This window comes from Sander vitreus, chromosome 19 (assembly GCF_031162955.1).
Source record: "Sander vitreus isolate 19-12246 chromosome 19, sanVit1, whole genome shotgun sequence".
In the NCBI taxonomy this organism is placed as follows: domain Eukaryota; kingdom Metazoa; phylum Chordata; class Actinopteri; order Perciformes; family Percidae; genus Sander; species Sander vitreus.
In genome coordinates, this window is record NC_135873.1 from 4,059,398 (window position 1) to 4,201,679 (window position 142,282).

The following is a 142,282-nucleotide window of genomic DNA, read 5'->3' on the forward strand; positions in this document are numbered from 1 at the left end:
AGAGAAAAAAAACAAAACAACAGGTTGATGTCATATGTGGACGCCCACCGCTATGCTCCGATTGCCTGCAGGATAGTCAGCATGGATATAACAAGCAGCAACCACCATGAAGCCTCGAAGCTGAAATCCATTATGCTTTCTTTCAAATTAACATTGTTCTTATATCCCATCTGGATGGTGTAATACGGGTGAAATATTCAAAACAAAGATGTTTTCATGGCTGCACCATTCCATTAAATGGAAATATATCTCCAGTTATTGTGTGTCAATTTATACACATTACTCCACAGTTCAACTGGACATACAGTATTTGGTACTTTTTATAAACTTAGGATCTCTACTAGAAGTTAGAATAAAGTTCTGAGGCGTTGAACAATGACTTCATTTACATGCACACTATATTCCGGTTTTTGCCCTTATTCCAAAAAAGTTGATATTCCGACTAAGCTGTTTACATGGCTAATGAAAGTGAATATTCAACTAATATTCCCGTTTACATGTAGCTGTGCAAAATACGATTTTTATGAGTTTACCAGCGGTGGCGGACTTGTTGGACCGTGCGAACACAGCGTCCCTCTTTCATTCCCTCAACCAGCTTCTTGAAAAGCTTGGACTTGTTGATATCCAAGTCTTTGATAATGTTTAAAAGTAGCTGTGTTTCTCTTTTTGAAAATTGGGTCTGCAGCCTTGCAAACTGTTGGCTGGTTGGTTTGTGTACAGCAACCATTGCAACGCACAGGGCTGACCAAAAACCTGTGGTAAAAACCACGATTGAGACGCATATTCCGAATGCGCTGTATACATGTCCAAAGAATGCCTCTAAAACCAAAATAATACCAGAATAACCCACGTCTTAATCGGAAAATGCTATATTCGGAATATCCAACTGGAATATGCCGTTTACGTGACCTGTATCAAATTCGGAATATTGTCATATTCTGAATAATAGTGGAATATTGGTGTGCATGTAGATGACCTCATAGTTTGGCTGCAAAGCACGAGTTGGTAAAACAGGTTTTAGATGTTAAAGTGAGATTTCATTGGAAAAATTGCAAGCAAAAGTCCAGCGGAGGAAAGTACTTCTAGGGCATCTATGTGGTCTACGCTCTCTATTCTCTCATAATGAAAAGTTGATCAGGTTGTACATGTCCTGTTAGAAGATGCTAATAAAGTAAATAATATATTTGCATTCAAGGTAAGATTTTACGCTGTACCCCACCAAGTCAGCTAATGCCTTTTTCTATGTAAACCCACACACCAGCAGTGCCTTGACATGTGTCATTGCAGGGTTGACCTGCAGTGTTGACCCACGTTATCTCTCCATAAAAACAGGTATTTGCTCCCCGGGTTGGCACTACTGTCCCCTGACTGCTGTACTTGTGTTGTATGATGTGTTTGACACAGGTCAGCTAAATAATGGCCTCTAAAAAACTACTTTTGGAAAATGATGCAACCAGTCCCCAAATAAAGCTTTAGTGAAAATTCAAAAAAGGAAGATTTTTTTCTCTCACATTCTGCTTTTATTCCTCTGTTGGTGAATTTCTGCTATTCCAACCTTCTCTATCACTTATGCTTCCCCCCCGCTGTCAAAATTCCTACATTCACAATTCTGAGGTCACCCTATTCAGCCAATGCTATTCCTGCCTTCGATCTTCAGGCCAATCCATCCCTGGCTGCTGTTCTTTAAATATAATTCCTCAAACTTTCCCTCTTTTCTTCATCCCTCGCTCTCTCACCAACATTTCTTTTTTCCCATTACACCTTGCAACCCCCCCTCGACTTTGTCTCCTTGCGATGGAACTTTTCGATCTCATTAGCGCCTGCATGGACTCACATTCTCACCCTCTGCCATAGCGGAGGAGGTGACATTCAGTATAACATGGTGGCCTATCATTCAGACGCGCTGGTCTCCATCCAGAACACATTCAATCGTTACTGTAAAAGGGACAAAGCAATAAAGACTGTGATTATCTTAAACCTCTTAACTCATGAATTGAGGTCTGGAAAAAAAAAAATACTAGTCTGAAAAGGTAGAAAAAACTAGCCTGTACCTTTTCATTGTCCATTTTCTGGGAGATAGATTCTAATGTCTGCATGACAAATTTCAAGGACTCTTTTTAAACAAAACTGAAAATGAATCCGCATTAATTGGGACTGATGGATCAAATTCATTTGCTTCAATTTGATTAATTCTCATCAAATCCTCGACATGAACTAAACTTGCTGTGTCGTGTGTTCTCATCTGACAAAGCGAGCCGTTTGAGGCAACCCTCCGGTCGCCATAACAACAGCACACACGCACACAGTGTAATGACCTCGGCACAAACCGTACGCATGCTTGTCATTACTCATCTTGCTCGAGTCGATTTAGAAAAAATGAGGGAGGGTTGAGAGGGAAAAGATGGACTTGTAATAATGCAAAAGCAATTAGGTCTATTAGTGCAACTGCCAGAGGAGGGTGCTAATACCTCAGAGGTGCAACAATTAGGGAGTCCCATACATGCATCTATACACACACACAGATATAGACGGTCACACGTCTGTTAATATTTGAGAGGAAATGTCAGTGAATGTATCGTTTTAAACCGTATTCTCCAGATGTTTGAAGCTGAATACAGAAAGGTGATAACTGTTTCTGTGTCAGGTCTCTTCCATTCTCTGTCAGCACGTACTCTAATGGCTCTTTGAAAAATCTCAAACCCTGCTGCTGTCTGCCATTACAGCAGCAGCCAGTCCTGCCTGCGACTTTTCAAAATACTGGATACAGAGTTGATGAAGTGCAACTGGAAGCCTTTTCAGTCAGCATGTCGCCAGATCACTCTCACACTTTGACAGCTGAAAAAAATTAAAGATTTTTTGAAGCATGCAGACATGCAGCAGCAATTAAGCAAACAGGTATAATGGGAGATCTCTACAATGTCTACATAATACTGCAATTCAATACACTAATGTGGTGCCTTTTCTTTAACACACCTAAACAATGTTTTATTTTGCCTTTCCCTTCCGTGGGTGTGAAAAATGTTTAACTGCACAGCTTGCGTTTGTATTATCTGACCCTAAGGTGTCAGCAGGGTTTACGAGGTTAAATCTGGACAAGTGTTGCTGCATTGCCATCATGCTAAAACTGAATGTTTCATCCTAGCTGTACTTTTTATGGTTAAATTAAACCTGCAATGTTTAACTTCAAAAAATGATTATAAAATAACAGCATGAGCATAAAGTAAATATATTTCCCATGAAAACATGAATATGAAGACTCAAATTATTTCATTTAAAAAGGCTGAGTATTAATAAAACAAATTAAAAAAAGTGTTAAAAATTGCATGGTTGGTTGCAAAAGTCTAACAGGTACTTTTTTTAATAGGAATTGTAGCACCGTGTGAGTTTGACTCATATTATGGAATAAAAGTCAGGCCATCTCCGCCTCTACTGCACAGATTTTGATTTTAAATTATGTGTATTTTCTAAGTCCCCCACATTATGGAAGTGCAATACTAAATGTATGGAGTGCCACTTTAATGTGATTGCATAGGACCATTATTATATCATACTAATGCAACATCTACCTCTAATCTAACTAAGGTAGTTAGAAAATATATACACATTAATGCTCAATTTATCAACTTCCTATTGTGAATCCCAGAATTTTACAGACCGTTACAGTCAATTTTTTTCGTATCTTCTTACATCATCATCATCATCATCATCATCATGCTCTAGAGACCCTCAAACCAGTGCCCAGCTTCCCCACGCCGTCAATGGCGCACACACACTGTCTGACCCACCATGCTGGCAGGGGGATCATATTACACATTGTTATTAATAGCCACCCTCTCCCCTTTTTCATTGTAAACTAATAGCTGACATGCTCTCACACCGACTACGTTTACATGCACATAATATTCCGGTTTTTGCCCTAATTCTGAAAAAGACGATATTCCGACTAAGCTTGTTACATGGCTAATGAAAGTGAATATTCCACTAATATTCCCGTTTACATGTATCTGTGCAAAATAAGATTTTTTCAAAGTTTACTAGCTAGCAGTGGTGGAGTTGTTGGACCGTGCAAACGCAGCGTCCCTCTTTCATTCCTTCAACCAGCTTCTTGAAAAGGTCGGCGTAGCAATGTGTGTGCATCTCCAAAAACCTGTTGATATCCCAGTTGTTGATAATGTTTAAAAGTGGCTGGTTGGTTTGTTTACAGCAACCACAGCAAGGCACTGAGCTGACCATAAGCCGGAAACAGGGAAGAGACTGTAAACTGCGGTAAAAACCCAGATTGAGACGCATATTCCGAATGCACTGTATACAAGAATGCCTCTAAAACCCGAATAATACCGGAATATCCCACATGCAATCTTCTTTTTGTAACATTTGATTTAATTCTTAAGTGTAACAAATCTAAACAGATATTCAAAACGGCAGACAATTGACGATTTTATTTTATTATTATTATGTTATTCTTGTGTATGTGTATATATATATATATATATATATATATATATATATATATATATATATATAAGCTGTTGCCTCATGTACATGACTGACACTCTTTTTGCCGTTGGGCCAAACCGCACCACTACAACATGCTTCCGTTGACGTTGAACACTAGTATGAGTGCTTGACACTACAGTATCCACACTGTTTACAAGAAAACTCCACAGGGCACCTTTAACCTTTAAGCTCAGTGTTTTTTTTGGGTTAAAGTTTTATTTATACATATTGGTATAGTAAATGCAATGAGAGTGTATATAAAAATACAATCAAGTAGAAATATTATATACAATGAAGTATTTTGTTGTTGTCAGCTGTGCCTACAGAGCACATCTACCCTCTGACCCTATGCATGGATGCCATCTTGTCCTTAGTGTTGTCCCGCAGAGGCCTTATTTTTAGCGAGAGTCCAGCTCCTCTGCAAAACTTAATATGGTAATGGCATCTTGGAGCTCTTCTTTCCTCAAGCTCTCATCGTACATCCATCCATACCTTCAGTCCTCCAAGACACTGAGCTGGTATCTGTAGCTCTCCAAACTCCCAACACAACCGCTGTCCCTTTCATAGCCACGGCTTCAAACAGGTGGCCATATGACCTAAGCACGGCTCCTCCCATGTCACGACCCATGCTATTTTTCTGTACACTGCTCAGGAGTCCCCTCCCAACCCCTCTCACTGTCTGTCCTTCTTTTTTGGCAGCCCCTCTGACTGTCCGGCTCTTGGACGAGTGGGATTAGTGTCTCGCCCACTTCCATACCAATCTGCGTACCCAAAAAGGGCCCCTCCCCTTTTTTCCAGCCAGTGGCGTCAGCAAAACCACGTGTAGCTCTTTTTTAAAGGGGGGGTGTCACTGTCGGACCTGCTCTTCTCTAGCCGGTGGGGAAAGGAGATCGACTTTGTTCCTAACTCTCCCTGCTCGACAACAACTTGCGTTAGGGACAACGTTAAACCTCTCAAGTGTATTTTTCCCCTTCTACTTAAGGCTCTGAGAAGAGGCGTTCTTGCGACCACCAGGTGACTATAGCCATGAAGTGGGGCTGGGTGTTTCTGGGGGTCTTCCTATCCTTGGGGACCCTTTCCTGGGGGGAGAAGGGCTTAGAGATCCCAGAGTATGATGGCAAAGACCGCGTCCATGACCTCAGCGCCAAGAACTACAAGTCCATCATGAAGAAGTATGACGTGATGGTGATCTACTACCACAGAAACGTGGATGGGAACCGCATGGCCACGAAGCAGTTACAGATAGAGGAGCTGGCTTTGGAGGTGGGTCTCCGCCAAAGCATGACAGGGGATGGATTTGTGGCCCATGTGGGGGAAGGGTCATGGTGGGAAGAGGGGGTGAAGGGAAGGATTTCACATGGAGAATTTGGCTCCAGTTGAGGATTCCTGGACGCAGTCATGGCTTTTGCACTTAGAATTTCAGATAAGTGGGTTTACGGCTGTTGACAGGTGTGGAGGAAGAGCGGGTGAGATCCAGTTGAGCGATTCATGGACCCTTCAGGTTTTGCAGCCTGCCAAGTATGACTGGATAGAGGCAGAGCTGAAGAAACTTGCTGTTTGATTGTCAATTAAGTTGTGATTGGGTCAGCTTGTCTCGACCCAATGGACCTAAAAAAATACAACCTCCTGTCCAGCGTCTGATTTTTTTTTTTTTTTGTCTTTGAGGGGAGAAATCACAACTCGTCCTTTCGGCCATTCGGAATAGCTACATGCACTTTTTGCCTTTAGATGTGATTGGTTGGCCCCAAGTTGGTATCCTGCTGCAATGTATGTGAATGACATCAACTGACAGGAAGTTAACAAGGGACCAGGCTGTTGCCTAGCAAGATAATTCCATTGAAAAGGTCTACAGCTACTTTAGTGTCCAGTCCACATCATTTAAATCCCCTGTTTGTGAGCTTTATGGTTTCCTGTTAAATTACTAGATCAGACACAAAGTCAAACCGAAATTCAAATGTCAGGTTTTTGCAAACAGTCAACTACACCAAACAAGCATCATATACGTGTGTCTATTGAGCAAATCATTCACTTCAATGGCATCCCAGCAGCGTCAAACACTAGGCTCAGACCAAGCCAAGCTTGGCACCATGCATGTATTTCTGTGATTAGCTACTTACTTTAAAATAGTTAAAAATATCTTCTAACTCCATATTTAAATGCAGTTGTTCAAAGTTGACTTTATTGATACAATTAAATCAAGGCTTATGTCACACAATGGCCCCTCACTCATCAAGCTATTATACTATACTGTACTGTACTATACTGTAGCAATTTGTCACAACATTCTTCATACCTTGTTACACATCTATAATGATCAAAAGACCAGGACAATCTTTGATAGGTTGTACTTCCTCAGTGTTACATTGCAGATTCTGTCTGCATATACTGTATGGTGCATCACATCTACAGATCAGTTTAGCAGTCAACCACAGTCTGTATTAGTAAATAGAGAAGAGGCTAGTAGTATTTTGTCCTTCAAGAGCCATTACTGAGGTGCCTTTGACCAGGCACTTACTCTTAAATTGCTCCAGTGGTGCCGCTTATCAGTTGGCAGTAGAAAAAGAGTATGCATGTTCTGGAAACTCTTGATATGATAAATAAATCCAACGGGCTCTTTAGCAGCCGGCCCGCAGTCGATGCACCTGGGCCCCACTGTCAGCCACTGTATTCACCACAGCAATCGTCTGACTGTCAAAGCAACAGTGTCTTCTTACAGAGGCTCAGTGTACCTTACACTAGCCTGCATAAGTCACCTCTGTAAATAGCCTGGGACAGCTCTGCATGCTTAGCAAGAGGCTAAAAGCCCTCCCGGGATGGACAGAGAGCTCAGGGCCGTATCTCACAGCGACTCCTGCTCCTCTCAGGCAACACACACTGTTCTGTTTGGTATTACTACACACCCCTCTGCGTGCAGGCCGAAGTCCTAAACCATTATTTACACACCTAAGTCATTGGATCTGATCAATTTCCTGTCGGTGCTGCCAAGTTGTGCTTCTTGGCTTGAGAAAGAGATGCTTACTGGAGCAGGTCCCTGTTGGACTGTTACTGACTTTCTGCCAGTTGTGACCAAACAGCCAATCAGGAAAGAGCACTAAAAGGGCTCAGAAGAGATTCTTTAAATAGCTGGTCATTACCACCTATGAATCAGGAATTATTAATTATTAAAGTGCAGAGCACAGGGAATAAAATCGTATCTGCCTTTGTTTGAAGCTTGGACCATAGCTGTATAACAGGATGTGCTTCTACTTTGACAGCATACTGTACATTTACATTATTCATAAACATGTATGTATCTTAATATGAGCAAAATCAATGTTTGTTTTCCATTTGTGTGACTCATGACATGCTAGAGCTGACACTGAGGTTTATTCTCCCTGCAGCTGTTTCTTCGGGTTATCACTCATACTGTCAGGCGACACAGGAAACGGCCCGTCTTCATTTTTGAAACAACAGCTTCCTCTTTAATATGAATAGAAATAGAATAAGTTAAATTTAGCAAATTAGTCTAGAGAATAATCCTGCAGGCGCTGCCACGAGCAGATTGTATTTCCCCCTGCATTTTCCAGCCTGAATATAAGTATTATATGGGAAAAGTATCACAGGATCATCACATGTTTAATATCCTTCAGATGAAAAACACCAGATTTAGGAGTAAATGTGCATGATGCATTAGAATTGAGCAAATAGCAGATTGTTGCCATCAAATTAAATCCTTTTAAAGATGTCTCAGTCCATTGTGGGTGGACAAACCTGTTAGGCTTCAGACTAGCCACACACATTTAAAACTGCATTGCTTTCAAGCTATAAATTGTTTTATTGAGATAATGTGATCTCAGCAACATGCTATACCATGCTATTGTTTGAATTCTAGTAGGTTATTCAGTGTACTGCAAGCTGCATGGTTGTCGCGAAGCTCGTACAACTGCTTATATTGACATGTAGTGAACTTGTTTGAGCGATGAGAAGTTTAAAATGCTGACGCGGCAGAAATCCTGACAGCTAGGACAGGTAGCAAGACCTCCAGCGACACTGTGATACACGTCACTAATGAACTCAGCATTTTCTACTGGAAAAAAAGGTTACGTGATGGAGGAGTCAACCTGTCACTCCCAAAATATGCTGGTAGTTTTCTTAGTCTGTGAAAATCAATCCAATGTATCCTCACAGCTGTATTAGGCTATGGCAAGTGTAAACTTGTATCTCCTCTGAAGTGGCCAAGGGTTGTGAATATGCAATACATTTTATTGTAATGTTTAATTAAAATGCTGTGGTTTTATTGTGTAATACTCAATGAAAGAGGTCCATGTAGTGTCGCAAAACCTGCGTTTGCTAAATGAGCCGTGGGGTGAATGATAAAACCGCTTTGCAAGCAGGACAAAATGAATAGTTCATATGTTTAGGCTTTGTATGGGAATGTGTTAAAGCTGGAAGGAGGTGAAAACAGGTGGATTTTTTTTTCTCTGCTGAAAGAACTAAACATACATGAATATTAAATCTACAAAAAATAAATAAATACAGCACATAAAAAAAGTCCAAACATCACCAAATCAGACAAGACAGAGGTAAACAACATAAACTCCACAGCAGCTGCAGCCACAACCACACATAGGCTATTAGCCTACAGCAAATAAGAGTCTGCACAGTCTCTGCAAACCAGAGCGCGCACACGCACAGTATGTAATGCGCGTGTACTCACCAGTGTGAACGCGAGTCTCGTGCATCGCAATCTGCTCCAGGTTCAACTTCTCCGGTCGTACATTTTCGAAACATATTACCACCAGTCCACTAGCTGAGCCTCGCTGTCCCAGTACAACCAGTCCACTCAGTCCCTCTGGTCCCACAGTGCACCTCAAAGTTTTCAAAAGCAGCAGGAAGTCCTCACTGAATGTAAGAAGTTCCTCAGCGAAAGCGGCAGTCACCGTGAGCATGTTAGCAATTAGCCAGTTCTAGCGTACACCTGTTGTGGGTGCGTTTGATTTGGGACACTAAGCATGCCTATCCGTTAGTGTTTTTTTTCAAACTTTTACACGGTTTATTATGACTTTTTCATGTGACTTTTCTTTAAAAAAAAAAAAAGACTCAAAAAAGTAAGTCTACACAACAGCCGGCTTTAGATTAGCCTAACTAGGGTAGATGTAGGTACATTTGTTACTTGCACCCCTGCTAGTCGATAAATGGACTAAACCATACTGCATGACTTTTACCACTCATCAAACCTTTTAATTAACTTAGATCCCATTGCTCCCTCCATAGCAAATGCATTGTTGTTTTGCATGTAGGCCTATAAAGTTCTAATTTTGGAGAGTAAGCCTGTATGTGAAGTTGAAATATTTGACAAACATATTGGAGTTATTGTCAGTAGCCACTGCAATATGCAGCTGCTTTCTCTTTTCTCTCCCCCCCCCCCCTTTAACATTTGTTGATATGGAGGTAGCAATCAGAATCAAAAAGGAGTTTATTGCCACAGTAGTTACCTTATGTGGAATTTGCCTTGGTGATTGATGCCTACATACACAAACAAACATATTAAACCTTAAGAAGAATAAACAAAAACAGAAACAGAGACAAATATATACAAAGTAGCTGTTTAAGTAAAGTGATAATTTCATGGCGGTTTTCATGTTTGGCTCAGCAACAGGGTTTGACATACAGTAGCTCTCACCATGCAATATTTCAGTTCCATTTACGCCTGGGAGAGTAATGTTAGAGATATTTAACATTCAACCTGACAACAGCAATCTGTTTAACGAACTGGGAGCAAATCCACGAGGCATGTAAAAGGATTTGACAGTCCTAATGAGTTATGAGCACACCTCACCTGCAGCTCTTTTGACAAAAATATCTCTCACTACTATGACTCAGACCAAATATTATGAAGTCATTAAAGTCCAACAGGCAGTGCAAAATTCACAACTGAATAGGTTCTACATGCTGCACTGATTAAACACATTAAAAGTAGTATAAGAAATATGAAACATGTTGGTCCCCATTTTAGAGACAAGCTGGTACTGATCAACATCTTTCTGACTTGTCTGCTGTCTGCAGCTTCATTCTCTCTTTCTTTTTCTCTGTTTGAACTCTGTTTGACTTTTGGCATACAGTGTACTGTTATTGCCCATACTCCTCCATGCAAAGCACACAGCTCAGGTTGCAGTGATCTTTTACTTGCCACCCTCTCTACCAACAGCCTATACACACCATTGTTGCTAAGGCACCCTGTGTACCATTATGTTTTACCTTATTTATTTATTATTATGACTTAAGCAAGTTGATTATACAGTTCAAGATAGATAAGAAAAAGAGAAGAGAACATTAAATCAAATATAGAGCACCACATAACTGTTAGGCTAAATGATGACATAACATGGCAAAGATATAATCATCCAGCCTGTTTCTGACATGCTGTCATCTTTATGTAACGCCATCAGACAACTTAGATGGTTGGTTGAGCATTTCCAGACGGAAATATTTAAACAACTATTGTATGTATTGCTATGAAACATTTATGTTTCCCAAATGGTGAAGCTTACTAACTTTGGTGATCCCCTGACTTTTCCTCTAGCGTCACCATGAGGTTGACATTTTAGTTTTTATAGTGAAATAGCTCAACAGCTATTTCATGGATTTGCCATGAACTGTGGTACACATGTCAACCTCATGAACTGTAATCACTTTAGTAAATAAACTTTTTATCAGGTTTTCAGATTCTTTTATTTAAATTATCATAACATAAAAAATGTATTTGTGTTTGTTTTACAAAATAAAACATAGTAGTTCAACAAATAATATTTAAGTTTTTAAAAAAATGTTTTCAATTTAATTCTCTTTTCAATATTTGATATATTACTTTTTTAATCTAACAATTTATAACTCTTATTCTTAATTTGCGAACTTGTTTAATTCATGCATATGTATTCTCTATCTGGGATCTCTGGCTAAAAACTAATTGAGAACCTCTGATTTAGAGACATCATCAGGTCAAAATGACTTGGGTTTATCAGCTAACCCAAATGAAATTCTGCTCTTCAGTATGTACACCTTTGTGTAGTGTTCAAAGAGGGCGAAAGATGTTTAAAATCCTATCAAAGTTGGCATGGAGCAGAGTTTTGCAGTGTGGTCAACATGAACATACAGTATGCAGTTCACTGATGTGATGTTTGGCTGGATTTCTGGTTATGGAAGTTGAAACTGTGACCTGATGCTGTCATACTGCTGCCAAAATGTAACTTGATATAAGCCACAAACCTGAAAGTGAGTCATACAATCTGAGTTGAATGTATTTCTTGCTGCATTGGCAAAGTGAACAATGATCTACTTCAATTGTTTCTGCTTTCATTGCATAAGATGCATCTCTTTTTTACTCCTTAACTCCTTAAACAACTCATAAACATAAATTAAACAAGACTAAACAACATTTTTATAATTACTACAGGGAAATTGGGCCTTTACAAGAGGAGATGCAGCAATAAAATAGGTTATAGCCATCAGTATAGAATATAAAAAAAATACATTGAGTGAAACCAAGCACAACAGACCCACATTTTAAAAAACTAATTTCATCATAAGAGCAAAAGGGAAATGAAAGTGAAAGTATAAGTAAAATATAGTGTTAAAGAAACAAAAACTCAAAATGGAAGCAGCAGAGGCTGAGAGATCAAGCTACAAGCAACAGAAGCATGGGATCCTACATTTCCCACAATGCACCACATTACTATTTTTCATAATCATTGGGTCAAAATGACAGGGTGTATGGCCAAACGGATGATATTCCCATCAGCCTCAGCTGTACTTTGTGTGTATTGCTAATTAACAAATGTAAATCCCTTGTCATTGTGAGCATGTTAGCCTGCTGACTCTAGCATTTAGCTCAAAGCACTGCTGTTCTGACAGTATGTACAGCCTTACAAAGCTGCTAGTGTGGCTGTGGACTCTTTAAAACTGCTTGAAGCTGTTTCTTCTCCCTTTTTAACCCCTCAGGTTGCATACCATTATGTTAATAACTGAGAAATAATCGTAAATAGTCGTATAATGTGCAGGGAATCTTGGTGGTTTGAAGGAGAATACTGCTTTGTCTTTTCTAATCTCCTTCCATCTACTGAGGGATCTGGGAAAAGGTCAGACTGTCACTGTGGTAACCGTGATCCAATCTGACTGCTGGAGCCCTCCTCTTTTCACCGGCACAATCCATTTCATGCTTACATTTTTAATGGTAGTGGATGGTGTTGATGGAGAGAGAGAAAGAAGGGTGATCATTTTGTATGTGCCCACTGAATCACCTCAATTTCTCAATGCTATGGCCACTGTTTGCTGCTCCTCTGGTATAAATAAAACCTTTGAACTTTAATTTAATCAAATGTATAGAGATGATAGAGATTTTCAAAATAAGGTCAAGATTAAAAAAAAGACTCACAGTTTATAATTGTTTAAGTTGTGCATCCTAACAAGTCCCCTTCATTGTGATCTGTGGCTCTTCTGCTGCCCTGGACAAAAAGATAATTGTTTGATTTTTCAAAATAATCCTGGTTCCAAGTGGTAACATTTTACTGTGTCTGCACAAAGGTGAAGATATTACTTATTTGGCTCCCAACAGTTGATTACTAAATATTTATAAATCTAAAATAATTACCTATGAAATACTGCCCTACAATGTCTGACTATCTCAGTTTATAATGGCATCCTTTGCTCTGTGTATCTTTGACCAAATTCCCCTTTTGCTTATTCTAAACAGATGGTAAAGGACTTGAAATTAATTGTTTGCTAAACCACTATATCATGTTTACAGCCATCATGTGTGCATTCAAGACCCCTTTTACAAAATTCATGTTTTTAACCCTTGTGTTGACTTCGGGTCACATTGGCCCGTTTTTAATTTTTGTTTTATATCAGAAAAAATGGGACGTAGAAATAAGCGCTGAAAATGTATAGAAGAAATATTTTACAATTTAAAACGTTGGAAAAAGCAAAAACAAACTGAAAAAAAGTCGTAAAAAACGTCGAAAGAAAAGTGTTTTTTTTCAAGGTTGAAGGGAAGACAAGACTCAGCCATCTATTCTCTGTATTGTAACCTTTATATGTCGTCAGTTGGCTGATGTTGTTAGCAACCAGGCTATTGAAAACTCTGTCAGGCTCCTCCCAGTCTTGCTGCTACTGCTACTGTAAAAAGAGAACAACATAAGCCAGTTTTGCAATCCTCAGTGGACACAAAGTGTAAATCAGGGTTAGTATTAACTCTTATGTCCCCCGGGGCATGTCCATCCCCTGCAACGACCTGTGAACCTGACAGGCAGCCAGATAACTGGCATTGAGTCTGATTTTAAGCGACGACATTGACACGCAACGTTCAGAATGCATAAGTCGCATCAGATCTCATTACCCTGATTTATCTTTGACCAGGCTGGGCCAAAAGGCCAAGTCCCCGTGGTCCTTTTACATCATGAACTCCTGATGAGGTACTTTAGCTTTAAACCACTTTAGTTCCTCCAGGATAAACTGTGAGTCTTTCCAATATCGTAAAGCTCTTTTCGCCGCACTAACGCACTTATTTCGACTCACAAAGTAACTTTACATTTGGTAACTGCAGTGCTAGTTGTATTCTCTCTCAATCTTGAGCGTGTCACAGTGTGTTTATGCATCTTTCAGTGTTTAGTCCCTCGCGGCAGCACTTTGTTGGACTGCTTACAGCCGCAACACCCTCCCTTAAGTGACTGCTGTCAAGTTGAGTGAGAGCAACATCACATCTTTATGGATTTCCTCTTACTTTCAACTGGATGCATCTCGACCCCCTCAATTAACTCTGTGAAAGAGGCACTAAATTAAGATCAACTTTGACAACTGTAATGTCACTAAATATGACGTGCTATGTTTAAATAAAGTGTCCTTGGTTTATTCCATCTCAAAAGCCACTTTGTTTGAGGATTAATAATAGAAACTTTTGACCATTGATTTCGAGGGTCTCAGCTGTTAAAACTGTATGGCTGCCTGATGCACTGTGTCACAATATGGCTCAGTGTTAAATGCTTTATTTGATAGTGCTAAGCTATCTCACATATTATTATTTTTTACATCTTTCACCTATTTCTTCTTTCCTAAATATCTCATTAATCTCAGGCATGAGTATGTGCATCTGTGTGGTAAGTAATGTATATGACCTGAGGGTACACAGTAGAATTTGAGACCTGGATTTAGTGTTTTTGTCCAAATGGGAAAAGTGTTTTGTACAGATTGAATTCGATGCACTGCATTTCTCAAGTTGATTTATTGTACCAGAACTCTAGTACTCTAGGCAGGCAGTCATCTCTTCATCCTCTCTAAGGTACATGAATTGAGATATTTTGTATGATTTTGTAAAATGTATTTTAGAACACCTCATAGTGAAAGCAACACCCCCTGCATATGAATAGTGTTGTACATTTCCATAAGCAGCCCCTACAGAGTACATCTGCACATCTGCAATCTAGTTTCGTGAAAAACACTTAATGGCTTCATCATCGCTCGTGCTCCATCAAGTAGCTGTCGCCTGCACTGTGCCTGGATCTGAAGTGTGGCTGAAATAGAGAGGAGTGGGTCATATCAGCTAACCCAAATGAAATTCTGCTCTTCAGTATGTACACCTTTGTGTAGTGTTCAAAGAGGGCGAAAGATGTTTAAAATCCTATCAAAGTTGGCATGGAGCAGAGTTTTGCAGTGTGGTCAATATGAACATACAGCATGCAGTTCACTGATGTGATGTTTGGCTGGATTTCTGGTTATGGAAGTTGAAACTGTGACCTGATGCTGTCATACTGCTGCCAAAATGTAACTTGATATAAGCCACAAACCTGAAAGTGAGTCATACAATCTGAGTTGAATGTATTTCTTGCTGCATTGGCAAAGTGAACAATGATCTACTTCAATTGTTTCTGCTTTCATTGCATAAGATGCACCTCTTTTTCAGATCCATGAACTCCTTAAACAACTCATAAACATAAATTAAACAAGCCTAAACAACATTTTTATAATTACTTCAGGGAAATGGGGCCTTTGCAGGAAGAGATGCTGCGAGGTAATAGCCATAAGTATAGAATATAAAAAAAATACATTGATTGAAACCAATCCAACAGAACCAACATCTCAAAAACTAATTTCATCATAAGAGCAAAAGGGAAATGAAAGTGAAAGTAAAATATAGTGTCAAAGGGATATTCCAATTTGTTATTGCATTTCCATAAAGTTGGGGAACCAAAAAAAAAAAAAAAAAAATTCAAAATGGAAGCAGCCGAGGCTGAGATATCAAGCTACAAGCAACAAAAGCATGCAAGCCTACATTTCCCACAATGTACCACATTACTATTTGTCATTAGACCCCATCTGCCTCCTAAATGGCCACTTTCATTACATCGTCATACACCACGTGAAACATGTTTTATCGCACTCGTGAGATATGACATAAACCTGATGCCATACCCACTTCTTTAAAACTTAAGTCTAAGTCCTTTCAGATCCACAGACAACATTATACAACTATAGTACTCCTTGTGACAAGTTAACTGAACGCCATATGTACAATCATGGAGCTCCCCTTTAACTACGTAGGTGCGCAGAGAAAATATTGGTGCATGGCTGGAAGAAATGTGCAGTTAAGACAATTAAGAAATAAAATGAGGAGAATGCATAAAATAGGAAAATAAATGATGATACAGTGGTAATTGCAATATGTAACTCAAATCAAATTTAGCTGAGGTGGGAGCTTTGCAGCTCACTGAGGGACCTGTCAGCAGCTGCCAACAACAGGCCAAAATAGTTCATGGCCGAGAGCCCGCATGCTGTTTCTGTCCTGCTAAATTTACCCCTGCATCTTCCCCACTCACCTCCACCGCTCCCACCCCAATGTTGACTGACTGCCTCCATATTAAAACCCAATCAGTGTTGTCCAAGAACACTGTACTGTGTACATACTGTTTGCACCCTGCGACATGCAGTGTATTACAGTATACGTACTTTCTTGCTGTAATTACTTATAAATATAAAATGCTGTTCTCGCTTTCTCCCTAACATACATATTATTTTTCTGCTTTTTCCATTGAATGTTCTTTTCTGCTCCCCCCCTCCTCCATTATCTGTATCGGGAATGTCTTCATTTCACTTATTAATGGGAGAAAAATGTCAAGGAAATGCAGGGAATAATGGGGTATCATGAAAAATGTAAATGTGAATTTTTTTTGTATGTTGAAACCATGACTTACATCTCTATTCCACAAAGAGATGGTCCCTGAATAAAGATAGCACGGAGAGCACAGTGCATAAGTGCTTTACATCACCATGTGTGAGTGAACATGCCGTATCTGCTTCTTGGTACTTTATTTTCCCTTTTATAATTTCATACAGCTGCAATTGACTGTTTTTACAGCACATGTATCATATTAACATGAAGCACAGGTGTAATTAATTAAATTAACTTTATTTAAAGGTCCCATATTGTAAAAAGTTAGATTTCTGTGAAAGGAACAAAGTGCTCAATCCACAGAGAAATGCACACAGTCATTCCGAAACGGTATCTTTAAACAAGCCGTCAGGACTTCCGTACAGTCGTGATGTCACAACTATACCATATATAGGTAGAAAGTGCAGCTACCCCGGCTGCAATGACGGTTCAGAGACTCCGAGAGAGCAGATGCGGGAGACCCAGAAACGTTGACCAATCAGAGCACACTGGGCTTTTTTAAGGATTCAAGTATGAACCTAAAAATAATAATATAATATGGGACCTTTAACGATTGCTCCATTCCATACCCCTTTTTTCAAAGCAGACATTTTGACTTGAAAAAGCACAAGTTCAAATGTTGCAGTAAGTCATGACAGTGTGACAGTGAGCCAGCATGTACACTACCAGGACCCTGAAACTGTAGCAGCTAAATGGAATTCAGCCACCATTAACTTCATTATTTGAGAGTATTTTTTGTTTGTGAAAAAGGCCTATTGGGGTATGTGACTGTATGTGTTTGCTGACTGATGTTATTTACTGGGACACTCAAATGCAATGTAGCAATCATTATTTGTTATTAATTGCACGTGTACATTTCTAAAAATGTTAATTCACATAAATAATTTTTTTGATTAGTACATTATTTCACTGAAATACAAATCAATGCATCAAATTTAAATGACCTTAAAATAAGACATCTTCTTGTCCTTTATAAAGTGTGTTGCATTTAACAACTGCTGGCTTTGTGTGACTCACAAAAACAAGCTTGACAAATGCAGGAGTTTATTAGCTGAGACTGTTATGCGACATGTTTGTAATATGGTTTACTGCTGTCAAAGTGAGTCATTCACAGATGGTCCCAGACACTTCTGTCCTCACAGTTTGTTGGAGTGAATCAGCTTGTGTGCCTGTGACTTCTCTAAAAGCACTGAAAAAGTAAAAATAATAAACTCAACAAACAAAACAGAGGAGGAGAATTATAGAGATTTATTACATAATCTGTAAAACATTTAAAAACACAGCATCTTATTGCTGTGCATAATCCTGGATCGGCCTTTTTAAAACAGTGCAGTTACACTAGCTGGCGGCAAGTCAGAGCATGTGGTTTGTACACTTTTGTATCTGAATCTTTCATGACCACCCTGGCGCAGTGTTATGTAACAGCCTGGTGTAGAACATCCTGATGTGTTATAGCAGTCATTATTAATTTACTCTCTGGCTGGGGGGAAAAGCTGGCTAAAATTCCTATTTTGCACAGATCCCAGGCCACCTGTTCATACAGGAAGATGGGAAATGTTGTTGCTTTGATAACCTTTAAATGTTTCTTCATTTTACCGAGTCAGCAATTTTTGGGGGTAGCAGACGAAATGTTAGAGACAATTTGAGAAAGATGTTTTTTTTGTTGGCCGTATTACCTACAAGTTTGTGTGTGGGCTTTGATGTTAAAGCAATAATGTTTTTGCATTTTGTTTATTGTGTTTTTGTGCTAACAATTACATTAATGTTGCATTATCAACATAACAATGTCGATTTTTCAAATACATCTGCAGACAAACCATTACATAAACAAACGACATTACATGCAAAAATATATTTTAGAACCATAAAACAGACACATTTTCATTACATCTCAAAAAAGTCTACGTTGATTTCTGTACCATATAGAAATCAGTGGAAAGCAATAGCTGCCTGGTAGATAACATTCATAAGTATACCATTTTTTTCCTAATTTCTGGATCCTTTTTGGACAATGATTGGCAATAAGATATGTTTCAGATTCAAGTTTTCAGAAAAATCTGAAACTTATCCTACTATTATTTTGATTATTAATATCTGATTTAAAAACGGGAAATCAATTACATTATATCATCATTGCAATTGGACCTTGTTAACGGTAAAATGCAGACAGTGAACGGCGTCTTCTTGCTGGAAGATGCAACCATTTGATTAAACATCGAGTTAACTGCGCTTTTAAAAACATCTAGACATTGTACACTGAAAAACAGTAGCGTAAAGTGTTCATGATTTATCATTATTCTTCCAATCTAAAACTTGCAATATGCATAGTCATCGGATTACATGCATTCGTGGCACAAGTAAAACCATGTTCACACATATGCACACTGTACACAGTACAGTATGCACACAAGTACATACACTCTCCTTCACAGCTCTGAATAATTAGATTTTTGGTCCGCAAATAAAAATGACAACAAGGCCAACTGCAAAGCTAGCTGTTTCTCTGCAGCTGGTGCTATTACAGTCTGAGTGTGTGCTAGTGCACCTGGGGTTCTCACGGAGGGACTTACATCATAAGGTGACACACATACACATGTGTGACTCATTAACTGCTCAGTTGTTCACTTAAGAAACACACAAGGACTACATGGGAATGACCAAACAAAAAGAGATTTAGACCAATGATAGAGAAAGGAACAGCACAGCAAGTTCTTTTACATTGATGGTTTATTCAGCCCTTTTCAAAGCCCCAGTACTGGCCCTGGGAGGGTGAATGAAACAGGAGGACAGTGCTGAGTGGATGGATAAATTAAAAAAAAGATCAGGCTTCTCTCTCAGGTATCTCTTCTGGTATATGGTTTACATGGATAGGACAAATTCTACCAGTACTAATTCTGCCTTACTTTTTTTGTTATAACAGGTGAAATTTGTAACTTACCCTTGTTTCAGGTAGAAACTTTTTCAGTACTTTTTGTCAGGTCAAACATGTCTACTCTGTAGCATTAACACCTGTCACTCAAGTCCAGTTTTACCAAAGTAACCAAAATATAGGCTAACCTGCATTTAGAAAGTTTTGAGGAAGCATATGGGTGGCTATATTACAACAAATTAGGGGTGGGAATCTCACGATGCCATATCATCACGATGCCATATTATTGAGATTTCAAACATAATGCAATATTCTGCGATATATTGCAATTTATTACCTTTTTTCCAAATTTCAATTTTTCCCAATTTCAAATTATGTCCCCAAAAGGAAACTTTGTCAACATCTGTTTTATCTAAAAATATGCATTTTTCTGTTTAGTTTTTTTTAATCTCACTTCAATTGTATTGCTGCAAAATGGGATTGTCAAGCAGACAAACTGACCAACACATACTGTATATAATAAAAGATCAATACAATATTGCCACGGAAAATATCACGATACTATGCTGTATCAATTTTCCCCCCAACCCTACAACAAGACCCCTCTACTGCACTGAGAACCCGCCACCCTTGCCTAGCTCATCATATGGTGCCACAGCCGGTACCCAGAGCATGTTTTTGACAACTCACCATGGCTCTCTGCCCTCATCTTGTGTCACCTGACAAGCTGACAAGGGGAACAGATGAGGAAGGGTGAAGGGGTGTCTTAGGAGACTGCTGTAAGTCAGGACCAAATATCCAGATGGTCACAGAGAATGGGAAAGAAAGGAGGTACTACAGAGTGAGAAGAACACCAGAAAGCAGAAATGAGAGATGTCAGCGGGAGGACAGAACTAGAAGGAGATGATGGCTGTGAAGTGTTAATGTGCGTGTCAAATGTCTTCTTCCATTCATCAGCAGCCAAGTCTGCCTTCCCCTCCTTCCCTTTCCACACCCATTTCTATATGTAACGGATCTTCTTTTCTGCTCCTCAACATGCTTTCTTACACACCCTTATAAAGCTGTGGGAGTCCCTGCTTTGCCTCCACCCCACTGCAAGCACCCACAACTTCACCTCTCTTATAAATACCCCAGTGTTACTAATATGGTCAAGCCCTGTGGTATAATTTTGGACAAACAAAGTCCTACACTTGACAATTGAATCTGTAAAGTGGATTTTGTTATAGTATCTTTGGCATTGGTTTTGTTAATTCTTTGAACCTACTGCTGCAGTAGTAGTGTTTTTTTTGTTTTTTAATGTTTTTGTGAGAAGGTTTGACTTTAATTAGACTTCAATTAATGCAATGCAATGGTTAATGCAATCTACTACATAAGATCATGCAAAAAATGCAAAACTACATCCTGATTTAGTTCCTACTCCATGCAGCACAAGCAGAAGTTGTGTAAAAAGTGTAATTTGTATCTGAGGTCAATATAAGCAACAGCAGATTTGATTAAAGTGCTCATATTATGCTCATTTTCAGGTTCATAGTTGTATTAAGAGGTTGTACCAGAATAGGTTTACATGGTTTAATTAAAAAACAAACAAAAAAAATCATATTTTCACCCTGTGTGTTGAGCTCTCTGTTTTAGCTACCGAGTAAGACATCTCACTTCTGTCCCATCTTTGTTGGGAGTCGCACATGCGCAGTAGCTAGGTTAGGACAATTAGCCATTCAGAAGCAGAGTATTAGGGCGTGCCATGCTAGCAGCTAGGCGAGCATTATAACGTGTTAGAAAGTGACGCACATTTGTCACGGAAGTAAAGGCTGGACTACAATAGAGCTGTTTGGAAAAGTTTGTGAACAGTGTTTTCTGTTGGAGATGGTAAGTCCCTTTGGGGTGGACTTTGGGCTTTTTCACTTTGTAAACCTATAACGTGCACAAAAAAGATATATAACACAATAAAGGAAAGGGAAAAAGCCAAAAAGCATAATATGAGCACTTTAACGTTGCTCCATCAACTAATTGCAGATTCAAATAAACATGTTTTCAAAATGGTTGTTTCTCTAACTTGACACTCTTCTGCTTCCAGGCAGTGATTGAAACAATTAAGAACATTCTAATTACTCAATCACTAGTGCACGCTACACTCAAAACTGTTTAATAAACGTCTGATTTCTTGTGTTAAGCTCCTATTCACAATCAGCTAGCATTACCTCAGGACCTCCGATACTGTGTTATTCAAATCTACGGATTAAATCCCATTTGTGCATTATGATGGAAATAAAACAGAAAATATAAATGTCCCCAAGATGTTAGTATTATCTCTATTAAAAGAAAAAGAGGAGACGAGGATAGGACTGAAAGGGAGAAACAAGGATACCTTTTTATATCAATATACTGTAATTGAACAACACATTGTTGGGATGAGAGGTGATCTGAAATGTTTTGCAAGATTAAGCAAAGCAGCTGCATTGCAAATAACATGAGGTCCTCAGGTAAGGATAGTAACACTTTCCTTTAAGTCCCCCTATTTAGCATTTACAAGTAGTATATAAACCGGAAATAAATGGTTAATAACCCATTATAATGTAGTGTAAAGCAGATATCAGCGATATAAGTTTATACATTTATACACAGCACGTATAAATGAAGGCTGCTGCATAATTAATGACAATAACATGTATTCAATGGATAAGCTATATTTGCTGACAAATACTGTATATTAATAAACACACAACTAAAATGTTCTTATAGCTACGTACAACATTATGAAGTGTTACATTATAACTTTACATGTATTCATACTGCTTATAAATGTTAAATAAGGGCACTTATATTAAAGTGCTGCCCATCGTTGCGTGTAAGCAGGGCTTTATAAACCAAGTACAATGTCAGTGTTTAAGTTTGGACCTATTTTGTCTCCTGTGAAGGCCACTCCCATTTGTTGTAAACCTGGAGGCTGTGACTATTGTGCCTTGCCCTAAAGCGTTACCTCTTCTTGCAGTTGACCACAAGTCAAGCAGCACTTATCTTTCAGGTATGTCAAGGTCTGCCCTTTTGTGTCTGTAAAGCTGGGCTGCGAAACACAGATTCTTCTGCCGCTGCAGGATCTTGCTGATTGTTCTCTTCCACTCCATAGCTGCAGATATCACAGAGAGATTCAACTGCTTTCAAAGTTCAGCAGCAGCAGCAGCAGCTTGCCTGTGCCAGTTTGAGTCATAGCAAGCTGATTCACCTGTGAAAGAGAAATGGAAGATTGTTTCAAAAAGGCTCCCATCTAATCTATTAACCAAACTTTAACATCCATCCATCCATCCTCCCACCCATTCATCCATGCAGCCATCAATGGTTGTAAAGGGTCACTTCACCCAAATTACAAAAATCATATTTTCGGATTTACTAGTGATGTCTAACATTGCAGTTAGTTTTATGTGCCAAGATGTTATAGTCTATACTGTATGGTACAGCTCTGCTCGACTCTTTTTTTGAGATTATCAGCTGATCGTTATAACGACACCATGTGAATCGTATTTTGTGCTGCTCATAACATTGAAAATGGAGATAAAAAACTCAATAGTCTCAATTGAAAACAGTTGAGAATGAGGTATGTGGGATTATTTTCTTGAAATGTTAAGAAGCACAACATGAAACCACATTCACCTCCATTGTATTGGTGGGACATAATTCAAGCAAAGGGGTATCTTAAAAGGTATAGTTTGACATTTTGGGAAATACACTTATTTAATTTCTTGCAATGAGTTAGATGAGCTAAGCTAACTGGCTGCTGGCTGTAGCTTTATACTGAGGTGTATTTCCCAGAATACTGAACTATTCCTTCAAGACTTCACCAGATAAAACTATCTATCAGGACAACTAGACAGAATATGTTTTCTGATTTGGGTGAATTTACCCTCTAAAGTAAAAGAAGCCTCACTTTGTATGGAACATATCACCTTTTCCATTGCGATTATCTTGCTTTAGTATTTCAAGGCAATTACGCCAATGCTCCTAACAAGATTAGAGAAAAATTGGCCCTGGGTCCAAACATGAGCTAATGTCTCTGGACTGTGGAGACCAAAAGAATGGATGGCATTAAAGATTGTCTGTGAAGAGCAGCATAACACATACTCTTCCATACTATACATACTGCAAAAGCTATCTGTTGCTGGTGCTTTGTGGCATTTGGCCACTTATGGATGTCACTGTACAACCCTATTCACAATGCTGCTTTGCTACATAATGCTTTTCACTCACTTCATTTAAAGTCTAACCCTTAAGTTCCAAGGGGCAATCATCTTTTTCATACTCTACAAGTGCTAAAGCAATAAATTGGAGAGCAAATTAGCATTAAAAATGGAAAATGGTAGTGTGTTGTTGTATACAACTGTGAAATACAGTTAATTTATTGCTTAAGTCTGTATATTTACAGTATGTGTGCGCATGTATGCAGCAGCTTGACTCTGGCTCCTCTCCTTTCCACCACACCTGTTGCAGCGTCTCTTCCCCTCAACATAGTTGGCTCAAGTTCTGCCCCTCTTGTTCTTCTGGAAACCCCGCTGTCTGTGCTCCTCTCACGCGGGCTATGAGGACTGTCAATTGTTGGCTTTGGTTTCACTCCGATTTAGAAAGTGCAAGGCAGCAATCCAAAGCTTTTGCTTTTAAGGCCTTGAAATTAAGATGAAATGCCAAGGGGTAACGTGTAAATTAAACTGAAAGTATGTTTTCAACGGAGTTCTGAGATTAGGAAATGTCTTTCACGGGTAGCCCACTGGATCGCGAAGATCAGTCAGATATAGAAGCAGAACTCATGTGATACTAAATACAACGTTCTCTTTCTTCTTCACTACCCCACCCCTCTCTCTCTCTCTATGTGTCTCTGCCCAGCTTGCAGCCCAAGTTCTGGGGGATTTTGATGATGAGGACATTGGATTCGGTCTGGTGGATGAAAAGAAGGACTCTACTGTTGCCAAGAAGCTTGGTAAGCTTGCCAAGCATTGACAGAGACCTTGCTGATGAAAACACGCCTAATTGTCAACGATACCAACAGAAAAAAAAATCTTTGGCTCAGTGTAAATCATCCCTTTCCATCACCACATTTCTCATGGTCTCTCCTGGTGCTCTCAAAGAATAGGGCTGAACAAGTGCTACTCAGCAAATTCAAGGTTATCTTTATTGTCCCACTTGGGGAAATTACTTTTGCAGCCAAGGTTCACATAAAAACAGAATACAAAAAGACAAAATCAACGACAAAATAAATCCTAGAGCAGGGAAATGGAAATTCATACCAAGTGCACAAGAGTGCAAATGTATGTTCAAGTGTAAAAGGGACGTGCAAGGAATGCAGCCAGAGTGCAATTTGTTATTAAGCATATTGATGGCACTTGGGGTGAAGGAGATGTGATTTCTGCACATGTACTTCTTTATTCCAGTTATTAATAATAATCTTTTTTAACTCTCTATAGTCATATAATCCGTATTCACTCCGGATTTATGGGGATATTCTTAATAGGAATCCGGGTACAATTTATTTATGTATTTACATAAATTATACAGGACTTTAATTTAATGTAGCATACAGTATGTGTGGCTTTTGGACACATTTGAACTTTAACCTGTCCAGTGTTACTCCATGGTCACTTATGAATAAATGGATAAATAACTTACAAAACAAAACTCTAGTTTAAAAGTGTAAAGTGTAAAAATGTGTTAATATTAAATGGGATTCAACATTTAGTACTGCAATGATAGACAATAAATGTGAAACAAGCCTGCCCTCAAGTGTTGACCAAAGATGTCACAGCTTCTTTCAAACATCATGTGCTGCAGCTGTAAACCCAAACCCACGAGCAGTATTGTATAAAAGAACAATCAGGTATATTAATGTTACCCACTGACATATTCTTCTTTCTCTGCAGGTTTTGATGAGGTGGAGAGCATCTACATCTTTGCCGACAATGAGATCATCGAGTATGATGGAGAGCTGGCAGCCGACACCCTGGTGGAGTTCCTCTATGATGTATGTAATTTTTGGTCAATGAGGAGGGATGGTGCCAAGTATGGTAGTTGAATTCAGACTATGGTTTGGTCTTATTTCTAACTGTATACAATGCGGCAGCTTGGTCGGTGGGCCTCATATCTGACACACAAGGCACCCTTTAGAGTCTGTTTGAGATGCACTGGGGTTGGACGCATGCACCGTGAGATGACATAGTATAAAGAATGCCAAAGTCTGTATTGAGAAGATGCTGTGGCGGATGAATGGGTCAAACAAACACAGGACTTTAATCAGGAGACAGCTGTTTGTGATCCGTGTGAAACCAAAAGTCAACCCTAACCCTGTAACATACTTACAGTAACTCATGTATGTATGTACGTTACATAACAAACTTACGTATTCTAACCCCAACCATGATCTTTTCCTAAACCTAACCAGGTGGTTTTGTTGCCTAAACCTAATCCTGCCCTGCACATTGAAAAATGACACCAGAGGGGTAGCCAGAACATTAAAAACATCAAGGAGTCCTGACCAAGCATCCGTATGTGACGAGTTAGGAGTGAGAATGTGTTGATTGAGCACACTTTAAAGCAGACAGCAGCATATTGCCTTATACTGCTTGTGGAATTATGTCACCCAGATATTAGGACTGATATAAAAGTCTCTTGTCAGGTGATTGAAGACCCTGTGGAGATCATTGACAACGAGCGTGAGCTGAAGGGTTTCCACCACATGGACGAGGTCATCAAGTTGGTTGGCTATTTCAAGAGCGAGAAATCTCCTCGTAGGTTAAATATTATGATCTAAAGACTGAGCTTCAAACAGATGAAACTTTAAGAAACTGTTGTTGTCAGCCTAATGATGTTTTCCTTATTTTCTCCATACAGACTTCATTGAGTTTGAGGACGCTGCTGAGGAGTTCCACCCCTTCGTCAAATTCTTTGCCACATTTGACCCAAAGGTTTAAATTGTTTGTTTGCGTATTGGTATGGATTGGCCTATTTTGTGCATAAAAATGTGAATTTGAGTTCATCTGAAAATCATAGGAGACTTAGCAATTTCATGGACGTGTAAGAATATAGACATTAAGTACATGTTAGGATTATATTGTTACTAGTAATGTTTAAATGTCTGTTCTGTGTTGTGCTAGCAAACATCTTCAGTAATTTTTAATTTTCTTTTAACTTTGTATTTCCTGATTCTCTTCTCTATTAACATTATTTCAGATCGCCAAGAAGCTGAAGCTGAAGATCAATGAAGCTGACTTCTATGAGCCCTTCATGGAGGAACCTGTCACCATTCCAGGAAAGCCCTACATTGAGTCTGAGCTTGTTGAATACATTGAACAGCATGACAGGTGAGCATCCATGGTGTCCTTTAATCCATCTTTGGCCACATAATTTCAGTGGTGGAATGATTCTAAATACATTGTACATTATGTTTATTGAGGTACTTTTACGTGAGTATTTCCATTTGATGCTACTCTCTACCTCTACAATTTGGAGGCAAATGTACTTTTTTCTCCACTATATTTATTTGAAGGAGCAGTGTGTAGAGAATTGAGCACAGTGCAACTAACTGAATACTCCTCCCCTTCCCTTCCAAGCGTGTAGGATAACCTACGGTGTTTTCAGGTAAATGCAAAAAGGCCCTGACATGGCCTAAACATGGTGGTGCAACATCTCCGTGGAAGAGGACCCGCCCCTTATGTAGATACAAAGGGCTCATTCTAAGCTATTGAAAACACGATTCTTAGTTTCAGGTGAATATACAAAAACTAAAAACGTCAAATAGATACCCCTAAATCCTACACCATGGTCCTTAAAGTGACTATATGTAACTTTTTTAGGTTTTCTGAAATTCTGTCATTTTTCATATAACGATCTTAAATGACCTGTAACAGCAAACGAGACTAACAGTGAAAAGAATGCTATTTTTACGTAATTTTTATTAGTGCCGTTGCTCGGGTCCTATTTTTCCCGCAAAGTCACAAATGATTTGCGGCAGGTAGATGGCGCTACAGAGCACACATTCTGACGAGTCACAGATTTCGGCTTAACACCGGAAAAGCCTATGCAGCCAGGTAAAAGGAAGCAGGAGATTTCTTTATATAGGCAAGGCCTAATTGTGTTTTAAGGGTCCAGTGTGTAACGTGTTTAGTTGTTCATTATCAAAATTTGTGTTGCCCGTTCACAAACTTGTCCTTTTTCATGAATATTTACCACGACCATCAATTCCAAGTATTCCTTTTGGCTTGAAATTTTACATTTGCATTCACATGAACCGGGTTAGACGCTCCATATTCATGCACCATCTTGAAATGCGTTAGCCGGTAAGGGACATACAGGACATACTACTCTGCCTTTTGCGTTTTCGCTGTCACATGATAAACTCACAGGTGCTGCTGATGCTGCTAATGGGTCTTGTAGCTTCCCGGCACGGCAAGTTTGAAGAAGGAAACATGGAGGACCACACGTATTCAAAATCCAAATTTTAGGAACAGGAGTCTTCTTCTTTGCCCAGAAAAAGAAAAAGGATATTGAAAAGAGCAAGAGACCGGCTTTTTGAAGCGTGAAGGCTACCGTAGCTGTAATACGTACTTTGAACTGCGTGGCGTGAGTGAGTTGATTGCGATATATGATCTCAATGCTAGATGGGAGAAATTCCTACACATTGGACCTTTAATGTTAATTTAGAAGTTATCTGTTGTAGTTATGGCTGATACTGGGTCAGGACCATCACAGAAAAGAAGGAAATTAAACAAAGAACAACTAAAAGCTAAAAGGGAAAGGGAAAGGGAAAGTGAAAGAGGACGGGCGAAAACGAGAATCACACTCAGTCGGGCTTTCAACAGATGGAGACAATTACGGGATTGTAAATGATTCAAAAACATCCCCAAATTGGCCCTCAGGTATGTAATATGTCTATTGCATTCATAAAATAAATTTTGTTTGCGCGTTGTAGTTGTATGTCAGTAGACAACATTAAATTACGTCCTTCCATTTAGCGCCCGTTTTTTATTTCTTTTCAGTCCGTGTTGGGCTACTATTATTACTATTTTCTTTTCCCTTGCCCCCTGTACTTGTTTAAAGCGTCCTTGGGTTTCATGAAATGTGCTAAAAGAATCTATGTTATTATTACGTTCATTGCTACAACAAAGTCCTAATACTTTGGCTGGTGACACAGTGACAGTGATAACGTAGGTACCCGGTTTAGCTCACGATACATCCAAAGTAGGCTAAGTTACCGTAAGCAACACTTGAGATGCAACGGTGCATCTGTAACCTATTCTCTTATTGTAAATGAATGATTTTCTTTCTGACCAAAACATTCATCGCAACTATATGACCTCCCAGTAACGCTAACTCAGTAATCTACAGTGGGTAATAAAGCACCGTAAGGAAAAGACCTTTAAGACAGCAGGGGCCTCATGTATAAACCTTGAGTAAGCTGGTTTTCCCATGCACTTTGTGATTTATAAAAATTAACTTGACGTGAGAATGTGCGGGCCATCAAGCAAACTTTTGAGCAGACGTGAGAATGTGCGGGGCTGCGGGCATCCGCAAAGTCTTTTCTGGCTCTTTAGCATGGGAAATTCTAAGTGAAAAATGCCAAAACTCACCAAACATTACAAAATAAAGTTTTTCTTGCCTCCACCTCCTAGGCTAGAAATCTAGACGCATCCTAGGGGCAGCAAATGTAATTTGCAGCCAGGGGGTCGAGCAACTCTCCATTGGCTTGCAAGCTGTAAAAACCAAACTCTAGCCAGGCCAATCACATCGTGTATAGACAGGCTTAACATAATGACGGCAGGCTATCCACCTCCGCGATCAGCACCTCAACTTCACAGTCGGTGAAGTTTTTTTCCATCTGCAGCGAGATAACCAGTTGTGATTGGACAAAGAATGACGTCATTGGGCATTTATAGTAATTTCCATATTCATTTATGGGAGGTGGCTCGTTCACGTGTGCTCAATTTCACATTGATTTTGATGTATAAAGGAAAGGTGTGCAGGACCTGGCGTATGCCCAGTTTTATACATACAATATTTCTGTGAGTAGGTACTTTTCAAGTTTTGACCATATGCCATCTTCTGGTATGAAAGCTGCGCAATCTTTTATACATGAGGCCCCTGGTGTGGTAAAATACTAGCGCTTTTGTCCAAAGCGGCCACTAGAATCAACACAAACTGAAAGTTACATATAGCCACTTTAAATACCTTTAGTTACTTTAAAATTTAGATTATTAATTAAAAAAGCTACCCAGTAGTAAAGTAACCAAAATGATGTCCACTTTTACCAGTTACAACATTAAAGTGATGAACACATTAATGCATCACTAATTATAATCCAGCAATATAATGATATAATTTTATATATATATATATATATATATATATATATATATATAATTTTATATATATATATATAAGATTCTCTTCATAATGCTAATACTTAAGTAGGCGTTTGAATGCAGGACTTTTACTTGAAACTGATTATTTTTACACTGTGGTATTGCTACTTATACGATCTGAGCACTTCTTCAATTGATTTACACAATCAATGCCGATAATCATTTAACATTTGAGTCATTTTTTGCAGTCCCTCCAGAAAAATGCGATTATGTGATTGCATAATTCAATGCATAATCAGCCAAAGTCCGCATATTTATGCTGGGCCCTCATTTTTTCAAATACACCGCACTTTCGCCACATAAATTGCCGCAAAATATGCGGGGCTTGCATGATTTCATAATCCCCGCATTGTCTTTGCAAAAAAGTCACATATATCTTAGCAGAAAGTTGAAAAATGTTGCGTTTACTTCACACAGGAGCAGCCATTTTCCCCTGTTGCCATGGGAATGTTATGAAGTGACATAATTACACGACGTGAACATCATCAAAAAGCTGCAAACCCTGCGATGAAGCCGCAATTTTTTCAAGTTCCCGCAATTTTGTCGCATAAAATTGTATAAATATCCCGCATTTTTTAAGAAAACGTGCCGCATAATCAAGGATTTTTGCCCTCAACAATCACAAAAAAAAACATTTTTCTGGAAGGACTGTTTTTGGAACAGTCATATAGAAAAACAGCACTATAATTTCTTCAAACAAGTGTTTTTTCTCTATGTCATTGGAATATTACATTTGATTTTAGATTTTTTTATGTTTCAGGCCCACTCTGAGGAAGCTTGAACCTCACAGCATGTATGAGATCTGGGTAAGAGATCTGAAACTGCTATTTAAAGAGTCATCCATTGTTGATTGTTCATTTATTTTTCTCCAATAAAACTTGTATTTCATATCTGTCAATATGAGGAATATAGGACATCCTCGTCTTATCCTTCTTTTGTGCTCACAGGAGGATGACATTGATGGAGAGCACATTGTTGCCTTTGCTGAGGAAGATGACCCAGGTAAACGTCTACTTCAGTGCCTCTTTATACATACAGATATAGCAGTGATATTATCCACATTGTGATAGCTGGATGATCAAATATCTAGATAATGCTTTAGGGTGCCTGACATTTGAATTTTTCCTTAGACGGTTATGAATTCCTGGAAATCCTGAAGGAGGTCGCTCGCGAGAACACTGACGACCCCAACCTCAGCATCATCTGGATTGACCCCGACAATTTCCCCCTGGTATGAATACCCCCCCCCCTTTATATAAGATTTATTTCAAAATCATTTATGCTGCTTAACCTTATATATATATATATATATATATATATATATATATCTGACTATATATATATTCATATATATATATATATATATATATATATATATATATCATTTATACTCTTTATAAAAAACTATTTTTTACAAATGTGTCCTTATAAAATATAAAAACTACTTTGAATGTCATTCATAATCGCATCAGGATATACAAGCCTAATCATCTGTCTGTATCTCTCTTTCAGCTGGTTCCATACTGGGAGAAAACCTTTGGCATCGACCTCTCTTCTCCTCACATTGGTGTGGTTGATGTTGATGACGTAAGCATCCTTTCTCACCCCTTGCAAACACCTAAAATGAAAAATGTGTTGTTTGGAGTCTTACTCGGGACAATTGAGTAAGTAAGTGTTAGACATGACGTGTTGTCAAGAGGAACAATCTTTTAAAATGCATTTGTCTCTCACTACCGTGGTATGAAAGTCTTACAGTTTCTGTGCCTTTGTCAAACTTTTGAAAAAGTAAAGCAAAACACTGCGCTTCATCCCAGCACTCATCCCATGAGATGAGTGCAGCACTTTGTGCTACCACATGCCGCAACAAAATAACCACCGGCGTTACAGACAGCTGAAACCGCACCGGAAGCGAGGCAACCCGATGTGGATGCGTGCGTGGTTACGGAAAAAGAGAGTGAGAGGGTGTCAAGAATGGCCAAAGAGTGTGTCTGTTTGAGAGCACGACAACCAATGAAAATGCTACATTAACATTAGCTAGGTAGCTAACTTAGCGCTATGTTAACGCGGGATTGACTAGATAGCTACCAATAAACTGACAACACGTACAGCAACATTCAGTGTCTGGCCGATATGCTCCCAAAAATGGGCTTTTCAGGGCTTTTTTTCCTGAAAAGTTCAGAGATTTACAACTAGAATTGCTAGTAGCACAAAAATAAAAACGCTCTAAAAAAATACACTGGGTTCAGCGCTTTCTCTCTAGGCGCCACATGCAATCTCTTTGCATTGGAAACTATTGAAAAAAGATGCTGGGCCCTCAGCAAAAACGCTATGTGGACACAGAGCCTTTAGCTAGCTTAATTTTTCCTATTCAACGAACTATAAAAACCCTATTTGACACACTATAAAAAAAACACTAACATACGTGTTGGATTCCAATGAAGATTTAATTATTCTGCGTTTTAATACAAGCCATCGCTCCAAATGTAGTATATACACGTTACTTATTATTTTACTGCCATTTTGAGCTGTAAACTGGGCATCAGAAAATATTTTGTCATTCTATTATATTTGAGTGCCACTGTGTGTCATCGGCAGGCCGACAGCGTGTGGATGGAAATGGATGACCAGGATGACATGCCCACAGCTGATGAGCTGGAGCAGTGGATCGAGGACGTTCTGTCAGGAAAGATCGACCCAGATGATGATGATGATGATGATGATGATGATGATGATGATGATGACGATGATGACGATGATGACGATAATGATGATGATGATGATGACGATGACGACGATGACGATGATGATGACGACGAGGATGACGATGATGACGATGATGACGATGACGACGATGATGACGACGATGACGACGATGATGAGGACGATGATGATGACGATGATGAATAAAAGTTTACCATCTTTCACTTCATTATAATTTAGCCAGAAATGACAAAATCCAAAAGAAGCAGCAGTTTTTTTTATTCTAACATCTTGCAGCAAATACACGTTGTGTCTGTTTGCTTCCTGTATGGTTTCTGGTAGGGACAAATATAATGGCCCTATGAGAAACTTTTACTGTCAGTCAGACAAGGAGAGGATTTGCATCTCTGTTGATGAACAGGGTTGCAGCTTAAAATGTTATACGTCCTTTGTTACTGTATTGAAATATGCTAATCTCTCACCTCTGAGGTTTACAATGAATGTGAGCAGCATATGAGAGGCTAACTTCCCTGACATTTTCTACCTAATGTCACAGACTGGGGTTCACCCCTTTTGTCATTTTCTCCAATTAACTGTAATCCTGTTTCAATGACATGTTTTCTACTTGATGAAGATAAGAAACAAATACTTTATTGTACTATTTTTAAAGAGAACTACAACTAAACTCACTGGACAAGTCTTAAGATTATTACAATCTTGGAAAAGGATTAAGGTACCGGATAACAAAAAAATACAAAATAATTTGTTTCTGCTCTCATATTAAAAATAAAAGACAAAAATATTTAAAAACCAATGGTGTTTGTTGTTTTCATTGCTTTGAGATTCTTTACAATTTATACTGTGTGTTTGTGTGGTCTGCAGGCAATGAAATTTAAGCATTACTATACCAACATACATAACTAGCAATAATAATGAGATTATTTATATCCATGTATGTGATTTGTCGTCATCAAGAATGCATACTAGGAGAAATAAGTTTTGATGTCTGAAAGTATTGAGGAACAAAGTAGTGATGGGACAACGGACTCTTTTACGCGAGTCGGTTCAACCGGACGGTCGTTGGTTGGCCTACCGAGGTAATAGATTTGGTCACCGGTTTGCGTGCCCTCGGCGGTGGGGGGGGTCGCGTGTTTACTTCCCCCGCCAGGAACCAAGACACCGCTTGATTACATTAGACTTGAGCGGTTGCAGTTATATTCGATCTCGACATACTATTTACACACTCATACTGACACTAGATTCACGCACTGGTCACGGTTACATTCGGTAGCCTGGTGCGCGGTCTCCTCGTGTCTAACTACCATGTAGCAACATTCACTTCTAACATTTAACTTTACATAACTACCAAGATAACATCAAGTGTATTTTTATGTGATATAATACTTTCCCCATGGTAATGTAGCCTATGAATTTCTATGAACACAATTCTAAAATGCACGAGACAAAGGCTTCTGGGATCGGTTGATAACTCAAACTTGCAGAGTACATAGAGATTACATAGACTCATGCACTAGGCACAGTTACGGTTTCGTTCAGTAGCCTGATGAGCGGTCTCCTCGTGACAGCCTACCTACCGTGTAACAAACATTTAACTTAACATAACTACTAAGATAACATGACGTGTATTTGTCTGTGATATCCATTGATAATGTAGCCTATGAATTTCTATGTACACAATCATCATGCACGAGAAGTAAAGGCTTCTGGGATAGGTTGATAACTCAAAATTGCCGAGAACCTTGACTCATGCAGTACCCTCGGTTACGGTCCTTACGGTCCCGTTCAGTATCTTGGTGCACGGTCTCCTCGTGACAGCCTACCTACCATGTAGCAACATGCACTTCTCTAACATTTAACTTAACATAACTACCAAGATTACATGACGTGTATTTGTATGTGATGTACTTCCCCATCGATAATGTGTGAATTGCCATGAACACAATCATCTAAGATGCACCAGAAACAAGATTTCGTTAATAACTCAAACTTGCCGAGAACCAAGACACCGCTTGATTACATTAGACTCGAGTGGCCGGTTGCACGGTTACATTCGGTCTCGTTCAGTAGCCTGGTGCGCGGTCTAGGTAGCTCATTTCCTGATTGATTCTACCACCACTTCAGTGGAGGCGCTAATGAGCTAGATTACTACACACACAGTAGCAGAAGAATACCAGCTACACACACACAATGGCACGAATGAGGTAAAAAAAAACCAGGAGTGAGTCGGTTCATAGACGTATGGCACTCGATTCTCCCGGTTCAGTGACACGAGTCGGGTTAATTAACTGGCTCTTCGGTCAGTTCGTCAACACTAGAACAAAGGTGAGTGTGAGAGAGGCTACCTGAGTCTAGTGCACGCACAAACACACACACACACACACACACACACACACACACACACACACACACACACACACACACACACACCAATCCTAGTGTGAACTAAAATCTTTGCAAACAAGAGGGGCATTTATTTGAGAAAAAAACTGTAACATGTTCAGCTGTATTTCTCTGGTGTTGGGTATCCATAGTTCTTGGAAACTTCAGGGACATGAATATTATTGTACCAACACAAGGATCACAAACACAGAGGAGACATTTCCTGAAGCTCTATAGCACAGGGAGGAGTGGCAACTTATTGTTTGGAGATTGATATCTGATCTATTTTTGTTACGCTACACTCAGCAAACGTTATAACTAGACAAATACTGGCATTATGCCTGAAATGATGCATATTCATGTTTGGATTTTCGTGCATGCAGTGTGTGTGTGTGACTTCAGATCTGGGTTCTGACTTCATTTTCTCCAATTAACTGTAATCCTGTTTCAATGACATGTTTTCTACTTGATGAAGAGAAGAAACAAATACTTTCTTGTACTATTTTTAAAGAGAACTACACCTAAACTCACTGGACAGTCTTAAGATTATTACAATCTTGGAAAAGGATTAAGGTACCGGATAACAAAAGAAAAAAAAAAAATCTGTTTCTGCTCTCATATTAAAAATGAAAGACAAAAATATTTAAAAACCAATGGTGTTTGTTGTTTTTATTGCATTATGAGATTCTCTACAATTTATACTGTGTGTTTGTGTGGTCTGCAGGCAATGACGTTTGAGTATTACTATACCAACATACATACCTAGCAATAATAATGAGATTATTTACATTCATTTATGTGATTTGTTGTCATCAAGAATGCATACTAGGAGAAATAAGTTTTGATGTCTGAAAGTATTGAGGAACAAAGGTAAGTGTGAGAGAGGCTACCTGAGTCTAGACACAAACACACACACATCCTAGTGTAAACTAAAATGCCTCTTCAGAAAGAGACACATTATCTTTGCAAACAAGAAGGGCGTTTATTTGAAGAAAAAAAACATTTTCAGCTGTATTTATCTGGTGTTGGGTATTAGATCCGGGTTCCGGCAGGATAAGCAACTGTATATAAGAGGCATGTTTTCTCCTGTTAGATACTTTTGTGACACTGCAAAGGAAGAAGATCATTTCGCAAAAGGTTTGCTATAAACTCTTATTTTCTGTCGCTAAGGGTCATTTTTCTCTGTATACAAGTCTTATTAACATGTTTGTTACTTTCTATTGAAGGTCGACTTCATCAACTTCTCCATGAAGATGCTAGCTGTGTCTGTACTTCTTGCTGCCATGATGGCTCTGACTACTGGTGAGTAGGAGTGATTAAGCAGTGTATGTACTCTGAATATTTAGTGTTTAAGAGAGAGAGGAAAAAGAGATTGAATCATTTTTTTGTGGCAACACGAACAACAGAAGTCACTTACTCTTGTGTCAAACTGCTCAGTTCTTCCAGAGGCAGAGGCCGATGTTGTGACAGGACAAACAATTCAACCAAGTGAGTTCCTCAGATTTCTAATAAAGCACATCAGGCTTTGATACGTACATTGAATTGTACATACATTTTTTTTTATTACTTTTCCAGATGCCGAGAGAGAAAATGGGAAAGAAACACTTCCAAAAGGTCAGTAGATTTTTTTTCTTTGATTAATTTTTTTTTACATTTCATCTGTAAAACTGAGACTCAACATTGCCCTTGCTTGTCTATTTCAGGAGAAGATCATGTTGTCAAGAGCTCCATACGATGCGATATTGGTTGGTCTCTGTACAGAGGATGCTGTTTCCGCTACTTTCCAGCAGCCACCAGCTGGGCTGTGGCTGAGGTAGTCAGGATGATTTGAGTGCAGAGTCATTATTCTCTATGTTTATTCTGCTTGAATTGAGTTGTACATTTTGCACACACATTTTGCATCTTCTTCTGTTTTCTCATATTACTCAGGTTTTTGTTCTTGGCAACTCTCTGTATGTGTATCTTCACTGTAGAAATCCTGTCTCTCTTTTCGTGGAAACCTAGCATCTGTGCACAACACAGATGAGGAATTTTGGATTCAGCGTTTGGCAGGCAACAACCCCGCATGGATCGGAGGCTCTGATGCACAACAGGTAAATTAGACAAGGTCTGAGAGGTATTTGAATGTTTTATTTTTTTTCAGGATAATTTTTGGGCATTTCTGCCTTTAACCACTGGGGCAGCTTGGATATGAAAAGGGAGAGAAAGAGAGGGAAGATATGCAGGAAATCACCGCAGGTCTGATTCGAACCCTGGGCCTCTGCGTCGATATCTGGTCGACATGGCCGGATTATCCATAAGGGCGCTTGGGCCAGTGCCCAGGGGCACCAACCATTCACAACCAGTGGGGGGGCACCACATGACACAAGCATTAACAATAATGAACAAAAGTGGCCAGTTTAACCCCCCAAATTTTTTTATCATAATGATGAAATATTAACTGTTATAAAAAATGATAAGTGGTTGGCTTTCTTGATTCAATGTAATTGGCAAGCAAAGAAAAACATTTTTCACACAACTCCCCCCACCTCTTGGTGAGACTTGGCCCAACCCTTCTCCGTGTTTTCCAAGCACACAGCATGGCGGGTGCGCTTTGTGAGTTTATTCAGTATGCAGAGAAGTGTAAAAGACCGGTCCACAGTCTGCGCTTCTTTTCCTAGAACTTGTATTTCTTTCAGAGGACTTTGTGCAATAAATCCATATTCTTAGATCTAATATTGATAGTCTTTTGTCCATATCGTATTCATTTTCGGTCTTTTTATTGTCGTTAGCTATGATGCTAAAGCAGTTTTAGCTTTCTCATGATGCGTTTATAAGTTTTTGACTAATCAAAGGAGTTGCTTTCAGGACCCGTGAAATAAAGTTGGAAAAATACATATTTGACCGACCCACAATTGATTTTGGCTTTTTGAATTGATGGACATTTTGAATTGAGACATTTGAATATAGTGCTCACTGCTCATATGCCTACATGTATGTAGTTGGAAAAGTTAGTAAATTACATTTGAGAAATCCCCTTGATTATGTCTGATATTTTTGCCAGGAGGACAGCACGGGTAAAGGGGGGGGGGCTTTGAGGTATAGTGCCCAGGGGCACCACATTGTCTTAATACGGGCCTGTGCGTCGAGGGATAAACCTTTACATGTGAGCTACCAACTGAGCTACCGAGCGCCCAGAGGAATTCCGATTTTTGAGGTCGGATTCCAACCCACGACCTCTGTGTCGAGGTCCCAGAGATATTCAACTTCAACAAGTTTTTTTCATCACTCATACAATGTTCTAAACCATTTTGTCTTCTAAAGGAGGGTTTTTGGTTCTGGTCTGACGGTACTCCTCTCAAGTATGTGAACTGGTGTGGAGGAGAGCCTAATAACAAAGGCAGTCAGCACTGTCTACAAATCAATTGGATAGGGAAATAAAAAGACAATGTTTACCTTTAAAACATAATGTAAGAGTGTGATTTGAGACATATTGTAAAAAAAAAAAAGATTGATAAATATATCCATCAACTTTTGGAAATAAGTGGCAGACAGGCCAGTGATTGCTTTTAAAATAATACCTTTGATGATTGATAGACTGTTTTTGGGTCAAATGTGGGTTTATCAAATCATTTAACTATTAGCAATGCACAGAATTGCATAATTTATTAAACATTGATACTATATATTTTTAACATTAACGTTATTAATCTAGAAAATGATGTATACTACTGTATAATATATTATTGTGATGACAACAGCTAACTTTTTTTTTTTTTTTTGCCTGTTGTCTGCATAGTTTTAGGTTTTGTTTCAGTGTCAGATTTTGGTTTGTGTCATGCTGACTGACTCCTGTGTCTTTGGTACTCATAGCTAAAAAGTGCTGGGACGACAACAACTGCAATGCTGAGAAAGGATATGTCTGTGCCCAGAAACTGGACCAACACAGAGGCATGAAGTATTAACCATGATGCACAAACATTGGAAGATGTGCATTTGTGTCCATGTTTGTGCACTCGCCTGTATTTGTATCTTCAGTCTCATACATAACCTAAAGGCTTTAACTCTCTAATCAAATAGTTCTTAGCTTTCGCTGTAACGCTACTCAAGGAAAGAAGTGACAAGTGACAAACAGGAGCTGTTTCTTAGGGCCTTGTGCTTCAAAGAGCAGATTGAATGGTTATAGAAAGGATGCTTTATGCCCAAATCTATTCTTCAGTGACTATCTTGTATCATGCATAATTAAAAGGCTCAAGCATTGAAACAAGTTTGTTTTTGAGTTTGTGTATCCATCCATCCATCCATCTTCATCCGCTTATCCGGGGTCGGGTCGCGGGGGTAGCAGCTCCAGCAGGGGACCCCAAACTTCCCTTTCCCGGGCCACATTAACCAGCTCCGACTGGGGGATCCCGAGGCGTTCCCAGGCCAGGTTAGAGATACAATCCCTCCACCTAGTCCTGGGTCTCCCCCGAGGCCTCCTCCCAGCTGGACGTGCCTGGAACACCTCCCTAGGGAGGCGCCCAGGGGGCATCCTTACCAGATGCCCGAACCACCTCAACTGGCTCCTTTCGACGCAAAGGAGCAGCGGCTCTACTCCGAGCTCCTCACGGATAACTGAGCTTCTCACCCTATCTCTAAGGGAGACGCCAGCTACCCTCCTGAGGAAACCCATTTCGGCCGCTTGTACCCTGGATCTTGTTCTTTCGGTCATGACCCAACCTTCATGACCATAGGTGAGGGTAGGAACAAAAACTGACCGGTAGATTGAGAGCTTTGCCTTCTGGCTCAGCTCTCTTTTCGTCACAACGGTGCGATAAATTGAATGTAATACCGCACCTGCTGTGCCGATTCTCCGACCAATCTCCCGCTCCATTGTCCCCTCACTCGCGAACAAGACCCCAAGGTACTTGAACTCCTTCACTTGTTGTAAGTTTGTGTATCACCTTAATTAAATCCTGTGTCTCATTAAATGCTGTATCTGAAAATAATACCATGAAATAATACTGAACACCACAATTCCTGGGAGTTCATTTATTTATTTTTGCAACATCTCAGTGATCAATGGTCTATATGTGTCTCCAACACCTTGACGAAAAAGAGAAAGATAAAAACATCATAAAATAAAATGAAAGAAATCCACAGACAGTGTCATTAGTCTCACTGCCTGAGGGTAAAAACATGTGACCTGACGATTCTCAATTGAGCCTTTAACAAGCAGTGGCCTGCTGGTGGGTCAGTCATTATGAACTCATGATGTGTAGCCAAGAATTGTTCAAATCAACAGAACTTTATTTAAAATCTTGGTTGACACCCTATGGTTCCTAAGATGCCAACTACGTCAGGATGAATTTGGGAAATTGTGTTTAATATGATACGCAAGACATGTCGGTTATTTCCACTTGAAGGAAAGCTACAGCCTTAAAATGTGTCTCAGAGTCTAAGGTTTGAGCATTTCACCTGGTGTAAAAGAAAAACTTAAATTGGAAACAAGCGGGCGCCCATATATAGAGGTTTATTCCTCGATGCAGCGGCCGCGGGTTCGACTCCGACCTGCGGCCCTTTGCTGCATGGCATTCTCCTTCTCTCTCCCCTTTCAAGTCTAAGCTGTCCTATCCAAATAAAGGCCTAAAATGCCCAAAAAATAATCTCAAAAAAGAAAGAAATTTGGAAACAAGCAAATGTAGAATAAATATGATGCTGACAGAAGGTGTGGACTCAGATCATAGATGGTCCAGAGAAAATTCAGCCCTCTAAAATGTGTTGGGATTTAAAGGTGTACTGTCGATTTCATTGTCATTTGAAAAAAAAGAAGACTATTATTAAGACTACTATAAAATGTATCCAACACCTTTTTGTTCCCCCACAGGTATCTTTACAGCACCTGCAGGTCGTTTATTACTGCATCTTCCATCATTTCGGAGGTCACGGTAGGACTAAGTTGTTTCTCTACAAGCACAACCGGTGCTTGGTCTTACTTGAGGAGCATACAGCGGTCCAATAAGTCACCACTTTGTTGGGATAAGGAATCAATACTCATACATCTATATCTTTAAAAATCAGTTAACAGAGAAGGATGTTTGTCCTATTGTAAATTCACAGAAAAAAATCTTCTGAAAATAAGTCTGCACCGTTAAATGTACTACTTTGTGTCACAAGGATGAAAGCTTTATTGTGCAAATAGACTTTAATCAGATATCTCTACACTTATCTCTGTTGGAATGTAACCAAAACCTGACAAAAGCAAAGAGCAAGGGCAAAACCCTCATAGAAATATATAATTCATGATTTATATTATGAAGCTTGTTGTTTTATTGTGCGATGACTGTAAAATGGAATAAACAATTACATTGATTAATTACATTTTTATAAATGTGTTAATGTAAATGAATGTGTGTATTTTGTGAAAGTGTTTAATAAATAAAGCTGCATGCTATGGATCATATCAGTAATCTCTGCACTGTTTATATCCTGATGTAAGATAAGTAACCCACACAGAGATAACATTGTGATAAAGGCCTCTTCAAACCAGACGTGAGAATTAAATAGTGGTTTGTGGTGACCCACAATGTGGAGACATTCACTAGAGACTGCGGCTCCTTTAAGTAGGGAGCTCACTGGGAAGAGAGGGGTTTTCTATATTCTATAATAATTTGAATATCTTTAATTCAAATGATTTCCTCTAACTTAATTTCTCAGTTGATTTGCTACAATACCAACTAAAACACATGAATCTTTGTGAAGTTACTAAAAGATCAATAAAAAAGCTGAGCAATGTGTCTGTTTACTCTAGGATATCAAAGGTTAACTGATTGCCAGTAAATGTTGGTAATACTATTTTCTCATTGCATAATAAGCCTTGTTTTTCGAAGGGATGTTAGAAATTAGCAGGTCATCTTTAAACAATATTAAAGCAGCCAGAGAGATCATACCAGTCAGAGTTTAGGCGACTGAGCGAAGTTGAATCAACTTGGAAGATGAAATCTACCATTTTACTGTTTGTTTCTCTGTTCTATGGCCTGATTTTGGCCCAAGAGGATGGTCCTGAAATAGAAAAAACTAGTGGAACACAGTCATGTAACATGTGTGATCTCCTGAAAGAGTTTGGTGCCCTGAGAGAAAAACTGGGAGTTATGGAAACCAGGCTGAAGGACAGTGAAAACCAGATTCTTGAACTGAAGAAAAAAGGTAAAGTAAAACGTTTGCTCTGCTTCCTAAAATACATCAGTGGATATTTTTTATGTGTGATGGAATAAATTAAATCGAAAAAGTATGGAAATACATTTACAAAATAACGTGATTACAATGTTTTGTTTGACACAGAAACAACTAAGGTAGCATTCAGTGCAGCAATAGGTGGGAGTGGAAAACAAATTGGACCCTTCAACACAGACACAACTTTAATCTACAAAACAGTGATAACAAACATTGGCAATGCCTACAATGAACATACTGGTAAGTACAGTAGTACTGATATTGTATATATATATATATATATATATATATATATATATATATATATATATATATATTTTTACAAATGAATGAGTAGAATTTTGAGCCATGATGCAGATGTGCCAAATTGTAAAAAGGTTTGGGGTTAAAAACGTTATTTTTTTAAATATCTTGTCTTACTTCATAAACACTATAGTTAGTTAATTTAAAAAAGTTAACATTTGGTTATATGGACACAAACTCCACTGTCTCCTTGGTGAAAGTCCAACCTTCGTCCTTACGCAGAGTTTTGCGCTTTCTGGTACCTGACTTTCTCACTTACTCCTGTGATAATCACACTGTTATCCCGAATTAGTTGACTTTACTAGACATTTGTGTGGAAACCCGTTGCCTTAAACCAGCTAAGTTTTTAACCAAGGTGAAACTTGACAGGTCAAGTTGTATTAACACAGAGCGGTGAGTTGATGCAGTAGACAAATCAAGTAGTCATTACTAAATATCATTAGTAAACAAATTGTTGTCTAAAATAAGCATGTTAAGTTGAGGCTTTCACGCGTAACATTTTGATATTAATGAACGTCCGTTACATTCAAGCCATTGCCTGTACAGTCTAGAGGAAACTTCATACACAATATTCAGTTAGTACCTTTTCAGTAATTACAAGTCGAAGTGTGGAACACATGTGAGCAGCTGGAACTGTTATCATATAATAATAAACTTGAAGCCCTTGCCACATGACTGTGGAACTATGTGATGGAACCTAGTGAGCACTGTGCAGCCGCGACCTGCCCACTTCTGTATGAAACATGTGAGAGAGAGGGAAAGAATGGTGAAGAAAAGAGAAGCGAAAAACAACAGCGGAAAAAGATCGGTATTGTCCATAATACTGTACTATTGTTTAACGTACACATTTTTATTTAATTGTACTCATGGCCAGTATGTGTAATGATCTTTTTTTCTAAAAGACCATTATTTGAAAAAAAAAAAAAAAAAAATCACATACCCATTTAAGAAATGATCACTATCAGTATTGGTACCGGAATCTATGAAAATGAGATTGTAACAGTATTGGCATCGTATCGAATTGAGAAAGTTTGGCATTGCCCATCCCTAATCACTACTAAAGAAATAATTTGTTCACATAAATAGTTAATTTTCCTTTATATCAGTATGACTTTAAGAACAATGTATTCAATACATTTGTTCCAACAAATCATACAGGAAAACAGTACACATAAAACATTGTAATTTTCCAATGTATTATATCGCGTGGAATTTTTCACTCAGGAAACAGAGTTACTAGAATCCAATCTGTGTATGTGCCACTGAACCCTTTTTCACTGCCTAGACCCCATCAGTCTTCACCTGGGTCTCGGTTATGGTACGACAATAAATGTAGATAAACATGAACACTAAATCAACCATACAGAACTAGAACCCAGATAACATCAACAGAACAATATTAAAACACACTTTAACTATGACAGAAACCGTTCAGAACATGAGCCTTTGCATCGCTTCAGCGCAGAAGAGTTTAAATGACCCTGCCCCCCCCCCATACAGAAACTTAACATCCTTAGTTATCTCTACTTAATATGATCTGTGCACTGCATACTTAAGCTGATTATTACAAACAACTAATGTGATTTAGTAATGAATATGGTTTTGAACAAATATTCAAATAAGTAGTGACCATGAAAAAGTTGAATTTCCTGTGTTAGGACAGTCTGGTAAAATATGTGTATCAAGGAGTATCACTGAGAGTAAAAACGTCAACAAATCAAGACAGAAAATAAGGCAGTCATGATTTTTAACAATGTCTGCTGTAGTTTGAATACACAGTTTTTGGTCATGCTAGCAGCAACAACTATGAGATGAATTTTTATCATGATATGACAATTAATAGTTTCCAGATGGTAAATCCTACCGCCTTTGGTGGACACCTGACTTTTCTTCTAGCCCCACCATGAGGTTGACATTTGTGGTTCAAAGAGAAAAATATCTGTCCATCATTTGACACAATTTTCATTCAGTCCAATTCTTTGGTTTATGATCAAATGCCTGTAAAACTAATGACATTCCCATCAGCCTTAGCTGTTCTTTGGATTTAGTGCTAATTAACAAATGCTAGCATGCCAACACCCTATTTTCTTCCTTTTTTTGCACCTTGGCAGTACAAAGTAAAAAATGTATAAATCCCAGTGTGAATTCATTTATTTTTTATTGTGACTTGCAAACTGGTCAGCTGAGTATCACTGCTCTAGACTCCCGTTTGTTTGAAATAAAATAAACTGAAATGTGTCTTTTGGAAAGTTGTGTTGATGCTATGATAGAAAGAGGTCCAGCGGCCTGAAGTATGAATATGAATTTAATTGCTATAGTATGTTGCAATAAATAGAGGTAGCACTTTAAATGTAATCCACCCAAACACTCTCCAAGAAAGATTTAAGGACTTCTTCAAAGCTGTGTCAGAACCTTTTTGGAATAAAACGTTGTTTCCACAGGTATCTTCGTGGCGCCCTTTACAGGCATATACTACTTCACCTTTTATTATCATGCCGGAGGATCACACCCAGTGAGTCTAGTCCTCATCAAGAACAGCCAGAGTGTTGTGACAACCTATGACCACCAAACACTGAATGACGGGGCTGATAACGGAGGCAACGCAGTGTTCGTGCAGCTGCAGCAAGGGGACCTGGTGTTTGTACGCTTAGGTGCAAATACAAATGTGTGGGGAAACAATGAAATCACCACCTTCAGCGGTTTTTTGGTCAATCAGGATTGAGAAACAGTGAATATGATTCATTTGTCATTATGATTAAAAAGTTAAATGGCATAACAGATCTGAAATCATAGATATATTTCGTTTTTCTTTTTTTCTTTATCATTTTGTATCTCTGTCTGAAATGATCTGAGTATTTAAAATGTATGTTCATTTTAACTCATTCCAATTATCACAAGTAAACTGTACTTAACTATACTCTATACTGCAGATTAAAAAATGCACTTCTTGTACATTTTGTATGTTGTGAATTTTTCATACACTTTTTAAACTCTCATCTTTCTATTGTCCTTGTGTAGACTGTTAATCCTTTCAGCTTTCAACTTTTTTTAAATTTAAAACTTAAATGAGAATGCAAAAGTGGTGTATACTGTAGGTTTGCTATCTTTTTTATTAAATTATTTGAATTCACAGAATATAGAATTCTAAAACGTGATAGCTGATTGAACAAATGATAGATTTTAGTGGCATTGCACAACAACTGCATAGAAAGGAAGAAAAAAAACAAGTATTAAACAGTTAAAGTGAGAATTGTAATGTAAATAAAACAACAATGTGTTTCCACCCATGATTCAACCCCTTTTGTGTCTATTGAGGCACTTGTAATGAGAACCCTGTGTTGTGCCGAGCCAGTGCAGGAGCTCCACTTCAAGTATCTCTTTGTGGGCAAGGGTTAGCTTCATTTGTTTTGCAGTTTTCATACGCAAAGGCAATTCATAGTCAATCCGATATCTTTACTCTCTCATGCTTTGGAGGGTAACAAGGTGAAGCCGATTCCACATGACCTTGGGCGAGAGACGAGTTACGTCCTGGACAGGACGCCAGTCAATCACAGGCCTGACACATAGAGACAGATAACTCTTTTTATGTTTTTATGCAGCATGTCATGGATCATAGTCTGTTTATGTGCCTGTCAATAATCTACTGTTGTCATCTTATAAGGTACTGATATCTAAAACAACTCCAGGGCAATATGGTTTAGCAATCTCAAAAACAAGTCATAAAATGAGAAAAGGGATGATTGATTTCTGCAACTGTTTCCTAGAAGCTAGAGTTTCTGTAAATGTACCACACCTCCAACCTCTCAGATTTATGTCAGGGAAACAGACACTGACTATTTGGATATTAGTTTATTTTGTTGATATAGTCAAAAAATTATTGTTCCATTGTGGTTTTACAGCCTAGACAGCTCTGATATCTTGCTCCAGAAATAATTTACAAGCTGAAAATAAAGTGATTAGAAACACATTGACACGTGTAGAATCTATTTCTAGGATTGGTTCACAGGAGCTTGAGCATCACCATGGTACATTATGTAGGAATGCAACTGATGTTTCCATTCAAGCCATTTATTGTCACTATATGCACACATTAGAGCAATATGAGATGATGAAGCTTGACGATTATGTTTCTTTTTAATCATGCACAACCATAGGTTAGTCTCTGAATCACAGACAGAGGGCCCTCACATGATGCTTCATGTTGCTGCCAGCCAGAACAAACAAAACTGGTGGGACTTATAGAGTAGACCTGATTAGGAGGGAGTGAAGTCAGGTGAGAGTGGGTGGATCCATGCCGTGGAAGTGGGCAGACGATTACTGAGTAGTGTGGCTCTATTCTACAACACTTACACATACAGTATATATATTTCATTTGTTTATCATTTTTCATTTGTTTATTATCATGAGGTTTCTGTTACATCCTGGGACATTTGGTATGAATTTAAATGGTCAGGGAAATGATTTTGTATCATTGTGGTGATCTTTTATTTTACTCTTTTTAAATTCTATTTGTGTTACAAAAGAATTTAAAATTCCAACACAAAGAAAGCGGAAGGAAACGGACATCGGCGAAAAGACATGTATCCGGCGGAATTTCCTGCGGCACCCGAGCAATCCCGGAAGTGGAACGTCGTGGCTATAGGTCAGTAGGTGACTGTGAGCTGGGTACAGGCAGGCAGCTAGCCTCTGAGTTTCTCTGTCATACATAAATATGCCATAAAACCAAAACAATGAGCTAAATAAGACGGAAAACTCTGTAGACTTGCAGAGGTGGCTAATAGTTCTGTATATAACACAAAAGCACATATGATTCAATGTAAACATCAAATATATTGTTTAATGCAGCTTTAAGCCATTTATTTGAATATACAAAGTAAAACAAACAGGATTTCAATACAGATTCCAAAAAATAATAATTCACAGTAATGAAGAAAGCACATGGATATACATGAGGGGAACATTAGTTTGACAGTAAGAGGATTATACAGAGTGACAATAGTAAGAATTGAACTCATCATGGAGAAGAATACAACACTTTCATATAGACAAGGAACTGATTATAACCTTGAGGTTTGGTGACAACTAAGGTTAAAAAAAACTGTGAACAGTTTTTGATTAGGTTGTAAAGGAGCTTTAGCTGGAAATGTAAATCCCAGTAGGAAAATGTGTTTAATATAATACTGTGACTCATCTCCATGTAATGGAGAGGACTTTTTAAAATATTTTACAGTACAGATACAAGTACAGATTTATTGATATAGTACATTTATTTGTGCTCATCTCACAAAATGTTATGACGACCAGGCTCAAATATGTAATAATGTGTAATACAAAGTAGCTTAAGAACAACATCATATACAATGTTTTCTTATGTAAGCAAAACAACAAGCTTCCTTTACATAAGCTTGACAGAGAGCTTTTCGAGGTCAGGCCAATAATGAGCCTGATATCTGGAATCCAATGTCTTCTAACCTCCAAAAACTTTTCTAAGGCCTGCAGGGTCTAGCCGTCATGTCATGCTTTTGGTTGATGTACTTCTCGAAATAGACAGGACTGCAGAGGTTTCCAACTTTGTCACAAGCGACAATCACATATCTTCGTCGTCTCACTAGACTTATAACTCTGCAATTCTTGTCGACACTGAGCTCATACACATGCATGGTTATGGAACTGATGCAGAAGTTACCATTGTAACTGTTTAACAGCGGGCGACCGGAGCCGTTACAGGTCTGCACAACATCTACGTGATTCCTGCCCTTGATGAAGGTCTGCCTCGGTCTGTTGCAGAGTCCATACTTCTTTATGTACCTGTGTAATGAGATCAATGTTTCACTGCAGAGTAAACGGAATGAGAAAGTACAACCTATTTTCATGACACTTTGAAACATGTAAATAAAGCAGTAGTGTGATATTAAAAAATAAAAATTTCTATAAATTCAATATGAAATGTTGACACAGCGGTATAGCAGTACAGGTCAACACTCACGGTACGGAATGCATGTGAACCGCAGATCAATTGCAAAGTTTAACCATAATAATAGTGTGAAATACATTTTTACTGTCGCTGTAAGTACACTAATTCATCTCTATGGAGGGTTGTTGTGAAAAGATACAAGCAAAGCAATTTTCTGTTCACGTGATGTTAAACGCATGTTAAAATCCTGTGCTAATATGGCACCGGTGCCTAAACGACCGGTATAGCAACGCAGGTTTCGGTGCCTCATTTCGGTGCCACCTAAATGTCTTCACTGCCCTCTGATGCTCAGAAACAGACGTTAGAGGCAAACAGAAGCATCGCTGCATGTCACGCTAGTTAACACTTGCAGCAGGTAACGTTAGCCTACCGTTAGCTAGTAGCTGGATTAAACACGGTTAAAATGTTGGCAGCTAAACGGTGTAAAAGTGTGACTGTATTTCACTGTAGAGGATTCCAACACCGGGACATACAACAGTTTGCAGCTACTGCTATGAGCTAAAAGACACAAACTAGCACTATGGTCACAGCCGTTGATGGAAAAACAACACATATGTGACTAAATGTTGCATTTACTTAAAATCTTGTGGTGCATTCAAAATTATTGTAAAATACCATTTTTCATCTGTTTTTGTCATTTAACAGCAATTTATTGGTGAAAGAAGTGTCACGATTGTGACTTTCTGTTGTTCGTCTTTCCTGTTTTATTTTGAAGTGACAAGAAGTTATCGTTAAAAGTTATTATTACCTTTTTAATAAATCATTTAAATCCCCCCCTTTTTTTATGCTGATCCGAAAACTGATCCCATCCGTGACTTAAAACCGTGATCCGAACTGTAAGTTTTGTGATCCGTTTCACCCCTAACCCCTGTAATGTTTTATGTTGATCTAATAAGTGGTAGTTTAACAATGGGTGGTGATGGTGCAGTCAATATGACACATGCCTTGGGAGATCTGAGTTCAATTCCCACTGCGATACATCAACCAATGTATCCCTGAGCAAGACACTTAACCCCTAGTTGCTCCAGAGGCATGCAGCCTCTGACATATAAAGCAATTGCAAGACACTTTGGATAAAAGCGTCAGCTTAATGACATGTAATGTAACAACGGATTCATGTAACAATGGATTCATTGAATCCTTTAACTCACGTTGCCCAGTCCGTCCTTGAATATCTGTTAAAGGACTCCTGAAGGATGTGTCTCAGAAAAAATTCGTTGTATGCATTGGTGTTGTTGTTCCTCTGGCAAGGCTGATTGTTCCCATGAACAAGAGCAAGAGTGAACGTGACGGTGATCAGGAGAACGATGTTCATCTTGTCTAGAGACGGAGAAAGAGGGAGAGTTTTGGAGCAATTTCTTGTTCGAAAACAATATAAATACGCCAGTAAAATTCAAACCCACAAAGTGCAAAATTAAAGTCTCTCATTTAGTATTGTCACACTGCCTTGCATTTTTTTTTTTTTTAAGATGATAGAATTTCAATATTTTATAGAGAGACTTTGTGGCTTTGTGCCATGTTACTTCAAATGTAAGCATTTCAGCAACATCAAATAGACCTATTTCTCTCTCTATTGAACTAATTTGTATGTTACAATTTAATAAACAGTTTAATTTGCCATTCATTTATTTACAGTGTAATGTTCCTCTGCAGATTTTCATCTACCCTATATTGTCTTTATTACTTTGAATTCTCTCTCTCTCTCTCTCTCTCTCTCTCTCTCTCTCTCTCTCTCCCCCCCACTTTAATGGCGTTCTAATTGCATGAAAGTTCCAGTAACAATGTTGCCAAAGCATCAAAATACAATTTGACACAATATTCAGACAGTAGTGTTACACAATAAGCAGCAAGATGAACACAATCTAACACAATATAATTAATTTAAAATAATTATAGCTTATAGCCTACATTATCTCTCAACCATTTCAAATTTTACAAAAAGGGGAAACAGACAGTAACCTATGTAGGTAGTAATTAGGGTATTTCTCTATGTTCACTTACATACATGCAGGGAATTTTCGGGATTCTTTTTTTTATGTTAGCTTCTGTCCTCCCCAACAGTGAAATTAAATATCCGCCATTGGTTGAAATAAACAATAGTAGGCCTATCATAACGGATGTATTTATGGCAGAATACGTCTGGAGAAAGCACCAACGTGGTTCAAATACTTAATAGCTGTGTTATAGGAAGCTTTGAAGACTAAAAGGAAGTCAGTCGTCGCTGTTGAAGCTGCCTTTCCTTGTTGCGCACTTTATAAAAAAAAAACTCAGCAGCTGCTGACTTCACAGCAACTCGTGATTGATCATTCACAGTCCGGTAGTCCGGTAAGGATGGAAAGATTCACAGACTCCAACTTCCGGGATCAATAACTTATCAGCGACACGTTATTAAAATACAAACGACGCCTCTTTCCTACCGTGGTAAGGTAGTCAACGAGCTACGACCTCATTTTCATCAAAACGATTGGTCATCTGACCTGGACAAACACCAGCGGTCTCTATGTGAGACGAGTGCGCACAGGGACCGTCTACAAAGTGCAACACCGAAGACAGACATAACAAAAATATTCAATATTTTTGTTTTGTTTTTATAAATTTATTTTATTGCAAAACAAGTACAATGACAAATTCCAAAATACATATATCCCAGGGGTTAAGAGGTACATACATTTAAGGCTTTAGGGATTGTAGAGTGCTGAATAGTTTGTACGTATTGTAGCATTTCATTCATAAAGATTTTAATTAGAGGTTTTCCCTTACATCATTTACTTTTGTGAATGTGAAATTTCGACAAGATAACAAAAAGATTGATGATATAACACTGTTTTTGTTCTAGAATGCAACCATTATAAAAACCAAACAGCATGTCAACAGAGAAAAGTTGACAGAAATGTTACAGCAGATATACTGTTCATCAGAGTAGCGTCACCAAAACTAAGTCACACATAACTAGTCTCCTGTTGGTTATACAATAACATTTAGCCTACTTAGGAAAAAATAAGCGGATTGCAATATTTTATACGGGAAGAATATGCAATAGCTTAATTATTATAAAGAGTAATGTCTCCAAAACTACGTCACACATAACTGGTCTCCAGGCTATATATAATATGAAGCAATGTTGTGAGATTTGACAGGTTAGTGCAGTTGTATTCTCATACATTTATATGCAGGCAGAGGTTTATAGTTCAGGTTTACAGATATAACATGTTTAAAACCCTAAAACAAGTCTAATAGCCTACATCTGGAAGTTTTTCCTCGCCACTGTCGCACCATATGCTTGCACGTGGGAAATCAAAATTGTTGGGTCTTTGTAAATTATAGTGTGGTCTAGACCTACTCGCAGTAAAGAGTCCTGAGATAACTCCTGTTCTGATTTGACACTATACATTACATTCAATTGAATTGAATGTTTAATTCTTAAAAGAATTAAGATACAAAAAATAAAATAGGTCAAATCTAAGAAAAAAACAGAAACAGACAATAGGGCTGTATCTCCACCGCACCTGAAACAATACACAATGCTTCACTAACTGCACTAACTGTGAGTAGCCTATATGTTCGGCACAGTAAAAAGTAGGTATTGTAAGATTGAATCATTTGTGAATACAAGATGTCTGTGGATGTGCTGCACCGTGGCCACCACTAAGTGCTACCTTTATTGGCTCCTTGGTTGCAGTTCCACCAGAGGTCCACTGGGGGTGATCGCGGTCCAGTGCTAAATGAATGGGACTCTATGGAGCTAGACGGCTAAATTTGTTTCTTTCGCCTGATTGTTATTGAGAAATTTCAGATTTGATTGTAGTTTTTGCAAGTTCAACATGGATTATAGGTCAAAAGTTGAATGAACGAGTACTTGTGTCCTTTTGATTTCTTACAGGTTGAGTCGTTGTTGTCCATAACACGCTAGCATTCTGCTAATGAATGCTGATTGGTCAGTGAAAGACTGATTACGATCGGAGATCCCGCTTGACGGCATCCAAAGCAGAACCAGAATGTCACAGTGAATATTTCGGCATGGTCTTTAAAACATTAGCAAACGTCTTTCTAGCACGTGTATTAACAGGGAGAGTCTAACCTGTCAGCCGTGTTGTCGATACTTCGAGAGAACAAAGGAAGCGACTCAGAGCTTGCCGTAAAGCAGTATCTCTGGCCGTATGTGTATGACGTCACTGACATTTTAAAAGGCTTTTTAGAACAAAAAAATCTAACACCCAGCAGTGTGTATTTTCTTAGCCTCCCCTTTCGAATGCAACATTCAAATTACTAGACAAAAAATGATATCCTGAGAAAAGTGGATTTTGAGGGGTATAGCTCCATAGAGTCCCATTCATTCTGCACTGGCCTGTGAGCGCCCCTTATACGGAACTCTGATGGAACTGCAACCAGTTCAGAAGCCGAAAGCAACGAGAGAGTGGAACTGTTTCCCTTAGAACTTTTGAACTTTCTTTGCCCTGCTCTTCAGTCTGATGGCTCCTGTTTATGGTGGAGTTTAATCATTGGTGCCATCTTGTGACAAATCAATACGGCAACCATTTAAAAACCCTCTAAATGTTCAGGCTGTTCTCATGAACCATTTGTACATAAAGCTACTACAAGTAAACTTTCATAGCGAGATAAAAATAAGCAAAAATAAATATTCATCCCCACCCTCTTTCAGTGATCTTGAACAAACCTGGAAGATGAACTTTGCTATTTTTGTTTGTGTTGCTGACACTCTTTACTATGGAAACCAGAGTGAAGCACAATGGGATTGCCTAACTGGTTTGGAATACCCACATACACTCAGACATGGATGATGAATTGTAATATAAGAAGTGGTCAGAATGTGGCTGTAATGCTACACCTAAAGCCCCAACAAAGTTTAGAATGTAAGGAACCTTTTTCAAGTTTCTGAAAGAATAACTCGGAAGCTAATTTGACTAGCAAATAAGATTAAACAGATGACTTGATTTAAAAGCTTAAGTTTATGTATTTTGCATACATCACATTACATATGGAATGGTAGGTTAACATTTTGTGAACGTGTTTATTCACGTTCTTGCTGAGAGTTAGATGAGAAAATTGATACCACTCAGCTAGTTTTTGGTTCTCTCTGCTGTTCATAGATATGCCATAAAACCAAAACTGTTTGTTTGCATACATTTTGTTTAAAACACTGTATTACGGCTATCTTGGCCAGGGCTCACTTGAAGAGATTTTGGAATCTCAAATGGAATTTATCAGGTTAAAAAATGTTTGTGATAATGAGCTGAAAAACTGATTTGCAAAGGTGTGTAAAAGTTCTGTAGGCTATATGCACAATAGTTCATATGATTCAATGTAAAAGCTATTGATTAAAGCCACTTTAAAACGTACAATATGCAACTTTCTGCTGCTAGGGGTCTCTCAACCAAAACAACTGGATTGTAAACACGGACTTTTGATGTTAGGAAATTGCGTGGAATTATGAGAGTTTAGTTTTTATTGTTAATCGTCGCTGATTAGAATGCATCTGTTCACGGACGAGTGTTCCCATTCAAGTTTATTCACGTTACGTTTAGAAATGTTACATATTGTACCTTTAAGCCATTTGACAATCAAGCAAAACAAACAGGATTTTAATAAACAAAAATCTCACAGTAATGAGAAAGTACATTGATATACATGTGGGGAACATTAGTTTGACAGTAAGGATTACACAGAGGCATTATGAATTGAACTCAAAGAAAAGGATACAAACGTTTAACGCAGCCATTAGGGTTCAAGAAAGTTTTTGAAAGAAGCTTTAGCTGGAAATGTAAGACACAGTAACAGTTGAACATGTGTTTAACATAATACTAACTCATCTCCATGGTATTTAGATGAAATGTAAGGTTTCCTTTCCTGCATGGCACATGCTTTTTTAAATCATGCTCATCCCACAACATGGTATGAACAAATATGTAACAGAATATAATGTAGCTTAACAAAATGACATGCCAATGTTTTCTTATGCAAGCGAAAAAGGCGTTGTTTAGCTAAGCTCAGAGGTTTTAGATGTCAGGCCAATAATTAGCCTGACATCTGGAATCCAAGGTCTACTAACCTCCAAAAAGGTGGCCTATTCTAAGCAGCATTTACATGCAGTGATTAGCACTCATGTTTGGCATTTGGCCGATGTACCTCTCAAAATGGACAGGACGGCACTGGTTTACAATCACAAGCCACAATAACATAACTCCTGGAATTAACTACATTTTGAACTATGCAATTGTTGTTGCTAACCGTAACATAATAAAATGGCAGGGCTTTGGGACTGATGCATAAGTTACCTACTCTAGGACATAACAGCGGGCGGCCATAGCCTGATCTGCTCAATATATCCCTGATACTGGGGCTCGAAGAAGGACTGGTGAGGTCTGCTGCAGAGTCGCTTGTTCTTTATGTACCGGTGTAATGAGATGGCATTGATATAGTAAGACCTAGTTTTATGACACTCTGAAACATGTAAATGCATTTTTCAGCATGTGTCACGGTCTGTCAGGAATGGCTTGGACCCAAATGCAGTTTAGATGATTTATTAAACAAAAATGAAGTACATACCAAAAGTGTCCAGAAAACAACAGGCAAAAACTAATTCCAGAACAAACAGAACCTCAAAAATCAGAACTCAGAGACGAAAGGTAGACTCCAGACACGAACACACAGCAACAGACTACACGGCAAACCAAATGAACAGAAACATAATGCTCCCACACAAGACAAAGACAACACAGATACTAAATACACAGGTTAACAAGGACTAACAAGAAACAGGTGACACAACAGGTGAAACAAATCAGGGCAGAACAATCAAACAGGCGGGAAAACAAAAGACAGGAAGTAAACTAGATAGGACAAGGGAGACAAGACAGACTTCAAAATAAAACAGGAAACAGAACATCACAATCATGACAGCATGTCAAAAGAAAAACCAATCAGAGCCGAGGAGTCTCTAAAGTAGTGTCAATTACTGCTTGTGAACTGCAGTCAAACGGTCAAACTAGGCAATGCTGACCAACACATTTTAGTGTAGGCACCTGTTTGGCTGTAAAGTGAAAAAAGTTTGCTCAGCAGTGCTTGGTTTTGGCTCAACTGTTTTCATTATAATATGGCAGCCGGGTCACAAACATTTTCATTTACAGCTAAACAATAGACTAAAGCATGTTTCTGAAAACATTTGAGGTGAAAAAGTTCATGAGATGTCATTGACACTGTGGCTCTGATTGGTTGTTTCCCTTATGCCATTAGGAGCAGCAGGAAGAGGCAGAGGAACAGGATTTTTTCACAGATCTTATGTAGAACTGTCAACACATAGTGACAGTTTCAGCAAATGGGACAAAAAAGTTTTTTTTTTTTACATTTTTTATAAAAAAAAGCTACCAACTGTAGCTTTAACCCTTTAACTCACATTTGCCAGTCACTCTTAGAGTTTCTGTTAAAGGACTGGTTAATGATGTGTCTCCAAACAAATCTGTTGTACGCATTGTTGTCAGGGTTATACACACAAGGCGTATTGTTCCCATGAACAAGGGCAAGAGTGAACGTGATGGCGATCAGGAGAACAAGGTTCATCTCGTCTGGAGAGAAAGAGAAAGAATGAGAGTTTTGTTGCAGTAATTGGTGCTGTAGATACGGCATCTAAAATGAACATCCACAAAGTGCAAAATGAAAGTCTCTGGTGAATCAATCAGCATTGTCACACTGGCTTGAAATGTTTTAAAGTGCTCATATTATGCTCATTTTCAGGTTCATAATTGTACTTAGAGGTTGTAACAGAATAGGTTTACATGGTTTAATTTTCAAAAAACACCATATATTTGTTGTACTGCACATTGCTGTAGCTCCTCTTTTCACCCTGTGTGTTGAGCTTTCTGTTTTAGCTACAGAGTGAGACATCTCGCTTCTGTACCATCTTTGTTCGGAGTTGCACATGCACAGTAAGTACTGCTAGCTAGTCAGTTGCAGAGCATGAGGGAGTGCCATGCTAGCAGCTAGGCGAGTATTATAACGTGTGTTACAAAGTGACGCACGTTCATCACGGAAGTAAAGGCTGGACTACAATAGAGCTGTTTGGAGCAGTAGTGTTTTCTGTTGGAGATGGTAAGTCCCTTTGGGTTGGACATTGGGCTTTTTCACTTTGTAAACCTATAATGTGCACAAAAAAGATATATAACACAATAAAGGAAAGGGGAAAAGCCAAAAAGCATAATATGAGCACTTTAAGATGATAGTATTTTAATATTTTATAGACAGATGTTCTGGCTTATTGCCATATAACTTTATATTTAAACATTTCAGTAATCTCACATGTTTAAGGAAGGTTGCATTTCTAAAGAAATAAAAAAAACTCAAAATTGACATAAAGATGCAAGTCTCTCTACCTAACTTATTTTGATTCAACAATTTTTTTAAATTATTTTGTTTGTCATTCATTTATTTACAGTGTATGTTCCTCCACATATTTTCTTCTGTATGTTGTATTTATTACTTTTATATTGTGTCACTATGTTCTGCACTGCTTTTATTGTTAAGCACTTTGTGATGTCTGATCTAGAAAAAGGTTCTCTATAACTAAACTTATATTTAAAATAGTTTGGCTCACCGGATGTACATTACTGGGATAACGCCTGATTCCCTTCCTCTATCTCCGCTTTGCATGGACACTGTGGCTGCAGCCGGAGCTTTAAACCCAGACCTTTTGTTCTTCCTATCCCCGAATTATTAAGTGCAGTAGCCAGAAATAGGTGAGACTAGTCTAATAGGTAAACCATAAGAAGAAGAAAAACTGATTCTTATAATAAAACTAAAAAACAATTGCTTTGTGAGAGATGAGGTTTTCTTACCTGCTCTGATCAATCAGCCTGTGTATTATAAATGTTGCTGTGTTAGTCTGCTTGAGATCAATACAAAATGAAGTCTCTGATAGAAGTGCAGTAATATTTCTCCCTTTTTAAACCGCCTCTGGTCTTGTGACCATTTGATCACAACCAATCATTTTAGCCCAAAGAGACAGCCAATTAAAATACTGCAAACTTACATTTTACCATTTATGTTTATGATCATTACTGGATAAACTAATGTGGCAACACAAACCAAATGCTACATGTTTTTCTGTAGTTGCGCATGACACAGGAGAAGAAACTTCATTACTTGATTAAGATGTTAGAAAGCAGTGGGAGTGTAGCTGTAATGGCTCAATCTTCAAATGGCAAAACCACAAAATTACAGCATGGATTGTTTTATTGTGTTCCCCAAGGTCTTAGTGTCTTAATGTGGTATTTTGGAGGGATTTCTGACCATTTTTATCAATTCTCAAGTGGTCAAAAAGGGTTACATTTAGCACCAAATCTGTATTAACCAATTATTGTATAACAAAGTATCAACCCTAAAACTGATGCAACAACTTATAAGATATAATAGGGCATGGGAATGGGCATCATATACTTCTGTCATAATGTTCTAAGACGTGCTGGATACTGTGACCTTTTGTAGTAACGCTGCATGTTGTTTTCGCCTAGTTCCTCAATTTTTTCACTTTTTTTTTAGCCGTGGAGAATAAAGGATTGCTCAAATCCATTTCTCTTTAAAGGCACCAATATTCTTCATAATGTACAGTCACCTTTTGGTTTGTGAAGCAACAGTGGAAGATTAAAAAGTGCTTTTTTCATGCAGTTTCAACTGTTTGCAGTGATGCAATAATGTTACAGTGATATTGTGCAAACAGCAACCCGGCTGCTCCTTTCACTGACCCATCAGGTCAGCCAGATAGTTTGGGTATAAGATTAATTGAAACAAAAGTGAGCCAGTCCATCTTAATATTTTAGTCCTTTAATCTCATGGTCACCCTGTTTGTCTGAGTCAAAGTTTTGGTCTTCATGGACCAAGCTCAAGATGATATTAACAGATAGATGGCCTCACCTTTGTCTCTCCGGCGAAGTGTAAAAATTAAACATAAATATTTTACCGAGGCAGACATACACCATAGTCTCTACAAAGAGTTCCCCAAAGTTGGTCAAGAGACATTCAATCTCTCTGTATCCATTTGGAGCAATAAGCCCAGCATTTGCTGCAAAAATGAATTTGTTCTACATGTATGAGGAGACTCCGGACCCCATTTACACTTGAAACATCTTGGTAGAGATGGGTGTCTTGAGATCAGATTTATTTTTTATTTACAAAAGTGTAAATTGCACAGAAGAAGCATCAACACAGGTTAAAAGGAGGTGATCTGAGAAACATTGTAGCCAGGCAGATGTTATAAAGGTGTAAATGCATCTGCCTCTTCCAGACGTATAAGTAAGCTTTATTACTCCTATTATTCCTGCTAACTGAAGGTGATAAAACCATTGTTTACTAGTATTGCTAACATGTAATTGATGTGTGTTTGAGACAAGCCATGGACCTTTTAAGTATATGCAAGACAACATTATCAGTAGACCATCCAGGTATATTTCTGCCTCTAAGACAGGTGCACATATTACAATCTGTTGTATCAAAATGACAGTGGTTCCCAACCTTACTGTCTTGTGATCCTTTATAGCCAATGTCTACTTGATTGACCTCAGAATCCCTCATACTGTACAGTCACATTTTGGCTCGTGAGGCAACAGTGGAGGAAGTTTAAAAAGTGCATTTTCATTCAGAGTTTTAAGGTCAAGAGGCATTCGATCTGTCTGTACTCATTCATTTTCTTTTGAACAATAAGCCCTTCCTGCAATGAATGAAGAGAAAGATGGATTGCAATCAGATTTGTCAGATCTGGCAAACAGAGATGCATATGTGGCTAAGTGTAAATAAAGGTTTATTGAATCTATTTTAATTGTTTCTGAATATGGGACACTTGAAATGATTGAACACAAAGAGAAACAGGTCTGAAGAATATGCATGGCTTTCAGTTACATCAATAAGTACAACTTCAAACATGTTTTATTCTTTTATTATTACCAAAACGTGAAAAATAAACTGAAAAATGTAAAAAAAAATAAAAAATCCCCAAATGCCAGTTATCTTCACGTATTTTAACTTACTATAATGCATAAGGATTATATTTAAGTAACTTTATATATCCTGTCGTTTTATTTGACTTCATTTTATTATATTAAAATGTAAATGTTTGTATGCCTGTTCTATGTGTGTAAAGGGGCTACACCTTGAATTTCATTGTGCAACCTTGTTTTGTAAAATTACAAATAAATATTGTAATACCAGCGAACTGGTAAATTAAGACATCAGCAGAAGTCATTTCATATCAGGAACACCAGAAACCACATGACGACACAAATGGTTGAACATATAACATGATACAGAGGTAAAGAAGGACCTGGAAAGAATGTTTACAAAATGTTGACCTTATATGAAGTATAGAAAATTACCAGTGGTTAAATGTAACTGAGTACATTTACTCAAGTACTATACTTAAGCATACATTTGACACACTTATAATTTGAGTATTTTCTTCTCCTGCCACTTCATACTTTCTACTCCACTACAGTTCATAGGGAAATATTGTATTTTTAATCCACTACAATTATTTGACAACTTAAATTACTTCACAAATTAAACATTTTTTTCCCCCCGATTAGTTTATTCATTGATTAGTCGAATAACCGGAAATTAATTGGAAACTTGTTAGTCATTTTTCATGCAAAAACATTTTATGGTTCCAGCTTCCAAATGTCAAAATGGGCTACTTTTCATTTGAATAATTTAAATTTATATTGAACTACTCTTTTGACAAAAAATGTGTGAAGGCGTCACTTTGAGCTCTGGGTAATTGTGATGGCATTTATGCCCATTATCAGAATGTTTACAAACCGAACAACCGATTTGTATTGATTGAGTATATAATCAGCATATGAATCATCAAAATAATCATTAGTTGCAGTCCTATACAAAATAGTAAAAAAAAAAAGAAAAATAAATCACCCAACCAACCAAATACAGGAGCAAAATCAGGTAAACAACCTTTAAACACCTTAGATACAGTAACTAGGCTAGAACACCAAATTAAACCCTTTGGTTGTGTCATGAAACACCATGTACACTGCCCATCTACTGACTGCAACTAAACACCGTCACTGAGTGCGATACGGCAGGACCAAACCATTTCACGCAGATACAGGGGGGTGGTCAGTCTATATGGATGTTTACTTTTTGGTCAATGGGGATATTCAACTTTTACTGCCAAAAACAAGTAAAAACAAAGAGATCATTAATTGTATTATTATATAATACTGAAATATATATATACAGAATGATGATGGTTTTTACCTATTTTTTGGGGCCCCTGTCACTCATGGGCCCTTGGAATTGTCCTAACTTTTCCTCCCTATACGGTGCCCCTGCTCACAGCAGAGATAATCAGAGGATGAGAGTTATTCTCATTTTGTTTAAGATGTGGACTGAAATATGGGGAAATCTCACCGCTGAACAAACACTCAGTAAACGAGTAGATGTGAGATCGAGCCGTCACATCGTAAAAGGACACGAGACCTTCATCATAATCCACAAACACGCCCACCTTCTGAGGTTTCTCCGTCAGTGAGAGGCTGGTGGGCGGTTCTGTCAGGGCTGCGTACTTTTTATCTTCGTAATGTACCGTAACCCAGTAACCGTTATCTGGCTTCAGCGAGAGTTTCCCCGTGCGGTTTGCATCACGTCTTGCCACACCCAGATCCCACCCTGTTTTGTTGCTGACCTCCACCTCCCAGTACGACTTCCCAGAGTTCAACCTGTTGAGCCCCAGGATGCTGCCGAAGGTGTCAAACCTCCGTGGAGCATCAGGAACTATCTGGTTCTTTCCTCCATCTCTCACTGTTTTCAAATCAGGGGAAAGAACAAGGCACCGGTGTGCAGAGGCTGGATCCAGCTTTACATCCACTGCAGTGGAGGAAAAAAATGGAAATGGAATGATGATGCACTTCATTTCGGTGAAACTGTAATACTACACATACTGTATGTTGATGCTTAAGAATTTTAGGTTCAATTATTAAACTACAGCGGTCTTCAGATTCAACTGAGTCTCAACTAGTGCAGAAAATGTCCATCATTCTTCTGTGATAGAAGAATCAGTTTTTAGTGGGGTAGTGAAGGTGAAATATTGATCATTTGGTGTTGGAAGGTATATTCCTGCCACTTTTATAACAATCCAAACTTACACACAATATCGATGTTCTACATGTAGAAACGTATCATTTTCTGAAACAAGATCACAGCTTTGTGATAGTTGCTCCAAAGAAAACCCACAGAATCAGTTGTTTCAGGAAAAATGCCCTAAAGAAACATGTTTATGTTCAAGTGGCACAAGTGGATGGTTTGGTAAAGAAATTGTCAGACTTGTTGCCCGTTTACAACCATGTGTCAGTGTGGTCCAAAACATAATGGCGTGCTCATTGGGATTAACCTTGAAACGCACTCAAATGTTGGTGCTCTTGAAGAAAAATAGCTTAAAATCTTCAAATGTGCAAAAGAGGAAAGACTTCAGGCGTAGAGGAGCGAGAGTATTTGGGAGTTTTGATAAAAAGCCTTTTAAGGGTTACGTGGCTCGTTAAATAAATGACAATTTAAATAGGCAAGTTTTAACATGCGGGTCTTCTTCAGGCTGGCAAATGAAGAGACAGCACCTGAGCCTGACTGCTTTATGCATGCACTGAGGGCGGGGGGGGTGTCGCCTAATAGGGTAATTTGGACAACAGGTGGAAGATAATGAGAGTTATTCCAGGAGTACTTCCCAAATATTTCACAAACCAAACAACTAAAACTCTATGGAAGTTAAATTAGAATAAACATGATCATTTACTCAAATAAAAACATAGGCTACTATACAGTAAGATTTGTATTGAAATAAATGTTTCACAATAAAGGAAATAGTTTTCTTCATTTAGGTTTGCATTACATTAGAAAATCTGACAGGTCTCTCTCGGGAGGAGTGTGCTCATATCCCTAATATAGCAGTTGGTTTGACCCATTCCAAACCCTCATTTCTTTGTAGTCAATCATTACGGTTGCATGCATATACATTTAGCTTTTTATTGCACACGTGTTCAGAGATTCTATCCTTAAGGCATCTTTATGTGCATCAAGACCCGCAAAGGTGGCGTTATAGAAATGTCTCAGATTCTATGTCCTTCTGAAATCATGACATGTTGTAGTTTCAAAGACATTGGAGGTACCTAAAGGATATTGCTGAGCTTCTTTCGTCACATACATCCCCTCTGTGTGCTGAAAGATAACTTTGTGCTAATATTAATTTTATGGTTGGGGCTCATCTATAAGACATGAGGGAGAAGGCTGTTCCTAAATCGGGGTCACTTTTTAAAAAAGCCCATTTGGAATGAATAATTAATCTATTTGTTTGTGTGCTGTACTGTGTTACATACAGATAGATACACATGTTTGAGTCTTATGTAATCAACCACTGCAGTTGATTTGTCAGGCTTTTTTTTTTATAATCCATTGATATGTTATTTATTGGCTCTATCTTTGAGTCAATGTGAGGACTATCGGCCTCTATCTCAAAGTCTGTTGTATCACATTTGCCTTCATCTTTGAAACTGCCCAGTATATTTCTTTTTAAATGGGGATGATGAAAGGAATGGTAGTGTTGTTCTTTCAGATTTTCAGAACTTAATGCAACAGTATATCCTAAATAAAGAAATTGATTTCAGACCTTTTTTGTGGATTTATTGAAATACAAGTTTAATCAGCAATTAATCATGTTTAGCCTTATTTAACTTTTTTCTTGGAGTTTTTTAGTTTAATTTGTGAGATCTTTGGGAAGTACTCCTTGCATGACTCTCATTATCTCCCACTTGTTGTCCCAATTACCCAATTAGGACACACCGCTGAAGAAAACCTGTCACAGTTGAAACCAGTTGATATTCTTAATTGTCATGAGCAAGCCATGTAACCTACAAAGGCGCTTATATATATATATATATATATATATATATATTATTTTAAACTGTAAAAATTAAAAAATAAAATATATATATATATTATTTTTATTTTTATTATTTTTACGGTTTAAACGAAAGCTGTTTTCTTTTCAACCGTAACCACAATTGTTCCCTAACCAAAATGTCTTCCTGTTTAATAAGTCAACATTTTAATGTTTTGAGTCACACACCTGCAAATGTGGGAATCCTCTTGAGTTCTGTGGAAAGAGAAACTGTATTCAAACAATTGACTATGAATTAAATACAGACATGAATTAACTTAAACTTTAATATACAAACCTTGATAAACTTAAGGCGTACTCACCAACAGACGAGAGTTCTTCCAGTTTGCGGTGAATTTCTTCCATCATGTTTGATGTTGTAGTTCTTAGCGACCCGAAGCAGAATGAAGTGTCAACAGTGACACTTTTCCAATCTCGATATTCTTTCAGGCCTGGAGAAACCTGTGTGAGAAATGTCCTTTAATCAGTATAAAATCATTTTAATGAATCAGAAATACAAAATGGGTGGAAAAATACTTGAGCAGAGAGTGAATATTGGTTTAGCTTCCACCTATCTGGATATTGTCCTCAGATTCTGACATCTAGCAGAACAAAAGCATAATGACTTATTCCAAAAGCTTGGATGTCTCACCTGCAAGTCTGGCTTTCTGTCCAACTCATCAATGGTCTTTTTGAGTTTGTCAATTTCATTTTGCAGCTTCTGGACTAGATCTTGTGCCTCTCTCTTCACTCTCTTTCTCCTTAAAATAGCATACAGTGCATCAGGCATCAGTTAGATTTATTCACTGATTATTCACCTAACTGTGGTGTTCATATCGTATATTACTGGTTTATATTCTGAGCCATGCATGACTGACCTCTCGTCCAGAGGTTGAAGGGCTTTCTGCCGTGTGTTCTCCACGACTCTCATCACCTCTGAGAACACGTTGTTGATCTCCAGCCATTCAGCATCCAAGCTTCCCTGAAAAGAGTAGCGGACAGTCAGGATGTTAAAGAAACGTTAATCAAAACTCAAAAAGTAAATAATCTGCTGCCGCTCACCTTGCAGGTCTTTACAGATGATGTGACTTCAGCCATCTTTTGTTCTCTTGTCTGAATTTCCAGTTGTAAATCAGCCCTCATCCTGTCTTGCCTTACCTTGATTGAAGAGAAAAAGTACTTATTGGTAGGCACACATTGTAGTGACCACTTGCATACACACACACACACACACATACACACACACACACACACACACACACACACAAGTACAACAACAGCATTAACGCAAGAATTGGGATTTATAAATGGCAAACTTGCTGGGTAAATGAGGGGTCCTCCACGGACACTGTGACCCAGGCGTACACACAGAAACGGGTGAAATGAGAAACGGCGACACGGACGGCAAATGGATGAAACACGTGAAACTGAGACCATTGTGTGAAACAAATCGAAATGTTGCCTCTTATTGATGATATGAAGAATTCACAAAAGACATTCTTACAATTAATATCCTACACAAACACCTGTTTAATCTCTCTGTGGTGAAAAACAGACACAAAAAAACAAGATACTATCGTAAATTCAAATGAAGATATATTTGCAAAAAAAACTCATATGTTCTGTAGCCTAATTATATTGGCATGTTATGGAATTTATTATCGTAAATAATACAATAAACAGGACAAATAGGCCTAATGTTTACACTGATGCTGTTTTCGATGCCTCCGTCTGGCGGAGCACGTTGTTTTAATGTGGTCATCATATACAGTATAATAGTGTTTTATACAGTGTTTATTTTTATGGCTTTAAATCGTTTTATTTTTGTTTTAAATGTTTGGATTTATTGTCGGTCTAAAACATGTTTTAAAATTGTGAAAGGTGCAATAGAAATAAAGTTTGACTAATTACATGTTCCTTGCGCAGAAGATGAATTCCGACACCTTTAGCTTTTTAGATACAATCAAACTGATGGGTATGAAATGGCATTCCATCACCATGCCTAATGACACCCAATGGCTGTTTTTGCACTGTTGGAAGATGTAGCAAATGGAGACAGACAGCAAGAAGACTTGCTGACAAACGAGGACGAGTGGCCTCAGAGCTGGTTCCGACTTCCTCGAGCTGTCCTGTTGACTCTCTGTGCTGTTTTGGGCCCAGCTTTACAGAGAGGAGCACTCGGTGAAACCACGCCGTGCCGGTCCCACTTTAAGAGGGGTCAGCTCTGGTGTCCCGTGGCAAAAACACTTTTTCGATGTAGCGCTAGGCTTCTGCATCAACTTTAATATTGGATCATTTATTTTTAAATTTGTGACGTTAACTGCGTCTGCAACATGTTGCCACTTTACAGCTTTTTTGGAATTAGTAATGCCCACACTGTGCCCTCCAAACATCTTATCCTCTTTTCCACCTCTCCAAAAAAAACTACAACTTCACATTGAGTGAAATTTCCTTTTCTTTGTTTTCCTCTCTGTGCATGTCGTTATGAATAAATATTAATCAGGGGCGTTTCACTGACTATTTATAGGCAACAATGGGCGTGACATGAAGCTGCCAAAGCTGTGCCACATTGACATTTTTTTACATGTCATTTAGCTGACCCTTTTATCCAAAGCGACTTCCAATTAAATGCTTTCAACCTTGAAGGTGCAAACTCCAGACAACAAGTAGTAAGTGCAAGTACATTAGCTTTAAATAAGCAAAGCTACAAAGAGCCATATGAAAGTGCAGCTTCAAGAATATATATATATATATATATATATATATATATATATATATATTTATTTATTTATTTTAATATATATTTATCCGAATTGCAGTCGGAAGAGATGTGTTTTTAGCCTTTGTCGGAAGATGCGTAGGCTTTCGGCCATCCTGATGTCAATAGGGAGCTCATTCCACCATTTAGGAGCCAGCACAGCAAACTGTTTTCGTTTAGTGATTTGTTGTCCCTTGCTGAGGGGGCAGCATGCAGATTGGCTGATGCAGAGCGGAGTGGAGGAATTGTGATTTATAAAGGAAAACCGTAGGACGTGACGTGCACACGGTTTATAAATCAGAATATTTATTTTCGTACTCACGTCCCTATGTTTCATCCAGCACGCCACTTCTGATGCAAATTTACTGCATGGTTTTATAAATGAGGCCTCAGGTATTGGTTGATTTCACTGAAAACAACAAATGTCAACCTGCTGGTGGACTAGAGAAAACAAATCAGGCACTAGGATACAACATCTGGTAACCATGAATTTCTGTACAAATGTTTCTGCCAATCTATCTAGTAGATGTTGAGCCATTTCACTGAATGAGGGAAACATTTGATTTCATGGTGGCATTAAATAAAAAGTCAGAGGATCACCCAAATCAGTAGGATTTGTCTTCTGGGGACCATGAATCTCTAAAAACAGATATATGCATTTGAATGCAGAATCTGTAGGCAACAGGCCATGATGTTTGTATCTAAAGTGTTCTGGTTTTCTGTTTGTAGTCCATTTATGGTCCAAGCAGTATTGACCAATCACATTTGAGCGGGCTTTGCGCAAAAGAGTGCAGGAATGCATTGGCCGTAATGCAATCACAGAACTCATTGGCTATCGCCTGACGACAATTTAGGTTTTTATTAGTTTAACATTTATTTATTTGTGAAACAGTGTGGTCGTAGAAGTCATCTCTCAACTCCATTTGTGTGTCCCAAGTTGCTAATCAGACTATAAACAATGACCGGCGCACAGAAGAGAGGGTCTTGGTCCGGATATACGTTATCTGTTGCCCACAGAGCACAATCATCCTCAGACTGATAGCCTATGGGTTCCGCCATTCGGGGGACCATAAATATCTCGACCAAATTTCATGGAGATTCATGAGTGGTGTGGACTGACTGACCAACAGACTGACATTGCATCCCTTTAGCCACACCGCTAGTTTTGGCTAATAACAATACACTCTGTTAGTAGAAGTTCAGTACCTTTTGCCGTTTTTGAGCCTCCCTCTCTATCTCCCTCTCCTTCTCTCTCTCCATCTCCTTTTCTATGTCATTTGGTGGGACTGTTGTTTCCTGAACTGTGGTTGTTGGAAGATCCCAGACCAGTTGCCCCACCTAAAGGATGAAAGCACTCAATGCAAGCTGGACCAAATGATAATAAAACTTCTCAGTCTCCAATGGATCTATTAAGGAAAATATATTTGAAAGTGGTGCATGGTTACAAAACACAATTCTATAAAATGATATCCAACAGGTAAAAACTAGTTCTATGCAAATGCATCTGTACAAAAGAAGTGATTCACAGGATGAAACTGGATTTGCTCTCCAGCGCGACATTGAAACAAGTCGAGAATCTGCTGTACCTGCTGCGCACTGGTGGAGAAATCAAGTGCTCGACGAGCGTTGGTGGTGGTGGTTTGATGTGTTGTGCTGTAGTGCTGTGGAGTTTCAAACACTGCAGAGAAAGAAGTTGGTGACCGTCAAACAAAGCTACTTTGAAAATGTTGTTCCAGTTCTGAATGAAATACAGTGATAGAGCATACGCTGTTTGTTGGTCTGCTTCACTGTGACTTCTGCGGCTGTGGGATTTGCTTGGGTGCTGAGGATCTGAGACACCGGCATCAGCAAAGGCTGTCAGAGAAAAGTGGAAGATGAGATTTTATGGGTCTTACTCAACAACGCATTGTTAACTTTTCCGGATCACTCAATATTTCCACAACACATCAACCTGTTTTTACGTAAATCTCTTACCTGTACCTGTGCACCATTGGCGAAATCAAGCGCTCGATGAGTTTGGTCTGAGTATGTGACCGTTTGCAGAGATTCCTGTTCATTTTCCATCACTGTAGGGAAAGAGGACGGCTAACTGTTAAACACAGCTGCATTGTGTAACTCCCAGTGATGAATAAACTATGATTAAAATGCATACTTGATTTGATCATCTTTAGTACAGTTTCTTTGTCTGCAGGCATCTTTGGGGTGGTGAGGTTTGAAGACGTAATCTGTCCGAGAGAGGCAGGAAACAAGATTTTAAGGGTTTTATTTGGCGCTTACGTACATCAACTTAAATTGTTAAAAAAAACCACTCTTACATTAATTTGTTCATTCAACATTCCATGCCACTCATCTGTGTTCATCAACCTTGCTGTCTTGAATTCAATTATCCTATAACTCTAATATCCATAATGATTTTTGTTTTTATATAACAGATAACTTATAAACAAGCTTTGTCCTCAATTGATAATGCAATTTTTTGCTTGCATATACCTCCTTCTTGACTGGAGTAATCCAGTTAATTGGTCTACTGTCCTTTGGAGGAGATTCTTCCCGGCGGTACTGTTCAATCTCTTGGATCCTCATTCCCTTTGGCGTGCATCCCATCATCCCCTGGTGAGTTCTCAGGCCATGGTAAGACGTCATTTTGGACCAACCGCAGTGGCAAACCTGGAGGCTCATGTCTGATGAAAAGTCTGTTTAAGACAGAATTGAAGAATCAATTTTCAGAATACTACATAAAGCCTACCGAATATCTCTTTTGGAGAAAAAAAAACATATTTCCTCAAATAAAAATAAGAAAATGGTTCCTTTTTCCAAGTAGATGCTTTATTTAAAGCTGCAAAAACACAGCCATGTTATATTCAGTATTTAGGAGAAAATGGGGAAAACCAATGTGTGGTTCATTGTACTGTGAAGTTAAATGGAGTTAACACTGATATGGTGGGGGTGGAAGTAATGACTACATTTCCTTTCAGGGTTTCTTAAATCCATTGGCTGTCCAACAAAGAAGACATTTCTTGTAATGAGGTTTTTGTTGGCCCACTCTTTTACTCATTCTTTTGCGACTCATATGTCCTACTTTTGTCCATTTGCAGCAGGTAAATTAGAGACACTGGTGATAAAGATAGTACATAACTAAGGACCATAGATGAATTCAAAGAAGAATTGTGTCCCACTCACCAGACTTGGAAGAAGGGGTGATGATATTCATCAAAGGATCTTCTACTTTGATTGGAGGTCCCATGAAGGTAAATTTAGGAATGTAACTGGTCAATCTGAATTGGTCACTCTCAGGGATACTCATTCCCCTCGGTGTGCATCCCATCTTCCCCTGGTGGGTTCTCAGGCCGTGGTAGGTCGTAACTTTGGACCAGCCGCAGCAGGTGCAAACTTGGAGGCTCATGTCTGATGTGTTGAGTACCTGTAGAAGTTAAATGTACATTTTTATCCGTCAAAGATGGGTTTCTTTTTCATGCATTCTTCTATTATGTAACAGATTTGGATGGAATGATGGAAATTATTTCTTTTTGCCACAAATAGTATTTGTTTGTTTTTTTGTGGCAGAAAGAATTGTTTATCAGTGTCCATCGGAGACTTTTTTGGTGCATCATGTCAGTTTGCTTTCGAGTGCATAGGCCTACCTTTACACATTTTAAGCAGATAACCTTTTGTCTTTAGAAAGAAAGTAAGTACACATATTTGAGTGTGAACATACTCTGTTTTGACACCTGTCAAATGTCTGTCTAAGTCAATTAATTTCTTTCATATCAGTGGTTATTTATTTGTCTGTGCTGTTTGCAACCTGGATGTGTAGGACTGAGATTAGACAGTGTTTAGTCGCCCTCTAGTGGTACTCTAGAGTACTGTGCAGTATGTACAATACTCTAGAGTACCACTTTACCACTGCTGTGCATGACACACAGCCAGACACAACCAGGAAACAAATAAGGAATAGAAGGATTTTTTACTGCAGAAAGTTAGATGTCAATGTGGATAACCTCTCCTCTAAAAAAACGTTGTCAGTGTCATTAAGAGGCGCTTTTTTAAATGGGACTAAATCAAGTTTAACTAATGGGAGAAAATCTTGAAATAAGATGAGATAAGATCAAACTGTATTGTTCCCAGGAAGGGACATTTTGCATTGCAGAAGCACAAGAAGAAGAACAGAGAGGCACAAGATACAGATGAATTGAAAAAAAAAAAAAAAAAAAGATAAACCAAAGTGGCATAGATATTTGGGATAATTATGTATACATTAGTATGTTTTGCATAATAAATTACATTAATCAATGTGAAAAATAGTTAAATTAAACATTATATAAATTGTGAGTGTAGGCAATACGTGTTTATACTGTATAACGCATGCATGGATAAATAATACAATACAATAGCATATAATGAGAATGCTACATAATAAAAATGTGATATGATACAACCAACAGCAATAATAATAGTTTGTATATACATATTCCTATATACTAATTGTTCAACAAATACTATCTGTGTTAGATACATTGGCACAAAGTTTGGCAATGCACACACAGCATCGCTTTAAACCAATCAGAAACAGTTTTCGGCATTGCTACTAAGTCGACTTTGGACTAGAATCAGTTAATATCAACTCTGACAGTAGAACACGAGCTAAATATAACTTTCATCATAATAAACTTTATTGACAGCAGAACAGCCCATTATAAACAATTAGTCTACTACACACAATCCCCACTATGTTCCGTGTATTTTGTACACACCCTGAACCCTGTGGTTTAACACAGGCCAATTTATTTGCATTACTGCCCTGCCTGACTGTCAGCTACTATCGAAGTTGTTTGCACTGCTGTGTTATACAACCTGGGTAGCTGTAGACTTTATGTGACACACATCTGAAATCGCTCTTTTTTTGACAAACAGTTGTTTGAATAACACAATAAACTGCCCTCTTATAACTGTTATAAACACGTCTTAAAGTCGAATTCCTTTAAAGCATAAACGGATTTTAATATTAGGCCTATTTCCCTTTTCAACTGACATAATTTTGTCAAACATTTATACTGAGCATACAGTGCAGCGTGTTATTTTTTTCATGTTGCATCATAATTCTAGTAAACATTGCCAGATGTCCAGCAGCTTACCTTGCGCTCTCTAACCTCGACGCTCCTCTGAGTGATCTGTCTCTCATTTCCCGTCTCTCTTTCTATCCGTTCATCAACTGTTTCAGTTTCGATTCAGACAAAATAATCCTAAAGCTTTTCCTTTAATTGTCCCACGCGCGACTTGCAACACAAAATGTCGTGTTATTAAGCAAGACTCATCTATGTGTTGAGCTTACATATGATTAAAAAGAAAAAAATCACAATAATGTATAGTTTAAAAAAGGTGGACAAGGAATCTTGATTTTCCCTGTGCACTGACTAAAAAGGTAGTAGCCCAATAGGCCATACTATTGGGACTGCATACAGTACGCCAAATACTTTGAGCTTACACAGCATCTTTGACATGTTTATCTGAAAACATTTAAACATGTACTGTATAATGACTTCAGGAGTACATTCCAGTGGTGGAAGAAGTACTCAGATCTTGTGTGAAAGTAGCAATACTACAGTGTAAACAAGTACAAGTCCTGCATTCAAAATGTTACTTAAGTAAAAGTACAAAAGTATCAGCATCAGAATATACTTAAAGTACCAAAAGTAAAAGATTCCACTCCATTATTATAATTAGCGATGCATTAATGTAAGTGTCGCTAATGTTGCAGCTGGTAACAGTGGAGCTCATTTCAGCTACTTTATATACTGTACTGCTGGTTAACTTCATGTCACAATATATCACAATTCATTAGTTAATTTGTTTTGTAATAATAATCTAATTCTACAAAACTAACTAAAGTTATCAAATAAATGTAGTGGAGTAAGTACAATATTTGCCTCTCAATTGTAGCAAAGTATAATGTAGCGTAAAATGAAAATACTCAAGTAAGAGTACTTCAAAACTGTACTTACTGTAACTACGGTACTTAAGTAAATGTACTTAGTTACATTTCATCACTTGTAACTTAGTTTACAGTAAATGAGTTTAATAGAAGGACTTCACTTTCCACTTCACCTTCAAAACAAGCAACTGAGAGAGGAGAGGGGAGGGGTTAGAGATCAGACTGATGGTGGCAAAAATGAGTTGTATATGCACAATCAATACTCACAACCACTCACACATGAAATGCATATCAATACACAATTGTAAACATCAGAATAACCAAGTAACACATTTGTAATATTATACTGATCTTTATCAAGACTGTGTAACTTTTGTTGAAGTTATGGGATAATGCCAAATGCCTGTTTGAAATGTAAGTCAACAGTAGTTTAGCATTTAGCTAAAATACTTATCTATTCTAACAGTAACACACAGAGGAAACACATTGCTGATTATATAGAAAACCCTTATTTGTACAAAAACAATATCTTTTGAATACATATATGTAGAAAGAAATTGCAGACGATGTGAACTCAACTAGCTTAGACTAATTTCTTTGTATTACATTAGGCAAAACCACAATAAGTTCAGTTTACTCATCTTGAGGGTTATGCATTTACCAGATAGGCCAAGTCTTAGCCAGTTGCATTATAGGAAATGTAGGATCCAGTCTTTTGGAGCTTGTAAAGACTAGGCCACCAGAAAGGGTGCTGGACTTTAAAGCCAATTGATTGAGCCGCACGATTAAATAATTTAATCCCCATTCAAGTGAGCGGAGCGCTAAACCTGAAGTACTGAAGAAGGCGGAGGTCTCTAATGCACAGAGCTCGCCTTAAACACTGGTTCTAGTCCTTATAATACATCCATGGTTAAGACAGGATATCTGGTACGCTGCTGCTTTGATTTTGGCTTTTCCATCTGTCTCTTGTGTCTGTCAACAAAGCTTTAACAAAAATGCTAACATCAAACATAAAATAAAACACTAACATTGGCAATGAAAAAAGTAAAAGGCTGCAAAAGGATGTTGCGTTACACACACACACTGCACACACACCCCCTTATAATAACATACATAATTACTGCTGTTTTACAGTTGAGATAATCAGAGAGTTAGCACTTTGACCGTCTCCTTTAAGGTGCAAACTGAAATAGGGGTAGATCTCTCCAGTGAACCAACACTCAGTAAAGGAGTAGATGTGAGATTGAGCCGTCACATCGTAGAAAGACACGAGACTTTCCTCGTAATCCACAAAGACTCCCACCTTTTGTGGTTTCTCTTTCAGGGACAGACAAACTGGTGTAGCTGTCAGGGCTGCGTACTTGTTTTCATAATGTTCAACGACATAGTAACCGTTATCTGGTTTCAGCGAGAGTTTCCCCTCGCGGTTTGCACCGCCTCTTGCTACGCCCAGATTCCATCCGGTCTTGTTGCTGACAATAACCTCCCAGTACGACTTCCCAGAGGTCAACCTGTTGAGGCCCAGGACGCTGCCAAAGCTCCCCGGAGCATCCTGGTTCTCTCCTCCGCTACTCACTTTCTTCCCATCAACAGAAACGAGGCATCTGTGTGCGGTGATTGGATCCAGCTTTACATCCACTGCAGTTAAGATGAAAACAATACAACAATTATATAACTGTGCAGAGGATTCAGTTCCACATATTTTATAATGGATTATGGCGGAGAAGAAGTACGAGGATAAATTTGTCCATGTAGCAAACCAATGGGTCACCAATCAAACCCAAAACAATGGGCTGACCCAGTGTTACTTTTATTATTATAATTATTGTTGGGTTATTTGGTTACAAACTGTTAGCCCATTTGATGATGATGTTGATGAGCCCTTTGACTGATACTTTGCAAACATAATACAATACATATATAGAAATATAACATTAGCTATGTGCTAAGAACACTTTCTTCAATGTCTCTAGAACTTGAAGAATACTAGAATTTCTTTTTGAATTTGAAATACGCACCTGCAAACGTAGAAATCCATTTAAGCTCTGTTGGAAAAACATACATTATTTTGTTAGTTAATTAGTGACTGTAAATTACAACTATTGGAACACAAAATACAAGACAAATGAGATGTAACGATTGGTAAACGCATGGACTCGCCAATAGCGGAGAGTTTATCCAGATTCTGTTGAATTTGTTCCATCATGGTTGATGTTGTAGTTCTCAGAGTGGACAGTGAACGGTCAAGGGACTTCTGCTTAGCATCCTCTGCAACTCTCACCACTTCTGAGAAGACACTGGTGATCTCCAGCCGCTTAGCTTCTGAGCTGCCCTGAAAAGGCCAATGTAGTGCTTTGATTTAGGTATCAAGTCATATTTAGGAAAAAATACAAAACTTAGAAGTTCAAAATGTTGCAGCTTACCTTACAGGCTTTTACAGATGATCTGCCTTGAGCCACCTTTTGTTCTCTCATCTGGATTTTGTCCTTAACAGCTGTGTCAGCTGCATTTCTGCCTGGCCTTACCTTGATTTTTGTTAAATAAAAAGGCTTTTGAGTATGGTATGTCACCCATACAATCACATGAAGTTGAAATATACTTACTGTATATTGCTATCCTAATTGGATATATAGTTTTTAGGGGTAGGTTATAGTAATGTCTGAGTGATACCACTAGCATGACTTTTTTAGCATGCTAATATTAATTAGTACTAAACAAAACCGACATTGCCATCCCTCGAGGAGCACTGTACTCTACCAGGATGGCAAAGGCATGCCCGGCTCTACTCTGCCTTACTCTACCTCCGATTGGCTGACCCTGACATTCTTACCCTAACCAATCCCACTCCTCTTGCCTAAACCTAACCAACCAAACCAATGAAGACAATGTGTACTAGCCAGTCAGAGGGGGAGTAGGGTTGGTCATGCCTTCCCCATACCTTTGCCATCCTAGGAAATGAAATAGTAGCTATAAACAGAACTAAAGAGGCACTGGTGCTGTACCTGTGTTAGATTTTGGACCTCCTTGTCTTTCTCCTTTGGGTGGACTGCTGTCTCCTGGGCTGTGGTAGCTGAAAGCTTCTGAGCAAATAGATTCACCTGAAATTGAAAATAAGTACTCAAGTATCCAACTAATTAACGATCCTAGCAACCACCTAGTTACCTTGTCAAACACCCATGCAACCACCCCTCTACTAACATCTCAGCAACCACCTGGAAACATCATGATAACCAAGTAACACATTAGCTATTACTTGAATTATCACATTATCACATGAACATATTGGCATAAGATAAAGTTAAGTTGGCCTGCGTGTGATTGACTTTTAGTGGTCAACAGAATTACATAATTCATACTGAATTAAATCCCACAGTGTATTATGTTTCCTACTTTCTAGTGACCTACCCCAGTGACGTCTTTTACAGAGGGTCTAACCTGTGACAGTTTTTCCTCTCTGTGTTTCCCCTTTAGTCGGATTGCTGTTTCCTCACTTGTTGCAGATGAAAACATCCGGGCCAGTTCCTTCACACTCAATGCAAGCTGTACACCAATAAGTAATGAAAACAAAAAGACGTGTGCTTATTCTGAAGAGTGCAGTAAAGAAACATTAAACCAAAGTGTGCATGTAACACTTTGGTTTACATGCTGTAATATAATAAAAAGGGGCAAATATCAGAAACAGATGAAAATGTGTATTAGGCTGAATGTCTTTTAAGACATTCCAGCAAGTCAAAATTAAACTGTACCTTTGTGCCAGTGGATGAATCTATTTTAGGATCCTCAGTTGTGGCTTCTCCTGATGCAGGATTCATTTGGGTGATGGCACTTCTGGTATCTGGTACATTCTGTCAGAGAAAGGTGGAAGGGTTATAATATTTGAGGCATTTGGTACAAAATGTCCAAAAATGAATTTGTGTATTCAGCTGCACAGACATTTATTTTGTATTATTTTTATATATATTCTATGGCTGAAACTAATGATTATTTTCAGCAATTAACCTGCTGATTATTTTCTAGATGATTGAATTTATTGTGGTGCGCAAGTAAGCGTGGGTGGAGAGAGAAAAGAATACTGGGGGAATCACTGAACCTGCTTTTGATTTTTGTCCAGATAGTCGAAAGCTCATTTTGATCGATTTTCAATTTAAAATTGCTCGATTTTAAATGGTCACAGCCCTGATAGAGGCACTAGTACTGTACCTGTGGTAGTTTTGGATCCTCCCTTTCTTTCTCCTTTGGCTGGACTTCTGTTATCTGGGCTGTGGTGGCTGCTGAAAGCTTCTGAGCTAATAGCTTCACCTGAAAGATATTAGGCACTCACATATCCAACACATATACACCAACATGATAACATATGATAATAACTAATGCTACTGTATGAAAGGTAGCACATTACAGCCTAGAAACAAGGTCACAAAAAAATGTAGTCTCGCATTGCTAGACCTTGGTCTGGCGAATCCACACAGCATTCCGAGATGGGAGAAAAACGTGCTCTGGTTTATTGGCATTTCTTTAAACCAATCACAATCGTCTTGGGCGGTGCTAAGCACCCGACACAGCCACGGTGCCGCTGCAAAACAGCCTCAGGAAGGAACTTGTTTTTGTGGAACACAATAAAAGTTGTTTTAGTCGTGCGAGAGAAAACTCAGATTGGACAGATAGTCTAGCTAGCTGTCTGGATTTACCCTGCAGAGATCTGAGGAGCAGTTAACCATAGTCCTCAGAAATCCACCGCAGTTAAAAATTACATTAAGAAAGCGCAAGGTAACGACATCCGGCCGAAAAGAGTGACATTCAGCGGAATTTCCGGCAACGGAGCAATCCCAGAAGTGGAACGTCGTGGATATAGACTAAAAAAATGAAACCGGAAAATGCAACATTACATTGATCATTTTCTGTATTTTAGCAAATCCGGCACCTCAGTGAGGGAAAAAATAAGATTTACCTAGTAAAGACTACCTGTGACAGTTTTTGTTCCCCCACATCATCACATACCCTTCACCATAACTAGAGATTGGCATGGGGTACTTTCCATAAAATCATCTCTCAATGCAAATCAAACCAGCTATTAGGCTAACTGAAATAAAACCATGCCAATCTCTAGGTATGGTGAAGGGTATGTGATGATGTGGGGCTATTTTAATTCCAAAGGCCAAGGGACCTTTATCAGGATGCATAGTATCCTGGATCCATGAAATAACTGGCCTTTAAAAATAAAAATCCTGCCTCTATGGGAATTTAACATAGGGGTGTACTCACTTATGCCCCCTGTATTTTAAGGAAGAACATTTATTTATTTACGATACATTATTCATTCACAAAGAAAATTGGTGTCCTTAAAGATTGGATTTTTCCTATTTTTTTTAATTAAGGCATTAAGATCAATTTCCAAGAGATGATTTTTTTTATTCCTCTTTTTAGTCAACTTTAGCATGGGTGTCCTAATTGTTTCACATGACTGTACATGCTGAAGGCGAAGCAAAAGGTGCTGGATGTGTCGCTCACAGGTAGGTCTAAAAATGCTCATTAGCTGTTTTTAATATGGTTTCTTTCTCATATGCTATATTTGAGCTTGAAGTGAGGACAATGTAGAGATGTTGCAATCACAGAACACCCTACTGAGCAACTGGAAATCGTAATAGAGGCTCTTAAACAGTAAATAGCTTGATCATCATAGTGTGATACATGTGACAGTGAGTGATCCTTCCTGTCCTTCTCCTTAGGCTGCACTACTGTGGCCAGAGGTGAAGATCTTGGATACTCCCCTACTGATCTATTCAGCTTTAAAAAAAAGTTAATGAAATTTACATAAAAGAAAGGAAAGTACTTCATTTGTTTATGTTCACAGTCAGAGAATTCCAACAAATCTTCTTTACCTGCACACCAGTGGAGAAATCCTGCAGCCAATGGCCTGCTTTTGAGTTTGTCCCTGTTTGGAAAGACAGTTGTGGAGTTGTAAAAGCTGTAATAAAAGGAGATGGTCAGTCTCAGCCTTTGCTGCTTTATTTTTCAGATTGTCACACATTGCGCACTATTTTAACGATCTAAGCGCATTGGCGTGAAGCACCTGGCGCAGGAGCGTTTAGGGCGTGTACGAATCCACTTTTGCTAGTTTAACGGCGGAAAAAAAGGGTCCGTGCGCCGGGCGCATGGTTCAAAAGGGTTGTACTTAGTGTCTTAATTAATTCATAGGTGTGTTTCGGGCGTAACATGCAATAAACCAATCAGAGTGTCATCTCCCATTCCCTTTAAAAGTCAGGCACGTTTGGACCTTGGTGCATTGCTATTATGATGGCGGATTTGCACCGTAATATTTTTATTATTGATCTTTAGCATGTTTGTGTGCTGCTACGCGTCCCTGTGTGTGTAACAAGCATAGTGTATTCGCGCTGTGCATAAGCTTAGGCGCATTTTACTAATGCGCTGTTAAAATAACAATGAAATGCTGCATCATTGACTTTAGACCAGGTTTTTGTTGGTCAATGGCACGATCACTTCCCACTGCCTCAAGATAGCAATATGCCAAGAATTCACCTGAACACACCTCCTTGTAAGACCATGGGCGCACAGATGGGTGCAGGTGCATTTGCTATTTAAACGACACTGGGCGAGAAATTGGTCGGTCTTAAACTAGCACAGACACTTGTGTCGGGCTTTGCACTGCGTCGGGTGTAAGATAGGATCCAAAATCTAGTTCTGACTGAATTATAATCCTGTACGTAAGTGATTTGGGCTCCTCCTTGATTGTGGCTGCTGTTGCAGAGTCGATGCTCGGTGAAACTGGCACATGCAGGTTTAGGTTATCCAAATGTGTCTAAAGGTTGTAAAAGTGAATACTTGTCAGGGTTGTACATGCATAGAGGAATTTTTGGTGCCCCCCCCAAAGATGTTTTAGCCAGCCCCAATAACTAGAATTGATCCTCTCTGTGTTTAAGAGAGATAAGAAACATATTTAAAGTTTAAAAACCCTGCTTGTCGGTCTACTTGTAAAAAACAATACAATAGAAGCACTTGTGCTGTACTAGGCTTGTGCCGAATTGCTTTTATCCTACGCAGATATTAAGGTGACATACAGTACAGGGAAACATCTGCTGAGTAGGGGTCAAATCTGTTGGCATTGAATATTGGGTAAAAGTTACAAAACACTGTCAGTGTCAAAAATGACGCATCTGACACAACAAGGTCTACAAATACTCATAAGCAGTTGTAAATAAACATAAGAGTTCACATAAAGTACTAACCTGACTCCAAGCTTTCCCATCCTGCACCTGGAAACTTTGAAAATGAATTATAGAGCCTTAAACACTTAAGAGGTTAGTACCTGTGCCAATGTTGGATCCTCTCCCTTCAGGTTGGACTACTGTTGCTGGGTCTGTGGTGGTTGGACGCTCTCTGACCAAACTCTTCACCTGGAAGATGTTAAGCACTCGTTACTAATAGAATACTGATGGAATCCATTTAGCCCATTAAAACAGTGGTGCATATCACAATCAACAAAATGTTGAAAAAACGAGGCAGATATAAGGATAAAATAACTAAAAAAGGTGCCTAAAATACTTGAAAATTATAACATATCTATGTATAATAAATGTTGGGCACCCAGATAGCCCAGTTGGTGGAGCGGGCGCCCATATATAGAGGTTTGCTCCCGGACGTGGCGGGACGGGTTTGACTCCGACCTGCGGCCCTTTGCTGCATGTCGTTCCCCCCTCTCTCTCCCCTTTCATGTCTTCAGCTGTCCTGTCAAATAAAGGCCTAAAATGCCCTGAAAAAAAAAAAATGTCTAAAATAAACAGTCTAGTACCTGTGATAATGTGTGATCCCTCTCCTTAGGTCGGACTACTGTTTTCCGGGGGACAGTTGGGACGCTCCCGACCGATCTATTGACCTGAAAGATAAAAACCGAATAAGATGTAAATTAGGGCTACACCATATGAGGAACATATGCCATAATGTTGTTAAATATCGCAATTACTTGCAATGAATTAACAGATAATACAGCACATTGCATGTTGAATGAAAGAAAATAAAAGAAATTATTTTCAATTTTGTTTTTTGGAACATTGAACTGAACACAAGGCACCAGCACCTGGGTGCAATATCGTAGTCTTTCCTGATGCGTTTATCGTTGCGTCTGGATGACTCACTATAAAAAAAGCGATATATTGTGTAGCCCTAATGCAAATTCCATTTATATTGTTAACACTCAGCGATTAAACAATAAACTATGGTAAGGTAAATATAAAGAATAAAACAGCTAAAAACAAACTTGGTTTCATTTCACAGAATTTCAACAAATCTGCTTTACCTGCACACCAGTGGAGAAATCCTGCAGCTTTGAGTTTGAGGCTGTATGGAAAGACTGCTGTGGAATTGCTAAAGCTGTGGTGAAAGGATATGGTCAGTCTCAGCCTTAGCTGTTTTTTTTCAGATTGTTACACAAAATCTAGTTTTGACTGAATTATAATCCTGTACATACGTGGCTTGGGCTCCTCCTTGATTGTGGCTGCTGTTGCAGAGTCGGTACAACTGTTGATGCTCCAATTCCCTGCCATCTCTCTATGGTCTGATTTCTAATAAAGAAAAAAAAAAAACAGCCTTAAAATAATAAAACTAAAATGTAAGTTTAAAATAGTGGGTTTAAAGCTACAGTGCGTAGTTTCTGTCGCCCCCATGAGGAATTCTAAGTAATGACAACACGCAGTTGCTAGTAGCCAATGAGGACACAGAGGATTAAAAAACATGATGGACTCTTCAGAAGAGGTCATTATCTTCCGTCGATTTTCTGCGTGCGAAAGTCACCGGACGACACAAGTTTCTGAACACAGCCATACTGAGAAATACAGAGAGAGTTGTGTGGAGCTGAATTAGCTTTGTAGCAACTCATTTGGCAATGGCTTGAATGTAACAGTCGTTTATTAATATCAAAAAGTTACGCACTAAAGCTTTAAACCTAACAGGTAAGTACCTGTGATAATGTTTGGTCCTTCCTGTCTTTCTTCTTAGGTCTGACTACTGTCACCGGGTATGTTGGTATTGGATGCTCCCTGTCTGATCCATTCACCTGAACGATGTTAGTTTCATGTTATTTTTCATACTTAGTCACTTCGAATTCAGAGAATGTGAACTATTCATATAGATGTTTTACTCGTGGATGGGTGGAGGAATCCTGCATCGGATGGCCTGCCATTGAGTTTGTGGCTCTTTGGGAAGAGCGTGGTAGAGTCGCTGTAGTGAAAGAATCAATCTGTGTCTCAACTGCTTTATTTTTAAGATTGTTATGGAAAATCTGGTTTTGATTAATTATAATCATACGTACGTGTTTTGGGGTCCTCCTTAAATGCGGCTGCTGTTGCAGAGTCAGTATGGCTCCAATATCCTGTCAAGGCTCTACTATCTGTTCTCTAATAAAGGTGAAAGGTCACTAACAAATACTAGTATAGTATCGAAATACTATTATAATACTGTTCATACTTTGACACTTCACAGTCAGAGAATTTGAGATGTTCATGAAGCTGTTTTACCTGTAGATGGGTGGAGGAACCCTGCAGCTGATGGCCTGCCTTTGGGTGCGTGGCTCTTTGGGAAGAGCGTTGTGGAGTTGCAAAAGCTGTAGTGACAGAATATAATCATTCTCTATCATTCTCTATGGGCGCACAGGTGGGCGCACAGATGGGTGCAGGTGCATTTGCTATTTAAACGACACTGGGTGAGAAATTGGTCGGTCTTAAACTAGCACAGACACTTGCGTCGGGCTTTGCACTGCGTCGGGTGTAAGATAGGATCCAAAATCTAGTTCTGACTGAATTATAATCCTGTACGTAAGTGATTTGGGCTCCTCCTTGATTGTGGCTGCTGTTGCAGAGTCGATGCTCGGTGAAACTGGCACATGCAGGTTTAGGTTATCCAAATGTGTCTAAAGGTTGTAAAAGTGAATACTTGTCAGGGTTGTACATGCATAGAGGAATTTTTGGCGCCCCCCCCAAAGATGTTTTAGCCAGCCCCAATAACAAGAATTGATCCTCTCTGTGTTTAAGAGAGATAAGAAACATATTTAAAGTTTAAAAACCCTGCTTGTCGGTCTACTTGTAAAAAACAATACAATAGAAGCACTTGTGCTGTACTAGGCTTGTGCCGAATTGCTTTTATCCTACGCAGATATTAAGGTGACATACAGTACAGGGAAACATCTGCTGAGTAGGGGTCAAATCTGTTGGCATTGAATATTGGGTAAAAGTTACAAAACACTGTCAGTGTCAAAAATGACGCATCTGACACAACAAGGTCTACAAATACTCATAAGCAGTTGTAAATAAACATAAGAGTTCACATAAAGTACTAACCTGACTCCAAGCTTTCCCATCCTGCACCTGAAAACTTTGAAAATGAATTATAGAGCCTTAAACACTTAAGAGTTTAGTACCTGTGCCAATGTTGGATCCTCTCCCTTCAGGTTGGACTACTGTTGCTGGGTCTGTGGTGGTTGGACGCTCTCTGACCAAACTCTTCACCTGGAAGATGTTAAGCACTCGTTACTAATAGAATACTGATGGAATCCATTTAGCCCATTAAAACAGTGGTGCATATCACAATCAACAAAATGTTGAAAAAACGAGGCAGATATAAGGATAAAATAACTAAAAAAGGTGCCTAAAATACTTGAAAATTATAACATATCTATGTATAATAAATGTTGGGCACCCAGATAGCCCAGTTGGTGGAGCGGGCGCCCATATATAGAGGTTTGCTCCCGGACGTGGCGGGACGGGTTTGACTCCGACCTGCGGCCCTTTGCTGCATGTCGTTCCCCCCTCTCTCTCCCCTTTCATGTCTTCAGCTGTCCTGTCAAATAAAGGCCTAAAATGCCCTGAAAAAAAAAAAATGTCTAAAATAAACAGTCTAGTACCTGTGATAATGTGTGATCCCTCTCCTTAGGTCGGACTACTGTTTTCCGGGGGACAGTTGGACGCTCCCCGACCGATCTATTGACCTGAAAGATAAAAACCGAATAAGATGTAAATTAGGGCTACACCATATGAGGAAAATATGCCATAATGTTGTTAAATATCGCAATTACTTGCAATGAATTAACAGATAATACAGCACATTGCATGTTGAATGAAAGAAAATAAAAGAAATTATTTTCAATTTTGTTTTTTGGAACATTGAACTGAACACAAGGCACCAGCACCTGGGTGCAATATCGTAGTCTTTCCTGATGCGTTTATCGTTGCGTCTGGATGACTCACTATAAAAAAAGCGATATATTGTGTAGCCCTAATGCAAATTCCATTTATATTGTTAACACTCAGCGATTAAACAATAAACTATGGTAAGGTAAATATAAAGAATAAAACAGCTAAAAACAAACTTGGTTTCATTTCACAGAATTTCAACAAATCTGCTTTACCTGCACACCAGTGGAGAAATCCTGCAGCTTTGAGTTTGAGGCTGTATGGAAAGACTGCTGTGGAATTGCTAAAGCTGTGGTGAAAGGATATGGTCAGTCTCAGCCTTAGCTGTTTTTTTTCAGATTGTTACACAAAATCTAGTTTTGACTGAATTATAATCCTGTACATACGTGGCTTGGGCTCCTCCTTGATTGTGGCTGCTGTTGCAGAGTCGGTACAACTGTTGATGCTCCAATTCCCTGCCATCTCTCTATGGTCTGATTTCTAATAAAGAAAAAAAAAAAACAGCCTTAAAATAATAAAACTAAAATGTAAGTTTAAAATAGTGGGTTTAAAGCTACAGTGCGTAGTTTCTGTCGCCCCCATGAGGAATTCTAAGTAATGACAACACGCAGTTGCTAGTAGCCAATGAGGACACAGAGGATTAAAAAACATGATGGACTCTTCAGAAGAGGTCATTATCTTCAGTCGAGTTTCTGCGCGCGAAAGTCACCGGACGACACAAGTTTCTGAACACAGCCATACTGAGAAATACAGAGAGAGTTGTGTGGAGCTGAATTAGCTTTGTAGCAACTCATTTGGCAATGGCTTGAATGTAACAGTCGTTTATTAATATCAAAAAGTTACGCACTAAAGCTTTAAACCTAACAGGTAAGTACCTGTGATAATGTTTGGTCCTTCCTGTCTTTCTTCTTAGGTCTGACTACTGTCACCGGGTATGTTGGTATTGGATGCTCCCTGTCTGATCCATTCACCTGAACGATGTTAGTTTCATGTTATTTTTCATACTTAGTCACTTCGAATTCAGAGAATGTGAACTATTCATATAGATGTTTTACTCGTGGATGGGTGGAGGAATCCTGCATCTGATGGCCTGCCATTGAGTTTGTGGCTCTTTGGGAAGAGCGTGGTAGAGTCGCTGTAGTGAAAGAATCAATCTGTGTCTCAACTGCTTTATTTTTAAGATTGTTATGGAAAATCTGGTTTTGATTAATTATAATCATACGTACGTGTTTTGGGCTCCTCCTTAAATGCGGCTGCTGTTGCAGAGTCAGTATGGCTCCAATATCCTGTCAAGGCTCTACTATCTGTTCTCTAATAAAGGTGAAAGGTCACTAACAAATACTAGTATAGTATCGAAATACTATTATAATACTGTTCATACTTTGACACTTCACAGTCAGAGAATTTGAGATGTTCATGAAGCTGTTTTACCTGTAGATGGGTGGAGGAACCCTGCAGCTGATGGCCTGCCTTTGGGTGCGTGGCTCTTTGGGAAGAGCGTTGTGGAGTTGCAAAAGCTGTAGTGACAGAATATAATCATTCTCTATCTCAGCGGTTTAATTGTTCAGATTGTTATGCAAAATATATTGACTGAACTATAATCCTGTACATACATGATTTGTTTTCCACCTTGATTGGGCCTGTTTTTTCAGCAGAGATGGTACGGCTGTTGGTGCTTGGCTGCAATGGCGCATTCTGTCAGGTTAAGGTGGAAAGTTGCATGTAATTTGATATTGTTTGACACAATAATTATCTAGCACTGCTAAAAAGCTGTGCTAAAAAAACCTGAACTTTGACTGGTTGCCCATATATCCCTCTAGAATGTACAGTATACCTCCTCCTTGACAGTTGTTCTCTTAGCTCGCTGATGTTTCCTTTGACCCACTTCTTCCCCCCGATTGTTCCAGTCGCACTGCTCTGTCTTTGGGATCCTCGTTTTCTTCGGCGTGCATCCCATCCCATCTGTGCAAAACTTACCAGTCTTGATAGAAGTGTTGACATCTAGCCTGAAGTCTTTTTGATTGTCTGTGAGTCCCACATGTCCCCACATGTACTGCTGTTCATTCGCTTCAACCCTCACACCCTTTGGCGTGCATCCCATCATGCCTTGGTGAGTTCTCAGGCCCTGGTAAGTCGTAACTTTGGACCAGCCGCATTGACAAAACTGGAGGCTCTTGTCTGAATAGTAGCCTGTTGTGTGTGTTTGAGACATAATCAAAGAGTTGATTTCGATCACATTTTTTATTAGGTGAAAATACAACATGTATCGGGGGAAACTTTGTGCAAAACTCACCAGTCTCGATAGAAGCGTAGAGCTCCAGCTCAAAGTCCTTTTTGATTGTTTGTGAGTTCAATATGTCCCCACATGTACTGCTGTTCACTCTCTTCCACCTTCACACCCCTCAATGTGCATCCCATCTTCCCCTGGTGGGTTCTCAGGCCATGGTAGGTTGTTACTTTGGACCAGCCGCAGTGACAAACCTGGAGGCTCATGTCTGTTTTGTTGAGTATCTGAAGAAGTCAAATGCACATTTTTATCCGTCAAAGATGGGATTTTTTTGTTTATGCATTCTACAGATTTAGAAGTAGAAGCGACAACATTTTAGACGCAACAATTGCTTCTCAAAACTTTCATTGATTCATTGTTTTTAAGTCATTTATAAAAGTAGAATTTCTCTCTCCAGTTTCTCTAATGTGAGGACTTCTCTCAGTTTTATATCATTGTAAACTGAACACCTTAAGGCCTTTCGCCGGAGCCTACGTAAGTGACCTGATGTTTATACTTGTGCGCTGGTGTGTGCGTCGAGCCAGCATGTTTGTGTGTGTGTGTGTGTGGGGGAGTGTGTGATAGAGCGATGGAGAAGTGAGAGTGTGACGGCAATTAGCGACTCTAGAGTCATAGTGAGAGAAACAAAGTGTCTCCCCTGTGTTTTCTGACCACGGTGGGAAATCTGTAGCAGGAAAAGTGAACCCTCTCCTTTCATTTCATGTTGTTTATGGAGAAGGAGAACCAGGAAATGAGTCGGGGGAAATGCAACGCTACCAAGCCGCGGCCGAGCGTCGCTGCAACGTGTAGTTACATTTTTCGAGAGGTGCGCGTCGGGCTACGGCGTAGGGTCCGGTGTAGACGCAAAGGGGTCTGCGGGGGTACGCCTTTGATTTGACGCACAACCATAAAAAGGCCTTAAGAGTTTTGGAATGCAATGTCTATTTTCTGACACATTTAGCGCTGGGCGATATGGAAAAAATCAAATATCACACTATTTTTGACCAAATATCTCGATATCGATACCACATATACCATCGATATTGTAGTGTTGACTATTGGTGCTTTCACAAAATATTTACACAATGAGATTTTTGATAAATAATCATCAGTAATGTGGATATAATGACTAAGTGGGTAAAGGCAAATAATAGAACAGTTAGAACAGTCGGGTAAGTTCAGAAAATGACATCACTTTACTGTAACGCAGCCTTTAAAACCAGGAAAAGACAACACTTATGTCATAACACGATATTACGATATCCAAAATCTAAGACGATATCTAGTCTCGTATCACAATATCGATATATTGCCCAGCTCTAACACATATACAGGTTTTCTACAGGTTTCACCAAGCCAAATTTAAGACTTTTGAAGACCATTATGAATAAAATGTAAGACCTATATCACAACATTAAAAAAAATGTCAGATGTCAGAGTCCATTGGCATTATAGGACTGGTGTCTAGATTGGCTGCAAAATAAGTTGCAAGTTGGTCTCATTTGTAGTCATAATACAGCAAATTATATTTGGACTAGCGACAGAAAGAAAGAACTACAACCCCACAAAATTCTAAAGCAATGTAGGAACATTTCAATGAGCATTCGAGGTAGCGTTACATGAACGTAAGAAAAATAGGACCTGTTGAAAATTATGTAAGACCTAAAACGCAATACTTAAGTGAACTTAAGACTTTTTAAGGCCTAAAATTTGTATTTGGAAATTTTGGAACCAGTGGAAACCCTGATATAAAGGCATGTGCATGGAGAAAATGATCATAATTTGCACCAAGAGGCTCAGGGTGATGTTGCAACAGCGTCCTCCTCTCTACTGCTGTACTTTTCATACTCAAGGCATCACTTCCATCTATGCAGAGCAAATACTAGAAAGCTCTCCTCAGATGGATTGGACATACAGGCCTTTTATTTTTATATGATTTACTGGTGTTGGATGCAGAGCTGCTTAAAAACTTCAGTCAATTTTACAAGAAAGTTACTTTGCCATAAATTCTCTTGAGGGAATGAGAGAGAAAAAAATATCCTGATCTGTAAATTTTGCCTAGAAGAGTAAATATGATTATCCAGCAATAACTGAGTCATCCTGATTTGCTCTGATTTACTGTTAAGAGTCATAATGCATTTCTTTATACAGTTCTCAATTTTATTTCAAGGGCCATACTACTTGACTCCAACTGTCTCTGCAACAGGAAACTGTATTTCAACCAAACTATTTGTCCTTTCAATAAGAAACATGATATGCTCTCCTCTGGACTAAAAACATCAGTCAGAATTTATGATTCATCGATGAGTCATAATGTAACCTTTAAGATATTTGTCACTATTTGTAGTGTAAAGCAAGGAGAAAAAATAACCACATGCAACTCCTTTTTCGTTTTTTAACTAGATTGTTTATAACAGTGCATGGTAGAAGCAGCTAATTAAAGGCTGTTAATACATGATGGCTAAGGCTACCTACCAAAACGAATAAAACAATTAACAGACATCTCTCCATTAGCTTCTTAATCTGGCCGTGGCACTTAAACTGATTTAATATCACCGCAAACATCACGAAGACCAAAATTGACAACTTTTCCGTTATTTTTGAACAAGCTTACCTGTTATGCAACCCACAGACTTAAAAAGCTTGTCCTCTGCACATTATCAGCTCGTTAAATAGCATAGAAAAGAAAATGTATTGCATACCCTGTGGTCCTCTTCTGTTCAGTTCTCCACAACTGTGATGTTTGGAAGCGTACTTTTTTCTGCTTTCAGTTTCATTTCTGGGTAAGAAAAGTGAAAAACCCGCCAACCGCGCGCTTTTTCACTCAGTTCCAAGAAGCTGCTTCTTCTCAGCCCAGCCATGATTCATCAAAATGTTGCACAATAAAAAACTATTCAAGTGGTTGATTAAAAAAAAAAAACTTGATTCAATTTGAAAGTTTAGATATTCATATTTTTATTTAGAGGTTAAAGAATTTGTAATGATAGCACATTTTGTAAATAATCAGGATACATTGAATGTGCAGCACCCCCACCCACCAAGAATAAATACATGCATGTTTAGGCTACTAACATTCCCAAAGTTACCATATAGGTACATTTTACACTTTTGCTTTTACAAATTGTATGCATCATCTATCATAAGTCTTATAAGTATTGCTGCACAACTTTCATAAAATTTACCATGACCATAGAAAATAAACATTTATAATTTTCATAGGCATTTATAAATGTTGTCGAACTGCGTGTCAATCACTGCTCATGCACACACATTCATTCTCCCTTGTGGGAGTAAGGGCTTAGGGGATCGTTTTGGGCTTTAGCGGAAAGGGGGGAGGGACTGAGAAGTTGTCGCTGTTAAAAATGTTTGGCTAAGTCCTGGATCTTCGCAATCCTACCTAAAACACCTTTAATTATTTATTCCAGATCCATTTAACCTCAAAGGGCAGGAGTCACCACAAATTCCCCCTTCATATTGTACGAAACAACCTTTTTGACTGGGCCAAACCCACACAGTCTTGACAACATTTTGATGTCCTAATCATAATGTTTCACACCACAAATAATCAAAGGATCAGTGTTTTTCTCATCTTGTTTTACATGTGGACTGAAATATGGGAAGACCTCGTCATTGAAGGAACACTCAGTAAAGGAGTAGATGTGAGATTGAGCCGTCACATCGTAGAAGGACACGAGACCTTCCTCGTAGTCCACGAACACCCCAACTTTCTTAGGTTTGTCTTTCAGGTAAAGACAAACTGGCGGTGCTGTCAGGGCTGCGTACTTATCATCTTCATAATGTACGGTAACCCAGTAACCATTATCTGGGTTCAGCGAGAGTTTCCCCTTGCGGTTTGCGTCGCCTCTTGCCACACCCAGGTCCCAGCCCGTCTTGTTGCTGACCTCCACCTCCCAGTACGACTTCCCAGAGATCAACCTGTTGAGCCCCAGGATGCTGGCAAATAGATCATACCTCTCCGGAGCATCATCTACTTCTTGGTCCTCCCCTTCATCTTTGACTTCTTTCCCATCATCAGAAATAATGAGGTGTCGGTGCGCCGTGTTTGGATCCAGCTTTACGTCCACTGTTAATTACAAGTTGAAGATAATTATGTAACATGAGGGTTTGATATGTGGTGGTTGTATCACTCTAAATAAGAAGAAACAGCTGGATTGAGACGGATAACTTTGTTAAGCAGCACTTTACGGTTCTTCCCACTTCACCAGCTCCACAACAACAACACTTACTTGTTTTACTCCATCACATGTAGCTGAACTAACCAATCAGACGCTAGCAGAACTTAGACTCAGGTAAATGCGATGAAATCCACACATGTAGATTCTTAACTGCTGATGTAAATAATTAAACATGTAGCCTAAATATGCAAGTACTGACTGTTTAAACACAAATATAATAATAATAATAATAATAATAAATAGTAAACTGTATAAACATTGTTAATACATTTTTGTAGATTAACTCAAATATATGAACAATTTGTAAATCTCACAATTATAAGATCTAAATCTAAAAAAACATCTGTTTTTGAAAGATATTCACAGGAAGAAACTGATTAAATCACATACCTGTAAACTTTGGGACTCTCTGAAGCTCTGTGAAGTGAAGAAATAGTTTTAGATCAATTAAGTCAAACGTTTAGCTTTTGACATTTACCGCCATGATTGAACTTACATTGGTAATTGAACTTACCAATGGAGGTCAGATTCTCCAGTTTCTGTTGAATTTGTTCCAACATGGTTGTTGTGGTTTTTCTCATGGTGCCGAAAGACAGCGATGTGTCGAGCTCTACCTCCGTCGAGTCTTTAAGGTGGTTCAGGTCTTGAAGAGATGGGTAACTCTGAGACAGGGAGAAAGAGAGAGAAAGAGGATATTAACCAACAGGATGCAGATACAAATATCTAATCATACAAGCCGTGTTGATTTAGAGGTAATTTGATCAAAATACATTGTGCAGCTCTTCAAAAGACACACTTTTTCTTTGTCTGTTAAACATATGAGTCCAAAATGGTTCATTTTTCTCACCTGAAGGAAAAGGATGTGATCGTCAAGCGCAGATATATCGTCCAACTCAGAGATGGTCTTCTCGAGCCCGTTGATCTCAGCTTCCAACTTCAGTTGGATGTCTTTTGCCTTGTTCTCCACCGCCTCCCTCCTGTCCTGTACTGGCTTAAGAGCTGCCGCATGGGCTTCCTCCACAATGGCAATCACAGCTGTGAACACATTCTCAATATCCCACCACTCATTCTCCAGCTGGTCCTGAAAATGGAAGAAAAGCAAGAGTTGTCCATTTGACAGTGTAATATTAATCTTGAAGCTGAATTAGCATTTCTGTGGGACACTGTACAGTTGTTCCAATAACTGCTATACTGTTTTGAAACTTGCTTGGAGGACTCATCTGATTGGCTAGTCAATCCAGGTCAACCTATAGGATCAGTAGTGGTTGGATTTTTTGTAACTTACCTTGCAGCTCTGAAGAGATGCATTAGTCTCATCCACCCATGATTTTCTCTTCACAATTTGCTCCTGTAACTCTGCCTTTGTGTTTTCAAGCTTTGCCTGTATTTAACAAAAAAGTAAGTCAATATCCCAACTTCAACCCTCATGTCATCATTTGAGTACCTCTTTTTGGTGTGTTTGCAACTCGATTATTTTCTCCAACGTATCACAATGGATTAAAGTAAATGTACACTACTGTCATTACTAGATTCAAAAATGTATAAGTCCTTCCATATGCTCATTCACCTTCTTTTTGACCCATTCGTCTTCAATAGGAACAACCTCCTCCTGATCATCTTCCAGACAAAGTACACAAATACATCTCGCTCTCTTCCTGCTGTACAGCTCTAAGGGGCGTCCATGCTTCAGACAGGCCCTCTCATCCAGGTTCTCCACAGGTTCCACCAACTTGTGGCCCTTCAACCTTTTAGTTGAAGAATGATTCTCCAGGTGGGTAGAACAATACGAGGCAAGACACACAAGGCAGGACTTCTTAGCCTTCAGCTTCCGCTTTGTGCAAATGTCACAGGCCACTTCACCGGGCGCTAGAGTGTACTTAGCGTCTTCCTCCTGGGTTTTTTTCACCTGTTCGGCAATGCTTCTCAGGACGATGTTCACCTTTGGGGTTCTCCTCAGAATCTCCTTGCATAGGGGGCACAACCTGTCATTGTACTCGCAATTGCGCTCCAAACATTCCTTACAAAAGGAGTGGCCACAAGCTGTAGTGACAGGATTCACAAACAGACTCATGCAGATGGAGCATTTCAGATGTGTCTCCATTGAGACGATCACGCTGGGTGATGGTCTAGCGGAGGCCATATCTGCATAAAAAGAAAATTATGACTGAACTGACTTCATTGTGAGTATATTGAATTAAGCAAGCTTGCAAATATTAATTCATCTTCTCATTCATAAGAGGAATAATGTGTTAGTAGTTCTTTCAAAAGCTGCATGGTCTTGCTTTAAATTGTCATTTGTCAACTGAGCAACTTATGTTTAACATATGTGTGCTTTATGCTGTAAGTACATGCTTTTTAATTTGGAAAAATCAGCAAGCTGTTAGCACATCTTATCAACCTACTCTAATGGCCAGTATGTACACTGCTTACCTATATTGTGCATCTTTTTTATTCTTACTAGTATTGTTTTCTGCTAACCCATTAAGAAAGTGAAATTTTATAGATGCAGATTGTCATTGTATTCCAGTAATTTAATGATTTCTTCACTAGTGGCTGATACGTATGGATTTCAAAACTCTTTTTCCACCCAAGAGGATTGTATTCTACTGTGTGAGTGAGAAAATGTTCCTGTACAATGTAGAGTTTCTACAACAAGCCACTATTCTATAACATTTTAGGTGAAATTAAGAGTAAATACTGAATGGAAGCAAGAATCTTTGTGCACAACTCACCAGTCTTGAAAGGGGTGTAGACATCCAGCTGTAGGTCCTGTTTACTCTCATCAACCTTCACATCCTTTGGCTTGCATCCCTTCGCCGTCTGGTGTATTTTCAGTTTATTATAGGTCGTAACGTTGGACCAGCCACAGTCACAAACCTGGAGGCTCACGTCTGAATAGTCGTTTGTGTCTGTCTGAGACATACTGTAATGGAAGAGGCATTACTGGTGACACTACAAATAGCAGAAAATTATGCAAGAGTTCAGGAACAAAAACTCCTCCCCAAGCCACAGAACTTTGAAGTAATGTCAAATGTATCGTCAAGCCAACATATTTAAAAGTACGCAATAAGATGTAGAGTGTAATATTACCTTTCAGCTATTGAAATGCTCCTTAGCTCCCAGGCTTCTGTCTCTCTCTCTCCACTCCCACCTTGTTTGTGTGTGTGTGTGTGTGTGTGTGTTCTTCCTCTGGTCCGTCCTCCCTGTTAGGTTTCATTTCTGTTCAAAAGCTATGCCACTAACTTCCGATGTGGGCATGCAAATGACTAACCAAATGTTTGTCTGCTGCAGGGTGTGTTGAGCAAGTTTAAACAGCTCACAGGTTACTGGCCAAAATGTTTTGCAGGTTCGTGATTACAACTTTGCGCAATGTTTGACTGGTAGACTGACATGGATTAAATCCAATAAGGTTCATTGTCAGTTTCTGAGGCAAAAGCATAACCTAAAAAAAAAAAAAAAAAAGTTATTTTTACTTTGTTTTGCATGAATACAGTGATTTGGGTTTGACATTTTATTCATTTGTCCAAAAAAAAAAAAACCATTTAAACACTGAAATACTGACCTGCATGTATAAAAATAAATTGGCATTGCACGTTAGCATTTATCATTTTATTGCCATGTTCATTTCCTTACAAGGTGCATCATGTTCCAGTACAATATAAAACACATCATCCACCCAGGCATAAGTTACATTCATACCACATACTGTATTCTCTCAGTGAATCCTCCTGAATCAAGTGATTACTTCTACTGGATTTAGGCAATTATTGTCTCTTGTTTGAGGTTTACCGTTTGTTTTTTTAAATTTATACAAATTATTTTATTTGCACATTTAAAAAAAAACTAAACAGCTCAGCAGGTACATTCAAATATGAGAGATCAACACCACTGCCATATCTGTCCACTAAATGCAGCTACAGCTAGTAGCCACTTAGCTTAGCACAAATACTGATGAGTACAAATAAAATGTCAATTTCAAGTTATTACACTTAGGTTTTATAACAAACAAAGTATAGTGTTAATAGGTAGATTTTATGCTACACTAAGATGGATGTAGCCCTAATATTTAATGGATGTGGTGGTGGCATCTATCTTCTCATGTATTTCTCCACCAGAGAGTAAATAAGCGGATTTCCCAAAAGGTCGACCCATTCCTTTGAAGCAAACACCATCCCACGTATGCTGCCGAAAACATTCCAGTGCTCTCATCATGTTCGTCCAAACGTTAAGATGGAGCAGTGTAAATAAATGTCTGTAGAGACAGAGAGTGTACATTAAAAGGAACAGTGGCAGTGTTTAATGTAACAAATACTGCATATTAAAACAAAACTGTGATTTCATTGAGTGATATGTTGACTTTTCGACCATGGCGCAAACCTGTAGGAAGTGGAGGTCGTCTTCAGTCTGCGAGAGCTGCTCCAGCTCAGTGTTTCTGCTCTGCAGCTCAGAGATTTCTTCCTCCAGTTGTCTGATGAGCTCTTTATTTTGTGCCCATGCCTCTTCAGGGTTTTCTCCACTGAGGTCTACAGAGAGCTTCATTTTGTCAACTTTACTCAGTCTCTCTTGAATGGCTTGCTGAATTTTCACCCTTCTCCATTTTAGCTTAACCTGTGGGGAAAAAAAAACAAAAACATTTTGTCATCAGAACTATGTGCGCCATGTGACAAGCTGCAGACCGTGTAAATTACGTAAATGAAGCCCAGTGTAAATTCTTTGAGGAAGACTTCTAAACTTCATCCACCTCTCTCTCTTCCTAAAACTGATCAGCTGTTTCGAGGCGTTCACTTTAGTTAAACCAACCAGAATTGGCCATGAATTTCACGGGGCAATCGCAGCAGGTCATCCCTGCGTTAAATCTGTTCTCTGCTGCTGGCAGTTATCATTTCAGGCAAAGCGTGCAACCCTCCTCCCCCCCTTCCACCTCCAGTCATCGCCACCCAAGGCACCCTGGGTCCGGTCTTCGGGCTCCTTCACCACCACCAGTGTCTAGACTCCATCGGGGGGAAATATGTCTTGGTTTTTCTACCCCTTTAAAAATGGAGTCTAATCTCCAAATACTCTGTACATTTCATGTCATGTATACAAATAAACCTTTGCATATCTGCAACGAAGTCTCTCCTATTGAAATAGAAACCAATGCTGTTTGAGTGATTTTAAGAGACATAACTGTTGAACAACAGCCAGTGTCTATAACTTAAAAGTCCGTTGTTGACTTTTATAAAAATAAGTATTTGTTGAAACTGTCACTATACACGAGACAGATGATCTGACAAATCATCTTCCATCTGCCTCCCCCTAGAAAGTTTGCTCGGCCGTGCTTGGTTTAGGTTCGACTGTTTAACACCGCGGCCTCGTCACAAACTCATTTTACAACTTAACAGTACACCCAAATAATATACTAATAAATCAATACTCAATGTCATTGGTGCATTGTTGTCTGCAGCATTTAAACTCTGAAGCAAGTTGCAATCCCGATCCCCCCCCCCATTACTGATGTCAATTTGGTCTTATAATTAAAATTATAAGAATTAAAGTTAACAATGTTATTCACTTTTATCTAGTGGTATTTTTGAACAGATAAGACATTTCTGAGAATTTCTGCAAGGCGGGTGTAACAGATTTTATGATAAAATCTAAAGGAAAACAGTTGAAACTGTTTAGGTTAACTGCTCTTTAATGTTTTATGTGAAGCACTTTGAATTGCCCTGTTGCTGAAATGTGCTATACAAATAAAAGCTGCCTTGCCTTATAATTATTCCTTTGACTGATGCAAAACAGACCTGCTTTTTACTGAACGTCTGATCTACCATTTCCTTTTCAAAAATGCTGCGGCTTTGTTTTGTAATCGGGATGATTATCAAATGTACTGTGGTATTTTTGTATAAATGTGTGATGAAACGAGGACATGTTAGAAAAAATGATGTCACGCCAGTGGTTTTCTCCCACTCAAGACCAGATGTCCTCTAAAAGTTGTATGCAACCGTCAGAAATTACGTTTGAACCTCTGGGTTCTTTTGTTTTCTTTCACTTTACTGAAGCGGCGGCCAAACAATATGCATTATGAGAAATTGCTGAAATCTTTTGCTTAGCTGTCAGGTTATCGAGCCTCATGAAAACTGGAAAAATAAACATCCGTTTTGTAAAAGGCAGCGTGGAGGCTTCGGTATTGGTTTAATAATGCGTTTCCTGTTGAAGAGATTTTAAGAGAGACATTACTTTTGCTGAACAGCAGCCCGTGTCTACAACAACTCAGTTGGTAACTTTTAAAAAAAAAAAATGTTTGACATATTTGCTGAAACTGTCATTACACATGAGACAGCTAATCTGAGAAATCATCTTTTGCCTCCCACTAAACAATTTGCTCAGCAGTGTTTGGTTAGACTGTTTTCAACTCTGTGGCCTCATCACAAACTCATTTTACAGCTAAACAGTAAACCCAAATAATATACTAATAAATAGCTTCTAAAAACATTTGAAACGGGAAATAGGCAATGTAGTAACAGGATCTTGATCTGCCTAGTTTGACTGCATCTCATGACCAGTCATTAAAGACTCCTCAGCACTGGTTGTTTTCCTTTGGGCACGGTGGTAACTTTCAATGCTAGGCAGCAGAACGTGATTATTTTCACAGATTTTTGGTCTCATGTACTACTGCCAGGATATGGTGAAAATTTCAGCAAAAAAAATATTTTCATAAAAGTTACCACCTGCAGCTTTAAATTACTTGCAAAGTCCAATATTTGGGCTGACAAAAATCGCTGTCCTTTAAAAGGAATACGCGAATGTTGCTAGTGTTACAAAAACATAACTGAACTCTTTTGTATTTCCTGGTGTGGTGCTTTTATTATTAGACCTTACCTTCTTCTTTGCAGCTTCCTTGTTGATAGAAATGATGTGATGGCCCCTGTGTTCTGTCTGGGCACACGTGGCACAGATGCACGTTCGGTCACTCCTACAGAACCTGTTCAGCTGCTTTCCATGCAGTCTACACACAGAGTCCTCCAGGTTCTTTACCACACTGATCAGAAGATGGCGCCCAAGATCTTCGCTCCGGTAATGTGGCTCCAGATGAGTGGGACAGTATGAGGCCAGGCATTCCAGACAGGACTTGACTGCTCTGTGCTTCACTGGGCAGAAATCACAGGGAACCTCTCCAGCTTTTAAAGGCTCAGCTGCCTCCTCAGTCGGGGCACCAGCATGGAGTGTTTGGGCCGTTTTCAGCTGTGGCCTGGTGGGGAAAAAGGCCTTGCAGAGTGGGCACTGACAGGCCCCATTGATCCTCCAGTATTCGCCTATACAGCCCAGGCAGAAGCAGTGTCCGCAGGGGAGGGAAGCAGGGCTGGTAAACCCGTCCAGACAGATGCAGCACTTTGGAGGCTCTGACATTAGGTCAAAGGGTTATGTCTGTGTTTGCATGTGTGAGAACATGCATGTGGGCAGATTTGCTGATGTATCAGCATGCACAGATGATGTATTCCATTGGTTGTAGATCTGAACAGAAAACAAAAAAGACTTGTCCACATCGAATTAATAATAAACTTTATACATGGGGAAATTACAATGTTTTGCACTCCGTTATTACACACAGGTCTGAATTACACACACACACACACACACACATACAGTACTATACATGCACTAATGGAGAGATGTCAGAGTGAGGGAGCTGGCCATGGAAAGGCACCCTGAGCAGTTGGAGGGTTCAATGCCTTGCTCAAGAGCACCTTGGCAGTGCCCAGGAAGTGAACTGGCACCTCTCCACCACTATACTTTGGTCCGTATGGGAACTTGAACCAGTGACCCTCCAGTTCCCAACACAACTCCCTACTGACTGAGCTACTGCCAGTATACTTTCAGTTTGGCTGACAGGATCCCAAAACGGCAACAAACAAGTTTGTCTCAGTCTGTGTATCGCTTGACAGTATCAAAAGATCAACTACGTTTAGGGTTAGGTTATTTAACTGTATAATTACAATTCCTTTCAAGTAGGCTACTTAACTGTTAATAATATGCACCCTGCTTTAGAGACATTACTATATTGCCTAAAAGTGGAGCTGAGTCCAGCAGGGTCTGGTATGAGGGTACATGGACAGTGTAGTACAGTACAGAGTTCAGTGGGAACTTAACTGCCTTAACTGCTCACATTTCAAGTGGAAAGGGGCGTGGGTTAAGGATGACTGTAAATGGTTAAACAGTAAATCATATCTAAATTTACAAGGGGATGAGTGTTTTGTCTAAAGGTTCTCACTCAACTCTTGTCATAACTGTTCAGAGGTTACAATATATACACTTTATCAAGGCCCAAAAGTAACAAGGGTAGGAAGGAAGTTAGAATATATAAAGAAATGAATGAATATTTTAAAACATTTACTTTATTATGGGCCCCGATGCACAGCACGAGTATTGTTTATCCCTTGGTGGGAAAAATACTCCGTCAAAAGGTCCCAGCCAGATATTCTAAAATGAATAACCTTTCAGCCAAGATAATTATTCATAGACTGGCATCAATTCAAAAGAGTGGAGAGCATACTACGTCAGAGCCATTGCGGTAATTTCAAAATATTCCATCCCCTTGGCCAATTAGAATCAAGATACTAGTAAAAAGATTAATTCACGATGCCCAATATAAGATTGCTACATTAGTCAGAATACATATTTTTACTGTATTTAGTATTTACTGTCAGACTAAAGTGTCTAAAAGTGAAACCGTACATGAACTATGACATCAAAGCTCTAGTTTATCAATCAACACACCTTGTCACTTCACTTTTTTTTATAAACTTTACTTATAAATACTGAAACATTAAAATAAAACATTTTGACATACCTTTTGTTGTGCAACTACCAGTTCGTCATTCCTGCGGCGCCAACAGTGTTGTGTTGCACTCTGTAGCAGTAGGTTGTTCCCCTGTATAGGTATAGACACACCTATCACTGCTGGGAAAGAGGGTGGCTCTGTTGGACTGTCATTTCCTGAAGGCTCATAAGTGAATGTTCTCCTGATAAAGCAGCTCAGAATACAGTTGCAGCTCCAAAAAACCCTCTACTGTAGAGGTTTTAGTAATTAAAACCCGTTAATACTGCAATCCACTTTTATTAATGTGAAGAAAAAAAAAAAAAGTCAGTATATACAGTCCATTTTCATCAAATTAAAACACTGTTTTTCGGGCTAACTACCCACACAAGTACCATTACCTCCAAGACTAAGGAGGAAATTTACCAACTGCATTGGTTTGTGGACACACACACACACAGTAGAGACGCTTCGTCTCATTGAGGAGATAGTAATAGCTACTGAAAATCTATCCCCGCTGTGCAGATAGAACGGGAACAGCTTCTCTGTGAAAGACTACATGTGCAACTTCCTTTCGACATCATAGAAAGAGACTCTGCCCTCCATATAGTCCACATACACGCCTACATTTTTTGGCAAGTGATACAGGTGAAGGGTCGGGTGTACAATACATTTGATTTTCAGAACACCTCTGTCCTATGACGAAGAAGCCATTTTCTTTTGTCAACGTGACCCTTGTTCTGGTTACCGTCTCCTTTGCACCACCGATGGCCCAGTTGGCTTTCAAGCCCAATTGGACTTCCCAGTAGTGACGTCCAGAGGTGAAGCCCTTCATCCCCAAAACCATGGGACAGTTGAACCTCTTTGGGTCATTGTCAGACGATAAGGGGCTTGCAGGTTTGTAGTGCGTTAATAGTTTCCCACGTTCAGACACCACAAGGCTGCAACCCGCAGTGGCTGGGTCAAAGGTGACACACTCTGGGAAAATAATGTTTAGTTAAAGTCCTCAACTTTAGTAAGTTGAATTTAATCAGCAAGAAAAGTAAATCAATTGTAATATCACCTTTATATTGGCTCACCCTGGTCAGTTCTGTCAGAAATAAAAAAACAAAACAGTTACGGGATACTAATAAATTAGAGACATCTTCAGTGGTGAAGAGTATGCAGCAGGTCTTTACCTGGGTCTGTCAGGGTTTTTAGTTCTGATAGGAACGTGTGCACCAGAGGAGTCATGGTTCTCAGCGTCTCCACGCACAGGTCTGGGTAAACCCTGAGCTTAGACCAGTCCTTGGTGCCTGATATGGTGCTCAGGGCCTGTAAAGTCTGAAATGATTCACAGACACATGATCATAAGTTTCCACTGGGCTATATGCAACCTTTTAAAGCCAACCATTAAAGCCAAACAGTTTATTCAAGTGATGAGTCTTGTCTTGCCGTCGCCTTAAATAATTAAGACTAGACTATTTCCCAAAAATAGAACCATTCCCTTAATTAATTTCATATTTCTGGCTTTTTGGTCAACTTAAAAAGTTCCCAGCCACCTGTTTTAATGCACATGACCTTGAGTAAACACTGGAAATAAAAATACCGCAATATTGCAACATTTGTGTGCTCAGCTAAGCTGGAAAAGTAAAACAGATTTTCTAGAAATTCAGTATTTGCATTCTCATCTTTTTGCTCTTCTGCCCTCATGACCCTCAAATTGATTGGGTCGCCCATTAAATGCATCAAATTTGAAAATACTGTCTATCCTTGTATCTCTCTTGCTTACATCTCAACTTAAAGACCAGCGAGCTTAGGAGAAAGAAAAGGGAAAAGAGGGAACCGATGACGTCAACATTGACTAACCTGCAGAAGGTGAAGGTGGTCGTCACTTTGTGAAAGCTCCTCCAGCTCACAGTTCTTCCTCTGCAGTTGGGCAATCTCCTCCTGCAGCTCCTCAATCATCACTTTGTCGCTCTCTTGGGATTTTTGGATCTTCTTATCGATATTTGATTTTAGCTTAGTATGGGACGCTTGTACATGATTCATCAGAGTATTGAAGAGCTTATCACTGCCATCTACCTCTGCTTTTTCCTATAAAAAAAAAAAAAAAAGGAAGTCACATCAGTGTCACAGATTTACATTCAAGTGTAAAAAAAAAAAAGTAGTACAAGTACTCACTCTGCTCATTTCAGAAGAGTCTATGTTATCATAGACAGTCTTGTGGTATTTGTGGTCTGTCTCCCTGCACAGCAGACAGATGCACACCTGCTCATCCCTGCAGAAAAACTCCAGGATCTTCTCGTGCTTCTCACACATCCTCTCCTGCAGGTTCTCCAGCGGGTCGATCAGCTGGTCTCTCATTAGGGAAGGAACTCTGAGGAGACTCCAGGTGGGCTTCACAGTACGACGTCAGACACCCCAGGCAGGACTTCAGGGCCTTGTACTTCATGTCTGCGCACACATCACCTGCCCCGGTGCAACAGCACTTTCAGGTGTCTCAACTTTCCACAGTGGATGAAAGGATGCTGATAACCAGGCTGTCATTGGCTAGCTGTTACCCAATCAGAGTCAAGCAGCTTAGCGCGTTGAATATTAATGAGAACTGGCACAAATTGAGCCCAGTCTTCCTGCAGGCTTTCTATACCACGCTAGAATAGCTTGAAACAAGGTAACCAAGGCATTTCTTTCCACACAAAATGTTACTAAGTCCATTGTAGAACTTAGACATTACCACAATGAAAAAGTTAGATCGGTCTTTGAAATCAAGTCTATTTTGAGGTTGTTTACAATGTGAATCCTGACCCGCCCAATGAGTCATATTCCCGTGAATCAGCTTGTACATCTTAGTCCTGCATCCCATGCTTACAGTTCTGTACTTTAAAAAACACAGAACGGCAGAAATCTGTTGATGAAAAATGACTCATCCGACTGTGGTGGCCACAGCCACATTATTCATCGTTTAAGGTTGTACACACATCCACATAACCATATGTTCAGTTAAGTTGCAGTCAAAGTGAATAAAATGTGTTTGCTTTAGAATGACTTCATTAGCACCTAACAATACACTGTTTCACAGTTTACATTGGTTATCATTTTTGCTGTTTAGTTCAATTCAAATAGGCTACAGTTTGTAGCCCATATTAAGTCAGTCATTGGTCTTGGATTTACCTGGCTGCGGCGTTCTCTTCCTGGTGGAACAAGACAGGTTAGAGGAGCGGTGCCTGCATGATTTTTTAAAGGCTCTGAACTGAAGACCCTCACAGGTGTTTCCAGTTAATCTGGCTGATTAGACCTCTTCCCAGGACTGTGTGGGTGTGTATAATATACTGATTGATTGACATCTTCCCAAGTCTCCTGTTAGCTTTGTTGCAGCTGTCAGGGCAGGACAAATGCCGTCTTTATCATGTTCTTATTGGTAGATGAACGTGTGACCAAGGGCAAAACCTAGCAACATTTGAAGCAACAAGCGGAAGCGGAATTGTCCATTACCGCCGTCGTAATGTCTCATTACATCTCACTCAAACTACAGATCCGCTACCCAATCTGGCAAACTTGCATAATGTAATGTAATGGACAATTCCGCTTACAACCTGTAGGGGGACCGAAGCAGGAAAAGTGCTTTAGTGTTGCTTTAAACTGAAACGGGGGTGCGTAGAACACCGTGTTGTGTGCGCAAGCGCACTGCCTTTTTATCACCACGAGTCTTTGCTAATTGGGTATCAGCTGTGACACAGCGGACACAGCCACCAAACGAGAGAAAGAAAACATACCTCAAAGCCCGTTGCACACCGTTTGCCACCGTTCCGGGGAAACATGTCGTTCAACCACGAAACCGCAGCAAAACACCGTTTCAAAAATCAACACGCCCCTTGTTAATTTCCGTCAAAGCGCTGGTCAACCTGAGCAGAGGTCTTATCAGCTAGAATAACTGAAAACACCTGTTAACCCCCAGCATTGGACCATACCAAATGATCGGGCAGCAGGGGTGGGGGAATCAGGGTTTCTTTCCTCCAATGTGTGTATTTATTGGTTTGGTAAGTTTCTACAGTTTATAAGTGTCATTCATTTGTCATTTGGGAGGTCTGTTATTTATGTTAACATTTTTGTTTATTATCCTTATTTTTTAAGTAGAGTTATGTTTTGTTGACCTCTTGTAAAGGCCCTAGGCCTATATGATTGATTGATTTGATATTTTTATTTGTGTCATGCCACTAAGTGGCCCATCCCACACAGAGTTACATGACACCAATACAACAGTAATTAATTCAACAGCTATATCTCTTTTTGTACTTTAAACCTGTGTTCCTTTACTGTTTGGTCCATGACACTGACTTTCTGTAGACCTTGTGTTACTTCCAGAGTCTCTCACAAGCAAGGCCATATAGTAATTATTCTTTTTCTTTAACGATTCAATACTCATCATCTCGAGACAAGCCATTAGAAGCTAAGGCCGAGGCGGCTCCAGTTAATGTAGCCTAGTGGCTGTGATCAAGTGACATCATTTGACTGAGACAATTGAGAATATTTATTGTTTTAATTAATGAACACACTTCTCTCAAGTACACAACATGTACAGCATCAATCACACTTAATTAATTAAACATGCAATCATGAAATCAACCTCCCCCCCCATTAAATCAATGGGATATAAAGTGTTAATTAGTGAGCTTTAAAGGTGCTGTTAGGTGAATGTTGTTTTTGGACAGAGGTAGGCAGAGGGGTTTCTCTCTGCTTCCAGTTCTTATGCTAAGCTAAGCTAACTGGCTGTTGGCTCTAGCTGATGCTATATTTACCATACAGACATAACAGAGATATAAATCTTCTTATGTAACCCTTGGCAAGAAATTGAATAAGCGTAATTCTATGTAACAAAGCAAAAAGCTTATTTCCTAAAATATCAAACTTTTCCTTTAATTAGTTAGTTTAGAGGTGCTGGTAGGTAGATGTTTTGTACGTATTAATGCTAAGCTAAGCACTTGCTAGATCTAGCTTTATAGCAGTATCTAACTTATCTAACCCTCTGCAAGAAAATAAATATGCATATTTCCCAAACTATCCCTTTAAGGCTTTGTGGAACTTCCATCAGCTGATAGAAATACGTAAGGTATAATATATTTGTTGGGCTACACTATACATGTCATACAAAAAACTGTATTTCATCAAAAGAAGTTTGGTTACCACAAAATACAGTTTTAACTTTCATAAGGTTTTTTTTTCCTTCCAACTTTTTTTATTTGAATTTTGAATTTAAAATTTTAACAACAAGTGACACAACACAGTGAGCAAAGTGAACACAACATAGTGGGACTGATATGTCACTTCTCTGCCGCAGCAGTGTCCTACAGGTATATAAAGGGCAACAACTTCTTGTTCGACGTCGAGGGTGGAGTGTTATGTTATAGATGTTGTTGTTTGTGTTGTTGACACAAAGATTAACTGCTTACCCAATTTTAGAACCTATGCAGCCTTTTTATGGAGTCCTAGGCTCTTTGTAACCTATAAGTGACGTTGCTGTTTTTGTTTTTTTAACTTTATTTTAGTCTTTCAAACATTTAAAATTATATTTGGCTTTTAACTACTGTCGCCACAATATGATCTCAGCCTTTTTGGGATGTTCAATCACATTACTCAACAATTAATCTTTGAGGATAAGTGGTCGATTTTGAAGAATTTGAAGGAATAGTTTGAATCTTTTGAAGTGTGAGGTACTTATCCATAGTCAGTGTATTAGTTACAGTAGATGGCGGTCAGTACTCCCCCAGTGGAGAAGCAGGCAGGAGTAGTGACACGGAATCTAAGCAATGTACTGCTGTGGACGGGGGCAGCGGCTAAACGTGTTTTAGCCACAAATGAGTCAATATTCGTTTAAGTGTACACTATAGTTAGAATAATTAACCACTTTACCTTAATGTCAGACAGCCCTGTGTAAGTTTACAGGGGGGAACTGAAGCCGTTGTATACAGTACATCTATGCTCTCACCAAAGCCACCAGACTCCATAGAAAAAAATCTGAAATTTTACCTCGCACAACTTGGGAGGTGCTAATCTACCGCTGCCTCGATGGGTTAGTTAGTTTGTGTTATTGTTCTGGTCTGTTATTCTTTAGGTTGTTGGAGGGAGCGAATGAGAGAAAGAACAAATGCTTCATCTCACATTGAGATTATAACCAAAGGCTTAGATCTCTTAGCCCAGCTGTACAGATAGAAGTATGGGAACAGCTTCCCTGTGAAAGACTCTCCTGTGAAAGAATAAATGTGCATCTTCCTTTCGACATCATAGAAAGAGACTCTGCCCTCCATATAGTCCACATACACACCTACACGTGTTGGCCTGGGACACAGGTGGAGGACTGTGTAGGGTGTACAATGAACTTGATATTCAGAACACCTCTTTCCTATGGCGAAAAAGCCATTTGTTTTTGTCAGCGTGACCATTGTTCTGTTTACCGTCTCGTTTGCAACACCGACGTCCCAGTTAGTTCTCAGGCCCACTTGGACTTCCCAGTAGTGACGCCCAGAGGTGAAGCCCTTCATCCCCAAAACCATGGGACAGTCAAACCTCTCCGTGTCATCAGACAATGAGGGGCTTGCAGTTTTGTAGTACTTTAAATGTTTCCCACATTCAGACACCACAAGGCGGCAACCCGCTGTGGCTGGGTCAAAGGTGACACACTCTGGGAAAATAATGTTTAGTTAAAGCTCTCAACTTTAGTGATAGTTGAATTTAATCAGCAAGAAAGGTAAATTAATTGTATGTATGACCCCACCTTTGTACTGTCTCATCTTGGTCAGTTCTGTCAGAAGTGAAAACACACAAACAGTTATTGGATTGTAATAAAAATAGAGACATTCTTACTGGGGAAGCAAATGCAGCAGATCTTTACCCGTGTCTGTCAGGGTTTTTAGTTCTGATAGGAAAGTTTGCACAAGATGAGTCATGGCTCTCCTGAGCGTCTGCACACACAGGTCTGGGTAAACCCTGATCTTAGACCAGTCCTTGGTGTTTGACATGGTGCTCAGAGCCTGCAAAGTCTGAAATGATTCACAGACACATGATCATGAGTTTCCACTGGGCTATATGCAACCTTTTAAAGCCAACCATTAAAGCCAAACAGTTTCTCCTAGTCATGTTTCTTGCTGTCTCCTTAAATTAATAATTTCCTAAAATATAAAACTACTCCTTTTAATAAATATATCATATGTCTGGCTTTTTGGCCAACTTACGAAGTGTTCACAGCCACCTGTTTTTATGCACGTAAAAAAAAAACCTTGGTAGAAACATTGGAAATAAAAATGAAAAGTCAAAATATTGCAAAAAGGTTTTGCAATCCGCTAAACTGGAGAAAAAAAAAGGAACAGATTTTCTGGAAATTCAATTAAAATCCTTTTATCTTCTGCCCTCATGACCCTCAAATTGATTGGGTCGCCCGTTAAATGCATCAAATGAAAACATACTGTCTATCCTTGTATCTCTCATCTTGTTGCGGGAGCACAGGAGCGAGGAAAAGATACAAAAGAAGGGAAAAGAGGGAACCGATGACGTCAACATTGACTAACCTGCAGAAGGTGAAGGTGGTCGTCACTTTGTGAAAGCTCCTCCAGCTCACAGTTCTTCCTCTGCAGTTGGGCGATCTCCTCCTGCAGCTCCTCAATCATCACTTTGTCTCTCTCTTGGGATTTTTGGATCTTCTTATCGATATTTGATTTTAGCTTAGTATGGGACACTTGTACATGATTCATCAGAGTATTGAAGAGCTTATCACTGTCATCTACCTCTTTATTTGCTTTTTCCTATAAAGAAAAATAAAGTCACGTCAGTGGCACAGATTTACATGCAAGTGTAAAAAATTAGTACATGTACAAGTACTCACTCTGCTCATTTCAGAATAGTCTGTGAATTCCTTTATTTTTTCCATTCTTTCATCAATCATTAATTTGATCGTTGTTTTCTTGGACTCAATGTTTTCCTAAAATATGGAATTTGAAGACAAAAAAAAGGTTTGATCATGCAGTCCTGTATTCAAGATTCTGAGGCATTTAAAAAAATAAATCAACTTACTTTCTGTTGAGCGCCTTCTTCTTCAATAGACACAGTCTTGTGATATTTGTGGTCTGTCTCCCTGCACAGCAGACAGATGCACACCTGCTCATCCCTGCAGAAAAACTCCAGGATCTTCTCGTGCTTCTCACACATCCTCTCCTGCAGGTTCTCCAGCGGGTCGATCAGCTTGTGTCTCATCAGGGAAGGAACTCTCAGATGAGGCTCCAGGTGGGCTTCACAGTACGACGTCAGACACCCCAGGCAGGACTTCAGGGCCTTGTACTTCATGTCTGCGCACACATCGCACTTCACCTGCCCCGGTGTAACAACGCTTTCAGGTGTCTCAACTTTCCTCTTCTTTATTTGGACTGAAATCTTCTCCATAACCATGTTTGTGGAGATCTCAGGCCTCATGTGGAATCTTTTATTGCACATTGGGCAGCTGCACAAATCATTCTTGTCCCAGTGCAGGCTGAGGCAGGTCTTGCAGAAGTTGTGACCACAAGGTGTGGTGACCGGGTCACTGAAGACGGTTAGACAGATCGGACACTGGAGATTATCCTCCGGAAATGAAGCAAGGACACTGAAAGATGACATGATGGAATCTCTGTGGAAGAAAATGGGATTTATGTGTTTAAAATGTGTTCTTTCAGGTTTTTTGCCTTGTACTCAATACAAACACAACAGTTAGGAAAAAAAGTCAAGATAAGTCTTTGAAATCAAGTCTACTTTTAGGCTGTGTACAATGTGTGATGGTCACAGCCATCCTAAAAAGTGGTAACCTCTTTCACTCACTTTATTTTCTTTGGTTTATGCAGTTCTTTTTGGTCGAAGATTGGTTCATATAATTTTTCGGACACATTATACCATAGACGGGGACTCAAGTTCGAGACTCGGACTCGAGTCGCACTTAAAGGCACACGCCGACTTATTGGGACTTTAGCTTATTCACCGTAACCCCCAGAGTTAGATAAGTCCATACATACCCTTCTCATCTCCGTGCGTGTTGTAACTCTGTCAGACGGCTCCACCGGTAGCTTAGCCTAGCACGGATCCTGAAGGTAATCGGTTCCAACTAGCCTACTGCTCCGAATAAGTGACAAAATAATGCCAACATGTTACATGTTGTGATTTGTACAGTCACATAGTGTACAAATCATGAGACACAGCCATCTTCTAACCGTATATAAACTGGGAACTATATTCTCAGGAAGGCGAAGCAGTGCTACTTCTGCTACTTGGGTGGAGTGATATACTTGCACCACCTAAGAAGCCCCGAGCAGAGAGTAGCAATGCTTCGTCTTTCTGAGAATGTAGTTCCCAGTTCATATACGGTTAGAAGATGGCTGTGTCTCATGTGACCTTGTTATTTGTACAGGCTGTGACTTTACAAATCACAACATGTAAATAGGAACATGTTGACGTTATTTTGTCACTTATTCTGACAGAGTTACAACACGCACGGAGATGAGAAGGGTATGTATGGACTTATCTAACTCTGGGGGTTACGGTGAATAAGCTAAAGTCCCAATAAGTCGGCGTGTTCCTTTAAGTCGCATACACAGTGACTTCAGACTTGACTTGAGACTCGTCCTCAAAAGACTTCAGACTCGACTCAGACTCGAGCACAATCTTATTTTTTTGGAAACGTCTGATAAGCTGAATGTTATCGTGCGCAACCTATTACCTAACTGTTTTGATTATTTGTAGTTGAATTAGTAATGTTTTATTAGTTAGTTTCTCCTGTGTGTCAAAACCTGGTCTGATAAACCAGTATGCCCCCTTTGTTAGGTCAGTTGTATTTTGAGTTTGTTGCATTAAGAGTTTTATTTACATTCTATTTTGTTAACCTCTTTTATGGGCCCGAAACTAAATCTTCATTTTTGTTTGTTAACAGTATAATTTGCTATTTTTGGGATGAATAAAACCATTCCTTGGCTTGCTGCTTGGTCCCTAACACAATGTGAATCCTTACCCGCCCGATGAGTCATATTCACGTGAATCAGTTTGCACATCTTAGTCCTGCATAACATATTTACAGTTCTGTATTTTAAAAGCAAAAGCAGAAAAACAAAATTAGTCGTAAAAATGACTCACTTGATTTCTGTAGATCTTCTGTAGATCTTCTGTAACTTCCAGAATCTTTCACAAGCAAGACCGTATAGTAGTTATGACACCACTAACAATTCAATACTCATCATCTCGAGACCAGCCCTGAGAAGCTGAGGCAGCTCCGGTTACTGTAGTGGGTGTGGTCAAGTGACATCATTTGACAGAAACGAAACTTGAAATATTTCCAAAAGTCCATGAAGCCAGAAAGGGTGATAATTGAGAATATTTATTGTTGTAAATCATGAACACACTTCTCTTTAGCACACAACCTTCACAGCATCAATCACACTTAAATAAAACTTAAACATGCAATCATGAAATCAACCTCCCCCCATTAAATTAATGGGATATAAAGTGTTAATTAGTGAGCTTTAAAGGTGCTGTTAGGTGAATGTTGTTGTTTTTGGACAGAGGTAGGCAAGAGGTTACCCTCTGTTTCCAGCATAGACTGTTAATATTAATGGACAGCGCATGTGTGACGTCACCCATTGGTTTGTGGAGATCTGCTATCAGTCGTCGAGTTTGCCGTAATGGGCGCAGCCATCCTGGTTTCGAATGTGATGATTTTAGACGAGAGGGAGGAGTTGCTTACACTCTATGTTACGTTACACACTTTCACTGGCAATTACATCATAGCCACGCCCTAAAACACCCCCTGCTTTATAGCTGATTTTAAAATCAACGAGACCCAACATCATTCTGTATTGCAGAAGACTTAAAACTAGCGATTGAGACCATAAACTCATTATGAAAATGTTTACTGAGGTAATAATTCAAGTGAGAAGTGGGTCACTTTCTCATAGACTTCTACAGAAACCGACCTCCTTTTGCAACTGCACGTGTCACCCCCTGCTGGAATTCAGATAGAATGCAGGTTTAAGGCACTTCCGCATTGGTAGCACTTTGCCGAAACAGATGCGTTGTCCATTAATATTAACAGTCTATGGTTTCCAGTCATTATGCTAAGCTAAGCTAACTGGCTGTTGGCTCTAGCTGATGCTTTATTTACCGTACAGACATAACAGAGGTTCAAATCTTCTTATCTAACGCTTGGCAAGAAATTAAATAAGCGTAATGTCTATGTAAAAAAGCTTAAAAGCTTATTTTCCCAAAATATCAAACTTTTCCTTTTATTAGTAAGTTTAGAGGTGCTGGTAGGTAGATGTTTTTGTACATTTTAATGCTAAGCTAAGCTAACCGCTTCCTAGATCTAGCTTTATATTTAGTACAGACATGAGAGAAACTTATCTAACCCTCTGCAAGAAAGCAAAAATGCATATTTCCTGAACTATCCCTTTAAGGCTTTGTGGAACTTCCATCAGCTGATATGAATACGTAAGGTGTACAATAATATATTTGTTGAGCTCCACTATACATGTAATAAATATACAAAAAATAAAACAAAAATAAGGGATCCCATCAAGTTTGGCTACCACAAAATGCAGTTTTCACTTTAATGAGGATTGTTTTTACTGTCAAACTTGTCCTTAGTTTTGCTTGATCAGACTTTTCTCATCTACAGCACAAATCACGATGGTATCAGAGGCTTTGTCGCAGCAGTACAGGTAGAAAAAGGGCAAGATCTTCTCGATGAACGTATCTTTGAAAGTGTAAATATGGGTCCGAGCCTTTACATCATAAAAGGACACTTGCCCCTCCTCGTAGTCCACGTACACACCCACTCGCTTGGGCTTGGGGTCGAGGGGGAGCGTTATAGGCGGGGATGTTGACACCCGGTACCCCTGGCCTTTCTTCATGGCCAGAGCCCAGTAGCCCTGGGTCGTGCTTACAGAGATCCTCCCCTTTCTGTTGACAGAAGACCTGGCCACGCCCATGTACCAGTCGTCCTTGTCCCCCACCTGGACCTCCCAGTAGTGTCTCCCAGAGGTGAAGCCATCGCGGCCCAGGACGATGACCACTGTGTCGAAGCGATCCGGGTTATCTGGGAGGTCCTGCCATGCACCCAGGTGTCTCACCTGATGTCTGTCCTGGGAAAGCTGCAACCACGGGTTGGCTGAGTCAGGGTCCAGAGTGACGTCCACTGCAGAAAACATGAGACATAAAGAAGGATTTATTTTGTTGGAGAATTTTGAGACGATAAAAAGACACGAAATGCAAAAATGCTAAAATAAAAAATATTACCTCTGTATTTCAAAATCTTCTTGAGCTCTGTAAACAAAAAATGACAAAATTAGGCCTATTTTTAGACAACCTGTGTCCAGCTTATTGTGGTGATGTCCTCAAAACAGAAACATATACAACATATGTTGGAATGTTAAAGGAAAGCCCACCACTTTCAGCCAGTTTGCCGATGATTTCATTCAACGTTGCCTTCAGTTTGGACACAGATCTCCTGATCATGCCTACACACATGTCAGTGGGAACACTGGTCTCAGACCAGTCTTTGACAGAGGGAGGAGTACATAGGGCTGGGAAGCTCTACAGGGAAATGGAGCATAAGACATAGCTCAATTAACACAACAGCATATCCATAATTTAAATGAAAAATAGCAACTTTTTTAAGACTGTAATCATCTTTGTTTACAAAACTCAGGAAGCTTTTTTTTCTTTTAGATTGAGTCCTTTTCAAACCATATTCATCTACTTTTTAAACAGAGATTGTGAGCTTTTTTCCAAAATGATTGGCAGCCTACAGTCTATTTTTAATTATTATTTTTGCATTACAGTTCAGAAGAGGACACTGTTGTTAAAGCACAAAGCAGATGATGGATGAAAAGCCAATGGAAAAATTCATTTGACCATGGTTATACCCTTCAGTAACACATCGGAGAAGGAGTTACTCTCCTCTTTGCAATGGAAAGATAGAATGGAAACTCTGGTCTTAATAAGAGATGCACTTTTAAAAATGTTACCCTAAAATTAGTCTCGCATTGCCAGACCCTCTTCCACAGCCAGACCCTCCTCCACAGCGCTGCGGAGGAGGGTCTGGCTAGTTCACACAGCATTCCGGGATCGGAGAAAAACGTGCTCTGGTTTATTGGCATTTCTTTAAACCAATCACAATCGTCTTGGATGGCGCTAAGTGCCAGACAAAGCAACGGAACCTCTGCAAAATAGCCTCGAGAAGGAACTTGTTCAGGTGGAACGTGTACGTTGAAAAGTTGTTTTAGTCGTGCAACAGAAAACTCAGATTGGACAGATAGTCTAGCTAGCTGTCTGGATTTACCCTGCAGAGATCTGAGGAGCAGTTAACCATAGTCCTCATAAATCCAACTGAGTTTAGAATGCCAACACAAAGAAAGTGGAAGGAAAAGAGCCAAAAAGAGGGACATCCGGTGGAATTTCCAGCAGCAACGGAGCAATCCCGGAAGTGGAACGTCGTGGATATAGACTACCCTGAGATAGAGATGCCAAACATCTCGGTCATGGATGGATTGGACTCTGATATCGAGATCTACACCTTTTTCTTTTTATTTAACTTCAGAGTTGTCCCCAACTTTCCTCTTTAAAGCAAAATGCTCTCTCGCCTTTAAGAAGTGAATGTGGTCAGTCCGAGCCACGTTCTCCAAGTCTGTATTCCTCCTCTTCAGCTCAGCGATTTCCTGCTCCAGTGCAGTGATGAGGCCTTGGGCCCAGCTCTCCGTCTGCCTCTGCTTCTCCTCTATGACCGAAACCAGCTCGGCCTGACTCTTCTGGATGGATTGCACCAGCTCCGAGACGACCTGCATGCTTTCCTCCACCTCCCTCTGAGCACTGGCCTGAATCAAAACAAAATATACATTGATTAATACTCTCTGTGTCAATGCATTTACTGTTGGTATTGGAATTGTGTCAGGAAGCTCTGTGACGGCAGTTTGTCACTCACTTTGTTTTGTTCTACAGAGTGTTTGATCTCCTCCACCTTCGTCACTCTGTCCTGGATCATCTGCTGGACGTCTATTTCTGTCTTCTTCAGCTGTGCCTGCATAACAGGATTTCACAAAACAATCCACACAATAAAACCATATCTGTCATGGTCTTAGATGCAAAAACACATGGCATGGCCCATAGAGCTTGGAATAAAACAAAAAAAGAACATGTTGCATGGAGCAGTGTGACACTACAGGAAATTTTGAGGTTTGGGGCTATTTTGATTCTACAACATTGTGTCTTCTTTTAGACTAGTGGGGAAAAAAATACCCAAAATACACATTTATGTGTTTATTTTACTACACTTTGTCTTTTTGCACCTGTAAATTTCTCCAAATTTCACCAAAAGTTAGAATAAGATAATGTCTTATTTGAATATTTAAACATTAGAACATTCAGAAAACTTTTAATACAAAAAAATGATAGTCTTAATGTGAGTAATCAACTGGGGACATTTCATGGTGATATCTACAGTATTAGTTTAAATATTTCCCCCCATATCCCTGTTATGTCTCCCCTTAAGATCTTTCATTGACAACACTGACGGCACCATTATCACGTGACAGGAACATTGTGGTTTCTTAAAATGTCTAGCACACAGCACCATTCAGTAGTTTTGCTGCCCAAATTGCAATGCATGACTGCAACATGTGTTCAAAAAGCATCACTTTGGGTGTGAAAAACACCTGTTAAGTGTGGCTAGAAGGCCAAATAAAGAAGACAAGAAGCATGTTTAAATGTAGCCATCTCAGTGTGGACATGACAGTAGATATAGACCGAATTGAACATGGAAAATAAGATTAAAAAACTACAGTAATCTAGCTAGATTGTCTCCCCATCTTTAGCCCCTCTGCTGAGTCTAAACTGTTTCAACCCACCGTTTTAGGCCTACCAATGAGACAGTTTACACGTCGGCCCCCAAATATCAAAGAAACACAGCTTTATTTGGATAGTTAACTGAATTTCAGATTGTAATCCTTGACACCACTCGTGACTGAAAAAAAGTAATCACATTACTGCTCAACACTGTAGATAATCTATAGTATGTTTCTATGTATTTATGTATGTTTGTAATGTTATGTTTGTAAATGAAATAAAAAATCTATTATCTCCTCTCTCACTACTTCGTGTTTACTGGTTAGTTTAAGTGTCACTAGGAAACCTGGGCTTCCTTCAACCAAAATATAGTGTCAGTAAGCAGACAATTGTTGTCATCTGGGTGGAATATATGTTTATGCATTTCAGTTTGTTTTGCTCTTCTGTTTTATTCTTTTATTTAAACTTAAAACCTGTGTAATGAACACCACTTTGAGTGCATCATTGATTAAGAGACTGTGAGGAAGCTTCATTGGGATTGAAATGTCTGCATACACTTTTTTTTTTGTCGGTCCGTCTCACCTTTTTCTCTGTCCATTCTCTCTCCACGGGGACGGTGTAGTGCGCCCTGTGGTCCGTCTCCGTGCAGAGCACGCACACACAGGTCTGATCCCTCTTACAGAACAGCTCCAGGAGCCTCTCGTGCTTCGGACACATCCGGTCCTCCATGTTGGCAACGGGCTCTATCAGCTTGTGCTTGGTGAACCTAGCGGAATGAGACATCAGGTGCTCCTCGCAGTAGGAAGTGAGACACACGAGGCAGGATTTGATCGCTTTTGGCCTGCCGTCCCCCAGGCAGACATCACAGAGGACTTCCTCCCAGGTAGGAGGTGGGAGGGAAGAGGAGGGAGGCGGAGGGGAGGCCTGAGGAGATGGCGAAGCAGGGATTTGAGAGGAAGGTGGGGGTGATGTTTGGGGCAGAGGAGGTGGCGGTGGTGGCTCCTGAGCTGTGGCCTGGGGTGACGGTGGAGGAGAGGTTCTGGGTGCTGACACAGGGGGGATCAGCGGCGGTAGCTCCTCTAGTAGAGGCTTTTTCTCTCCTGGCTTCGCTTTCTTTCTCCTCTCCTCCTCTTGCTTCTGCTTCAGCTCCTCCAGAAGCTGCTGCTTCTGACTTTTCTCCAGAAGCCTCTGCTCATCCTCCCTTTTCCCTCTTTCCATCGTCCACTTCTTTTCTCTCTCGTCTTCCTCGCTCGCTTTTTCCTCCGCACTTCGAACCCTGATCTCCTTGAACTGCTCTGCGATTTCCCTCAGGACCGTGTTGATGCTAATATCAGGCCTTTTGGCGAAGGACTTCTTACACATCGGGCACTGGAACAAAGGGCAGGTTTTCCAGTATCCCAGGATGCAGCTCTGGCAGAAGTTGTGTCCGCAGGGGATGGACACGGGGTTAGTGAAGACGTCCAGACAGATGGAGCAGTGCACCTGCTCTTCAGAAAGGTTCCCAGTAGAGGCCATTCCTGCACGGCGGATAGGCAGGGTCATTTTCAGAGCAAGTAACCAGGTTCTGAACGGGGCATCAAACCTGCTGTGATATTCAGGGCGCTCGGGTTAGATGGCGTGACTTTATTTTAGGGCCATTTTCATGCAAATGTGATAAGCAAAGCATGACAGGACTCATTTATCATCATCATCACAGGTTTATGACAAATATTTGAAAATTGTCAATTTCAGGCTGTATACCAAAGAGTTAAGTCAATCATTTTTCTTTTCTTTTTTGTAAAAAACGAGTCCTTGTGAGTCTTTGGGGGAGTGTTGTTTATTGTTGCTGTTTTATTCTTGTTTACTGTTCTTGAGCCTGACCGATAACTGATTTTTTTTAGGCCGATCTGTATCTATGTTTGAGAGTTTGAAAAAATCGGATACCAATATATCGAGTGACGTTCAAGTTTAACATAAACACATACAGTACTTCAATTTAGACCAAGATATATACTGGGTAGATATTTTACAGTTCAGTGCTCTCTGGTGGACAAACTATGTAATGGCAACACTGTTTTAAAGTGACCTCAAACATATTTTTGGCATTTACTGCAAATATTTGTACTTCAACAGCCGACAGCTACGCCTATACCAATATATTTGTTATGAGCTAATATCTGATGATAATACTGTCTGCTACAATGTTTGTGTGTTGTTTCAGACCTTTCCAGATCGACATTTGCGTCTTGACCTGAACTGCAAGCTAAATATATCATGCTCGTTTAATTAGTTCTAAGGCAGTGTGACTGTGAGGCTGAATAATAAGTGAGTTTAACTTTTAGCACAAGCAGCGCTCTGCCTCAGCCCGAGGTATTCACAGCAGACAGGATTAACATGTTTCCAAAAATATTGCTAAAGCCAGTAGCCAATGACCTGTCGTGCAGTGCTTCCCTGCTAGGAACAATAATCTGGATTATTGTGAAGTGGAAAAACCTCATGTTTCAAAAATGTTTAGGGACATTGTAAAATTAAAGTCTTCTCTTGAATTTGTACAAAACTGACTGCAACAGAAAAAGTCCAGCTGCGGGCCACAGCTCTTAAGCCGCAAAAATGAGACAAAGCAAGCAACACTCCCCTGAGACACCTACTGTGCACAGAGCAGCAGATGTGACGGTATAGAAATGGTAAGGCAGGAGAGGAGCGACAGAAAAGCAGAGATATTGGGACACTCACCAGAGAGCAGCTGCCTCAAGGCTCCGCTGTACACTGATACATGAGACAGGCTGTAACCACTGCAACCTCCAACCCACACACACACACACACATACATACACACACACACGACCCAAAATATACCCCCCTCCCGCCCACACACCTAAGACCCAAAATATACCCCCCTCCCGCCCTCTCGTTTTACCCTGGATAAAAATGAATATCCCCTGGCCATGGCCCAGAGCTCCAGGAGGAATCGCTTTAAACCTCTGGAGAATACGAGCAGTTTGGGGGGGGCAACAACAAAAGAGGAAGTTCCAGATTGAAAAAGCTCATTTTAAGAGTTTTTTTTTTTTTTTTTTTGCTTAAAATAGCTGGAAACAATGTTGATGAGAGCGATAAGAGTCAATTAAAACAGAAAAGTCACAGGTTAAAAAGCCAAAACAATGAGGGGGGGGGGGGGAAACTGCAGAGTTGAGTGATAATTCTCTTCCATTGTTAATATAAAACGGTTGATAAGTGCAGCTTTGAGGAGGACAATCAAATCTTTTTAAGCTCCAGCAGCCTCTCCAGAGCTCCTTCGGGAGCTAAACCCTTTTGACACTAACGACAAGCTAGAAGACAAATCCCTCACACATACATTGAAAAGAAAAAGTATATTACATTGTGTATTTGTTTGTAACTGATCATCTTTATTGAGGAATTTTAGATAGAAGGTACAAAAGCAAACATTTGATATAAAAATAGAGAACATAGCTTCATGGTCTTGGATTAACAGTTTTAAAATATGCCATTTGCAAACAACGTTATATTCCTACAGTATGTACAAAAACCTCTCATTTGGTCCCTCAGGCAAGCCTAAACCTCTCGACAGTAAATCTGCATCTATTATTTCTTTACTCATGAGGTTTCATAAGCCTTATAACAAAGACGTACACAGTAAAGAAAGTGTCAAAAGTACAAACTCAACTAGGACTGCAAAAATTAAGTATCACAGGTCAAAGCTGGCCTTTATAATCCTCTCTAGTCCTTTACATGTTTTTGCACCAAGATATCTATTTACTTGATATACAACTTGTGATATAAGTGTACAGTAAGAAGGAACTATTGTCTACTTTTAGTAGTAAGCAAATTGCAAATGCACTTCATTTCACTGTAATGGGTCAGTCAATAAAGTATCATCCATGTCACATTTTGGTTTCCTCTGATCTAAACGCACACTGGTAACAGTGCTTACATTTTATTGCTTTGAAACAGTCCGTCTTTGGGTCAGCGGCCTTTTTAGGATCTGTGTTGAGCATGGTTTAACTTGAGCAAATGCAATAACGTGCCTGTATGATGAGAAAGTGTTGTAGTGGGTAGTTTTGATGTGCAAAATGACTTGCTTTGATTTTATTTCATTAGATTGAAAGTAATTTGAGGTAAAGTGCATTGCAGAATAATATGTCATAAAGTTGGCCCATTGAGAAGAAAAAAAGACCAATAAAAATGATGACAAAATGATCCGTTCAAAATGAAAATTAAAACGTATCTGCGCTTTGCACTAAACTTTTTTTTCACCTAAAGATGTTATACAAGTGGAATGCTGACTGACTCTACAGGCTTTTGATTGGCTGTCAGACTCAGGTGTGTTTGACAGGGGATATAATGAGAGGAGAAGAGTTCTTCCCCTCATGGGCCAGACATGGGCTGAAGATTGGGTACAGGCTCTCTTTAAAGGTATCCACGAAGGTGTAGAGATGCAGACGTGCCTTCACATCATAGAAAGAAACCTGGCCTCCTTCATAATCCACAAAGATTCCCACTTTAGTGGGCGGGGACGGCAGCAGTAGAGGCAGGCGGGACGATGCCAAAGCTTTCACCTCGCCGCTCTTGAGCCACAGGCACCAGTACCCACCCTCAGGACTCAGCTTGATCTCTCCCTTGCGGCGGGCTGAGGCGCTGACCACGCCGAGCGTCCAGGCCGTCTTGCGCCCCACGTCCACCTCCCAGTAGTGTCGCCCAGAGCTGAGACATTCTAGGCCCAGAACGAAGAGGGCGGGGCTGAAGCGTTTGGGACCCTCAGAGTGGGCGTTCTTACGCTCTTCATATCTCACCTGGCCCCCGTCATCGGACACCACTAGGTTCCTCTGGGCTGTGGAAGCATCCAAAATCACCTCACCTGCACAGGACAGAGCCGAGCAGAATAAGATGCTCATTATATAATGACGTGATTAATGATTTCTACTATGACAATAATGGGTTGTCTATGTCTGAACATGTCTGCTTGATGCAACAGTTAAAAAGACATTGTCAGCATGAATGACACGGTCATGGTTCACACGTTGATTTCAACACTCTTTATTTTATGACTAGGCCCAAACTGATGCTGTCCCAAGGAGTGCGTCACTGAATTTCTGCCAAAACAAAGTTGCAGTGGTGAAAGACATTCTTAGATCCTTTACTTAAGTATAGCAATATCAAAATGTAAAAAATACAACCACACACTCACATTTCTACTCGAGTAAAAATATAGTAGTGTCATTAAAAAGGTAAGTATGAAAAGTAAACATATTAATGTATGGCCCCTTTCAGAGTGTAAAAGGGGCCCCTACAGTCCCAAAGAATGTTTTAAACTTGTGCATACAAATTATAATCTTGTACAACAAGACAGAACATAATTATTATTGGGGACAAGTTAAAACTAAAAAAAGATGTTTATATACATGGAGTTTGGTGACCTCACGTTAATCCTAGCATAGCTGTGCACAACTCCAACTTCAGACACAATAACTGCAAACAGCTGTGTGAAAGTGCAGGATCTTTAATCTTAAATAATAATCCATTTTATTTTATAAAATGGTCATATGTTTTATATGTAATTCCATCTAATTAACTATAGCCGTAAAATACATTTATTGGAGTAAAAAGTGATCTATTTTCATAGAAGTATAAAGTAGCATACATTGAAAATACTCAAGTAAAGTACATATCTCAAAATAGCACTCAAGTACAGTGATTGAGTAAATGTACACTGTAAAATGATGTCAGTGGATTTACACACTTCAACTTTAACATACTGGATTGAGCTTGTCTGTGCTGTGAAGAAGTGGCGCCATCGTGTGGACAATTTGAAGAACTGATCATTTTACTTTTTTTTTTTAAATAAAATCTCTTAAGAAGACCCATGACTCCCTGCCCCAGACAGCATGAGTGGAAACTACTGATAAGTTAATGTTGTACTCACTCGAATAGTTCTGCACCTTCCGGAGCTCTGAGAGAGAGAGAGAGAGAGAGAGAGAGAGAGACACAGACAGAGAGAGAGAGAGAGAGACACAGACAGACAGACAGACAGACAGGTCAGCAAGTACTTCAGCTAAAGAGTCAAAGTCAAAGCAGATGGCACGTGTGGGTGATAAACATGTATATCTAATCCAGAGCTGGAAATGTTGGACATGTGCTGCTGTCAGTCAGCTCTCTGCTGATTCCAAGTGGGGGAACTGTGGCATCAACACTATCTCCATCTGTCCGACCATCTTGTATGTGTGGTAGGGGGTGCTGTTGCAATGATGAGTCACTTTTCTATTCAAAGTGCTCTTACAGTGACCTACATATCCCGATTTTGGACAGGAAGTGTCGTTAGTGTTAGACAAGGAAGGACGAATTGTACTGTTACTTTGCACAGACAATCAGCAAAAAGCACCAAAAGTTGTTGAAATGTTGTTGGCTTTTTTTTTTTGTATTTTAGTTTCCTGCAGTTTACTTACTCTTATTTTAATATGCTGTATACTGTATATCACTATGAACATTTGGAAGACTTTTAATTTCCAAATCATCACTGATCTTTGCACAAATTAGTCCATTTATTCATTTTCTGAGTAAACACCTTGCAATCCAGTACAATAGCCCTTCAATATGAAGCTTATTATGTTTAGTTATTGTTGTTTTAACTGAATAAAATGTTCCATTCAACTTTTTACAGCAATAGTTTTGTGGTATTAGTTAGTTAGTTGTTTCTGTTATTTTGCCCAGGCCTGTCAGTTTGTCATAGAAACCTGCCAATTGTCATTTCAGACAAAGTTCTGTTTATTTACTTATTTTATTTCTTGACACAGTGACACAACTTTAAAAAATGACAGTGTTTTATCGTAACAGAGTGAGAAATTCTGCCCTCACCTTTCCCGTACAGTCTCTTGAGCTCCTCCTGGAACTTGTCCATGAGGCTGCTGACGGAGGAGCGGATGGTTCCCAGATACAGGTCAGTGTTGATGCTGACCGCCGACCAATCGGTGGGCTCGGGTGGGGGCGCCAGCGTCGCCAGGTTCTACAGGAAACAGAAGAGCAAGGTTATGCAATATGAAATACAAATGTAATGATCCCTCAAGGGGAGAAAAAAAAGGTTACTGCAGTGAAAATAACACTAAAAGATGACACAGATGGGGATCTCCAAACAAGTTGGACTACATTCTCACTATACTCATAGCTGTCTTATGAGTTCTATAGCTTTATGGGGTAAACAATCTGTCTGACAGTGTTCAGATGCATCTCTGTACATCTAAGTAAAGGAGCAAGTGTATTTCAGAAGAGTTACAGATACAGAACAGTGAATGTGTTTGTCTGCATACACTCAACACTGCGTTTGGGTATGTGTGGCTGTATGCCTTCGCTTCCTCTCACACTATCTGGGAAAATTCTAACTTCAAAGACGTCTTTCATGAGAGAAAAATCAAAATTTTATCTACATAAACAGTCCAGAGCAAATGCACAAGGGGAAACTTCCATAACAGCTGGCTCTGTTCGAAGAGGCTTTTGATGTTGTCTTACACATCTCCTAGCAACAACAGCTGGAGGTCCACTGGATAATTGGCTGTGTGGATATTATTTGGATGAAAAATGATGATAGAAAAAAGAGAGAGCTATTTTTAAGAATATATATTGTTCCAGCCTGGTGGCTAACATTATTAAAAACAGTTTAAAAATATTTTGGAAGGTGGATGTCTTTCAGATTTCCATTACTGTGAGAGTGGATCATCAGCAGCAGCTTACACTGCCATGTCTTCAGGATTTCAACTAATTAGATCCCTCGCTGTGTCCTAAATGCATATTAAGTGTGTTTTGTGTATGTAGGCTACACACTGGGAAAATGACTAACGAAGCAATACTATGCAGGCATGCATTTTTTAAAATGCAGTTGGAGTGTGGTCTTGATTTCAAATATTGATTATCAAAGGTAATGAACAGAAAAGGAAGAGCCACACACACACATTTTATATTATATATATATTATATATATATATATATAAATAAACACACACACATATATACAAATCTTAATTTGTGAATTAACTAGTAACTAAAGCTGTCAGATTATGTAGTGGAGTAAAAAGTACAATATTTCTCTATGAGATGTATGGCGTAAAAGTAGAAAGTATGTATGGAGTGTGTACTTAAGAACAGCACTTGAGTAAATTTACTTAGTTACATTCCACCACTGATCAAAGCTGAATAAGCCATAACATATTTGACCCTCAAAACTTGTGAAGAGCTAGACGTCCAACATGGCTGCCCGTCTGTACCTGCAGGAAGACCACCTTGTCCTGGGTCTGTGCGTAGGCCTCCAGCTCGTTGCTCCTCCTCCTCAGTTGGCTGAGTTCGTTCTCCAAACCTCGGGCCAGTTCCTGAGCGTGACGCTCGGCTTCGCGTTGCCTCGTGGCGATCAGCTCCACCAGCTCCGCCTGACTCTGCTCCACAATGCGCTGCAGCTCGGCATACACCTGCCAGCTCTCCTCCAGCTCCCTCTGAGAGCTGGCCTGCAAAGGACGGGGCACGGTGAATACAACAGGGCTGTCAAAACCACACGCAGTCCATTGCAAGTTGAGGCTAATTTAAGTTATCAACTCACAATGGATTCCACATAAATCAAATCCTCGACCAATCGAGACTAACTTCAAAAGTAGTAAATTAACCAAATTTGCTTTGATTTCTTAATGATTGGTAGAGAACTATTTTAATTTCCACAGCACAAAGCACCGGCTCTGCTCACCTGGATCCTCAATCAAGGAGGTACGAAAAAAAGTACCAGGTACTATCCACAACTTTTGCAAATGGAAAACCAAACAAGAACGAGTCAAGTTGTACCACGCTGTGCAAAAAACAGCATTAGCTTGGGCTTGGAGACAAATTCATAACAGAAAGCTTTGCTGTATCCACACTGATATTTTTACTCTCCTGTACAATTTGTGTTTTCTGTATTTAATTTTAAATATTTATCGTCTGCTATGTTACCCTTCTTAAGTCCTACTTATGTGTGCCTTTGTATATACCCACGTTTCTTTTTATGTCTTATACATAAATCACTTTGAGTAGTTGTGATACATGTATCCTCGCCTTAAAGTTTCTGTTGTCTACATTGTTCCCATATCTGCGGGTGACGAGTGTAGATTATTATATGCTAAAAAGGTATAGGTGTGATACAGAAATAAATAGACCAAAATCTCCATAAGAGATTATGATTGATAGTGTTTTATGCTCATTGCAACAGAGTTGCGTGCAGTCACAGAGAGGTGTTGGTTAAAAGTTCTCCAGGCAAGGCACATCTGCATTCCCCAAACAAAGGAAACTGACGCACAGATGGTTTAGCTTAAGCTGTAACTATAAGATAGTTAAGGTCACAGTGGCCTTGAGAAAAGTACATTGTGAAACAACAACAAGTAGAATCAGGCACAGAATGTACCGCTCGTGTGAGCAGAAGAAGAAGCAGCACACTGGCCTCCACCCTGGCGTGTGTTGTGAGAAGATAACAGTCCCTGTGCTGGAGAAGAAGACAACGCTCCAGGGCGAGGAGGGGTATAAGGGTTTAGGGAAAGGATAGAACGGGGCTCACTCGGCGCAAGAGATACGTGGACCGACTCAGACTATTTGTCTGTTGCTAGGGAAACTTAGTCTCTGCTTTGTGATACCACAGATCTGCAGATCTGTGTCTAACTCTCATGCTTGACTAATTAAAAACGTACTCGTTTGAAATAGTACTATTGTCTCATTGATTCTTGTGTAGGATCGGTGTAAAACCAATTTTAGAATATGCGGGGAAGACGAGGAAGGCCTAAAATAAAGGCTTAAAACCAATAAGAGTACAACAAATGAACCTGTAAATGCTGCAGTTTCAGTAATCACAGCTCTTTGTTATGCGTTGTTTCTATGTCTGTCTGCCGCTTGTAAAACTGGACAAACAGGTTACATCTTTCTCAAGCCAAGCGCATGAAACTACCAAGCTTTCTATCTCATTACGCTGCATAGGATTCAATATTACTCTCCAATTTCCAGTTATGTTTTTATTCTCCAACAAAGAGGCAGCTCACTCCAGTGTATGATTCCTGTCCAAAATTCAAAAAAAATCCAGTAAGGCATTATTGTCTTTATATCCAAGTCTGTAGCATGCACATGCGCAGTGTGTTTGTGCAGCACACATGAACTCACACAGGCGTGGACATCCTGATATTCAACCCTCTGGTAACTTAATCCTCATTGTATCTGTAAATGTAAAAAAAATGTCACCAAGCAGGAAACCAAAAGCAGCACCTGGAAACCTGGAAAATCTAGCTAATGAGAAAGAAATCAATCATTCAAAACCTCAATAGCATTTCAGTCATTTCACAACTACAATTACAATCCTTTCATTTATTTGAACAAAAGCAGTGTAATCATCTCTTATCTATGGAGGTAGAGTTTTCTGTAATGAGGCTGTAGTTAAAAACAGGGTGTGGGAGAGTAAATGTTTCTGCTGGTCGCACCGGTTGGACAGCCTCAGACACGGATATGAAGTCTGTATACTCAAGAGAAAAACAAACTGCCTAACAACTACAGCATGAAAAAGATGTGGCTAATGTCCTGACCAAGATTGTTTCCAACAAAGCAAAGTTCAATCTACAGTATGCTGGGTGCTTTGAAACTGAAATGCCATCCCATCAACAGTGCTCCTGCCTTCAGCAGCGGCCCGCTCATGTTTTGTATGCTTGGATCAGAGAGCTTAGAGAGCTGCTTGAAGTGCAAATAAAGCTTTACCCCGAGCAGACTGGGTAAATATTTAACCTGCAGTACATGAGGGAAAAGTACAGCAGACTGCCCACATCGACACAGACTTTAAAACACATGACATGTTAAGAACCAGTTTAAAAAAAAAAAAAACATGCCAATTTGGCACAGAGTACTGATTCACAAGACTAAAATATTATATTATTAAAATATTAGTCAGTCAGTGGCATCCACTTCTAATAAGGCACAGCTTTTTTACCAATACTACACTGGTTGACTTAAGGAACCTAAAATGTTGCTAATATAATACAATTTGTTACTAGTTTTAGTTTAAGAGATTGATCTTTTAATGCTACATTTGCATCATTATACCCCCAGGTCAGTGTATACACAGTGTACTGTGTATTTATTGAGACATCCAGTCCATGCAGAAACATTCAAAGACTCACACTGACTGGAATAATGAACAGTTTAACAGTAAATCCATTACATGTTTAAGATTAATCAAAGCTAGCCTGAAATTAAGTTCCTCTCGCTTGCTGTGTTCAATGTTCATTAATGAATGTCATTCATGAATGTCATGAAAAGTAGGCTATTGTGTTCTTAACAATTCGGTAACAGTTTTTTTGTCAATGATTTTTTTCTTTGTGTTGTACGTTTTTTATGCAAAACAAGACAATACATATCTAGAGGCTTATCCTGTAAACAATGCATTTTTAATTACTTGAAATTATTGATGTGGATTTGATCAACTATAGGAGTAACTATATAGCCATCGTCAAAAAAAATTGTTCCCACTGGTCTTATATATTTAAAGAGCTGAAAATTGACACCAAAAGTGTCAAACATGCTGTGCTTTGTCACCCTGGGCTCTAATAACACATAGTAACTCACAGGCGAGATCTTGTTTCCTAAATTCTGTCTTCTGGGCTTCAGCCGACTCACCTTGATGACTTTGATGGATTGTTTGATCTCCTCCAGTTTCTTGGCTCTCTCCTTGATCAAATGTTTGAGCTCCGACCTCTTCTTACCCAGATTACTCTGAGAGAAGAAAATTAATTTAAAAAAGGATTGTGGCTTACTGGAATCAATATCGACACAGCCTAATACCGTGAAAATCAAATGGCCTTGCAACTGTCAGTGAGACTTTCATCAGCTGTTTTTTTAGCCCGGATATAGAATCCAAACCCATTCACTTTTTTATGATGCAAAAGCAGGCCTTTGTTAAACTTAACAGACAGTGACCACAGCTCACCATCTTCTTCTTCCACTCGTGGTCAGCGGAGACAATGTCGTGGGACTTGTGTGTGGTCTCGGCGCAGGCCGTGCAGATGCAGGAGTAGTCCGAGCGGCAGTAGACCTCCAGAAGACGTTCGTGTTTCCTACAGATCTTCTCCTCCAGGTTGAAAGTGGGTTCGATCAGACGATGAGATGCCAGAGACTTCACCTGGGAAGAGAGGAGGAGAGTGATGAATTTGAATGGGCAAATGTAGACACAACAAACTCAGGACTGTGGTTTGGATACCTTTCTAATCTACACTGCCAGTGATCAGCCTCTGAACCAGAATTAACCACGAGTAGCCTACATTCAGATTCAGAAAACTTTGTCGTCTGTCATGACAGAAAATCGTCTTAGATGTGACTCAACATTAGGGTTGGGCATTGTTTTGGTTTTAACAACAGTGATTCTGATTATTCCTTTCGATTCTGTTTTTTATCAATTCCGATTCTTTGATGGGTGGAGTTGAACCGGGTCACATGGTGATTTACAGTTTTACTGGGCTTTTTCCAACGTAAAATAAAGGCACACTTTAGAGCACCGCTCACTGTGCTCGCTGCAACACAAAAAGCACCTGAAAGTACGGTGGCCGCTACGGAAACAAACAAAAAAAAAACTTGATGACACATGATCTGATTCAAAACCAAATTTTCCAAGCGACTACAATAATCGGAATTTTTTTTTTTTTAAACGATTCCAAGTAGGAACCGGTTCTCGATGGCCAATCCTACTTAACATACAGTGCAAAAAAACAGACTCAGACAGTAAACATACCATAGCTTATACAAATAATTTACACGATAAAAAATTACAATATGTGTGTGCAGTGTGGCATAGTGGTCATGTGGGTGTGTGGGTCATTACTTTACAGTAAGGGGGGGGAAAATCACCAGAGGCCTCAGGGTACGATATCAACACGGTACTTATGTCACGATACAATGTTATTGCGATTTTAAACATATTGCAATATTCTGCGATATATTGCAATGTATTACCTTTTTTACAACTTCAAATTTTTCCCAATTTCAAATGATGTCCCCAAAAGGAAACATCTGTTTTATCTAAAAAGATACATTTCGTTGTTCTTTCCTCTCATTTCAATTGTAGTGCTGCAAAATGGGATTGTCAAGAAGACAAACTGACCAACACATATATAATACTAGATCCATACTTGGCGTCTGTGTATCGATACAGTATTGCCACGGAAAATATCGCAATACTATGCTGTATCTATTTCTTTCCTCACCCCTCCTTTACAGTGGTTTTTAGTAGCAGGCCAATTGAACTGGGAAGCTCCGAGATGATGATAGTAATCTAAATGCTGACGTGGTCACAAGTATATATTTGGTGAACATAAAATGTTATCAGGGTTGGCATAGACTGCACAGTACAATGTGTCTTTTATCATGTGGCATAGCCTTTTAGTCTCATCACTGTAAACCCATGTTGTGCAGAAAAGCATTTTTTAATCCCGCAAAATGTTTAAGATTTTAGTTCAAGATTCCACAAAGTCAACTGATACCAAAAAAAGTACAACGTAGAAAAATCCAACAATTGAAGAAATACAATCAAAAACAAAAAATAAAAACGGGGACCAAGAAGAGGCAAGGCGAAGAAGAAGTTAAACAGATATATGTCATTTATAATAATGCTAAAGAAGAAGAAGAAAAAAAAAAACTGACCTTTTTATGATGTCTGAGGTGAACCTCACAGAATGATCCAGGACAGCTCAAACAAGACTTGAGGGCCTTCACCTTCCTTCCAATACAGGCATCACAGGGAACCTCCCCAGCTTGGGCAAACTCCCCGGAGCCGGACCCTGCAGCGGAGCCCCTGGGGCTCAAGTCTGCGCTCAGATTCAGGGTGGATCCCCGCAAGGCTCCCTTGGCCCCCACGGCCCCTCCGGCCTGCATCATCTCCTGGAACTGGGAGGAGATTTCAGCCAGGACCCTGTTGACGCTCATCTCGGGTTTTCTGGAGTAGCTCTTCTTGCACATGGGGCAGGTGAACTTCTTGCTGTGGTTCCAGTAGCCCTGCAGGCACGCCTTGCAGAAGCTGTGGCCGCAGGGTGTGGAGACGGGCTCCACGAACACCTCCAGACAGATGGAGCAGCTGAACTGGTCCTCAGAGAGGACGCGGCCTCCCGGGGGGCTCATGCCTGGAGGAAAAAGGGAGAAACAGGAAGACATGTATACGTTTAGGGCTGCAACTGACAATTATTTTCATTGATGTTTAATCTGTCGATCGTTTTCTCGATTAGTCGATTACTTGTTTGGTCTATAAAATGTCTGAGAGTGGTAAACAACGTCGATCAGTGTTTTTCCAAAGACCAAGATGATGTCCTCAACTCCCTCGTTTTGTCCACAACTCAAAAAATATTCAGTTTACTGTCACAGAGGAGTGTAGAAAGAAGCTGGAATTAAAGAACCGATTCATCGATTATCCAAATAGTTGGCGATTAATTTAATAGTTGACAACTAATCAACTAATCTTTGCGGGTCTAAATATGTAAATTTTTTAGGTATGACACCACTAAATACACCATATCTAGAAATAGTAAATCAAGATTGGATTTGGCCTCCACAGACACCTTATGTTCTGTATGAGACAAAGACCACACGGCAGTCTTGTCATAAGACATGCATTGAAGCGTGAATTGCTGTGAAACTGCCTGAGAAGGGATTTCCGGACAGCCGTTTAGCTGTTGCACTCGTAGATTGAGAAAAACACGATTTCATTATTTGACTAAAAATGAAGGTGTTTGTTGAGTTGTTTTTTGTGTGCACAGTCTGACAGTAAGTCAGGCTACATGTGCTGATGTTGGATGGAAAACCTTTTGGAGGCGAAACCGTCATGGTTCGCCTCCAAAAAAAAAGGTTTTCCATCCAACATCGGCACATATAGCTGACAAACAGCTGATCTGATTAAAGTAAAACTTCATTCTACAGAGAGAGAGAGAGAGAGAAACATGCTGAGGATATAAGAGGACATGTTGTGTTTGACCACAGGGTCAAAAGGTCAGTGTACACAGCTAATCTGTTATTGTTCCTTTGATACTTGAGTTAGATTCAGTGACAGAACACAAGCAGGAAGTGAATCAAGAGCGTCACTGTCCACTGGCAGGTGAGAAACTATCTGAGGAATGCAGAAACTCAGGACCTTCTACCTCACAGCAGCTTACTTTAGAAGAAAACCCAACAGACTTGAAATCTACCCTGCTGTTGGCATTTTTTAATTAAGCTTAAATATCTTGGGTTTTTTGTATATAAATGTGCTGATAGTAATGTAAAGTATTATTGTCTTTGTATTATGTAACAGCCACTGAGAAATGAATTAGACAATATATAAACACGTCAGCTAGTGTAGTATCATTTCAGGACATTAAGTCAGCTAAAATAACATGAACACTTGTTAAATATTATCTGCTTTTGATCATTTTTTTTCCCCTCCTAGCCAAACGAACGCTTTCGCCCAGCCGTTAAGTGTTCACCAACATAAGCCGCTGAGATATCTTTTATTGTAGAGAACTATGTCTGATTGTTACGCTGATATGTAATTAGCGTTCACAATTAGCACCATTTACCAGCCAAATGCTGGTTAAATGTACAGGTGGCTGGTAGATTTGCTTCACTCAACAGGCAAAACAACAATGACAATCTATTGAGTGGCTGGTAAAAATGTAGCATTCACTAGCTATTTGGCTGGTGGACGGAAAAGTTCATTTTGAACCAAACCCTGTGGAACCTGTAATCCACATGGGACAACTCTACAGAAAATGGGTTTTTTTTAACAAAAGACTCACAAAACACAACATGCCCTACAGTCAAAAGAACAGTTAATCACTCATAAAAAAAAAAAAACAACATGTCAGATAAAGTAGAACTCACTCTGCATTTTTTCCTCTGACGTGAGGAAGCGAGCTCCTTCCCTTCATACACCGTGCTATGAATCACACACCGACAGGTGCTGCACTCTTCCAGAAACTTGGCCCTCCCACTCTCAGTGCGACACACCCAAACATTCACACATGCCCTCCCTGCAGCGTATGTAAAAAAAACAATAAAAAAAAAACCTAAACCAACAGACATGCTGTGTTCTTTTCTCCACTTGAATAGTTCTCAAAATACTCTGATATCACTTAAACAGCTAAATGAATTTTGTGGAAATAAGATAGCAGTTGTAGGTGACCTGAAATGGCTTTGATGTTTTTCTGCAGTGTCTGCTTTTGTATCATTCTACAAGATATCACATTCTTGCACTCCAGAGGCCTGTACTACGAAGCGAGCTAACTTCAGGTTCAACCCAGGGTTTTTCTGTACTACGAAGGTGGATCACTTGTGATCGGGTTCAGTCGCCGTGGTAACTTATGCTGAACGCCTAACCTGGTCGGGAGCAGGTTATGTTGGAGATCAGAGATCAACCTGTGTAAAAGCCCCGCCTACTGACCAATCAATACTCGATTGATAACGGCGTCACCGTTCTTAGAAGATCAGGCGGAGCTCGGTGCGCGGAGAGAGAGAGAGAGAGAGAGAGAGAGAGAGAGAGAGAGAGAGAGAGAGAGAGAGGCGCGCACATAAAAGTTAAAACATTTAGAGACCGACAACCCCGTTAGCATTCCCTGATGGGTATATTTATGAAATATATAGATTGTAATGGGAGGGAATTACATATCGGCTCGGCTTCTTGAGCCGTGTGTTGCCAATGCGCACATCAGTTTGAATTTCGTTTTTATATATTTTATTTGCTCTCACGATCGCTTCCCACTGCCAGGGCTGCAACTGAAATACTAGACTAAAGCAACGACAGTTTATGGAAAGTGCACAAGTGTAATTATGGTCAGATCTTGGTCCTGACTGATGGGGAGGTGATATTAATAAGCGTTGTGATTTACGCATTAACAGCGTCGGCTATTTTTTTTGCCAGCTTTCCTTCCTGTTTTAGGAAGCAGCGACTGTATTGCGTTTTGCCTGCAAAACCGTGTCTGTGTTATTCATATTTATGTAGAATTATAATTTCCTCTTCTTATGTAAAATATGCGGCTCTGCAGCGTCAGGATTTGAAAGAAAATTAAGGCTTACTTACCTATTCTTGTGAAAATAATGTGAGATTATCTAAAGGTTCATTTTTTTTAATTTTAGAATGAAAAAACTGCACCCTGTTGATCACATGTACTAACTTTTACATTATACATTTTCTTTAAGACAAATTGTTTAATAAGTAATTATTTATAGGTTTTTTAGGTTATTGGCACTATATATATATATATATATATATCTTATAAAAACTAAAAAACTACACAAAAACACCAGAAAGTATGTGTACTGATTTCTCATATGAAAAAGGCAAACAATAAAAAACTATACGAGGGATCAAACATGCATAAGGAACATACAAACAAATGACACAAAAATCCAAAACAATAAGTAAAACAAAATTCCATGTAGGTATGTGAGAGTAAACCTCAAGTATATGTGCGCCTGCTCTACCCACTGAACCAACCCGGCCACAGAGGGGAAGGTTTAATCATGCATACTTGTGTTTTGACTCAGCAGAGATAACATTTAAATGAAAAAAAACAGTTCATCTACAGGAGAATAAATATTCGAAAGCAATACAGAATGCCTGAGATCCTTACTGCATCATATTCCATTACATTTTCATATATTTTGAATTAGCACCCGTGTTTTCCTTTACATAAATTCACACCATACATTGATACAAAGGTAGCAATTCCTGCATGAAATGAAGTTTTTTAAGGCACAACATTTTTGTGGGCAGGCCCCCCCAGTTAGTATGTGTCCCCACCAATGTTGAAACCCCCCCCCACCCGCCCGCCCTTGATCTCTACCATCATCATTTTCAGAGGAGCAACCTCTTTCTTTTCTGTCGCCACACAGGGATCACATATGGGGTAAATCCTGCCTTTAAAGTTGCACTTAGTGAAGGAGAAGATGTGAGTGTTGGCCTTCACATCGAAGAACGACACCTGGCTCTCCCCGTAATCCACAAACACCCCCACCCTCTGGGGAGGGGGAGACAACGTTAAAGGGAATGCACTTTGTGTACACAAAATGCTGCCCTCCATCCCTGTGACCTACAGTCCACAAGCCGTTCTCCGGAGAGGGAGTGATGCGTCCACTCCTCATCGCAGTGCCAGAAGCCACTCCCAGCCCCCAGTTGGATTTCTCCATCACCCAGGTAGTGTCTGCCTGTGGTTAGACCCTGCGTTGCAACAGCAAAAGTGCTTTCTGTGAACCTCCCTGGGCCAGTTGGAACTTTCTGCTTCTTCGGAGATTGCCTGACTTCTTTCCCATCTTCAGAGACGATGAGCCAGGGCCCTGCGGTGTCTGTGTCAATGGTTATATCCTCTGTTAGAATAGACAGGATGTGAGAATATTATCATGTCATTCTTACAATGACACGTAACCTTTAGGTCTAAGATGACTGCATTTTAAGTTGAAACTGAATACAAATCACAGAAAAACATCCAATTTAAAAGTTAGGGGTGACAAACCTGCAAATTGCTGCACTTTCTTAAACTCTGCATGGAAGATAGACCATAATTAGTAATGTGATAAATGATGCTTTTGATGTGATAAATGACAGACTAGTTATATTACAAAAAAAGTAGCTCAATTTATCAAGCACCTGTAGTGTTCAAATCATCCTTAGTGACAACATAGTTTATCACTTTGTTTAATGTGCGTTTTCATCAAACAACCTTCTACTCATCAGACTGTCAGCGACACAGAGTCAGGAATAATGAGCAACCAACATGATCACATATTTATTCATTTCTAATTTTAGATTTTGAACAGTGTCGGGTACGCACTTCTAAAAAAAATCAAAAGGAGCTGGGTCAAAAAACTAAATGAGGGTAAAAGTCAGACAAAAGATTCACACCTTTTTTTTTTTTATTGAAGAACAGGCAACATAAGACTCATCATCATCTTTCATCACTCAGGTGGTTGTGATCTGCATGATTGAGAGTCAATCTACTCTCAGCCTGGACCAATCAGAACCAATCAGAGCTGGATGCATGCCTGAACTGAAAGGGCAAAAACATCAAGATAAATAGTATACAGGTGTGAATCACATAAATAATTTAAAAAGGGAACAATTATCATAAAACTACTACATTAAAAACATAGAGAAAAGTAGAAAACACAAAAATATTACTTGCCCACCTGGGTGAGTGTGTTTTTTTGATTTAATGGTTATTAAACCATCTCACGCCTAAGCCATTTCCCCCCCCAATATTTGGTTTGCCTGGTCTCCTTGTGTAATAATGCTTGTTCAACTCTGTGATGCAAAATCAAGTTTTAGACATCATTTCTTTCAGGAGAACCAGGGCTATCAGCATAGGTATGCTGCAGGGATGTCACATGAATGTATACATTGTTATATGACTATAAAAACAAAAGAAAATACTAAATGGAAATTAAATCGCACAAATGTATTGAAATCAGAACAATTAAAACAAAAATGTTTGGCTTTTGAAACTTGTTATCCTAAGTCTTGGCAATCAGGGGAATCAAAAATAAACTCTGTAACTAACAAAAATATAAAACTATTTAGGTTTTTTTCCCCAAGAAAAGTCCATACGGTTTTATCCAAAAAGTTAGTTGTGTCATCTTCAATGCATTATCTGTCTGCTATTTGACATCAGTAGGCCAAATCACATTAAAAACATCCAGGCTTCATTCTGGCGTCTCTTTATCTATCTGCCAGGACCTTCCAATACGCGCGCGCACACACACACACGCACACACACACACACACACACACACACACACACACACACACACACACACTAAATAAGGCCCTCCTGTAAGGGCCTTTTCTAATTTCAAGGTTGACAAACTCTCTAGCCTTAATCAGAGATGTCCATATCCTAAGAAATCCACTTCATCAACAGGGATGCTTGGCCAGTTCTGAGTCGATGGTAGTTTGTTGGCCCGATTGAATGGGAAACAGAAACAAAGGCTACCTTTATATGCACAGTAATATTTCACTATCATTCCGAATTTGACACGGGTCATGTAAACAGTATATTGCATTTGGATAGTCCGAATTTAGTCTTATTTTGATTAAGACGTGGGATATGCCGATGTTATTCGGGTTTTAGAAGCATTCTTTGGACATGTAGTGCCTTTGGAATATGCGTCAAAATTGGGACAGTTTACACCTTACTTCAGCTCTGTGCTTTGTACACAAATCAACTAGCCTAGTTCTGTTTTTTTTCAGTTCTTAAAACCCTAATAGTCTATTCCTAACCTCACTGGAGCATTTCAAAAATAAGTGCCCCCTAGCGGTGGCAAGAAATATAACCCACAGGTGCATCTTTCATCTTTATATCTAAACCAGAGAACGTAACGGTTGCAGGCACCAAAACTGCTTAGTTACGTTTAGAAAAACACATTGTGGTTCGGGCTAAAATCAGACGCTAGCACCGATATAGACTTTTAGATTTTATTGCATTATTTGTATAGATACCACTGATGTTTCCACTAATCTAGAGCAAATTGTAGATACAATTAGGCATCTTTTGTTGTTATAGATTGACATACAAGAAAAGATTGCAGTTCTACAGAAGATAATTCCCGCACTGACCTCCAGGAGTGTGATATGGTCTTGGATGTGTGTGAGCTGCTGCAGCTCAACACTCTTCTTCTCCAGTTCGCCAATTTCCTGCTTCAGCTCTTTGACGAGCTCTTCAAACTTCTCCTGTTCAGCATCGTGTCTCGCTTCTATCTCTTCCATGAGCTCCGTGTGGGTCTTCTTGATCAACTCCATCACAGACATGAATACTCAAACACAAGCCTCCACTTCTTTATCTGCATTCCCCTTAAAACCAAAACATATCATTAAAACTACATACCTTATAAACTTTTTAAGAAAAAGAAATGTTGTGTGTGTTTGGTAGATTATTTCTCTGTGGTAACAATGCTTTTTGGCAATAGATCTTATACCATTGGAAAGCCTGTTTAGTTCCCTTTCAAATGGCGCCCCATTTGTAAGGAACATGCATTTGTGGGATGAGCCAGCAGCGCTGAGTATGTGGGTTGCGCCCATGAAAAAGTTGCAAAAATCTTCTCTGCAATCTTCTCTGAAACACTTTTCTGGAGAAAATGCATTTTGCAAACACTACCACATTTTACCATTTTTTGCTGTGTGGCCTCTGCCCTCACAACTTGGTGCCGGCTGTGGTCGGTCTCGGCACAAATCCGACATATAAACTTCTCCTCCTTACAGAAGAGCTCCAGAACCTCCTCATGCTGCTTATACCCTGTCCTCCAGGTTCCTTACTGGTTCAATCAGCTTATGTCTACTCAGGGCTGCTGCTGTGTTGTGGGGCTCCAGGTGAGTCCACAGTAAGATGCCATATGCACCAGGCAGGACTTAATGGCCTTAAGTTTCACACCTGGGCACACATCACACGCCACTTCACCAGCTTTGGCCTCACAGGCTTGGCCACCGCTCACCAAGCCTGCATTTGTGTTTTTAAAGTGATCGACAACCTCTTGGAAGGAGATGTTGATCCACAGCTCGGGTTTCTGGTAAAATGTCTCTTTGCACAGGGGACAGCGAGACACCTTTGTGCTGTCCCAGTACTTCTCAATGCAGAGCTTGCAGAAGTTGTGTCCACATGGCGTCGAGTGTAAAAAAAGTCCAGACACGCAGAACAACAGAAGCTGTGGCTGCCCAGTGTGTGTGCCATGTCTGAAACAAAAGTGTAACCTATACTCTTACAAAATGACTGCAAAAAACCATTTTACATTACATTACAAATAAATCATTGTACTTTTTAAAGGCCAGTAGGACCTTTTTATAGCATCACATAATGCAATTAAAATGGTCTATCTTGAGACTAGTGTAAAGCAGACAGACTTTTCTGTTAAATCCAAACTTGCACAAATTCCGCACATTATGACTACCTGAAAAAGTCCCACGTATCACTTTAGTCGGGGAAAATCCATCTCGTCCTTCAACAAACAGGTTTAATGGAATGTAAAAGGTAAAAAATAGCCTTCCACACTAAAGGTGTAGCTAAAAGCATGAGGAACAAGCACAAACGTTGGTAGGAGAAAATAACTTGGGGGAGGGTGCAACCGATTATGTTACTCTACATGTTATCTGGATGAAAGCTGTTAATTCATTCATTTTTTTAGGTTTTAAATACCCCTAAAGGTGTGATAAACTAATCGGTAACACACTATGCAGGGTTTCTAAAACTGATTTGATTTGAGCCCAACATTGTCATGAACTAAGCGTTTGTCGATTTGCCGTTTTGTTTCTAACAAAGACAAAAACAGCAGTATTCTAATATAGTAGTGTCTGAATTGTCCAACACAGTTAATCTATCGTACTTTGCAAGAAGATAGGTCTTAGAGCCAGAACTTCCCACAAAACCGATACAATAATCCATATCTCTTAATGTCTGTAAAGCCCCTCTACAGAATGAAAATCCACTTTCCTGCTCACTCGACATAGATTATAAGATATGAAGACATACCTGCTTGTCTCTTGTCTGTCCGCTTGGGTATGATCTTTTTCTTCTGTTTGGATCTGGGTGTAACTGCTGAAACATGATCTGTTATTGGTGTATATTCTTAATTATAGTTTCATGTGGAGCAATTAATCATAAGCATAATATGTTCTTCTGCCTTCTTGATGCTTTGAAATAGTTTTTTGGGAGAGTCAAGGTTTAAATTTTGGTGAAATAGTCAGTAGCAGTATAATATAATATTTATTTATATGAATACTAGGCCTGCACGATATTGGAATAAAACTGACATTGCGATATGTTTTTTCATGCTATATATATATATATATATATTCCGATATGAAAAAAGACGACATAAATAGCTCTATTTGGAAATACTAAATCATTCTCAACTACTGGGGTGATTTTGTAGGGGAGTGCATCTACATAGAAAATAAAAATGAAAAAGTAAAATTTCTTATGTGAACCAGTCTTTGTTGAACTTTAATGCTTTACAAAAACCAAAGCAATTAAGCGCTGTGATTACTCTTCTGAAGTGATTTTGGAGAGGGGCATTATGTAGTTAAATACACTGGTTGACTGACATGACACCATTGTATTCATATAATATCAATCCAGGCTAAAGTGAATAATATTAATAATGCATGCACGTTGCTTCCTCTAAATTTCAGGTTGTGGTCGGCTAGCGGCGCCTGCTTGTTTGTTTGATGAATTGATTGTGATTGGTGGTTTGCTGTGCATGCAGATCTGCATGTCACACACTAGCAACCAACTGTGTATCCAAGAACACTTCAATTAGTGTAAATGACGTTATATCAGACACAGACTGCCGTTGTAGATTGGTGTTACGTTTCCAGCGTCGCGGCTCCGAACCATAACGTTAGTTGGGACAGACGCCTTGTTTCTTTAGGCTAACTATATTAGCTTTAGCCTGGCTGGTAGCAGCTTTATGAGGTGAAAAATTGTCATTTCAATTCATTCATTGCATTTCATTCAATGATTTCGACATGTTTCATTGTTCTTCTTGATGTAACCCACAAAAAATGAATTTGGAAAAAAAATTGGAACGTTGCCTTAGGTTATTGTGCTATACATGTTAAAGTATGTTGCCTAAAATTGTTATTTGGGAGCATTTCTTTGGGTAAATGAGTGTCTCAGGTGTGGTAAGTGGGGGATTAATTAAAGCAGATTACAAACAGGTGTGCATGCGTTAAGGCAGGTGTGCAGAGCTTATAAAAAAAGTGTGGTTCGGCGATGGGATTCCGGCACTCTAAATGTCCTTCCTAAAGAGTTTGGACAGTTTTTGACAGTGTTTATGTGATGGATCCTCTTGTGTTGAGTTTCAACTCACCTTGACTGATTGATTTCTTAAATCCTCTTTTGCTGATCCCGAATCACCAACTCCATTTCTCTCCCTCTCCTCTTCATCTGAATCCAGGAGGGAAATGAAAACATTAGTTGTAGTGGAAACACTTTCATCTGACAAATCAAAGTTTTGGACCTGATGGTGGCCCTAGATGAAAAGTCAGTGGACCGCCAAATGTTATTACACATCATCGTAAGGAGGACATAAATGTCTGCACAAAATTGCATTGTATCTAAAAGTAGTTTGGATATTTCAGTCCGACTAAAAGACCACCATTGACATCCCTAAGATAAGATGAGATAGACTTTATTAATCCCACACTGGGGAAATTCCTACAGCAGCTCAAAATAAAAATCCACACTCAGAATAACACAAATACACATTAAATAGACATAGGAAAGAAATATACAGAAAGTATTATTATAAGAAATAGAAAAAAAGAATTAGTTACAATAATAATACAATTTTATGGGACTTTGTCCTTTTTATTAGATAGTGACAGTGGATAGACAGGAAAGGTGGGAGAGAGATGGGGGATGACACGCAGCAAAGGGTCGCAGGTTGGACTCGAACCCCGGCTGCTGCAAAGGACTCAGTCTACATGGGGCGCACGCTCTTACTGGGTGAGCTAGAGGTCGCCCCAATACAAACGTATTTACACTATAAACACCCTTATACAAACAGACAGTATATATGCACAGATATACAGATGAGTAAGGTGTGGATGAATATAAACGACAAATTGCACAGTAAGATGTGACACAGTCATAAAAAATGAATATGCATAGTGCAGAATATTGTCCAGTTATGTAGCAGAATCAGCTAGCAGTGCTACATTTTAATGTTGTATTAAAGTCTGGCTGCTGCTGGAATGAACGACCTGCGGTAGCACTCATTCTTGCTCTGAGGATCCCTAGAGCCATGCAGCTTTGTTATATTGTAACATTTTCTAAAAGGTGCTCTAAATAGCCTGCGTAACAATACTGGATGATTATATAACGTGTTCATTTTACAGCCCTTCAATGTTCTAATATAAGTTTTCGGTTAAATGCAGACATCAGTGTTAAATGTGTTTTTAGAAGCTGCAATCTTATATTTCTACCACTAATGGGCAGCCTTGGGCTGGCAGTGAGGGAACAGTAAGCACCTTTTAAATTCATGTTGCATTTCTTTCCCTATACAGAATCAGATGCTGTCGTCCATGGCAACGTATGAGCACGATAGAACAGGCTAAAATGCTCAGGTTATTCTCATAACATATCCAAAAGTAATCAGTTTTGGGGTGAAAGCTACACCATACTGTAGAATCAAGTTGAAGTCACAATGCAGTTAATGTCGTTTTCTGCCATTTCTAGTCTACAACTTTGAATTATGACCCTCAAATCCGATCGATGTGTTTGCACTGCAGCGTATTGACAGCATTGATCATTCTCATTCAATGAGACATTAAACGGGGTGGTCCTGTTCTAAATATGGCCACATATCCAGGTCTCTGAGATGTTATTGATCCTCCTCACTTCCTTTAAATGTCACTGCATCTCTATTATCGGTTGCATTTTATTGATTTGTCTTGTGTCTATTTTATTGAATGTCTTCATTCTCCTCAGTTTCCATTGACAAACTGTCTGTGCTGTCTGTCTTTCTTCAGCAGCTATAGTTGAAGCTGAATTTTCCTTCACTTAAAAAAAAAATGTTTTAGAATATTTGACAAGTTGTCCCAAAATAACTTTTTTTATTATTTATTTTGTATTGCTTCAAATCTGTGGTGGAACTGTCCCGTCTTACCTGCACTGCACAATTGCGACCACAGCCGTGTGTGTGTGTGTGTGTGTGTGTGTGTGCAAGCAAACCCACTGCAGAGATTGTGTCACATGATGTTGTGGAGCTACAATTTCTTGGAGTGGGGGGTTCTGCTTTCTCTCCCTGTCGCAGTGTCAGTCAAGGTAAATGTATTCCTCCCTCCCCCTTTTACTCTCTCTCTTTCTCTCTGTCATGCCGGCAGCTCTCTTTTCATCTTTTTTTTACCCATCTGCCAGTCTTTTCTTTTTTTACTCCCCCTTTTGTTCTTTCCATCTCTGTTTTATTTTCCATAACCCAATCCAAAGGTTCTTTCAGGTTTATAAATAGAAGCTATACCCTTCTCTTATTCTCTCTATTGCGTCCTGTTTTCTTTTTTTCTCTCTTCTTCCCTGCAATCCAGCACTAAGCAGAGTCTCTGCTGGCAACTACACTGCACTGTTTTTTTTTTTCTGCCTTGAACCTCCTCCCCCCCACACCCCTTACTCTAAACTCCTTCATGTTGCACCGCCATCTCTTGCTTTTTATGTTACAATCTGAAGAACTCTGAAAGAACCCCGCCTGCAGAAAAGCACAGGTCTTTCTCAAGACAACATAGCTTTAGGTCACCCACTCGCCTTTCCCTCTTCTGCAGCTTCCCTCTCAAACACACGAGAAAAACCAGTAAGCGCTCTCTCCATATAGTTTTCTCACATCTCAGCATGTTGCTTCCTCTGCGTCCTCCCCCTTCCAGCTCACTCCTCTGTGTCATCTTCCGCCCTCCTCCCTCTGCTCTCTGGTTTCTCAGGGAGGGTATCAGTGCTCTCACCTCCTTCAGGGGATACTGTAGCGCTATTGAGCATTATTGATAGTCAGTGTGGATAGTGTCACACTTTCTATGTTACTGATAACCTTGCTGTGTCCCGGCAACCGGAGGACAAAACCCACAGCTGAAAAGACGCCTCCTGGATCTGATCACGTGGCGATGGAGTTAAGAGGATTGTGTTGCATTCGCACTTCTAATAACACTGAGATTACAAATTAATCCCAGTTGGGAAATTCACTTTGGGTTGGTAAGGGAAGTGAGATCAGGAGCTCAGAGGCTGATATGTGTCTTGCTCAGGGGCACTGAAGCAGAGCAGGTGCCCATGCCTGCAACTCTAAAGTAAACTAACCCTGCCCCCGTTGAATGGTTACGTAAGAGTATTGGTGCAGGCTGCATGATTGATCGATCATCAGTGACATAACATAAAAATTACATCAGCACCAATACCATTAATAACTGATCCAACTACTTCATCAGCTCATGCAGAATGAAAGCCAATGCACTTATTGATTTGCTCATGCAAACTGAGTAAGTAAAGTAATTCAGTTCAGTTAGAACTTGCATATTTACCCAAGTTGCTTTCCTAGCTTCTTCAGTGGCTAAAAACAATTTTAACCTGTGAAAATGGATGTTTAATGTATCCAACATTGTTTCTGAAATAGACTAATTATATTGCCAATGCAAGACAAAGGAGTTTGGCATTTATATCTACACAGTGGTTTAACAGATTTTTACCATTCACACTGCATTTGAAACATCCATCTCCATTTGTTCTTTTGCAATTTGAACTGCGAGAATAGCCTTTACAAATCACTTACAACGTTGGTTTAAAGCAAGAGACACACATGCCCTCGGACAATGATCCTGTTAGCGCCGTATTGGAGCAAATTACAGTCAGCGGCCGTTTAGCTTAGCTCAGCAAAAAGACCGGAAACAAGAGGAAACGGCTAGCTTGGTTCTGTTCGTAAATAACAAAATAACTCCCCGTAAAACAACGTGTAGTACCGTATTTATTCTGGAAGATATAACCTGGTAATCAGTGAGCTTTAGGGGTTGACGGAGCCAAGCTAGCTGTATTCACATATTTGCAATCTCTGTGATAAGCTAAGCTAACCAGCTGCTGGCAGTAACGTTAGCTTCATAATTATCGTACAGATATACCAATCTTAGAACTATAGTTGATTCTGTAAATAAAGTGACTTTTTAACATTGAGTGCAACCCTCCTCTGTCATCTGTCAGCAAGAAAGCGAATAAGTGTAGGCCTATTTCCCAAAATGTCGAACTATTCATTAAACTTGTCATCCAGCACCATCATAAGGTCAATTATTACCCATTACCTTCATAGCTAGGCTAATGATATTCTCATCAGCCTCGGTTGCACTTGTGTTTTGGGCTATTTAGCAATTGTTAGCATGCTAACACGCTAAAGAATAGCGACCATGGTAAAAAAAAAAAAATGATACCCGCAAAGCATCAGCCTATCATCAGTTAGCATGCTGATGTTAGCATTCAGCTCAAAGCGTTGCCTCACAGAGCTGCAACCATGGTTGTAGACTCTAAAGTCTTGTTTTGCAAAGTATCAATTCATTCAGTTTCAAAGTAATGAGATTGTCTTGTTGTAAGAGGCCGTGTCGTGAAGCAGCAGTTTAAAGGTCTAAGCAGAGAGATATGAGAGATTAGAGAAGTCTGAGCAGAGTAATGAAAGCTCGAAGCTTACCTATAATTCAACAGAACCATTCAATCGTCTGTTGATTTTGGTTTTAGTCATCACTTTGATGTTTTGCACACTGCTCCAAAAAAGGAAAAAAAAGTCTGACTGTAGCTTCTTACATTTCCCCACCTTATTTTTTACTCCAAACACTGCTTCTCTGAAGACTGTTGATACATTACTAATTCAAGTGTAAATGTATTCAGCTGGATGAATGTGAGCCAAATCAACGCTCAGAAAGCCAAACCATCCCAGTGGTTAATAAAAGCAAAATTTCTACACTGCCCCTGAAAGAATTTCATTTTTAGCCAATCATTTTTTATTTATTTTTATTTTCTTTCCCATCATTTCCATAAGGAAGTGTGTGACCGATTCTGCTTTAAGTCCCTGCTTCATTCACATGTACCGTAGCCTACTCCTTCCCGTTGCTGCGTGTTTACTCTCTCTCTCCATCTGTGTGTGTGTGTGTGTGTGTGTGTGTGTGTGTGTGTGTGTGTGTGCACACTGTCCCTGGATGGGGGAAGTGAATCCTCCTCCAGTGAATTCTTCACTGTAATATCTGTATCACATCCGTATCAGGTAATACCTCTCACGCAAAGACACTTTTGTTGCATGAATGACTCGTGTGTTTTTTGAATGTAATTGAGACATGGAAGCACGTACATTCAGGGCCAATGTAGGATTTTCTT

General features: G+C 39.4%; 9 protein-coding genes and 2 long non-coding RNA genes across 16 annotated transcripts; 3 read left to right on the top strand and 8 right to left on the bottom strand.

The window, feature by feature from the left end:
* Positions 1-5,523: 5,523 nt before the first annotated feature.
* Positions 5,524-33,426, top strand: casq1b (calsequestrin 1b). Its single transcript, XM_078276027.1, has 11 exons — positions 5,524-5,760; positions 24,435-24,528; positions 25,466-25,566; positions 26,218-26,329; positions 26,433-26,506; positions 26,772-26,902; positions 30,720-30,765; positions 30,907-30,961; positions 31,090-31,190; positions 31,472-31,546; positions 32,555-33,426. The coding sequence occupies exons 1-11, from the start codon at positions 5,524-5,526 to the stop codon at positions 32,864-32,866; spliced, it is 1,338 nt and encodes a 445-aa protein (XP_078132153.1). The 3' UTR covers positions 32,867-33,426.
* Positions 33,427-34,848: 1,422 nt separating this feature from the next.
* LOC144534254 (type-2 ice-structuring protein-like) lies at positions 34,849-39,320 on the top strand. The gene is made up of 8 exons (XM_078276086.1): positions 34,849-35,002; positions 36,286-36,361; positions 36,497-36,547; positions 36,635-36,673; positions 36,763-36,872; positions 37,033-37,152; positions 38,363-38,467; positions 38,908-39,320. Exons 1-8 carry the CDS (start codon positions 34,919-34,921, stop codon positions 39,001-39,003), a joined length of 681 nt encoding a protein of 226 aa, XP_078132212.1. The 5' UTR covers positions 34,849-34,918; the 3' UTR covers positions 39,004-39,320.
* A 2,692-nt stretch (positions 39,321-42,012) lies between these two features.
* On the top strand, positions 42,013-45,275 carry LOC144534537 (complement C1q-like protein 4). Its single transcript, XM_078276516.1, has 3 exons — positions 42,013-42,223; positions 42,359-42,490; positions 44,995-45,275. Exons 1-3 carry the CDS (start codon positions 42,013-42,015, stop codon positions 45,273-45,275), a joined length of 624 nt encoding a protein of 207 aa, XP_078132642.1.
* A 2,095-nt stretch (positions 45,276-47,370) lies between these two features.
* LOC144534425 (uncharacterized) lies at positions 47,371-51,025 on the bottom strand. Its single transcript, XR_013503548.1, has 3 exons — positions 50,529-51,025; positions 49,679-49,847; positions 47,371-48,361 (listed from the first exon to the last, which is right to left on the bottom strand). It is a non-coding gene; the product is annotated as an uncharacterized LOC144534425 (long non-coding RNA).
* Positions 51,026-54,098: 3,073 nt separating this feature from the next.
* LOC144534504 (uncharacterized) lies at positions 54,099-57,494 on the bottom strand. Its single transcript, XR_013503559.1, has 2 exons — positions 57,374-57,494; positions 54,099-56,107 (listed from the first exon to the last, which is right to left on the bottom strand). It is a non-coding gene; the product is annotated as an uncharacterized LOC144534504 (long non-coding RNA).
* A 1,956-nt stretch (positions 57,495-59,450) lies between these two features.
* Positions 59,451-72,280, bottom strand: LOC144534033 (uncharacterized). Its single transcript, XM_078275659.1, has 14 exons — positions 71,359-72,280; positions 69,407-69,647; positions 68,717-68,919; positions 68,379-68,451; positions 68,201-68,292; positions 67,993-68,080; positions 67,813-67,904; positions 67,433-67,564; positions 64,531-64,626; positions 64,347-64,450; positions 64,121-64,229; positions 63,792-63,930; positions 63,658-63,684; positions 59,451-61,409 (listed from the first exon to the last, which is right to left on the bottom strand). The coding sequence occupies exons 2-14, from the start codon at positions 69,627-69,629 to the stop codon at positions 60,859-60,861; spliced, it is 1,929 nt and encodes a 642-aa protein (XP_078131785.1). The 5' UTR covers positions 69,630-69,647; positions 71,359-72,280; the 3' UTR covers positions 59,451-60,858.
* A 103-nt stretch (positions 72,281-72,383) lies between these two features.
* Positions 72,384-88,416, bottom strand: LOC144534032 (uncharacterized). 4 transcript variants are annotated; one of them, XM_078275657.1, is made up of 29 exons: positions 88,319-88,416; positions 85,644-85,861; positions 85,185-85,540; positions 84,964-85,045; positions 84,782-84,867; positions 84,577-84,661; positions 84,406-84,485; positions 84,226-84,321; positions 83,737-83,830; positions 83,566-83,639; positions 83,062-83,145; positions 82,579-82,666; positions 81,680-81,765; positions 81,475-81,559; positions 81,304-81,383; positions 81,124-81,219; positions 80,635-80,728; positions 80,464-80,537; positions 79,960-80,043; positions 79,477-79,564; positions 78,032-78,117; positions 76,356-76,454; positions 75,902-76,000; positions 75,591-75,695; positions 75,158-75,253; positions 74,579-74,680; positions 74,316-74,487; positions 74,174-74,200; positions 72,384-73,793 (listed from the first exon to the last, which is right to left on the bottom strand). In XM_078275657.1, exons 3-29 carry the CDS (start codon positions 85,452-85,454, stop codon positions 73,273-73,275), a joined length of 3,033 nt encoding a protein of 1,010 aa, XP_078131783.1. In that variant the 5' UTR covers positions 85,455-85,540; positions 85,644-85,861; positions 88,319-88,416; the 3' UTR covers positions 72,384-73,272. The 4 variants fall into 4 exon arrangements, with proteins under 4 accessions (XP_078131783.1, XP_078131784.1, XP_078131781.1 ...); XM_078275658.1 differs by having other exon boundaries at positions 75,561-75,695; positions 78,032-78,084; positions 88,319-88,415; XM_078275655.1 differs by having other exon boundaries at positions 75,561-75,695; positions 88,319-88,415.
* Positions 88,417-88,546: 130 nt separating this feature from the next.
* On the bottom strand, positions 88,547-93,013 carry LOC144534034 (E3 ubiquitin-protein ligase TRIM39-like). Its single transcript, XM_078275660.1, has 8 exons — positions 92,903-93,013; positions 92,545-92,735; positions 91,380-91,954; positions 91,098-91,193; positions 90,660-90,893; positions 90,327-90,474; positions 90,203-90,229; positions 88,547-89,700 (listed from the first exon to the last, which is right to left on the bottom strand). The coding sequence occupies exons 2-8, from the start codon at positions 92,732-92,734 to the stop codon at positions 89,153-89,155; spliced, it is 1,818 nt and encodes a 605-aa protein (XP_078131786.1). The 5' UTR covers position 92,735; positions 92,903-93,013; the 3' UTR covers positions 88,547-89,152.
* Positions 93,014-93,652: 639 nt separating this feature from the next.
* Positions 93,653-102,537, bottom strand: LOC144534035 (E3 ubiquitin-protein ligase TRIM47-like). Of its 3 annotated transcripts, XM_078275662.1 has the most exons (7): positions 101,760-102,537; positions 100,770-101,057; positions 100,455-100,682; positions 99,785-99,929; positions 99,670-99,696; positions 98,640-99,584; positions 97,201-97,303 (listed from the first exon to the last, which is right to left on the bottom strand). In XM_078275662.1, exons 2-6 carry the CDS (start codon positions 100,950-100,952, stop codon positions 99,187-99,189), a joined length of 981 nt encoding a protein of 326 aa, XP_078131788.1. In that variant the 5' UTR covers positions 100,953-101,057; positions 101,760-102,537; the 3' UTR covers positions 97,201-97,303; positions 98,640-99,186. The 3 variants fall into 3 exon arrangements, with proteins under 3 accessions (XP_078131789.1, XP_078131788.1, XP_078131787.1); XM_078275661.1 differs by having other exon boundaries at positions 100,770-102,537; XM_078275663.1 differs by lacking the exons at positions 99,670-99,696; positions 99,785-99,929; positions 100,455-100,682; positions 100,770-101,057; positions 101,760-102,537 and adding exons at positions 93,653-94,064; positions 94,190-94,420 and having other exon boundaries at positions 96,671-97,303; positions 98,640-98,908.
* A 566-nt stretch (positions 102,538-103,103) lies between these two features.
* LOC144534602 (uncharacterized) lies at positions 103,104-114,944 on the bottom strand. Its single transcript, XM_078276608.1, has 13 exons — positions 114,705-114,944; positions 114,012-114,431; positions 112,570-112,665; positions 112,232-112,462; positions 111,035-111,182; positions 110,886-110,912; positions 110,241-110,784; positions 106,650-107,238; positions 106,462-106,557; positions 106,148-106,381; positions 105,475-105,622; positions 105,358-105,384; positions 103,104-105,264 (listed from the first exon to the last, which is right to left on the bottom strand). Exons 1-13 carry the CDS (start codon positions 114,942-114,944, stop codon positions 104,741-104,743), a joined length of 3,324 nt encoding a protein of 1,107 aa, XP_078132734.1. The 3' UTR covers positions 103,104-104,740.
* A 1,840-nt stretch (positions 114,945-116,784) lies between these two features.
* Positions 116,785-129,406, bottom strand: LOC144534115 (E3 ubiquitin-protein ligase TRIM39-like). Its single transcript, XM_078275836.1, has 8 exons — positions 129,297-129,406; positions 127,092-127,567; positions 125,386-125,577; positions 125,076-125,171; positions 121,676-121,909; positions 120,276-120,423; positions 119,347-119,373; positions 116,785-118,281 (listed from the first exon to the last, which is right to left on the bottom strand). Exons 1-8 carry the CDS (start codon positions 129,301-129,303, stop codon positions 117,743-117,745), a joined length of 1,719 nt encoding a protein of 572 aa, XP_078131962.1. The 5' UTR covers positions 129,304-129,406; the 3' UTR covers positions 116,785-117,742.
* Between the last annotated feature and the right edge of the window lie 12,876 nt (positions 129,407-142,282).

Excerpts from the sequence above, each read along its gene's own strand:
- LOC144534254 (XM_078276086.1), top strand. The coding sequence starts at position 34,919 with ATGGCACTCGATTCTCCCGGTTCAGTGACACGAGTCGGGTTAATTAAC. Across the intron at positions 36,548-36,634 it reads AGGACAAACAATTCAACCAA|ATGCCGAGAGAGAAAATGGG; the intron begins GTGAGTTCCTCA and ends TTACTTTTCCAG. Across the intron at positions 36,873-37,032 it reads CCAGCTGGGCTGTGGCTGAG|AAATCCTGTCTCTCTTTTCG; the intron begins GTAGTCAGGATG and ends TCTTCACTGTAG.
- LOC144534602 (XM_078276608.1), bottom strand. The coding sequence starts at position 114,944 with ATGGCCTCTACTGGGAACCTTTCTGAAGAGCAGGTGCACTGCTCCATC. Across the intron at positions 111,183-112,231 it reads ACCACATTCACTTCTTAAAG|AGCTTCCCAGCCCTATGTAC; the intron begins GCGAGAGAGCAT and ends ATTTCCCTGTAG. Across the intron at positions 105,385-105,474 it reads AAAAACCCTGACAGACACGG|AACTGACCAAGATGAGACAG; the intron begins GTAAAGATCTGC and ends CACTTCTGACAG.
- LOC144534537 (XM_078276516.1), top strand. The coding sequence starts at position 42,013 with ATGAAATCTACCATTTTACTGTTTGTTTCTCTGTTCTATGGCCTGATT. Across the intron at positions 42,224-42,358 it reads TCTTGAACTGAAGAAAAAAG|AAACAACTAAGGTAGCATTC; the intron begins GTAAAGTAAAAC and ends TGTTTGACACAG. Across the intron at positions 42,491-44,994 it reads TGCCTACAATGAACATACTG|GTATCTTCGTGGCGCCCTTT; the intron begins GTAAGTACAGTA and ends TTGTTTCCACAG.
- casq1b (XM_078276027.1), top strand. The coding sequence starts at position 5,524 with ATGAAGTGGGGCTGGGTGTTTCTGGGGGTCTTCCTATCCTTGGGGACC. Across the intron at positions 5,761-24,434 it reads TAGAGGAGCTGGCTTTGGAG|CTTGCAGCCCAAGTTCTGGG; the intron begins GTGGGTCTCCGC and ends GTCTCTGCCCAG. Across the intron at positions 30,962-31,089 it reads TGCTGAGGAAGATGACCCAG|ACGGTTATGAATTCCTGGAA; the intron begins GTAAACGTCTAC and ends ATTTTTCCTTAG.
- LOC144534032 (XM_078275655.1), bottom strand. The coding sequence starts at position 85,454 with ATGATGGGATGCACGCCAAAGGGTGTGAGGGTTGAAGCGAATGAACAG. Across the intron at positions 84,486-84,576 it reads TAAGGAGGAGCCCAAAACAC|CGACTCTACCACGCTCTTCC; the intron begins GTACGTATGATT and ends CTTTCACTACAG. Across the intron at positions 76,455-78,031 it reads ATTTCTCCACTGGTGTGCAG|GTGAAGCTATTAGCTCAGAA; the intron begins GTAAAGAAGATT and ends AATATCTTTCAG.
- LOC144534115 (XM_078275836.1), bottom strand. Across the intron at positions 119,374-120,275 it reads CAAGAGACTGTACGGGAAAG|AGCTCCGGAAGGTGCAGAAC; the intron begins GTGAGGGCAGAA and ends TCTCTCTCTCAG. Across the intron at positions 118,282-119,346 it reads GAAGGTGCAGAACTATTCGA|GTGAGGTGATTTTGGATGCT; the intron begins GTGAGTACAACA and ends TGTCCTGTGCAG.
- LOC144534034 (XM_078275660.1), bottom strand. The coding sequence starts at position 92,734 with ATGTCTCAGACAGACACAAACGACTATTCAGACGTGAGCCTCCAGGTT. Across the intron at positions 91,955-92,544 it reads CTACACCCCTTTCAAGACTG|ATATGGCCTCCGCTAGACCA; the intron begins GTGAGTTGTGCA and ends CTTTTTATGCAG. Across the intron at positions 90,475-90,659 it reads ATCACATCCTTTTCCTTCAG|AGTTACCCATCTCTTCAAGA; the intron begins GTGAGAAAAATG and ends TCCCTGTCTCAG.
- LOC144534033 (XM_078275659.1), bottom strand. The coding sequence starts at position 69,629 with ATGAGCCTCCAAGTTTGCACCTGCTGCGGCTGGTCCAAAGTTACGACC. Across the intron at positions 64,451-64,530 it reads CATCTGTAAAGACCTGCAAG|GGAAGCTTGGATGCTGAATG; the intron begins GTGAGCGGCAGC and ends TACTCTTTTCAG. Across the intron at positions 63,931-64,120 it reads ACAGAAAGCCAGACTTGCAG|GTTTCTCCAGGCCTGAAAGA; the intron begins GTGAGACATCCA and ends TTTCTCACACAG.
- LOC144534035 (XM_078275662.1), bottom strand. The coding sequence starts at position 100,952 with ATGAGAGACCAGCTGATCGACCCGCTGGAGAACCTGCAGGAGAGGATG. Across the intron at positions 99,930-100,454 it reads ACCACCTTCACCTTCTGCAG|ACTTTACAGGCCCTGAGCAC; the intron begins GTTAGTCAATGT and ends GAATCATTTCAG. Across the intron at positions 99,585-99,669 it reads CAGGGTGAGCCAATATAAAG|AGTGTGTCACCTTTGACCCA; the intron begins GTGATATTACAA and ends TTATTTTCCCAG.